The 144,179-nt window shown below is 40.1% G+C and overlaps 1 protein-coding gene across 1 annotated transcript; it reads left to right on the top strand.

Annotated features, from left to right (window-relative positions):
• The first annotated feature begins 28,713 nt into the window (after nt 1–28,713).
• GAS1 (growth arrest specific 1) lies at nt 28,714–31,368 on the top strand. The gene has a single exon (XM_032096666.1). It carries the CDS (start codon nt 28,738–28,740, stop codon nt 29,725–29,727), a length of 990 nt encoding a protein of 329 aa, XP_031952557.1. The 5' UTR covers nt 28,714–28,737; the 3' UTR covers nt 29,728–31,368.
• Nucleotides 31,369–144,179: the final 112,811 nt, after the last annotated feature.

The raw sequence follows: 144,179 nt of genomic DNA on the forward strand, positions 1-144,179 counted from the left end.
AGTGAGGCTTCTCAGCAAAAAAAGCCTTACTGGACATTTGGGATTTATCCAACAAAATATGGTTTAACCATCAGAGTACAGGTAGAAGGATGAAGACACTCAGACCAGGGAAAGATGAAACACAGGAAGCAATGCATGACCCATTTTCATGGGGATTCTCATTCTACCTGCCTCAGGGTGACACAGGAAAGAGAAGGAGAACTGAGAAGGGGAAAGAATAAAAAGTGGCCATGAGCAGAATAAAGGGAAGACAAAAGGACAAAAGGGTCAACAGCAACATAATTATCTGTCTTGGGACAGGCTGTCAAATAAAGTGATAATAGCTTTCTGAAAATCATAAGCTACCTTAATTCATTAATCATCTACTGAGATGCTTTGCAAATGCTAAATAACCTTTGGTGGCTCTGGTTTCAATTTTAATGTAAATGCTACCATCTGCATCAGATGTGCCAAATGTGATGGAATTACTCTTGTCTCTATGTGTCTTGACGGTTACACTCTCAAAATCTGAAATGCTGCCTTGCCTTCCTTCAGACTCTAGCAACATTAAGCTTTACTCAACCCTGGCCAAGCACTATTGTGCAAGGTGAGTCTAATTTGAACTCCCAGGATACAGCAGTGTACTGCAGCTTAAGAAAGCTGAAAGCCAAAAAAGTGCCAGGTTATCGCACACCCTCAGTTTCATTAACTACTACATTCTTACAAAGTAGGAAGTCTCAGCCTCCACCTACGTTGTGTCCTGTGTGTATATAATGCCTTCTTGTCTTAGTCTATCTGGTTATTCAAAATATAAAAGCAAATTAACTCTAGGTACCTATCAACAAATGGACACCATAGATCATGCAATCTAACTGTGACCTCCTGGGCTGCCCTTACCTTCTGCACCTAAGCTTTCTTAAGGCTCAGAGCTCTTCAGAAATACACTGGCTTCAGCCTTGCAAACTCGGTCATCAGTGTGGCACCTCCATAAAATCTTTGCTATAACTCCTTTTATAACTTTGGTATAACACATCAAATTGTGTGTTCAAGAGGAAACAATCAACCTATTCCCGGTGATTTCTGAGTAAGTGCTAAGGATAAACTCCTGTGGTGAAACACCTAAAGCAAGCTGATACCTCTAAATTTGATAGTAAGCACATTTATGATAGAGTTGATCCAATACTGGACAAAAACTTGTAAAGGTACTATGAATATACATAGCGTACATATGTATAGTGGCTTGCTTCTTCCCTACCCAAGTCAACTGGAGTTTGTATACTCACAAATATTCATGTCCTATCTAGGTGATCTGAACAAACGTATACTTCAGGTTTCCATATACTCAGCCATTAGCACGTGTGACAGACTTTGTACTTTCACTGTAGTAGTGACCCTTGCTTAGGCATTTTGAAATTGGTACATAAAATGCCAGATATTGCAGCATGCGTAATCTGTGGACAGCTAATTTTGTGCTAGTAACATTCAGCAAACATTTTCAGATCCAGTGTGATTTGCAGGTAATAGTGCTGCTACCAAAATACAAGAAACTCAAGAAAAATATGTGGAGAATATTGAGAATATTTGGTGTTTTCATGAAAAAGAAGGATTTTTTTTAGATGGTTATTTGGTCTCTTATTGATGTTTTCAGCATTCGCACGAAACATAATTTTGCTGAAACAATGGGATACTTTTTACAAACAAGTAATTAAAAAGCAATTACCAAAAAGTAACTACAAGATGTTTTCAGCTACCTCTATTCACAAATCTGACCTCAAAACAGCTCTGAAAATGTTGACCAGAGTATGTTTTCATCTGTCTTCAATTATGCAAGTCAGCCACTGAAGGCAAAAGAGTCAACACTCTGTAACCAGCTTTCTGCATTCCATTACAGTACTCTGATCTTCTAAAATTAAAAAGCTGTGAGTCATACCCAAAATCACGAGATGGGCTTAAAATTAGAAGATTTCAAAAAATAGATTGGGGGAACTTTAATTCATATGTTCAAGTCTTTGTTGGGGCAGGGGGGGAGACGGGGGTGGCATTCCTAGACTACCACAAGAATAGAAACACATTTTGTTTTTTGAGTATGAACATGTCTAGAAATCTGGGGATTTTAAGGAATGCCAGATATCAGTGTTTATAGTGATATCATAGGATTTTGTAGCACTCTTCAGAGAAAATTTTGCCCTGCTGAACTATGGTACTCAGTTTTTGCAGTAAAACTGGCATTTATAGTTTAAAGCAGGTGAAAGTCATGGTCCGGAGTGAGGTCTTATTCTGAACAGAAACAAATAAACCACCTGTACAGGAACTGTAATGCATACAGGAAAACATAAGACTGCCAGCATGAATGCTGCGATTCCTTGAATTGATGGAAAACTGATACATAGACCTAAACAGTCAGTGAAAATTCAAAGAACCAGACACTTCCAGCCTTCTTTCTGGATTTAAAAGGACAAAGGAAAACATTAGAATTTATTTCAGGGATGACATAAGGGAAAGCCCAAATTAAATAATTGTTTTTTGGAAGATTACTTACATTGTTCTTCAAACAACAGTGTCTCAGTCTGTAGGACATCTGCTTTCTTTCTCTGTCTGCTCAGACTGACTTCTGGGATAGTAGGAAGATACCAAAAACACTCAATTCACTTGTTTGCAGCAAAGGGCCTTTAAAAAAACCAGCTTGTGGCTATCAGGGCTTTTTCCCAACTTGGATTTGAACATCTAGCTTCCTAATCCAGAAAGCAGATGTTTTAACAGTGCCTGGGAAACGAATTTTAGCATGTTTCATGTGTTCTAAACATAATCCAACCAATAGAACTTGCTATTCAATGTTTAACCTTTTCTCTAAGATTCTTTTCTCTAGTAGATTTAGTGTTTTACACAGAACAGCTGGACACTGTAATGTTTTTGGCACAGAGGGACTAAAATGGAAAGTTTTTTCCAGTACAAAATTGTTTGCACTTATTCTCTTGACAGTGCCACCTGATTCCCTCTGGAAGGATTAAATTTCTCCACATCCATCATATCCAAATAGTGCAGTGTCAAGAGACCGGCAATACCCTTAGTTTGCCCATCCATGACTGACATTTGGTACATTTTTGTCTAAGTAGAGCTGGAGGCTGACTTAAAGGTAAATTCCAGACTATCATCTTAAGACACAAGCCCTTTTGTGCACTGACTTTTGCTCCCACTTCTAGACTCTTCATAACCTCATTTGGCATGTAAAGCAGTTTCAAGCAGAAGCTTTTATATTGTCACTTTGTAAAAAAACCCTGCCCAATAACCTACATACATTCAACTCTTAATAAAATAATAAAATAATAATAATAATAATAATAATAATAATAATAATTTTTTTTTTTTTTAAAATCCAGAAAAAATGCCAGACTTGACAACAAAAATGTCAGGATCTAAAAAGTTCATCTCACAATGCTGCATCATATTACAGCCAACATCAAAGCTAATGCGTTGTTAACCTAGTAAAACTACATTGCAATTTATCAGAGCATGCGTGCCTTGCTGGTCCTAATATTTTATTTAACCATTTTGAATTATAAAAATAAGGCATGAGTTTTAACTGGTATTTAATCTATGTTAACTATTGGAAAATAAAATCCAAGAGTCTGTGAGTATTTGAAAGCTTCACCAAGCCTCCTGGCTCAACCTTATGTCTCAAGAATCTTTTGAAATAAAAAAGTGTACTGAGTTTTCCGATTGACAATACTTATGAAAGTCTGTCTCCATGCGGACACTTTGTATTTTCGTGCTATCTATTGAAAATATTCTGTTTTCATTTTCATGAATGCAAGTTAAAAAGTTAATATAGTGATGTTATTTATTTGATACCCCTGGAAATCGCACATAGGATTTCATAGGAATTTGGACAATCCAGGGTATGTCTCTCTGGGTGCTCAAAACCAGAAGGCAATGAAAGTTTGCTGCATTGTTTCAGAAGATACATGACAGCTCTCACATACCTACAATACATCTTTTAAAAGAAGAATCTGTACTTGCCAAGTAAAGCTACAAATTTTTTCTGCTTTTTCTAAGGTGTTCAAGATTTAATTCTCATTATGTGAACCCTAATGTCCTCTATTAAATTGTGGATACACTGCAGTTCACTACAAGTACATGGCTTTTCAATAAGATTTCAATTTCTGAGTACTTTTAGAATTTCACAAGTGTTCTCATCCTTCTGAAAATGTGTTTCTTTGAATCTTGAGTCACACTCATTTTGCAGCTAAGCTAAGGATCCCAAATGGATCAAGTCTGGAAGTGGGTTGAGGCCTCACAGTTTGCATATACAGCTTTGAAAAATAAATTGAAGCGATTCCTTGTAAATTTGTTGAGCATGTACTCACATGTGGAAGCACAGAAATTACTTGTCAAATTGTAACTTTTATTGTCCAGCTCATTTCAGCTGTCTCCTTCACTCAGCAGCTCCTCAGATTTTTATCCTTGAAAGGGGTCTCAAGTGTTTTTCTGTTGCTTTAAGGCAGGCAGTGTCTTAAAATATACACATAAACTAACTTTCTAATGTTTCAGAAAATATTTCAAAGTAAAATATAAGCATTCTTAGATTTATTTGGCTTTGTCCTATGTATAACAGCCTATATTTATTTTCAAGGTAAACTATGGGCTTTTTATTTGTGGTGAAACAAAAACACAGGTTGGCCTGAGAGGTGGTGGATGCAGCATTCCTGGAAATACCCTAAGTCAGGTGAGATGGGGCTCTGAGCAACATGATTTAGTTGAAGATGTCTCTGGCCATTGCAGGGGTGTTGGACTAGATAATTTTAATAGTCCCTTCCAACCCAAGCTATTCTATGATTCTATTTTTGTACGTAGTATAATTTAGTAAAAGGATTAAATATTTCGTTATTTTAATACCTTTTTCTCACATTTAAGATCTATGGTTTTAATTCAAATCTTTCTTCTCTCTCTGAAGGCTCAGGATGCCTTCAGCAAAAAGGTAATACAGATTTTCCCTAATGTCTTATTTCTTCGAAGCACCTATAGCATGATTAGCTTCCTACTCGACCCATGGTTACTTAATGAATAAAGCAGACACAGTTGTTAGGTTTCACGGGTAGAAAGTCAGATGGAACTTGCCATAGTGCTTTGAAGTTTCCAAGTGTTTCTTCCTTACTGATGCAGCCGAACAGCTGCAGTTTTTTTAGAGATTGTGCAAGTAAAATAATTTATTTTTACTGCACATTCCAGCATAATACACCATGGAATAGATTTACCCCCTAAAGAACAGGCTTTGGGCTAAGGTACTTGCCATGTTGAAAGGGAAAACAAATTGTGATGACGACTGCACTTGATTTGTTGAAATATTTCATCCTCAGCACTATGTTTGACAATGCAAGCAGAATAGCTCCACTGTTTCCTAAACATTCACTGTGTATGTGATCATCCTTTAACTGGAAAAAAGCCCAATGGAGATTTCCAGGCAATGTAGTTTTAACACTAAAAATTAAATCTAGTTACTAGCTAAAATAATATGCATATAGCCCACTCCTAAGGGCCAGCATCAATTCCTACAAAGAGGTAAAACCCCCCTATGCATTAGTGGTATGGATGTAAAAAACTTAATCTCTGTACTATTGATAGAGATGTACGGGACTTGAAGGAGCATTTCAAACTACCCCACAGAGAGATACCCAGTGTTTCCATGAAAACAGGTTATTTACTAATCAGGTGTAATGCATATATGCATGGGACTTTATTAATAATGAAGCCCATGCCAACCTCTGTGAATGGCTGTGAGCTACATGTCTAATGGAGTCAGCTCCAAGCAGCGACTTTCAGACACCTGTCAATTTTAGCAGCAGTAACCCCAAGCCATAGGTAGATGAATTCTCTTCTTTCACAACTTAAGGGTAACACCAGCTATATCTTCAAGAGGGGAACTGGTTTTATGGGTTCTCATCAAGAAAAGAGCAGCCTGGTGAGGAGTTCTACCTCATTTAAACACAATTTTGATTCATTTTTTCCTGCCCTGTGCTCCTTCTCTTTTGTTATCAAGGTGTCCAAACATAACAAGCAAAATAAGAAGCAGCAGCCAGTAGATATTCCTGACAGAATTACTACAGGTGAAAATAATTTAGTATGTGTAACTTTGTTAGTAGAGAAGAACTGGTGGAAATTAGACAGACTAGCACCTTCAGTCTGAAGAAAGAGATGTCTGAGTGGTATATTGATGAACTCACAGGTACTTTAGATAAAGCAAGCCATGAATGGCTCTTCATTGCTTCTCATAGTATCAGAGCTCTTAATAAAGCAGGTAGCAGATACAAAAGAAATCTCTTTCACACTTCTTTACACAGTGCATGATTAAGTTATGGACCCCTCAGCCTGTGTGTTGTACAGTCCAAAGGAATACAAACCCTTTCAAAAAGGAATCAGATGACCAGGATGGACCAATGCCGTGCAACTGCACTGATTGAACTGACTGAACATGGAGGCTGGGAAGACCGATTCAGAACGGCATCATCTTGCACATGCTCTGCTCCTGACCCGCTCCCCTGAGTGTCCAGTATCTAGCATTATGATCTGTGCAAGAATCACTTGACAACCAGTGAAGAGTTACCAAACAGTTAGTGTAGTAAGTGCCAGTGAGCTCTTTGAAGTTAGTCATGGTTGTTTGCCTCAGCCTGAAGAGGTTATGATAAACAGATATAAGTTGAAAACATGCTCACTCTGATTATTACATTGTGCTTAGCAGTGGTGTGGAGGAATCTTTGCATTCTGCTGCTTGACTGTTCAGACAATTTAGAATGACCCTTTCTGATACTATTTAAGTGGAGAAATACTTCCAGCAAGTGAGCTTTTATTATGCCAGTACAGAAGTTTGGCTTGTGATGTCCCATGAACATGTTGGTGTTCAGGTCAGAGTCTGTCTTTGTGCAGTAGGAAGCTGGTGGCACAGAGGAGGAATAAGGGACTCATTGCAGTAGTTGTGTAAAAACTGAGGAGCTCATTCCATAACTCTCCAGAGAAAATGCTTCCTACTTCATCCTAGAAGATCATAGTGAGATTAGACTCCCAAGGATCAGTCTTCAGAGCACCATCATGGTTAAATACCCTGGAAATATTTGCATATGTAGCCTTTTAAAGTGCTTTTGCTAGTTCTTACTGTTGTTTTGTTGTTTGATTTTGCTTTTTGTTTCCACACAGCCTCAGTAGGACAGTTCTCAGATATTAATCGGGACAAATCATAAAAGTTAATGAAAAAACAGAGATGAAAGAGCACTAAACTACATTGCATTGAAAATATAAAAATAAAGTAAAGCAGCTGTTCAATAAGCTAATTCAGGACAATCGAAATAAAATTATTTCACATGAAAAATCATTCAATGTTTGATCAAATGATAAATCTCAGATTTTCCTTGTGGGCTGTTAAAAGGAAGGATTGCTTCTGCAAAACATTCTCTGATCTGTATTGTGGCACCATGGCTGTTCCCCAGAAGGCTAAAAATATTTCTGGTCTTTTCTTTCATAAAGGAATTAGACACAGGAAAAGAGCAGAGAAAGTTGTAAAATATAATCAGAATTTGGTGTGTGTACCAATACCCCTAGGGCATTATGATCAAAGTACAGCAATAGTTGCATATGCCATTTCCCTGAGGCCAAGAGTCTATATAATAATCCCTTCCTTCTTTTATCATGCAATAACTCATTGTTAACTGAACACTAGAACTGCAGTGATGCTAAGTCTGGACTAGGGTTATTGTTGGTCTGTTGAAGGTATGAATCCATTCTGATTACTGACTCTTGCACAACACAGACAGCAAGACTGTTGGTGCTGCTCTCCTGGGAGAGCTGGACATGAGTCCTCCCGAAGTCAGTCATGAAATTATCTTAAATGCTATGTTGGTCAGGGTTAACTAGATTTCCTCTTATCCACTCTTTGGTCTTCACTGTAGGGGAGCATGCCGCACAAAGTAGCTATTTCCTGAAATATGATTAAGAGGGCAGTAAATAGAGAAGTGTTTCTGGAGAGGTCTTTCCCACTTTCCCTGTCAAAGCTGCACCATCATGCAGAGATGAATATCAGATTAATGAGGCCAGAGAACCAGCCAACAAGAAAGTGCATGTTCCTGTCTCCCAGCTCCTGGGCAATCTCTTTCACCACCAGGCTATTGTGAAAAAGGCCTGACCACAATGGGGAATATTTCTAAACAAGGATAACCAGAGATATTTTCCTCTGAAGCTGACAGTCAGAAATCAACATATGCTCCAAGCTGAGATTCCCCTGGACACATATGGGATGCAATTGCTGCTCTAGTTTGTAATATTTTCTTTTTAATGGAGCAAGGTGATACACACTGCAGTCTAGATTTAGGCAAATAGGAAAATATGTCCAGCACAGGAAGGTAGGTGATGCTTACAGAGAAGGAGCCCTAGCACACAGATAGGATTAATGTACCTAGTTCTGCCAAGGTCTTAGCCCAGATATTGAAACAAATAGTGTAGATGCTACCTAGAGAAGATAGCTCAGGTGCCTCCCTAATGGGTTCCTCACAGGCTTCCCATGAGCTAAGTCCTCCAAAGTGTCAGATAGTTGTTACACATCTGCACAAAGGCAGAAAGAGGAACCCTGGTCTAGAAAACTGTGTCAGTATTCTCTGCCTTACAGGTGTGCATGGACCAGGCTCCAAAGAAAAAAAAAATAGTTGTAATTTGTCCAAAAAACAATGTTGTAAACATTCTTTTTGCCAGAAGTAATATTTACGTATAACAAGATCATAAATTAAACTTCCCTTGGCAATGCAAAATTATGCATTACTTATGACTCTAGTAGATCTGACTTCCTACTGAATATGTGAAACACTAGGAAAGTACAAAGGGAGGCCCCAATCTTGCAAATGTTTGTGGAAGAACGACCCTCTTCATGTTAGTGGTGCAAAAATTTGGTATGAGTAGGAAGCAAGGTAGGCGAAATGTGGGCAGGAGTGTCCAAGGGATAGGGGCCTTATATACTAGTTGAAGTATTCTGTTTTCAATGGACTTATCTCAGTGTCTTTCTTTTAAGTTTTAAGAAAAATGTTTTTTGCTTTCAGCTTCATTAATGAGAGTTCACTGGAGGGAATGTTTTTAGAACATACCTTATTTCTGGCTCCTGGCCAGCGCTAAAAGCAGTTGCGGTTTCTTCACAGAAATATAGATCTTCACAAAAAAATAAAACTTTTCAGCTTGTAATTCCCCAATGGTCGCCTCTCCAGCCAAATCACCCTTGGAAACATATTTTAAACCATTTGAGCAGGGGAAAATATTTGGAACTTTGCCTGTTTTGCTAAGGCTCAGCATCAAATTACACAGACAGAGCTTCTGTTTTTTTAAAAAATATTTTATGTCTATACTATTTTGAAGTACATGGAAAGTAGTATTTTTTAAAATAAAATAAAGCTTACTGGCGCCAGTATTACATCAGTGACTGTAACCATTGTGTGCATTGTATCCCTGGTAAGGATTTCTCAATCTTAATGTAACTGACGCAGGACATCAGGCTAGATGCAGTAGGAGATGTGAATGCAATTAAGTCCTTCCCTGAGTTCTTTAGCAAAACAACAGCACTATTACTATTTGATTTATGCCTCTCAGGTGATGTATGCAACAGCCTTCATCCTTTAATAGAGAGTATGACTGAAAACTGGGATCTAAGCCCAGTTTCATGTTGGAACATTTGTTTTTTTCATTTAGCAAATAAGAGCCAGAAACTTGCAACACTTACTAAGAAGAATAATCATCAGTTTGGTCTGCAGCTTAGTGAACATACATGGAGACAAAAGGGCCAAGTCCTTAACTGGTACAAACCAGCAAAGGTCCAGGACTTGAAGGGATTTCAGAGGATCTCAGTCAATTTATGCTTGCCATGGATCTGCCCCCATACATCTGCCTGTGCATATGTAGGCAACATGTATGTATGTGATAAGCATGTGACATATTGTACTGCAGGGCATTTGATAAAGAAATATCCAAGCAATTTTTCACATAGCTACAATTGCATCACCTGCTCATTAATCAGCCTCCCTGATTCAGTCTGGCATTTCTGGCTCTTAAACTGCTTCAAACAGCACCATTTATATTTTAAAGCCAACCTGTCATGGAAGTATTTCCTCCCTCCCCCCACCAAAAAAATGGAATTTCCTCAGAAATTATACCTGTATGAGGTCCAGAAGAGGCAAGATGAATTCTGAAAATTATGAAATTGTCCTGGTTTTAAAGCCATATGTGTGTTTTTTCCTAGTGAATGAAACAGGAAGAACTTTAGCAGCTTTCCAGCAGACGAACTCAATGAAATGAAGAGAGTCTGAGACACAGGGCTTCAAAATGGTGATTTTTTTTTAAGTCATGCAAGTGATCCTGAATTATTTTAGATATGTTTTAAAAGTCCTAGTTTTAATTTTTCTCTTCCTTGTGCCAGTCAATTCACTTAGCTTAATGGGCCAAGAGACACAAGGAACAGGCTCCTGAAATTATTTTTCAAAGTTTGAAAGTACTTTAGAAGAGTTTTTATATAACATACATGGCAGAAACTGCAAATCCTAAACATGCTAATGAAACTGTACATATACATTCTTAAACACCTATGTCAAAAGATTGTTCAGGCTGGAAAATCAAGTTTTCAAGAATCAGGAATGAGAAGTTGCAAGAGTTCCCAATTTTAATGCCATTTGTTCAATCCACATAAACTACCACATAGCCACATAAATCTCCCTCTTACCCACCCAAGCTGTGCTCCACTTAATAAGCAGATGGCTTATCTCTCTGTTTTTGGCATTCCCATTTCTCAGGTGGGCCCACAATTTCTTTGATACAATGGACTTAAGGTTCTGCCCTGGATACACAAGTACTCACTCCCTCTTGGCTGCATTAGGGATGCTCTTACCATGCCTTTGCTAGACCACTGACAGGCTCACTGCCTGGGAGTATAAAATACTGAAAAAGGAACAGCAGATATAACAAAAACAAGTGGCTGGTGTTTGATTTTTTGGCATACCTAGAACCTGACTGCATACTGCCTGTATGGGGCATCTGCAATCAGCTTTACTCATTCCTGTGTGCTCTCAGACATTCTGAAAACCTGTCTGCAGATGTGTTCCTTGGATGGTCAGAAAATTATGTTGCTAATGGCCATGCAAGAAGAGACTGACTCAAATGGTGATCCAGCAGAAGATGTAGAGAAACAATCCAGTGGCTGAAGAAGACATCCTCTTCCTTAAACAGGAAACTAGCTCTTCCTTTAGTGCAACTCCCTACTCAAAAGAGTCAAACAAAGACTCAAAAGCACAAACTGAGGGGAGAAAAATTGTACCCAGCTACTGCCGGTCTTCTGTGGGCTTTAATCAGCAGACAAGGACTCTGTGGTAAAAATGTCTGCTTAATTCTTAAGTTTCTGGCGACTTATTTAAAAAAAAAAAAAGAAAAAGAAAAAAACCAAGACCAGAAAATCAACCAAGAGGACCCATCAACCCACTAGCCAAATTAAACCAAAAGCCCCCCCCATAAAACCTAGCCAAATATGTGAGGATTGTTTCACATGCTCAATGCAAGGAAGAAAAAGAAACAAAGGGTACATTCTGTCATGAGGGCCATGCCCTCTTCTTTAAAGTTCTGCTTGAAATTGTAGAATTGACAAGTCACCTGAAAATAAATTAACTTAAACATAAATAGCATACTTCATTTACTCTAAAGGCACTAAATTCAAGTTGAAGCTGATACGCAGAATGAAAAGTTTTCAGCCTGAACAGTTAAAGCAATTTGGCAAATTTAGCACCAACTATGAGTACGAGTTTTATAATGGGAAACATACAGAAACTGCAGGTGTAGGTAACACATCTGCTTATGAAATGTGGAATAGGAGATAGATGCTAAGCAGATTCCAAGTCTGCCCAGGGAGTAATCTGTACGTATTTAATTGAAGCTTTATACTATGGCTTGTCATTCTTTTCCTACATTCTTTTCACATCCCACTCTTTTGACACTTTGCTACAGACAACGTGAAAATAACATAATGGAACACTTTCATCTGCATAAATGATAAGAAAAAAGGAATTATGAAAGAAAAGGAGCAAGGGCTACAAATGAACACTCTGACATGGAATGTATGGTACATTTATTCTTTAATGAGTGTGTTGTAGATAAATACAATGGGAAAGTGACAGTGGCATGGGTTGTGCAAGTTGAAAGAGAAGATAATCTTGGATCTTGGAGTGATTGGAGGGGAATGAAAAGAAAAGTGACTAAGGAACTCTGAAGCCAGGGATGAGGAAGTGACAACTGAAATGTTGGACAGGATATAGGTGCAAACTAGAACAACCGTGCTCCTCCCTCTCCTTCACTCCTCCCTCTCTCAACTCATCTCACCTCATCTCATCTCATCTCATCTCATCTCATCTCATCTCTGATAAAACTTAAGTTTTATTGCATTCATTAATTTGTTTTCAGGAGTCACAAATTATACTGTGATTTTACCTGTCAAGTCTGTGCATGGATCTGGAATGCTACAGTCAAGCCCCACTTTATGCGAATCTAAATCAGCAGTGCCTAGAGATTTCCACTACCATGAGCTCTCCTTCATTCACACCACTTCTTTGTTCAGAAGGACAGATGAGAGGGTTCAGCATTTTTTTCACTGCTTTTTTTTCTTACTGTCAGGCTGAAGAACCCAGCAAGGAATCCTTTGTGCCCATTCCTCTGCACCCCATTTGCTTCAAGGCAGAGAGAACATTTCTTCTTTCAAGGTTAATTTGTTGTATAGACCCTCCTTGATAAATCAGGTATTTATTTTTTACTGCTTCCTTTCAAACCCAAGTGCAATAAATGCCCCAGAAAAGCTGACGCTGTGTAAAAAATATCTCCAGTCCCATTCTTTTTGGCCAAAATGCAAATAGACAACCCATAGCCCACCTTTTTGAAATTGAGCCTTTCTCCCTGCCACATATTCTCTGGTTTTACCTAGTCTACGATTGAAACACAGACACAGCAAAGCTTCTGTCACCTTCTAGTGATTTTCTCCAAGGTGAGAATGTCTTTTCTTCCCTAATTTTTTTCCACTGCTCCCAGTTCCACCTCTGGGTGCTACCCAAAATCCCTTAGTCTTTCTATACACCTGTGGAGGTGCACACAAAGCCTGAAGTCCTGGAAGTAGAATTCCACTAACCCATGCTCCTTGTCAACTGCATAGACTGCAGATTCCCCAAAGCTTACATTTTAAGTGCTTGCAAATGAGGCTCTCTCCCTTTCCTCATATACAATTTGCTGCTTCTTGAGGCTACACAGCTGCTTTTCTGCTGAGGCCATGGTGCGTCCACATGTGGTTCACATGGAGCTTGTCTAAGTCCCATTTAGCAGCTGTCTTGGTCTCCTTATTAGATGCAAAGACAATTTAAGTAACTACAGACACAAGGCAAACAGCTCTTCTGCCTCTGCACTCAGCCCTAAGGAATCGGATTATGTATTCAATACCCCTGTGTCCTGCTACGGGCCCACACAGTATCTGGGATCTTGCCCAGCCAGTCATTATGGACAAGGTAGAAGACAGACACAACTGACAGTGTGTGACAGGATTCAAATTTATAAATCCTCCACAAGTTATGACATCTTACAAGCCATATTGTTTTGCTTGCCATTGTGTCCAGCCAACACAGACAAAATCTTAATTCTATGACAATAGCAACTGTGTCTATATGGTGGTTACCATACACCTTTGGTTGTGCAAGACAGCTCCTGTGCCAGCTACCAAGCCACTGTCCACAGTCCACGCATGTCAGCACAGAAGCAACTCTCCAATAGCAATGCAAAAACACATGGCTGCTTCCATTTGAAAATTCATCTTCTCGCTACCAATGAGAAGAGAGCTGACCTGAACTGGGAAGATGGCCTACAGGACTACTCCAGTGAAGTGTTCATTACCACTTTGTTGCTCTCTTGTCTCACACTCTCTCATCACATCACTGCCCAATTCTTGGCAGGTTACTAAAGGCCAAGACAGGGTTATACCTGCATCTGTCTGCATTGGGTATTATTCAAGGACTTCATATTCTTTGCTTCTTTACCTTATGCCTGGCCTTTGTATGCTTTAGAGATAGATGTCATTTGCCATTGCATTCCACAGAACTTTGGATGACTGTCCAAGTCTATTAATTATGTTTTTGGAAATATTTCCTGTCAATGATCTTTCAGTTCTTCCCAGATGGCAAGCAGAAGCAGCTCCTCTTATGTCTCAGCCGTAGAAAATATGGTACAGAGATAGAGTGCACAGATGTAAATGGACTGATGCTGAGCAAGACCACCACTTAAACAGATAGATGGTATCTCATCACCACGACAAGAACAGTAGATGCTGGTGCATCCTGGTAAGGTTGAAAAACAGAGGACTATCACAAGAGAATTCAGAGCAGATGAATAAACACAGTCATCTGCACACTGACTTAATACTGAGAAAACCAACTGCACTTTTAAAATAGCAGTATAGAACAGGCATTATCTCACCAGCTAATACATACTAAAACATTGTCATGCAAACAGAGATCATTTCAAACAAACCATCTATCCCCTTCCACTACCTTGCAGGCAAGTCTTCAGCATATGTTTTACCAAACAGTCCTTGGCAGTTCTATATTCCAAACTTTAGCACTTTTAAAATGGACAAAAAATTGTTTTGGAAAAGGCCCAAACATTAACTATTAAAACTCAAACAAAGAAGTATGACTTGGGAAACTAATCTTTTTTTATATATCTGAAAAGAGACATGAAATTCAGTTTGGAAAACATTTTTATTAAAAACTGTAGCTGTCTGTACTCTGAAACACCCTGGAGGTCTAAAGATGATATCAGTATATAAATATTCAGGGCTTCCTGAATATTTCTTTTCAGAAAATACTTTCTTTTTTTTCCCCTTACAATTTCTTTGACCTTTACAAAACAGTCACTATTTGTAGCTTGATTTTTTCAAGATGTTCTCTGGTACAGAAAGATGGTAGGGAATTCAATTTAAAAGTCAACTCATGAAACACCATATAATAGTCAGAAGATAGTATTGCTTTAGGCGATGTTTTATTAAGTGAACAGCCATTCAAAGCATATTGGAGCATATTATATCCTATTTGAAGGAGTTCACTTTATTCAATCCTACAGAAAAAATATTTTACAAGAGAGATGATATTTGAACTATCCACAGGCATATGGATAAAACGGCCAGTACTCAGATTTAGCAGAGATGGGTCTTCTTGCTTTATAGAGGCCTGTCAAAAGGACTGATTTATAAAAAGGTCAGGGTTTTTTTTTCTTTAAAGGGAACAGGACTTTCATGAGGTCCCATAGAACAGCTGCAAAAATACCTTCAGTCTGTCATCCGGAATTCCTGAAGGTGAGTTGTGGATTTGTGGCTAATGAAACACTGCAAAATAGGACTCACCATATTATAAAACAGCCCTAATGGTTTATTAACCTCTTACAGGACAAAAAATGAAAGGTGCCCAAAGCATGTTATTCTGTTATAATTGTATAAAGCCAAATTTAGAGAGAGACAGAACAGATGTCTCTGTGACCTCAAAAGTGGATCACAGATGATTTATGACACTACAAAGCAATCACTGGAGACCTGGGATCCAATTAAGGATTCTCACTGATGAAAATCAGAACACTTTCTCATGATCTACCATGAAGAAAGATTAAAATTTGGTCACCAAAACCTTAGTTCACTTGACCTTATAGAGCACAAGAGTTTGTTCCTGGAACAGGACTAGCTCATTCCACAGATAAGACATCTGATAAGAGTAGCAGTGGCTAATAGATTACTTAGGGTAGAGCAAGGAAAGGGCACTGAGAGAACTGTGTTCTCGACAGTTCAGAAAACACAGTAGGCATTATATATCATAGAAAGCTTTCTGATATTTCTGTTTTTCTACCTTTACAAAACAAGACTTAGTAAAGTACAGGAAATTACCCTATTTCTAAATGAATGACCTTGTACTCTACCTCTTAAGCTGAACTAAAGGGAAGGCTGTGTCCTCCTAAACAACACTGCATTTCAAAATTTGAATAATTTTTGAGGGAAAAAATACCATACATTTTTATTTTTGTCAAATACAAACCAGCTATAATCTTCTTTTACTGAATTTAATTTTGTTTAATGTGTTCCAGTCACAAAAATCAATGGCAGATAAAAATAATCCAGTGCTATTTGTGGGGAGAAGGCTTGCAGGGATGTGACTAATAGCTTTATATTCCTGGGGAAATATTGACCTGAATTGCAGGACAATACTTGCTGATGAAAATGATTCCTATGATTCTAGCAGCCGTGACACAGCTGCAACTGGATTTTCACCACATTGTCAATGTGGACAAGAATTTTCCCCTTACTGTTTTCAGGGCAAGTTCAACGAACAAAACCCATCTCCATCAGATTTTCTTGGGGACAAAGACTTGATTCTTTCAATAAAATCTTTCCGGACATAGATGGACTCAGAGAAACTCTTCTTCAACCCTAAATCTGCCCAGCTTTAAGCACTTCAGTTGTAGTTCTGGGAAGAGGAGACACAGTACTTTTCTGGCTATTTGTACAGGGGTGATTTTCATCCACAATGATGATAAATGCCTACCTATTTCAGAAGAAATGAAACTTGTATTCTTCCTGTGCCTTTTCAGATGTGCAGTTGGAGAACATTAACTTATTTATTACATAGCTGTGCCTATATAGTGGAAATTCTCCCATCAAAAGACATCATGCAGACATGAACATTACTGGGATTACACTGGATCTGAAAGGCCACAAGTGGAGAAAAATTATTATGCTTTTCACCTGTGATCAGAAGATTTTCCCTGCAACATTCATATTTCCTGAAAAAAACTCCACTGGTTCCCTTTTGCTGAGTTGTCAAATCAATATATGTAAAAACCCAAAGGTATTTTATTCATTGCTAAGTGATCCAGCACAATAAAAGCAAATATTATAATGATGACAATGATCCTTCAATATATGCTAATTACTTGTTCAAACACAAGGAAGAAGGGAGAAGAAGGGAGACTTCCCTGTTAAGTCTACATTTCTCCTTCATTTTCTTTCCTTCTATATCCATAAGTTTGTTGGGGTTTTTTTTTGTTTTTTAAGAAACAGATGTCCAGTCAACTCTTGCCCAGTTCTTCAAAGTATTGTACTAGATCTTGCACGTTTCAAGGCTGGTTAGAAACCAGGCCTGGTTCAGCTGAAGGGAGAATTTGCAGCAGGCACTTACATGCTACTGTCTCAGGCTGGATGAACTATGTCTGCCTAATTCAGAATCCCCTTGAACATCAAAGGTCTAACTCACACTTCAGGGTTAGCAGGGTCACATTCCACCTAAAAGAAGCCTAATACTGCCTGAACTGTTCACAACGAGCTTCTTGTTTGACAGTTTTTGACCCATTTTCTGTTCTCAAATGATGTGCAAGCAAACTTATATTTTGCCACATTCTTTAATAATTCACTAAACACTTCATGTGGATTCATTCAAATGGCTTTCTCTGAACTATCTGCTCTGAGCCTTGAACATCTGCAGTGTGTCATTCAGGCTGCAATTTTCCACCTGGTTGTAACTTCTGGTTTCTGGAACATTCCCAAATGCACAGAAAGACTTCAGGATGGCCACCCAAACAATGCTGAAAAAATTTCACACTACATCTAGGCATGCGCTTGTACAATGCTTTACCTTCAACAAATAGTTTTGTGAAGGGAAGTTCAGTTAAGAAAGTTTGTAAAAGGCAACTGGAGAAGCCATAGCAGTATCAGTAAATATGGAGCAGTATCAGTAAATATGGTCAAGTAGAAGATGTCTCCTCTGCTGGTTTTTTCTAAATGCGAGCAGGGACTGAAATATAAAAGGAAAAAAGAAAGGGCCTGAGCAGGAAAAATTCCAGGGGAAAAATGTAGGCACAGGGAAAATAAGTATAAAAATGTCACAAAGAGGCAACCATTCCTCAGTGGAACAAAGAATGGTGAAAATATTTAAAGGACACAGTTTAAGCCACATGTATATATGATCCTTTGATCTCTCAGTGAGGAAATCCACTGTCTTGCAGTAAGCGTCAAATTATCCACATCAGAACACACTGCTAAGCTTTTCAGTGTATGAGAATTGACTGGAGTTGAGGGTAAATAACATGCTGGAATTCACAACCCAAAAAGAGTGATCAGTTAATGATTCCACTTTTCTGTCAAAAAGTCCCAATGTCTAATGCAGTTATATATGTCAGGTTAAATTTAGGTTAAAACCAACTATGAAATACAGATATCCCTTGAATGGAGTATTATAAGAAGTTTTAAAGCAGGAATAGCTTTGCAATCCCAAAAGAGGTACCATGGGTGTATTGCAAAACCTCAGCTCTATAGCATGTCTATAGCATATATGAAACAAATATAACAAAAGCAAGACTTCTGTGAACTTAACTCAGACCTTCACTGGAAGAAAACTAACTTGGACCTTAAGAAAGACGCAGGCAGATAATGGGGAATTTTCTCTCTTTTACAGCTACATTTAAAGAAGCAAATGCTAAACATAGAAAGCAAAGGCAGGGTATAAAGATGTAAGGCTGTTTTTCTCAGAAGACAAGAGGCCTAATTTAGAAAGTATCTTTTCCACTGTTTCTAATTTTTTATGTAACAGCTTGTAGCCCTAAGCACAAGTAGGGTATCCTGAACGGGGTAGAGGCTGTGAACAATAGGAAGAAACAGGTACTAAATAGATTTGTGGGGTGAATAAATGAAGCCGATTTTAGAACAGAATGAAGCAAATTTAAATGCTAGTAACTTGGTTTTACAAGAATATTTGCAACGTTATTATACTAAATCCTAACCCTAGTTTGCTTCACCTCAATATAATGTCTGAATACACACATTAGATAAAAGTAACTAGACAATGCTACAGGAAGAGATGATCCACCCACAGTTTAATGAACCGAAGTGGCACGGGTATCACGCCAATCATTACCCTAGTACTTAATATTATGAATGACAAAGGAATTAATACTTGTAGAAAGATACCTGAGTGGAAAAATAAAATATAGCTATGAACAATCATATCTAAAGGTGGTAAGTTTATGTCAGATACAAGAGATGTTTCCAAACAAATAAATCTTTTGAAAGAAAGTGGTAGAAACCCCTTAACTTATCACCTAGGACATTTAAAAGTAGATCAAAATAAACTACTGGTAAATTTAACATAATGACTAATCTCACACTGATTGCATAACCTTGCAAAAGGAATGGAGAATGTTCCAAAACCTATTTTCCATCTCTAATATATAATATCTTTAAGTCTTTGGACATGTTTGGGCTATCCAGCCATGGATATTAGGTCTGGCTCCAGAAAACAGCATGATGCCAGCATACAACTTAGTTCCCAGAGTTTGGGAAATCTCCAGAGCACCACTGTTGCTAACCATTTTCCCCAAAGTAACAACTTTAGTCTCATCTTTACAGTCACTCTAAATCTGATCCATCCCTCTTGCAGAACTTTGAAAAAAGCAGTCACCTCAGGCAAGCAGAAAGAGCTCACCTTCAATGCACACACAGGATGATTGCTATTTGTAGGAAGAAGTAAATACTCATTGCAACACAACAGCAAACAGCTGGTGTTTGATATATCAAAAAAAACCCTGAACACATTTAATAATTCACCTGAAAAGAAAACCACAGCTATTATGTGACGTTGTCACTGAGATCTCCCACCTCAATACTTTAATGCTTGTTATTGACACAGTAACAAGTTTATGACCGACCGTATTTCTCTATCATGTCTGAAGCCCTTAAGTTTTGTTAGCTGCAGAAAGGAGATATATAGATATATTTTCAAAACTATCCATGACTGTGAATGATTCTTGTTTGAATGTCAAATTAGAAAATCTGATTTTCAATGGTTAGGTGCTCAGCATATGCTGAAATCAGACTGTCTGGAAATGTTTCAGACTGTGCCTCTAATAAGGAAGTAACTGTATCATTCATCACTTTCGCAAATTAAACTTTTAAGACAAAGACATTTTTCTTTCATGCCAGTATTCAGAAACCACAGCTAAGGGTGTGGTACAGGTATGGAGTAGAACTCTACCAACTGCTTTGACATCTTTTAATTTTAGGTGAAGTGTAGGAAGAAAGATACATGTACCTGCATGAATATAGCTGCTCTTCCTGTAATAAAATCTGCTAATTATCCACACTATTTCCCTCCATACAGAGATCCACCTTAATTCATTCTTCTCTGATATTTCAAGCAAATGAACAAATGAACTTAAGGGAGTTTAGGCTGCTGACCATATCAAAAGTTACACTGATTAACTATAACTGCCTTTTAAAAGACCTAGTTAAATCAAAGCAAATCCTTGCCTGAGCACACTTAGTTTATTTATTGAGTAACATTGATTTATTTGAATTGGTAATCTGGGTCAGGACTCTGAAATATTTGCATGCCTACTTTATGTTTAGCACACTATTTAGTCCAAATACATTTTGTTTCAGTAGAATGAAAGAATGAAGCTCTTCTAAGAAGGTGTAATAAACAAGTCTGACACTTTTTTATAGCAGGTCAACTCAATAAAGACATCACCATTTCTTGATGATATGAAGCCAGCTGTGCTTAAAGAGACCTACTGGAAAACACCCAAAATCAGTTTTCTAACTCCCAATTTATGTTGAATTAGATTTTTATTGTTTTAATCAAATTGTTTTGAAAGATGATTTTACTTTAATCACAGCTACTTTTGTGTATAAACAGTGCCGTAGGCAAATACCATCACAGGATACATCAAGGATAGCTACTAAATTGAACACACTGAGGATATATTTCAGAATGGCATGTTTCACTGCAGCCATCTTCAAATTCTAATACAGAAATTAAATTTGGGAGTAAAAGAAATAGGAGACCAAATTAGGTATTACCTTTCCAGAATACATGTTATACTTGTGTTGGTATAATCTGAAATGACAAAAAAAATGAAACAATTACTCTTACTTTTGTCCATCTTATTTTTGTCCATTTGAGTGGAACTCTGCTTACCCAAAAATTATTAATTTCTTCATGCTTCACCTGTAGAAACACTCAGAATTTATAATTTCTTGCAAGCTTGTATAATACAAATTTCAAAGGAGCATACCCAGAAAATGAAACAAATCTATTAGTTGCTTCCGGGTAGTTGTAAACATTTGAAAAATCTGAAAGTAAAAAGGTCAACAAACCAAAACAATCCACCAAACAAAAAAAATCTAACTTCTTCTGTGTGTCTGCGTATGTTGACGTGTCCAACAAAGAACTCCCATAATACTGTGATGGTTGAAATTGGTTTGACATGGCAGAGTAATAGACTCTTGGTCAGGCATGAGAAATATGATACTGATTTTGTAGATGATTATGAATAGATTTATTGCTAATCCAGTGTCTAGGTATTGTCAATGATGTATATAATATAAGCATGTCTTAAAGGTTATAATATAAGCAGGTTCAGCTAGAAATGTAGAAGTTTATAGTCTTTGGCCTTACAGAAGAATGTACAAAGCAACAGATCACCTATGTAGTTACTTTAGAATTTTATCTCCACATATAGCAAAATTTTAGCGCTTTTACTCACCCTTTCAAAAGCAAGTGCTTCCCTGTCCTCGGGCTGGATGTACAATGCAGGCATCCCTGCCGGGGAGGCAATCCACCCAGAAGCTGACTGCAGCCTTGGGAGACAATTTTGCTTGACTCCAGAAGCATTTTATACCCTTTTGCAGGCTGACATGTAACCAAGTCAACCTTGATCACCACAGCTTCTCCATCTTTGGAATGCATTCATTTTATGAGCATCCAGACAGTTTCTACTGCAATTCCTACCTGGTGTTCTCATCTTAGCACAACTCCCACCTAGTATTATCTTAGGCCAAATCACATTGCCTACTAGAGACAATCACAAGGGAAGAGGCTGTGTGTGGGGCGGGGAGGATGAAGGGAAGACTCGACTATCCTGCCACACATAGTGACAGTGCCTTTGGTTCATATACACCTTTGTGGAACATGGTTATTTAAAACCTGTCTCTAATTGGCTTAACAGGTGACCAGGAATCAGTTGGCTTCACCATTACTTTTGCCTTTCTTAGGACCAAAAAAGGGTTGATGTCCTACGCTGTTCTTACATTTGTTTTAACGGCATGTGTGGTCTAGTTTGTAGTTTAGATTGGAAGAGAGTTCAAAAAAGAAGTCCAGCAATACTGTATTGTGCAATACTTCCATGTTTACTTTACTGGATGCACTGGATAAATCTCTCAATGATACTTTCTATTTCATATATAAATAACAACCCTCAACTTTACAAGGATGCTACCCAATTTTTAAGTAAATATTATAAATGTAAAAGGCACATTGGAAAAAAAAGTAGACACTGGATAAAAAAATCTATTTCAGGCAAACTTGTGTATCCCCAGGAGCAGACGGATCTCAAGGCAGGGGCTGGGGGAACAAAGTCCCTCCCACAGTAAGAGAAGAATCTGAACATACATTAGTCTATGGGACCTGATGAAATGCATCCCAAACTCCTGAGGGAATTGGCTGATTTAGTTGACAAGACAGTCTCCTCGATATGTGAAAACTGCTATCAGTTAGGTGAAATCCCAGATGACTGGAAAAGAGGAAACATTGTACCCATCTTTTAGAAGGGTAGAAAGAAGGACCCTGGAAACTACTGAACTGTCAGCCTCCACTCTGTGCCTGGGAAAATCATAGGACAGTTCCTTCTAGACACTGTGCTAAGGCCCATGGAGAACAGGAAGGTGATTCAAGACGACCAGCACAGCTTCACCAAGGGCAAATCCTCTCTGACCAACCCAGTGGCCTCCTATGATGGAGTGACATCATCAGTTGACAAAGGGTCACAGATGTCATCTATACAGACTTCTGTAAGACATTTGCCATGGTCCCCCACATTCTTGTCTCTAAACTGGAGAGAGAAGGATTTGATGGATTGTCTATTTGGTGGATAAGAAACTGGCTGGATGGTTGCATCCAGAGGATAGTGGTCATGGACAGGTGTTGGCATAGCTCAATATGTGATGGGGCCTGAGGTGCAGGTGTGGAAATTGGGTGGAAGTCTTGTGGTTTGTGTTGTCATGGAATGGGGGGGCAAGGGGGAATGTGGAGTGAGGTGTAGTCTGCATGGTCTTGTTCTTCAACCTGATACCCAGAAATATTTTGTAGAAACAAGTACACTGCCTACAAAGAAATATTCCATACAATGTGCCCACAAAGAACGAAAGGCTTGACCACAGTCCCATCCACAGTACTTCACACAGTACTGATTATAAAATGTACCCCACTTGTGTGTCTAATCGGGGGATGAGAATTCAGTGTGAAATTGCAGGCACAGATTGATGGATTCTCCTTGCTCTCCCCAGAAAGGACGTCTTTTGCTAAGTCCTACAACCTCAGAGGTGTTGAGTGTTGACCCCGATATTAAGCTTGTGATTGCAATTACAGTGTTACTGCTACATACATCTACTCTGCAGTTAATGCATTATCACTGGCAATTCAAAAGAACCTTATATGTTGCACTCAATGAACTGTGCTATTCGTGACTCCAACAGGCTCTTTTGGTTGCAACCAGACCAACCAGTTCTTGGACTATTTGTGCATCTGGTGTGGGACTTGTAGTCATGGTTTTGCAATACAAGGGACACCCTTATGTCTCCACCAAAGATGACCTTTAAAGCTCCCTTCCAACCCAAACTATTCTATGATTCTGTGTATGCAGTTAACCATTACAGCACATTTACATACTGTAGTGTTCACGAGACTTAACACTGGCAAAGCCAATCTCAAAAATGTGTAGCCAACAGAACAATGTCTAACTGATCCTAAGCATGAAGTAAAGTAGCCTCAGCAGCTATGAGCTTCAAATTACAACTAGTTACTATCCTCCCTGTTCGTTACTTTGTTTTATGACTACATCAAGAAGAGAAGGCATGGTCACACTGGGAAGTCATGCATAGTCTAGTAAAAAAAAAAAAAAAAAAAAAATTACTATTTTGGGGAGAATTCCACCTAGTTTAGGTGGCTAACTTAAGACATGAATGTCCCAAACAGTCCTGCACAGACAATAAAAAGATAAATTACTCCAGATGTGGAGAAAGAACCTAATTTAGATGCCTTCACTCTCTCTTCCCTATTGAAACAGACACCACTTGAACGCATTATATTCATTCCCCTGCCCCCAGTTTGTGCTGGTAATCTGGTAAGTCACTAGGTTTTTCTTTTGTAACTTTAGAATGCAGATGTTATTATTTATGTCCCTGAAGGTACACCAAATTCAAGACCCCCACTGTGTGCACATGCCCATATTGAGTCATTTGCACAGGCTACTGTGAGCGGCACCTGACTGGGCCATTTCTACAGGATGAATACTGGTGTATGAAGCATGACTTTTGCTGCCCACCATGATCCCCGTGCACCATAATACCAAAGTTCTGAAAACTATTGACAGAGTTTCTGCTTTTCACTGGCAGGTGAAATCTACTATTACTAGAGAATTAAGTCCCTTCTTCAAGAAGAAAAATTGTTCTGTGTATCCTTATCAGGCATATATTTAAGATATTACCAGATGCACATACTGAAATTGTATCAGCAAATTAATTCCCAGTACACCTGCCAGAAATTTTTAATAGCAGTTGTAAATCTCTTAAAATGCAGGAAAAAAAAATCAATATAAGCCAATTAAAAATGTGCTTAAAAATAATTTGCAAGGAATTAACCACATATACTGGCCATGTTTTTTCAGTTACAAATGAATGTGAACTACTAAATTTTAAGGTCAGCTGGTACTGTGTCTGCTTGATTTTCTTATTTTCTAAACACTCTCAATGTAAAATAGGTCAAAGAAAGAGCTAAAGAGAACATGATTTGGAAAGGAGATCCATTAGGAAAAGGCGTGAAACTAAAAAGGGGGGAAAAACATCAGGATTAGACAAAAAGACACGCAGGAGTCTTTCCAATAAATCCAGATTATATACACACTGGCTTTTCTGGCTGCCAAAATGACCCCTAGTGCTGGAAGACAATTACTCTACAGTAATTTGGAGTGCTGGTGTGAAGAACTAAATTAATTGCTGAGACAGGAAAGGATGGCATAGAAAAACCTAGCAAGTGTGGGAATTCAGAAAGCTACCAGATCTTACTCTACTGTCAAGTCATGGAATGTATTGTCCCGATTTGGTGCTTTGTGAAACAGAGCAAGATCTGCCTTCCACATTACTTTCATAACTACTCTGAAAATTGAAAAGCTGAATTTGACAATATCGCTCTAGTTGTCACAAAACCTAGATCAAAGTAGGGCCAGATAATTATTTCCCAAGGTTTAGTTCCACACAAGAAAAGATTTCTTTCCTCCAACAGGACACTGTGAGCCCCAAAGTCCTCACCCAAAATCATAGTTACAAATACAGACAGAATTCAAATGCTCATTAAATAAAGACAGGACAGAAATATGTTTTAAACCATTTTAAGAAGTTTAATTTATTGACAATATATAATCCTGAATGTAGATGATCATATTCTAGATGGCTAGAAGGTGTGGTAATTGAAGAACCCACCTATTTTCTGTTACAATTTTTGTCAGTTGTATGTTACCAAAGACAATTCCAAACTTCAAAGTCAACATTTCCATTATTATTATCACTGTATAAAATATTCATTTATCTAAAAACTGTATGTGAAAATTTCTGCCTACGAAAAATGCAGTGTTTCATGCCATGCCCTGCCGTTCAATGAAAAGCCCAGACAGAGAAGTCCGTCAGCAGTAGTGGGACTAGGCACACAGGCAGCACCACCGCAGCCTCTTCCCAGCCATGCAAGAATGCAAGGCCAGCAGTGAAGGCTCCTCTACTCCCCCTCCTGGGAGGCCCGAAGCTCAGCTGCTGCCTTTCCTCACAGAGTAAACAGCCTGCTTTCTGCTCCAGAAATGAAGCACAGCCGAGCTGGATGGATTTTGCAAATGAAGGCAGGAGCTGGGATGGGGCAGAGCTCATAACCCAGCTGTCCCTAGAAGGCAGCCCCATTGGGACAGATAGCCACTTCTCTCTCCCGTGCTGGGGAAGCTCAGGAGGCATGATCCTGCTCCATTGCAACCCCCTCTCTCAGACTCTCTTATGTCTGGAATATCCCAGCATCCAGGCCCTCCTCCCTCCAATGGCACCGTGGACCATTTTCCCTAGGAAGCAGTCAGTGAAGCAGTACTTTGAACAGCACGTGCAATGTCATCTCCAACTGAGACACCCCAAACCAGGTGATTTCCACCAATAACAGTGGTATGATCAGAGAATAGGGCAACGAAGTAACGAATGAACAATCCCAGTGTAGATAGCAATGTGCATTTACTGCAACCTGTCTGAATGGCATCTGGTATTTTTAATACCACTATTCAAAAAGAATTAAAAGAAACAGCTGTAAACTAGGTGGATGGAGGCAGGGTTTCTAAACGCAGCTTTTGCAGATTTAAAAACACAGCTTTTACACAAGAATAGGAAAAACTATACTGAAGGAGAAATTCAAGCAGCTTGTAAAACTGATGACAATGGAGCAAGCCCTTACGAATGCTTCTCAACCCATCAATCATACTAATTCCCAGTCAAACCACACCACCATTCCACAGTCTACGCACTTTCAGACAGACATGATTCCACACCACGTGGAATTCCAAGATCCCCGAGTTTCCGGAAAATAGATTTTGTCCCAATTTCTGTGACAGATGGAGTTGATAGTCTCAGGATGAAAAAAGCGCCAGTTTTGACAGGCAGCAGATACCGATGCCCCTTGTGGTTGGAGACGATGTTGCTCTGGAATTAAGGTAGCACTGAACGAAAGGCAATGGGTAAATTCACCACTACTTACTTTGTTATGCTCCTCTCCTTGTGCCTTAGTATTTTTGTTTCCACTTCCTTATAAGTAAGCAAAACGAACGGAAAGTGTAACAAGAAGGCAGGACTTCAGCAAGGCATTGTGCTTTCAATTAAAACTCTTAACAGATTTTAAAAAACTTTTTACTAATTAGCAGATCAAGTATGAAAGGACTATACTGGGATGTACTGCATTTTTGCCAACAGGCACCCTCGTAAGTCAGTGTCTTAAAACCGTGCACAAAAACCTCAGGCGAGAAGCTGAGCTGAATGACTAAAATCGGTGGGGTATGCGGCAAGTGGAAATTTGTAGTACTGAAGGTACAGCAAAGGAATACTTACATGGTCGCACTACACCACTAGTAGTTAGCTTTGCTCTCCCGGAGCGTAGTACCACACTGAAACCAGGACCTCTGTTTCTATTTCAGCAAGAACAAAGTCGGTCCCATTTTGAGCCTGATCCTCCCTACCTTTCTGGTAGCGGCTCTGCCCTCATTTGAAACACTGGGAAGTTTGGGTACACGCATCGCCCGAGCTACAGAACTTGGTTTTGCCCCTCTTGTTGTAGGAGCAGGACCAGTGTCAGAGACACATGCCTGCAACATCGGCGCGGAGAGCCATGCCGCCAGGCCCCGGCGCGGTGCTGCCGAGCACCCCGCGGCCGCCGCCGCCGCCCGGCTCCGCCACCGCCCGGCCGGTCCCGCAGCGCCGGCCCGCGCCGCCGCCACTGAGCGCCTCACGTCCGGCCGCCGCGCCGCCTTAACGGGAGGAGGGGCTCCTCGGGGGGCTGTCACTCTACTTAAGCCTTTCCTTTCAAGCTTTGAATGTGAGCTGCCCTCCGGCCCCCCTCTCTCCTTCCCTCCCTCCAGCACATCGTAAAGCGACGGAGGGGAAAAAAAAAAAAAAAAAAAAGGTTTCAACAACAGGGTGGGCCAATGGCAAGTGGCGAGGCAGGGAAAGGGGGCCGAGCGAAGGGAGAAAAAAGTGGAGAAAGGGAGAAAGAGAGCGAGAGAGCGCAGGCTGGGGGGGTTGTGTAAAAGAAGAAGCGTTGCTAATTTTTTTTGTTTGTTTGCTTTTCCATGCATGCATAATGAAGCCTAATCAGAGCACGTTGCTGCTGCTCGGAGGGCACTTTCGTATTTAAAGCCTTGCAAGGAAAAAAAGATCCACAGACGGATCCACAAGCTTGCACGGCTTGTTGACAACAGAAGCAGCATCAGTCGCCCAGAGAAAGAGACCGCGAAGGCTGCCTCTTCTCCTTTCCCCGTGCTCTCGTCTTGGTAGTGGGGAAAGACGTTTCTTCTCCGCGCCACCCGAAAGCGTGATCCGTACCGAGAGGGAGTGAGCGGAGCCGGGACTGTGAATGGGATCGGAGCGGCTGGCATGTGCAGAGATGCTGCGAGCGGAGAGTTAAAAGCTCCCGAGGAGGCAGCAGCAGCAGCTGGGCATTTATTTTTTGGGGGGGGGGAAAAAAAGAGAGAGAGACGGAACTGCATGAAGAGCAGGACAGCACCATGAGCTCTCCCGGCGCAGCCTGCGATTCCCCGAGCGCACTCCAGATCCGCTGTCGTCCGAGCCCCTATTTGCACTGACTCCCCGCACCTCTCCGGGCGCCTTCGCGGGACACGGGAAGGCCCCCGGGCGTCTGCTTCGTACCGCGACCCCGCCGACTTCAGCTCCCGGGGGCTGGAGGGCCCCGGGCCCGGCGCGCATGGATTGATGCGAGGAGACCTCATGCACACGGCCGGCGGGAGTTTCGGAAACTTTTCCACGGGCGGCAGCTCCTTCTCCTCCTCCTCCTCGTCTACCAACGCGTCTTCCCAGCTCGCCCGCGGCTGCAGCCGCTACTCCCGTCCGCGATGGTGGCCCGCTTGCCCGCTCGGCATGGAGGCGGAGGCGGCGGCGGCGGGCGGCGCTGGCCGCGGGCGGCCGCCTGGCTGTGGTTGGCGGCGGCGCTGGGCGCCGTGTGGCCACCTCGGGGCTCACTGGTGCAGGGCCGGCGGCTGATCTGCTGGCAGGCGGTGTTGCAGTGTCAGGGGGAGCCCGAGTGCAGCTACGCGTACAACCAGTACGCCGAGGCGTGCGCCCCGGTGCTCCTGCAGCAGCAGCCGCCGGCGGCGGGCGGCGGGGACGGCCCGGCGGGCGCTGCAGGCGCGCCCGCCTCCTCCAGGCGGCGGTGCCCCAGCCACTGCATCGCGGCGCTCATCCAGCTCAACCACACCCGGCGCGGCCCGGCGCTGGAGGACTGCGACTGCGCGCAGGACGAGAACTGCCGCGCCACCAAGCGCGCCATCGAGCCCTGCCTGCCCCGCACCACCAGCCCCGCGGGCGGCGGCCCCGGCGGCCCCGGCCCCGGCGGCCCCGGCGTCATGGGCTGCACGGAGGCGCGGCGGCGCTGCGACTGGGACAGCCGCTGCAGCCTGGCGCTGAACCGCTACATGACATACTGCGGGAAGCTGTTCAACGGGCTGCGCTGCACGCCCGAGTGCCGCGCCGTCATCGAGGACATGTTGGCCGTGCCCAAGGCCGTGCTGCTCAACGACTGCGTCTGCGACGGGCTGGAGCGGCCCATCTGCGAGTCGGTCAAGGAGAACATGGCCCGCCTCTGCTTCGGCGCCGACATGGGCGGCAACGGCGCGGGCAGCAGCGGCGGCTCGGACGGCGGCCTGGAGGAGTACTACGACGAGGACTACGAGGAGGAGCCGAGCCAGAAGGGGAGGGACGACGCGGAGGACAATGCGGGCGCCGAGCCCGGCTTCCCCGTGCAGGCGGATAACGCCGGCCGGCCCGCCGGGGCGGCCGGGGCGCTGCTCGCCTCCATCTTGGTGTCGCTGCTGCCGCGGCTCTAGCATCCCTCCCTTCCCGCACCCTTCCCTTCCCGCTTCCCATTACTGATTCCCTCTATCACTGCCTGCATCCCCTTCGCCGGGCCGGGCCGGGCCAGGCCCCCCGCGCCGAGCCGCAGCGGGAGTCTAGTCGAGCTTTCCCGCGGCGGCCGGGGATCCGGCCGGCGGGGCCCCTCGGCGCGGAGCGGCTTTAAACGCTCCGGCCGTGGATTCCCCGGCCCATCGCCCCGGCGCCCCGTCCCCTCGCGTCCCTCCCTCTGTCTCCGCTGCTGCCCGCAGCCCCGGCCGACCCCTTCTCCCGGCCCGGCGCTGCGAACCGGCCGCTGGAGCGGTGGCCGGAGCGCAGAGGCCGCTCGTGTTTCGGGTGTTGGTCTCGAGTGTGCACTATGCAATTGCTGCCACCCTGCCTTCGTGTTGCCAGCGAGCAGAGCGGCTGACAGAAACTGCGGGCGAGGCCGCCAGCCGCCCCCCGGACAAACCGGGAGTCATGGCATGCTGGTACTGGGGGTCTTTTAAGCGTTTTGACATGAAGGTTAGTAAGAGGTGAGCAACCCAAACTTGCTGCCAAAGCGTTGCCGTACTAGTTAGTCAGCAACTTGATTATCATTAGCCGCGTCTCGCTCTTCGTGATGCAGTGGTGCCCGAAAGGGGCTTATGCCGCATCTGCCATTAATTAAATTTAGGGAAATAGCAGACTGAATAAATTCGGTGGTTTACAGCACTCCCTCTTGCACACACATATTCCCTATAACAAAAGCGTGCCAGCAGCTGTCTCTTCCTCTGTAACCTAGCGACATTAAAAAAAAAATTGTTTCGGAGTTGTTGGCTATACTGAACAATGCAACTTTTGTTTTAAAAGAGCTCTGCACTGCCATCTTTGAAAGACACTTTTGAACTCGAGAACATGTATGTACAAATATCCTGAAAAGTTTTATTGCCTCGTCATATCAGGGTGCTGACCTCTGGTAAATCTTATATTAAAAAAAGTATTTAAAACTGGGATTTGTTACCAGTCGCTCTTCATTGTATATAGAATTTTATAAATTGTATGCTTTGGGGATAATTTATTTAAAAAAATAATAAAAAGTTTTAATTCCACATCCTATTTGCCAGGTAGCTGCATTTGCTGTTTGTTTCTGGAAAGGTACAGATTTCACTTTATGTTTAAAGGGATACCAGCAACTGTGATTAAGTGAAGTATTCTCTAGAACATCAAATGTACAGTGTATTTTACAGATTGAAAGTTAACTTTCTTATTTGGAAAGACTTTATGAACGTTTTAGAATTGTATAAACACATTTCTGAGCTGCCTTAAACCTTGTATTTTTTATAGAAGGCATAAAAAAGGCCTGTCTTTTAAATATGTATGGCTTTTTGTATTTTCTAAACCTGTAAATTAGTAAAGAAAGAGCTTTAAATAATGGATACAGTGAAATTGTTTTCCAGGGACACTTGAACTCTCAGCACCTGAGATGTGGGGGTGGGGGAAGAGAGGCGGGGATCAAACCACAGAATAACAAACCAAAAAACAGTCAAAAAACAAATATCTGTGTCTGCCTGTAATATTTCACATAGATGTAAATTACTGCTATTCTTACTTTAATGGATAATTACATGCAAGAAGTAAATACAGCTTTGAAAGTACTTCTTTAAATGAGTGGTTGATTTTATAACGCGTTGGCATGGTAACTTGCCAGTGCCAGAAGAGAGTAAAGCAATTCAAGGACGCTGCTCCTGTATATATACATGTAGAATTACTAGTGCATCACACTTTCTTCGTGCGGGCACGCTGCTCTCACTGGCACTTGTAGAAATGCTCTTAGGCGTGCAAACAAGTAAGTGGTGAGAAATACATCACACACAGGTGGCAAGCGTTTCGAACAAGGCTTCGCTTCACACGGGCAGGGGCGCACGCATCAAGGCAGCTGCAACAAAACGCGAAGTTTGCTATTCAGTCTGCCTTCTCCCACAACGAAGAATGCAAAAGTAAACATGCTGAAGGGATCAGCAATTACTAGATCTTGTAATACTGTGCTTAGGATTTGCTTTGCATCGTGCTGAAGCCTGGTTTGCTGCCAGAGCTACTGATCTACACTCAAAACGCCCTTAGATAAATAATTACACTCTTAAGCTGTGTCGAGTGCTGATACACTTGACCTTGTAAATAGAAATGTTTGCAGTAGGAATAAACTCCAGCACTGGAAAATCTTTTAAACATTAACACAAAAGAGAGAGCTCAGTCCTCTAGGGATTTGAGTTTGGACTGCGTCAAGCTAGGCACTCACAAAAAAAAAAAGAGAAAAAAAGAAAAAAGGGAAAAAGTTTATTTATCTTCTATTCACGGTGTTTATTTAAAGCTTTTCGTTTTAAAGGCTGTAATTGGAAAGCAAGTCAGACGTTTAAAAGCTACCACAAATAAACTTTGACTGAGCGGGCAACAGATTAGCAAGATAGTGTCTTTTTCATCTTACCAGATCGTGACAGAGCGCAAATCCACATCTGTCTGTTGTATAAATCAACAAAATTAGAAATCCCTGCTTCTGGGTTAGTTATTTCAATAACAGATTATTTTATTATTTCTCTAGGGTGTGAATTTGATTACGTTGCCCAGCAATAAACGCGCACAAGTGCACGTGCACACACATAAACCAGCCCCAAATAGTTATGATACCGAACAAGTGTATGACTGTGGTGTGCGGCTATGATCTGAAGTTTGTTTTTAAAGTCATCTGAACGGTTGAGTAAGCTTATTGTTAAAACAAAGCTGGAAAGTGTTTCTTCAGGAGGAGGACAGAGTAGTTGGGTGAGACTTGTAAATAGTCAGCTTTCTTTACAAAGTGCTGAGTTCACAGTTGGGTAAGGATGATCTTAAATACTTCTTCCACAGATGACCAGAAACATACTTTCAGTTTGTCAACAGTTAGCACCCACAAGGACTATTTAACTAGTTGTTGATGAAAAATTAAGTCACAGCTAAAAGCCTTTATTTTTCTTCATTTAGGAGTAAAGACATTAGCACTAGAAAAGGACTGATAATTAACTGCTACAATAAACTCAAGACTTAATTTTACAGGCTCCTGTCAAAAGCATCTGCCTGGAATAAATCAACACCGAGCACCACTAGGTGGGGAGGACTCATCTATATGCTTCCTTCTCCAGAAAAAGTGGATTGTATTAATTTAAGTAATTGTGCAATAAATACAGCTGAACTAATTCTGTCCTGTGAGCTCCTCTCCATAAGGACATAACTCTGTGGGTTTTGCTGTATAGTCAGAGTAAGCACCATTTCCAGGAGGAATGGCTGCCTGTGTTGCTATTTGTCCCAGCCAACCAAAGCCTTTGCAGATGTTGATGTCCATCAAATCCCTATTTCTTTTGCTTGATTTTCAGACAAATGGAAATCTTGAAATGTCAAGTGATGTAGCAAGAAGCAAGGGAAAGACTTCACCTTTCCTGACAGAGGGAGATTTTTCACAGGAAAGGAAGTTCTCTCATTTGTCTGGCTATGTGGCAGTGCTCTCTTCTGAAGTCCTGCTCAGCCTATCTCTTCCAGGGGGAGAAGGAACTTTGCATCATTTCATGTAAAATAATCCAGTAGGTTCTGATCCCTTTTCATTCCCAGTTACCAGGTTTGAATTCTTGGTGACAGTTTATTTGTCTTTGGAGGCACTTCAGTGACAAATGTTTAAGGGAGTGTAGGACAATGGTGGAGAACAAGGAGGCAGTTCATTGAACTGACAGTGACCATACAGTAAATAGGGGGAGATTCAAGCTTCACTGATCACCCAAGCGCACAGCAAATCTTTTGTGTGCAATCACAATGGACATAACATAAGGTCTCTGTTTATTTTCAACAATATTCACCAATGTATACAGACAGGCATACATAACTTTAAAATTATTATGAAATGAAGCCTTACAATGACCACAAGCAAAGCTCTGGTTTGGCCAAGTCTTTTCATGGTCACATTGGAAAGCATGATGGATTTTACTTAGAATCTTCACTCCTCCTAAAAGCTGTTGGTGTACCAGATCTCTCACTACAGACATGCCTCTATAGCATGGATTTTAGATAGGGCTGCAATGGTGGCTGCAGGCAGCTTTGCAGGTAGAGAACAAGACATTCCATCTCAATGTGATGCAAAACTAGTACTTGATGTTTGGTTTGTTTTTTCTATAGAATAGACTGGAGTTTGAGAGGTACTCCACAAGAGCCGAACTGCGCATATAAAAAGTAGTGGGACAAAAAATCATCACCATTTGAGTAATGGGAAATGCTTCTTGAGTGCGTGAGTTGCATAGCCTTCAAATGTTACTAAAAAAAATTTAGACCTTCAATCGATTTTGTTCCTGTCCCCAGTAATAACATCACACACTTCCACACTGCCTGTGGTAACACACCCATTGCAAGTCCTAGGAAAACTTGTGCAACAGAAGACATTTTCAAATGGGAAGAGCAGTGATTTCATGTCTGTGATACAGATTTGTAAGCAGTAAAGTTGAAAGTTACTGTATTTTACTTGAGGCATTGGCTGTGGTAGACAGTTGAAAAGGCTCACATTGACTGTCTGAATGACATAAGTAATGTGCTATTAGCATAAATACTTTCTAAGACTTCCATTTAATCAATTTCTTAAATAACAGAATGATCTACTACAAAATAGTGGACTGTATACACTATATTTTGGCACAAAGATGGTCATTCTCCCACTAGTAACCAGGGGCTCTAAATAAATGATTTCAACAATGTTTTATTAAAGGAGGACAAGAGCCCTCGAGCTGCATTAATCGGGGAGAAGTCGAGTGGCACTTTTGTTATGGAAATGTTAAACACATAATAGTTCAGCCAAACAATGTGGAGCCACTTCATTCTCTCAGCCATGCTGACACCTCTTAAAGAGGAACTGCAGGGAAGGATGTGGGAAAGATTTGCTTTCTGAGGAAGCTTTCAGCTAATATTTTGGATATTTACCTCCAAAATTCAGCCAGTACAAATGTAACTGAAGGGCATAAAAATAAAACAATAGAGATGATCCATGCAGCTACTGCTAGTGATGAGAGTTTGGTGTTCAAAATCAAAATAGTAATTGACAAGCCCCCCTTTCATTTAAAGTTTCTTTTTTTCATTAATTTATTATGAGACAAGCAGATATTATAGTAGAAGGTTAATGTGCACAAAGAGAAATTTTTGTTAACACACAGAGATAATAGTGCTAATACTATACCTTAGACATACATCAGGGAGGGGAAAGAGGAACACCCTAGAGTAAAGAAATAGACTAAGTTTTAGTAGGATGGTTGTGAGGTGAAGTGTGATGTGTAGGCAACCTAAAAATATATTAATAAAGTAATACAGTGTGATACAAGTCTGCATAAAGAAAGATTCACTTTCAAATGTGGTATTTGGAATGGTTGAGAGGAAGAAAGGGTAGGGAAGAGGAGATGACTGTTATGTAGAGAAATTTTGGAGAATTAATAGTGTGCTTGCTAATAAGGAGAAAGAAGCTCAAAAAAATATTAAGAAATTAGCTGAGACACAGATTGAAAATACTGAGGGAATGCGGAAAGAAAGCTGACTGTAGTAATGTTGGCAGAGCCAGAAGGTAAGAGTAATGTGGAAATAAGATGAATATTCGGCTCTGGAAACAATTTTTTTTCCCATCTCCAGAAGATGGAGATGAAAGCTATCATCCCCATGTTCTTGGTGTTCATGACAGTGCACCTCCAACACTGTGTCTGGGCTTCAGACCACTCTTCTCCTAAGTTCAGGAAGGACGTTGAGAAACTTGAGGGGCTAGAGGAGGCCTGCCAGAATGGCTAGTGTTTGTGACCAGTGAGGAGAAGGTGAGGGAGCTGAACTTCAGTCCAACTGAAAAGAGAATCTAATGACACCCTATAGCCATGGGAAGAGAACTTTCGTAAAGACTACAGGGCCAGACTCTTCTCAGTAGTGTAAGAAGAAGGTATGACAAGGTGCAGCAGGCACAAACTGTGGCCAGTAGGTTCACACTGAGCTTTAGGAAGAACTTTGCTGGAAGGTGAAGGAGGTAGCACAGCACTGAGACAGGTTTCCCAAAGAAACCCTGTCACCTCCTTTGTTTGAGATTTCCAAGACTTGGATAGCAAGAGATACAGCTGATTTCTAGTGTTGGCTGGAATATATCTTCTAGAAAAACTTGGAAGTAGATGATCTCTGGAGGTCCCATTAAATAATTTTTGTATTATATGCAATTTTAATGTTGATCTGGTGATGGGAAATCCAAGAGGCTCCTTAGGTAGATGTAGAATGAGATCAAGCTCAAGAATACATATTGCGTATTTCGATGGAGATGGTGATACATGGAGATTGAGGAGAGAAGGTAACTGTTACATGTGCTCACAAGGCCAGACATGGTGGAAGCAGTTGAAAAGGGGTCAAAGGATAAGTTTAGGAAGAGAGTGGAGACTAAACCATAGAATTTAGTGCTGGACTTGGAGACAAGAGGAACAGAGGAAGTAAAACATAAGGGTAATAGTGAAATATAAGGGAATATAGTGAGGAAAAGGAAAGTGTCCATCTAAGAATTGGAAAATGGACAGTTTGATTGGAAATGGAAAGATAAGACTAGGAAAAAAATTGGGAGGAAACTGGGAGTACAGAAGGGACATCTCTTTCCTTCGCAAGAGAGAAATAATTGTTTGTAAACATCTTCTTGGCACTCCTAGTATCTTGTTGCCTGAAACAATAGAAATAAAGTACAACAGAATCGTCTCCCTTATAAGTATATCTACATGCAAATACAGACAATGCAGATACAGTTTGTATTTTTAACATAGTATTTTTAACTATCTGAGAGATTAAAGTGCTTTGTGCCATCACAAAACACACATCCTCAGGTAAATAAACATAGATTGCTAGATGTTCTCTAGTAATGCAAAATCAAGACACATCTGTTTCTAAAACAATGCAGTCACCTACTACTTTATAGTGTATATGAGAGTGTGTATTTGGCTTGCACAAGTTTTAATTGTTTAAAAAATAAAGGAAGTTAGGTGGTTTAAACAGAATAAATACAAGCACTACAAATCTCCGGTCATCCACTGGCGATGATGCTAAGCCTTCTAATTTGAACAGTGATGGTAGCTGAAGTGCTATTGTTGGCATGATCTTTGTAGTTTTAGCATGTATATCTGGAATTTTCTCTAGCAGGGTACTGGCCTGTCTTCTGAAGTCCTACTGCATACTGACATATTGCATCCCTACAAAGAGGAAATCAGGGAACAATGCCAGGAGGCCTGCATGGATGAACAAGGAGGTCCTGGACAAACTTAAACACAAACAGGCAGCTTACAGAGGACAGGAACAGGGAAAGTTAGCCTGGGAGTAATACAAAGAAATTGTCCAAACAGCAGGACGATGGTTAGGAAAGCTAACGCACTGACAGAAGTAAATCTGCCAAGGACATCAAGAGTAACAAAAATCTTCTCTAGGTACATTAGCAGTAAAAGACTAGGGGAAACGTGGCTCTTTTCAGGAGGGATATGGAAGACCTGGTTATGCAGGACATGGAGAAGGCTGAGGTACTCCATGACTTTTTTGCCTCAGTCTTCACCAGTAAGTGCTCAGCCACACTGCCCAAGTTGCAGAAGGTGAGAGCAGGGACTGGGAAAATGAAGAACTGCTGTCTGCAGGAGAAGATTAGGTTCAAGAACATCCAAGGAACCTGAAAGTCCACAAGTCCATGGGACCTGATGAGATGCATCTGAGGGTCCTAAGGGGACGGGCTGAGAAAGTGGCTAAGCTACTGCCCATTGTCTTTGAGAAATCATGTCAGTCTGGTGAAGTTCCCACTGACTGGAAAAGGGGAAATATAAGCCCCATTTTTAAAAAGGGAAATAAGGAAGAACCAGGGAACTAAAGGCCAGTCAGTCTCACCTCAGTGCCTGGCAAGATCATGGAGTTTCCTCCTCTTCTAAGAGAAACTTTACTAAGAGACATGAAAAATAATTAGGCGATTGGTGACAACCAACATGGCTGCACTAAGGGCAAATCGTGCCTGACTAACTTGGTGGCCTTCTATGATGGAGTTACATCGTAGACCCAGTGGTGGATGAGGGAAAGGCAACAGGTGTTGTGTACCTGGACTTGTGGAAAGCGCTGGACACTGTCCCATACAGCATCCTTGTCTCTAAAATGGAGAGACATTGGTTTGATGGATAGACTACTCCATGGACAAGTAACCAGCTGGATGGTTGCACCCAAAGAATTGTGGTCAATGGCTCAATGTTCAAGTGGAGAGCAGTGACGAGTGGTGTCCTCGGGGGTAAGTATTGGGACTGACACTGTTCAGCATCTCTGTCGGTGACACAGACAGTGGGATCCAGTGCACCCTCAGCAACTTTGCTGATGACACCAACCTGAGTGGTGCAGTCAATGCGCTCAAGGGAAAGGATGTCATCCAGAGGGATCCTGACAGGCTTGAGAGGCTGGCCCACATAAACCTCATGAGGTTCAATAAGGCCAAGTGCAAGGTCCTACACCAGGGTCAGTGCAATCCCAAGTACAAATATAGGCTGTTAGAGGAATGGATTAAGACTAGCCCAGGGAAGAAAGACTTTGGGGTGTTGGTGGATGAAAAGCTGGGTCAATATGACCCAGCTGTGTGCAGTTACAGCCCAGAAAGCCAACCATGTCCTGGGTTGCATCAGAAGAGGTGTGAACAAGCAGTTCAAGAGAGGCGATTCTGCCCCTGTACTCTGCTCTTCTGAGGCCCTACCTGGAGTACTTCTACCTGGAGTACTGAAGTACTGCCTCCAAGTTTGGGATCCCCAGCACAAGAAAGACACTGACCTGTTGGAACGAGCCCAGAGGAGGTCACTAAGCTGATCAGAGGGCTGAAGCACCTCTTATATGAAGACAGGCTGAGAGAGTTGGGGTTTTTCAGCCTGGAGAAGAGAAGGCTTTGAGAAGACCTTTTAGCACCCTTTCAGTACATAAAGGGGAATTACAAGAGAGCCGGAGAGGGATTTTTCACAAGGACATGTCGTGATAGGACAAGGGGGAATGACTTTAAGCTGAAGGATGGTAGGTTCATATTAGCTGTTAGGAAGAAATCCTTTACTGTAACGGTAGTGAGGTACTGGAACTGATTGTCCAGAGAGATTGTGGACTCTCCAGACTTGGAGGCATTCAAGACCTTGATGAGGCTTTGAATATTATGGTCGAGTGGAAAGTTCCCTGCCCATGACAGGGGTATTGGAACTAGATGATCTTTAATGGTTCCTTCCAATCTAAACCGTTTTATGATACTATAGGTATTCCCAATACACTCAGTAGTAATGATCTTCATGCTAACTCTTTTCAGAAGTTAGAGTGTCCTTCTAAATCCATTCAAACATTTTTGATGTCATGTAAAAACACGTTATAGCAGGAAGTAAAGCAGCCGTCCACAGAAACTCTTATGGCTATCTTATTTTTCATATTAGTGTATTCAGGTGTATACCATATGTTTGCAAATTAGTCTAAAGGACCTGGCAAAGTCAAGTATAGACAGATGTCTTGGTCTGTGCATATCAGGAATTGAGGCCATGGAAGAAAATTCAATACAAGGGTGTGGATTTTATAGAAAGAACTGAAAGAACATATGTGCCAAATAGGTTGTCCAAAACATCTCACCTTTCTCTGATGTAAAGTCTTGTTTGCATTGTTCCAAATCATTGACTCCTGTTTGATGTAGTCTGAGTTTGCAGTAGTGTAACCATTGTCAGAATATAGCCTTTAGCTTTCTTTCTATACTTAGAGAGAAAGATTACTCAGTTAGTTTAATTAAGCTTGTGTGAATCAACAGGCGGCTAACACTTGCGTTTGGCCTGGTGTAGCTGGAAGTTGGCTAAAACCTACTGAAGTGAGCAAAGTTGAATGCCTGGATGTGTTGAAGAACATGTTACTATGCAAAAGGTATTGCTAGAGTGGAGAGGACATATTTGTAAAAGGAGCATATAAGAATGATATGGAAATCTGAGAAACTGTGAAATCTTTTCCCTTTTGGGCTGCTCAAACCTTGAGTGGTTCCGTTTTTGGCAATATTAGGCTGAATCTTAGAACATACTGACTGCATGTAGAGCCTGAATATAGTCCCTCCCATTATATTTAGAAATAATTCTGACTCTTTCCAGATCTCATTGGGAACACTTTGGTCAGAATACTGTCTGGTTTTCTCACATCTGTGTGCAGTAAGCAAGAAAAAGAGCTGTAGCAACCAAGCACTTCCTCTGTATTAAGAAACATCCTGTCCTGCAAGCTAGCTGAAGCCTGCCTTTATGATATACATGGGGAAAAAATTATTTTCTCAATTAATTTTATAGGCAATATTTGTTAAACTTAATGGAACTAGTGAGAGCATTGTGTGGCGGTGCTCTCTCCACCCAGATATTAAGCCCAGCTTTGTTTTAGTACTCTGCTGTGCAAATCAAGGAAGATGGTTACACATTGGTAGCTCTGACTCAGGAGATGCTCCTGTTTTGCAGTAGGCATATCTGAGGCAGGAACTGTTCCTAATCCTGCCCTGATTCTACTCAGGTCCTACCCTCATCCTGGGGTATAGAATGCTTTAAACTACACCTGCCATTCAGTTGTCTTCCGGAGAGCTGCATCAGTAGTGCACTGCTGTTTGGAAAATGTTCAAGCCTGTATCTCCTTTACCCCTGCTGTCCTTCCAGGTGAGAAAATTAAGACAGGGTGCAGAAAGCTGGTTAAATTACCTCTGTTCTGTCTGGAGAGTCTTCTACACCGGGGCAGTTCTAAATATCATATTTGCTGCCAGAATGGCCAGGGACCCCATCAAAGACTTTTGCCAGCAGCACTTTTTTTTAAAAAAAAAGGGAATAAGTGTAGTAAATGAGGTAAACTATAGTAAATGTAAAATGAGGCACAGCCTTTTGAAATGGTGCAAATATGTCCTTAACTCATTGTAGTCTGCAGGAATCATGTAACTTCCATTTGTTTGGACTGGTTTTGTGATTCTTCAGTGGGCAAGCTTTATGGCAAAATAGTTCTGCAGACAGTTAGAACTGCTTAATACTTAATGTTGCCTGTTTCAGGAGGAGTAGTGTGGAGAAGAGATAACATGTGCGATGAAAATAAGCTAAGTGAAAGCATTATTTTGGAACTATTTCCTTAATTGTTTATAACTTTTATGAGTTTCAACATTTAAGTTATCAGGAGTTCATATTACTGACAAAATTGCTATGAATGTATCAAGAGTCAAGGTCAGAGGAAAAAAAGATTAAAATGAGAAGTGTTTTCTGCAAGGCTGTAGTATAAATTGCTTTCTGTGGAAGATAACATTTAAGTAGCCCTAGGCCAACAAGACAATCTAATGTCTTCTGTCATAAAGAAAACCCCCATTATTTCAGCTTCATTAAACGGAAAACATAAATCCTAAGAATAGTATATTACTTCAAAACCAATCTAATCTTTAGAACAATGGCATTTTTATTAAAAATTGCATTTCCCTTTTCTGAGTTTCCTTAAATAACTCTGAGGATATACATATCTTCAAAGAAAACCATTTAATATCCCACAGGGCTGAGACTTTAAACATGAAAACCTTTAAGAAATTCTGGTCTAGATGAGTGATATTTTTGTTTTATTTGATTTTTTTTTTAATTTTAAGTAACTACCTATATTTAACAATAGCTAAATACTCACTGTGAAGAAAAAGTGATGAATTCTATATATATACCAGCCAGGCTTGCTTTTCTCCTGAGATTTCTATTCTTCTATTTGTTTCAGATTTGCTTAAGAAAAAGAATGTGAAAGACACGGTTTCTGAAACACACTGCCACTTTAAGAGGATACAACATGCCTATTAATAATTGTATTACTCCTCTATTATTGTTAAGAATAATGAAGGAATGGGAGCGTTGGCCCCCAAGCTGAATTTATCCTGAAATGTTTTCAATTAACTCTTGGCACCGGCAGGAAAGCATCAAACCTTTCCCATGCTGAAATATGGAAAATCTGCAGGGAACATCCCAGCAGGAGTGGAATTTCATTAAGACAAGCACATCATAATTCAATGACTTCTGCACCCTCTTTAAGCCTTTCTATTGATAAGGAGTCCAAGGTGATTTTTATGGATTTGCAAAGAGAAATGATTTCATAAGATCTTTTCAAAGAGTTTGTTTTGGCTGAGACATTTGAGTTATTATCTGCTCCCTGATGAAAAAAGAGTAAGACATTTGGCATAACTGTGACTTCTAAATAAGAGGCAGAACTGAAGAGACTTTAAGCAAAATTTTATCCCTCAGACAACCACTTTCTGTAATCTCTGTAGGAACTGACTCCACAACTATTTTCCCAGATCTTTTAAAGAAAGTGTTGCCATTAAAACCTGCACTTTTGAACAACTACATGTGGAGACTAAAGCAAGCTTGGGGTTAATTACACCTCCAAATACAGATGCAGGCATTTTAATGTTAAATATACCCATGCATTAGTAGTGAAATATTAGATAGAGGTGTGCATTGATTTAATAATATGCATATTGCTTTGCCCATACATGGGTTGTCTTAAAATGTTTGGCTATCCCATATGTAAATAAAATTAACATATGTGTGGGATATAGTGTATTTTCAAACACTGCTGAAGGCTTAATACTTTTTTGCTAAGTGTTGTGTGATTTTTATCGTGACATAACTCTCCACCCCCTGCAAAATAATTTTTCCTGTCAGGAGAGATCTAGGGTATAGAGACATGAATTGTTGCTCATTACAGAACATTAGCATTTATTTATTTATTAACAGATATGATAATCAAGTATTTTTGCTAATCCCCAGTAAAGACTCAGGCTGGCTGTGTTTTAAGTATAAGATTGAATATCTGTGTCAGTCTTGGTTTCTCTGTTTTGAAGTGGTATTGAAAATTTACCAGAATGTCTTGTCTTTTTTTTCTAGCCAGTGTTCAAAAAAATCACTTACTTATTTGCTGCCATTCCCTCTGTGGCACCACTACACCTGAGGCAGGAAGAGCATCATGGGGAGTTAGGAAAGCTGCTGAGGCTGGCACCACACAGAGACAGGTTATGGGGAAGGTGCTAAGAAGCAGATGGTACTTTGGATGTGCTTTCCATTGGTAGAGGCATCTTTTTTTCCCACTCCTGTCCCATCCTCCTAAAAGGCCCCCAGGCTAAGCATCTCCAATGCTGACTTGAGTACACAGCCTCTCCTTCTGAGACTAGAGTGGTACATGTTAGGAGATACCTCAGTTTGACACATTAACAAATAGTTGCTAGATTAACATGGTTATCCTTTAGCAAGCTTGGATGACAAGAGTTTTTTCCAGCCAGGCCAGGACAGGAAAAAAACTCATATAAAATCAGCCCATGTGATTTGAATCCAGACAATTTCACTACATGTCTATTTTTCAACGTGAGCAGACACACATATACCCACATTTTCACAGCAATCTGTTTTTATGTTCAGCAATAAGGTTTTACTCTGAGATTTCGGTAGAATGATACTCATTTGTATCTTGCAGTTTTTCTTTCACATATGTGACAGATGAAGAAACAATGTAGGAGTTAGAGTACTAAGGGTTCTATTTTTCTGGAAGTACCACAGGATTTTTCTGCCTTCAGTTAGCCATGTTACACCTACACCTTTTACATCCTCAACAACCTGTAGCAAGGAGTTCCACTACTTAACTGCACAGTTTTGAGATATGTTCCTCTTCTTTGGTGGGACTTTGCCACCTGACCTATCCCTTGCTCCACAGTGATTTTGTAGCACTTTTCCATATGCCCTTTCAAGCTTTCTTTTTCCATGGAGCCCCATTCCATCACTTTGATCATTCTTCCTGCTCTCTTCTGTACTACATAGGATTTCATTATAATACGGTGAGGATAGGAGGAGCAGAACCGTAGGAAAATGCTCTTTCTCCTTCTTTAGATGGTTTCTTAGTTCAAGAAAATGGAGATGGATTTGAACCCAATGATTCGGAGTATTAATCATGACAGATGTTTCTAGCTTGGGATATCTGAAAATTAATGACCAAAAATGGCTACTAGTGCCCTAAATGCAGTGACTTGGGTGTTTCAGGTGAGTTTGCAGTGGATGACTCTAGTTGAGGACAGGAATATAAAGAGTGCAAGAGGATTGGATTTTACATTTCTGTCAAATTTTGTTGCATGATAGAGTAGGCCCTTTAGTCTTTCCTTTTGACTTTGTTAGAAGATTGATAACATGCTGTGACCTATACAGACATGGAAATTTAAATTCAGTGATTTTTGTGATGATTTTGATGCCCACTAACAGGGAAGATTTACCAGGGAAAGATTGCACTGCACAATTTCCAGTTTATACTAATTTCCATTATTTTTAATCATTATAGACCAGGAATTCTGCTGCCTTGGTAGTCTTACCATAGTCTGTTCAATGAGCATGACATAGATTAGAAAAGAAAGAAATGTTGTGCCCTACTGGTTGTTAAGGACAAATTCTACTTTGATTTCTTACCTTTCCTTTTTTAAGGTTTTTTTTTATGTTCTCATAATTAGAAATCTGACAATGTACTTAACCATAAGATATCCAGATTTGCTTGCTATCCTTACATTTTAGACTCCCAATCTTCCCACTTAAATACAAAAACTTGCATTTTGTATTTTTTTTTTTTTTTTTTTTTTTTTTTTTTTTTTTTTTTTTTTTTTTGCTCTGGGTGTTACAGCATCCCGGCATTCTGCCAAAAGGTTTTTGTGTTTTCTGTTTCTTCTCCTTGTGATTGCCCACCATAAGGAGAGTTAAAAGCAGTCCTTTGTTGTGCAGGACATTCCCAGAAATCATCCAATCATCATGAAGTTATTGTTATTTTTAGCCTTATTAAGGTACTACCTTATGACATAAGATCAACGATATTCAAAAGGCATTTCCTATCAAACCAGAAATGCCTTTTATACCAAATTCCTCAGGTCTAGAACACCTGATCTAGCCTACTGACATAACATTTATGATGAATAAAGCTTTATGAAATTAGGATATTTATTTTTACAGGTAATTGTGAAAAAGCTTTTCAAAATGGGAATGGAGACAGCACAGTTAACACTGTCAGCACAGACAATAGTGTTTAACAATATTAAGATAGTAATTAACTTGAGTTTAATTCTCAAGGAGTCATATGTTCACAGTTTTGATTGACACCAACTGCCTGTTAGAAACTCAACTCCAGATCTCAGTGGCTTATGAATTAAAATTTTACCTGAGATCATTCACTACCCTGCCTTGCCTTTCCCCAGAACCATTAGAAAAACAAAAGGAGAATCCTCTTTTTTTTGTTGTTTAAAGAGATTTTGACTTGTGATGGTAAGAATGCCCAAAAACATTTTTCTATTTTTAGTTTCCTTAATTACAAACTGTTCCTTAAAAAGGTCATGTACAAACAGTATTTGTTTAGTGTATCAGTAAATAAAGGGCAAGAACACAAGCCAAAATAGGGAAATACTTTTTGATACGGTAGTTAAATCAATTAGATTTTTATATGACTATAGATTAATGCTATTTATACTTAACAAAGTTGGATGAAGTCATTTCAGAGAGAACATTTAGCCATTATTTCCAAGATGTTATAAAGAGTAGATGGAACTTTAGAAACCAAACCAAGACAAAGTCATTCTGAAAATGGTGGAGAGAAGACGGCAAGGACCAAGGCAGGACAAGGGAAAGAGTAAAAAGGAAAAGAAAGGGAAGAGAAGGGAACTACTGAGGTGAAGAAGCAATTTTCAACAACATGAAAAGGATGTTTCAAGGAAGAAGGGACTAATTTATTTCCTATATTTAGAATTACATGGGTACCTACTCAGGAGTAAATTTTCACTCACTGACAATTTTTAAGAACATCTGACAAGATGTAGGTGGTCTGGACTAGTGTTGTGATTTAACCCTGTAAGCACTGAGCTGCCAACAACCCCTTGCTTACTCACCACCAGGTGTTGAGGAGGGGAATCAGAGACAAAACTGAGATGACTCATGGTTTGAGATAAGGACAAGTTTACAGTTCAGGTAAAGCAAAAGGAGGAATTCATTTCCTAATTCCTATCAGCAGGCAGGCATTCAGCCACCTCCAGAACAGCTGGCCTTCATCTTGCATCGTATATATTTGGAAAGACAAACACCATAGCCATGAGTGTCACTCCCTTTCTCCTCCTTTAATTCAGTTTTTATTGGTGAACTTGATGTCATATGCCATGGGATATCCCCCTGGTCAGTTGGGGTCAGCTATTCCAGCTGTGTCCCCTTCCAGTCTCTTGCCCACCCAGACTACTTCAATGGAGGAACAGTTTGAAAAACAGAGAAAGTCTTGACACTGTCAGAACTATCCTGAAAAGTGTATTGTCAAAACTGTTTTGGTCACCATTCCAAAACACAGCACCATATGAGATACTACGAGGAAAATTAACTCCATCCCAGTCAAACCCAGGACAAGAAGTCTTGGAGGACAGGACTAGATTTTCCAGAGGCACTCTAGAAAACCCAAGACTTACCCAAAATAAGTCTTAACATAAGGAGAAACAGCTGAAGGACAGAACTGTAGAGCTTAAATACCTTATTAATGCCACAGCATATTTCTCCATCCTTTGCCCTATTACCTTGCACAGGTTCTGTTATGCTGAATTCTGTTTATAGATGCACATAATGCACTACCATTTTTTTTGTATGCTGTTCTTCTTTTTTCTTTTGAAGTCAAGTTTAATAGTTGGTATATTTAAAACACAAATCTGGATCTCAGTCATCTCAAGAAATATGTCTAAATTGTTTGAGATTTTCTCAACAATACAGGCTGAGTGTAAGTAAGAGTGACATCCCTTGTCTTTAGTTTTCTGTCTTTGTCTTTCAGAGAACTTTGCAGAAGACATCCTTTTCCCATTCTCTTCTGGTATGTATTTATACATGTATAGACAGTCATATACATATTTTATGCTACATGATCATCTTAGCAATAAAAAGTCAACGTGAATCTGCAGTTAGAATGAAGGGTGCTGGATTTTCTAATAAATTTATGTATATGGTTCATGGTTCTACTGGCTGGTACCAGTTTTTAAGAAAGGTCTGTTGCTTGGAAGGGTGAGTTTCAGTCTTTCAGCAGATGACCCCAAAGTGTCATCAGGCAAGAGCTGTTGAGGATGTATTTCATTCTCATATGCAGTGAGCTTTTCTGGTAAGTTTTTACAGTGTTTCATTGTAAACATGCACAAATTTCTTTCATGCCTCAGAGGTATCTTCTAATCAATTCTTTATACTGCATGAGGTTTTTGTCAAATTTAAACAGAAAGTATCTATGAGAAGGAAGAATCTGAGGATGCTTTACCTTTCCATGTAACAAAAACTGAACATAATTTTATTTGTATAAATGTTATGATCTTGTATAATTTGAAAACTTAGTCAATTTTAGGCAGTGTGTAATAGGACACATGGAAAATATATCCCACATAGACAGTGTATAGTGATTACAAAAGAGGCAGCATTGATTGCCTTGTTTGTCTTTACTGTAACCTTTCAAGGCTGAATTATTTTGGCCCCTTTGTACATTGAGCATGTTTTCATTCTGAGTACCTACCTTTTAAGGGGTTGTATGCAAATTTCTTTGTGTATACCTAATAAATGTGTGACTTAGTTTGTTAACTCTGTCTCTGAGCTTGTGTTTCTAACTGCATGTGAAACTTCACCTGGAGCCAAGATTAGTATTTGTTTTTATGGAGAAATTTATTTGTATTTGATTTCAAAAATGCAGGAATTACTGGCAAGCTTCACTGCAAAGAGTGTGAAAGTCTTGAAGTATTGTAGCACACTTCTCTCGGAAAAACTTTGTGAAATAGGTATGCTAGTACTGTCCCCCGTTTGCAGGTGAGGATTGGAAGCTCAGGAAGTGGGAAGGTGACTTTCTCAAAATCATGTGGAACCTGCCCTTCCCTCAGATAGGTCAACGAACTGCTCTCATGTCTTTGGGGTCCTTAAACACTTGGGAAGTGAAAAGGACAACAAAATAATAGCAGTAATTACCATATAATACATAATTTTTGTAGCTATTTTTATTTAGCTCCACCTCTGTTAAGACAAAATCTTCTATTATTGTCACTGAGGGGATGTGTTAAAATCATAGAGCACAAGAGCCACTTATCATTAATTGACAAAAGTTATTTTACTATAAGGTTATTCTGACTGGAGTAGACATTATTTTAGAAGTGGGATTTTTTTTTTTTTTTATTTCCTCACACATAACTTTCTTCTTTATACAGGCATTAGTGCAGTTACCACACATTCATACACACTGCAGCCATTCCCTCAGATCTAGACTTCAGGAAGCTCAAATCCAAATAGTTTTCAAATCCAAGCTGCCACTTTGATTTCATCACATCAAACCCTTGTTGAGATCAAACCTTTGAAATGAGAAAAGATTTTTAATCCAGTTACCCCAGATGGGGTACAACTCTCCAGGTCCTGAGAGCTGCAGGATTAGGAATTCTCAAACTCCCCTCACCCACCCATGAACACACATGCAGGGAGCAAACAAGCTGCCCAGCTTTACATGCTTTACTCACAAACAGTACTGCAAACAAACCAATATCTAAGAATGGAGAAACACCTTTCTCCTCCCATGTTTCTTATATAATGAAATATCCACATCCCCAGCATAGTCTGCTTTGTCTTTGTTTCGCAAATCTAATCTTTCCTATCAATCAAGTGATTTTGAAAACTGGTTAAAATTCATAGGAACGTTAAATGATGCAGTTAACTGTCTACGTGTAACATGATTTGCAAATGGATGGAGTGAGATTTCTATTTCAAAATATCTTTGCTTTACTTTCATAATACAATCCTTAGTCTTGGATTTAGTCTTCAGACAACTTTCTCCTTAAGATAAATGTGGAAAGACTGTGGATAATTTTCTTTGCATGAAAGCTGAAAATAACAATTCCATTACCCTGACAATAATTTTCAGAACCAGAAATTGTTATGCTCTCAGATTCAAATTACAAGGGAGGATAATTTGTGGCAATAAAAATCACATTTTTCAGCTGACTAATGCATTCTTACAATGATAAGAATTCACGTGCATTGATGATGTTTACTAATACTCTATGTTATTGTAATTTTGGTGACATCATGCTCAAACTATATCCAAAAAGTGTGTATGTACTGCTGTTAAATAAGTTGGTATATTGCTCTGTGACCCATGAAATGGGATCGAGAAATTAGTCATGAGCAGAAAGGCAGAATATGATGGGTAAAAGCATCAGTGAGAAAACATAAAGCCATGTTTAGTTTGTGGCAATTATAGTTGGCATTTCTCCAAGACATCGTGTGTGTCTGTTCCTGTGTCTGTGTATCTGTGTGTAAGCATGTATGTGATTATACACACAGCCACACAGGATTTATACATTATCATTTTTATATTTATTTTTTGTTATTTTTATACTGGTTGGTTTGGTCTTTCTATGATAAGCAGCCAAAGGAAGTGACTGTTCACATTCTCACAAATGTTGGATTACTTAATGCAGTTTCCATTTCACAGATAGCAAGATAAAGACAGAGAAATAAAGAAAATTAGGCGATAAAGTAAGTAGAAAAAAATTGTGATTGTTACTTTTCTAAGGGAACAATAAAGAAGCAAACAAATGTCTTTTGAAAATGACAAGGAAATAAGGCAATATCCATAAACCTCAGGTTTATGCAACTTGCCCCCCTGCCTCCCCCCGAATGAAAGTAAAGCAGTTAAACTTTAGTCACAATGAGCGGCAGCCCAGAAGTAGACAGACAGCCACCTCTGTGTGGGGGAAGATTTATAGGGACCCCTCCCGGGCCCTTTGCAAGTCCAATTCATGGGCTCCCCTGACCAAGGCTCAGAGCTGTCGCTCCAAAAAGGGAAGAAGGGAAGGCTTGTCTTTTTTTTTCTTTTTTTTTTTTTTTTTTTAAATCACCATTTGTTATTAGAACACAAGCTTCCAAATGACGAAGGAGAGAAAGGGTTGAGGGAAAGATATTTTTCCCCTCTCCCTTGTGTGGTCCAGCGTATTCAAAGCAGGGGCCTGTCTAGTTTTACTGAGAAGGAGGAATGAGCTGATTTAACATGGATTGCAGCACTGCTGAGAGAGGGGGAGAGCAACTTCCAATCAAAGTGTGAGCTGTTTTGGTGTCCATGTGTGTGGATGTACAAGCAAGAGAACTGGCCAGTCTGTAGGCACCTTCTTTCTAAGAGCTCAAGGGCAGATAATTGATGTGACAGACAATTCTCCTTAACCCCCTGCCAACAAAACAGCTCTTGGGCACCTCACAGCTCTCCTCACTCAATAAAGGCCTGAACCTATCACAAAAAACACGGGAAAGATTTACTTGTTGTGAATAGCAGCAATGCAAAAGGAATAGTGACCAGCTCTCCCCCACACACTGATGTGTGTAAAGAAACTGAGGTATGCAAGTAAACAAGTGGAATGGTAAATCTATGGGATGAGTTTGTCCCTGACCTCATTGTCTCTGCTACTACCCAAGCAGAATTATTGTAGAGCTGTGAAAGAGGCTTTTATTTAATGTTTATACATCACCTAGAAGATAAACTGCAAGACCCTTATTCTGCCCTCAACCCCAGCTAATGGTATCCTAAGATTGATTTATCAAATCATTTGTGCCAACTACAAACAGAAAGTACTTAAGGAAGCACATGGCCACTAAAGCTTCTTAAACAATGTTTCCTGGTCCAGGGTCCTTTGGCTAAAAGTCCACTTTTCTCATGAACTCATGTGACACCTGTGAAAAACATTGTGAGAAACCACTCAGCAATAATGGCAAATTTTTCTTTTTTTCCCAGGTCTGGACACTTGTTGGTAGTCTGGTGAAGTTTGGCTCAGACTGTGTTGGCAAATGTCCTTGTAGCATGTTGAGTGATGCACTGGCTGTGAACAGCAGGTTTTACCTAGGAACAACTGGGGAAAGCAAGGAAAAAATGCCAAGTCCTATTAGGAAATTAATTCCAATGTACAATACCTAAGTATTTAATCAAGGATATATAAACTAGAGGTGGCTGAATATTCAGGTAGTCAGACCTCATCCTCTGCTGTCAATATCCACAGAAACAGTGGACCAAGTAAAGAGCTTAATCAAAGCATCCCTGCGTTAGAGAGCCCTGGCACAAATAATCCCATTGAAATCATTGTCCTGGGTTAGAATAGAAGGCCAACTGCAAATTGTGCAAGTCTAAAGCCAGAAACTTTTGGATAAGTTACTGCATATGGTGTGATACAAACACTTCAGATGGACAATATTGTTTATATGTAAAGTATATCTATATACCCATTTTTAAAGACTGGAAGAGGTAAACAAGTCAACATATTGGCTTCATATCAGAACAGGGAATTTCTACTTGAAGTCCTAATTAACTTACTCATTTTCCAAACAAAGATTTACTAAACAACTCTGACCTGTCTGAAGAGGCATAGGGACTATCTCCTGTCATAACTCAGTATCTTCAGGTATTAGAAATATTATATAGAACAATAATTTTCAACTGCTGGCCATCTGTACTCTGTGGTTGTGGGCATCCTCAGGAGATCCTGTAAGGAAATCAGACCATCAAGTCCAATATCAATATGTTTAAATTAATCTTCAGAGGCCGAAGTTTTCAAGGAAATAAAAATCAGGAGGAGATTGGAAATGACTGACACAGAATATTGGTTGTTAGGTTTGCAAATGATTCTTTCATTTCTGCTTCCTCATCTCTTTCTTCCCCTCACAGATCCCTGCTCTGCCAGACTGAACACTAATGTGATTAATTTCTCATGCTTTAATAAGCTCTTTACTCTCTCATTCTTTGCAGAGCGAAGATACAGGGCTATGGGGACAGCGGGGATTGCTGTTGCTTTTAAAGCAAGACGCTGCGCCTGTTCATGGGCGTGCTTGTGCATGCAGTGTGCACCAGTGCACGAGGCCCTGCCCTGTGGGAAAGAGGCATCTCCAACAAGAAGCATAATCCTCCTGTGACAGTATATAGCACACAAGGGCTGCTGGTGCCTGAGCCACAGCACAGATCCGCTGGGTGCAGAGCAGAGGGAATAGCATGGCGGGTGTCCGGCAGCGCTGGGAAGGCAGAGTAGGTACTTGCGCCTGAGTGAGCAAGGAGGGCTGCCTTTGCCACTGGGCCCTGGGGAGAGGAGGAGGAACAAAACCCTCCATTTTGATGGCTCTTCTTCACCCATCAGCTCCATTTACTCAGTCTCAATAGCTGGGGCTCAACAGCAGCCGTGGCAGCAGCTCCTGCCGGGCTCCCACCTCCTCCTTGGATGCGCACTTCCCAGCAAAAAGGAGAATGAAGAAGGGGACAGGGAAAGAGAAAGAAAGAGGGAGAGTGAAGGGGGGAGGGTAGGGAAAGAAAAGGGGAAAAAAACCTTGCTGACACGGGGCATAACTTAATTTTCACGGTGCCGGGACAGCTGTATCGTGTAATCTGCCATGGCATGCCATTAAAACTTCAATGCCTTTACTGACCCAGAAGGGAAACTCAGACCGTGGAGAGCCTTTTGAAAAGAAGTGGTGATCTTTCACGATTTATGAGCTTGTCTTAAAGAAACAGACTCCACTCACTTTAAATTAATCACCCTTTTCAGGGTACATTGAAATCTGGGGTCTCTCAGCTGAAGACTGTGGAGACCTGGTACCTTATGAATGCCTGCCCTGTCTTTATTATTATTTTTATTTCGTTTTATTTTTATGCTTACCAAAATGGGTTGGTTTTCAGGGGAACTGTATCTTGCAAATTGAGGTGCAAAATCCAATTACACCGATTCAGTAAAAGTCTGAATGGGGTGGCAGTGGCACTTACACATTCTTGTCCCTGCATACATTGTGCAAAGGGGAAAAGAACCTGAGAAGTATGAGGAGTTAAGGACTCAAACACTAATGAAATGTGAGACACCCTCTCTGATTCACCAGCTAAAAGTGAAATAGCAGTGAGTCTCCTGCTTCCATTCTTCACACAGTCCAGGGAACAAAGAGCTGTAAACTCATACTAATAAAACCTAAACAATTCTGAAATCATGAAAAAGGCCTGTGTGTTACAAGGAAGTGTAGATAAAACGTTTCCTTACTATGTTCCCAGAAAAACTGCTGTGATTTACAAGAAGAATGCCTGGGTGTAGGATTCACAGAGGATGTAAATCAGCATCCTTCCATTGTCTGACATTAGTATAATATCTGATTTACTCCAGCTGTTTGTCCAGATGTCCCTTCAAACACTTACTTTCCTTGGCCAGCAATATTTCTTAATTGGCATATTTTTAATGCCAAAAAGGGACCCAACAATATGAGGATTAAAAGCAATGTAGTAGTGATTTTCACTTCCTTAAAGCTTTCCTTCTAGCAGAAGCAACATGCCTTTTGTTCTTTTGGTAAACTAATTATGGAGTAACTTAAACCTAAGCAAAAACTTTGTGAATCTACGGGCAGTGATAGAAATAAAGTAATAGATGGCAAGAAGATCTGACATTAGAGTGAAACTTACATATGGAATCTGAACTTCTGAATTAATTAAGCAACCCCCTGTCTTGGAATCCCCTAAAGCTCTTAAGTACCCTTCATTCTACTTTTGCTAGAAGTCCAACTTTTGGCAATCTTTTAAATTGTTAAATATGGTAAATACCAGAAGTGGCTATTCAAAGCAAACTACCCTATAACTTTTAGGGCTTAGAAGTTTTGCCTGTTTCTCTGGAGTCTGTGTCAACCAGAGGTAGGGCATGCAAACTCCTTTACATATCCAGCTGTTCTTTCGAAGAAGATGTGTGTGCCCATATTTTTTCAGGGCTAGAGTACCCTCCAGAACTCTAGTTTATATAGGGCAGATTTGTCTGTTTGAGTGATCTGTGTCCCTATGTATGTACATTGCCATGCTCCCCAGTGGCTCTGATATGCATTTCTACTAACTCAGGTTACTAACTCAGGTGTCCTTTTTCAAGTTTTAAAAATGTCAGCTGCTGCTGGTACAGTTTCGGTGAGTCAGCTGTACTGGATACAGAAGAGAAACTTGCACTACATTTCCATTTGGTAGATGATCTATTTTTTTAGGACTATTCTTCATCAGCTTGTTACATTCAGAGCACTTGACAGTGACATTTCTAAATCTACATATTTTTTACAAGCAGTCTACACTCTTACTCACTGGGCTGTGTCCCACTATGAGACATTATAATGGCAGATATATCAATTCCAGGAAAAAAAGTATGTGTCTTTACTTATATAAAACATTTGAGCAAGTCTGTCTCAAGGAAGCAATCTTAACAGTGCTGAGAAAAATCTATTTTTTCCCACCAACAGAAAATAAAGATACCTATTTTTCTACAGAATGTTCAAATTTTTTGCATCTCTTCAGACCTTTTTCTTTGATTTGGTTTGTTCATCTCATGCATGCAGAGCTTAATAGCATCACTACATTCTTCACTTGAGGCCTGTGGAGATCAAATTGAATTTTTTGATTTTTGGATCCCTATGTTGCTCTTAGTATTTGTAATTTTTAAAAACCTCAGGCTTCTTCGGGCTTAGTATGGGGATGCATTTAAATAAACCAGAATCTACTAGTGGCCTTCCAATTTTTGGTAACTGGAAGACAGACTTTCTGACTATCCCTTGTCAATCTCTTCAATGAGGTCAAGTCCTGCAGTCAGTCCAGCAGTGACATGAGGCTTTTCATCTGATTTAGACATAACATAATTTTGGACTATTACTGTACTTGACCTGTATTTCTGTCAAGACACAGATGTATAGGTCTTTCTCATTCACTGAAACAAGAGTGAAGAACTGGCCAAACAAAGCAGATAACCAGATATTCACAGCCATAAATCTAGATAAACTCTTGTTGTGATGTTGGTTTTGTTGTTGTGGTTTTTGTTGTCGTTGGTTTTTTTAATAATGTGTTTATGCAATTGATTACAGCAATTTTTGGAACATGGCATGAGAGTCTACTCTATGTCTTGTGATGCCTTTATTTATTTCTCCACCCTGGCCTGACCTATCAGTTTTCAGTGGTGCTGCACTGCTGGCAGACAGTGGCACCGAGGTGGCAAGGGAGCAACTTCACTGGCTCTTTGAATGACTGGGTTAGTTAATAAGGTGGTGTGCTCCGCTGCAGAATGCAGACAGACACTGCACCCATCACTTCACCTTATGGCATTCCATTTTTCTCCAGGAGGACAACATAGGTGCAAAATCTGTGTTAGTGTAGAGCAAAGTCATAACCAGCACACATTGACCCAATAGGACTTTAGATAGTTCATGTGGCAGAGTTCTCCTTGGGTTATGCATCATAAACACAGCCATGAAATGAAATGTTTCATTCTTTAAACCTCTTTGTGCAACGACAAACAACAGCTTATCTTTGTGGAAGTAATACCGCAGTGCTACATCTGAAAAGATTTGTGCGGTATCTGCAAGGTCTGGGACATAAAGTGCTACAGGAAAGGGTGTGAAATAAGAAAGGGAGAGGTTGAAAGATGCTTTTTCAAACTGGTGAAGTCATATACAATGCTTGCTGAGATGAGATGTTATTTCAGTTTTTGGGCATCTTCAGAATCAACCAAACAGTGCAGAGAGGATGGTGGAAGGTATCAGCACCTTGCATCCTAAGTAAAGTGGTAAGTTAAGTAGCAGAACAGTTTTTTCATTTCATGTGTGTAGGAAAGTTACATGCAGGTGCTTTTCCATTTTAGTGCTTTAAAATTAGAATATATGTAGGGTGAGACTGTAGCTCAAATAAAGGCTTAATATTTAAATTAATTCTTCCTCAGTACAATTGTAGTAAAGACAGTAGGGGTTTTTTCCCCTGAAGAGGCAGGAAATTAAAGCCATTACATTAGCAATGCATGCAGACTGCCTAATTCTTTACAGGATTGAAAGCCAGTATAAATCTTGGGCAGAAAAGTAAAGTACTCGGAGTTGATCACCTGTGTAGAGAAATCCATTCTGTTACTTTAGTTGTCATCATCACAGGCCACACACTGCTGGCACTGATGCAGTCTCTGAAGGAAATGGCCCAGCCTAGAAAGTTTTATGCAGGTAAGAAGTCCAATGAAATCCTAACTACAGAATGTTAAGAAATTTTCAAAATTACTCTCACACCACAGCTGATAAATTCTGCTACAAAAGAAAGGTCATATTTGAAAAATCTGCAAATGTTATGGATATATATGCCAAGGAAGCACTCTGACCATGGAGCAGCCATTTTTTTTTTTTAATCCCCTGGAACAACGAGTAATTTATGTCAAAGAGGAATAGGTATTTGGGAATTGGGGTTACAATGTAGTGTGGTAACTTAAACAGTGTGTTCCTATATGGTCTGAAAATGGAACAGGAAGAATTTTGAATAGTTAGGTGGTGTTTCTGGAAGTTCTCTACATTTAAGCCAAAATATATACTTAAACTATTATACTGAATGTTTTTAAAGTTTATAATTTACTAATGAATAGTTGTTGGTATGTTTTCTATAGAGAGTAATTAAAGATGCTTAGGTTTGTGTGAAAATAAATGTTCTAGATGTTACAAAAGGAGACATTTGGCATTAACAAGCCTCAGTCAGACACAGCATGCAACAATATTTAAATTAACTGCAGCAGTCTAGATATTCTCCTGGGTTACCAAAAAAATTTGTGGATTGCCTGAAAAATTAATGGCAAAAGCACCATCCTTCCCAGTAGGTTTCTGACATGTAGGACAACATGGGTTTTTAAGAGGCCTCTCCTGATCGATTTGGAGCATACTCTGAGGTTATGATGGTGGAAGAGACAAGATTGAAGGTGTAGGGGAGACTTTTAAGAGGTTAAGCATCCTTCTGATGCTGACATTATCCAAAGAAATCTTACAAACTCCCTACTGTTCTTTCAGCATTAATTACAAGTATTTAATTTGAAGTATTTTTGGACCTAGAAAATGCCTGATGAATTCTGGTTCTTTAGTCAGATTGCAATTTTAGTGAAGGCTCAGTGTCTAAGAAGACTCTCACAGGAGTCAAAATTTGTTTTTGTGATTACAGGTTGATTTTCCTGTCTGTGAACCTTTCACCTTTCCCTTCTGGATAGAAATTTTGCATTATGTTTGAGTCGGTATGTTAAGCCTGGGGCAACTAAATTTCCTGTGAAGTTTTGTACTGCATTGGACTCTTTTGTATTTGGTCCCAGACTTCTTTGGAGGGTTAGTTAAGCCAGAGTGCAGCTCCAAAAAAAAAAAAATTCATATACTTGGAAGTAAAACTGCATTAGGTCCAAATCTTTAGATTGTTTAGACTTGCACTGGTTAAATATCCATTCATTACAATAAAGACTTTCTCCTTTGTAAGAAATTTCATTTTCTCCCTGGTTTGCTTTGTCTTATTACAGTTTTCTGCCCTGCAGCAAGCATCCTGCCTTCTGATAAAAATTAGCTAAATTACCCCAGACCATGTTTTTACATGAACCTTATCCTTTTCAGAGCATGAGACCATGTAGTCTATAGGCTTATGTTTGAGGAGAAAAAGCCCATTACATAGAGGATGCTTTTGCATTTGCATCAGAAGCTGAGAAATGTCAAAAAGGACCTGTGGGAGGAAGGAAAACTGCCCACAGGCCATCTGATGAGAAGACAGGAGAACCTTGCTCCATCTTTCGTTATCTTATGTGAGGCTGGATAGCCTTAGGACAGGTGTCATTAACTGAATGTTCTCATGTTCTGTGCATGTCTCTTCAGACACCTGAGGTGAAATTATCTCACCAGATATAGATGTCTCAGACACATTTAATCTAAGTGATACATGAGCCTTTATAGTCAGTAGAAAGGTACAGACATATCCGGAAGATGGCTCATTCCACTTCCAGGAACATACCTAAGGTAAGTGATACAAAGTGCCCTTAAGAAATGTCAGGGTTTCTGCAGTGTCTTGGTGATATCAGATGCAATGAACGTCCTGCCAAGAGACATCATGGCATGTCAGAGTGTCAGCAAGAGTCAGTAGAAGCAAAGAACCTTTAAGACTGCCGAAAGATCAGATTGCCCAACAACTTCAGAATAACAGAAAGTAAGTGGACACCACCATGTTGTAGCTATTATTTGTCAATGCATAAATTATCAAAGGCTACAATTAGAATATTGATAATTCTCAGTATTGGGAGGACGTTTGAAAGATAACTCATTAATATCTGAATTTCATTGAGCATACAAAGCAGTTTCAACTACTACAGTTTAGTCACTGAACATTAAGAAAGACGACTTAAGATAGCCAACAGTCTTGCAATAAAGTCTTTCGTATCTTATCCTTTACTGCTCCTTACTTGTCCTTTGAGATCAAGAAGAATTGGGCATGTTGGCAATAACAGCATGAAAGCAAGTTATACCTTTTCTAAAATTGTAGAATCCAAAGGGTGAAAGAGAATCATTATATGTGTTACATATACATGTCTAGACTTTCTTCAGGTAACTGATACATAAACGGTATGTTAAACCAACCAGAAATTATGATTATCTGATTTATATTAAGGATGGAAAAGGGTATGACATAAATAATTTTTTGGGTTTATGTGCATCAATCACAAAATCTGAACATGTGTATTGTATGCGGATTTGATTATTCCATTTCCAGAAGAGAACGTCCAACATAGAATAGCTCTTTATGTCAGAACATCACAGGATTTCAAGCAACAAGACATCTAAATTGGAGATCTCTCTAGTTCTGCAGTTCTCAGTGTTTCTAGAGAGCACCTTTGTGTCTACTATTAAAAACAACTGGGTACAGAGACCACTCTTACAGCAAGACTTAAGATGACCTATTTCTTTCTGGTTTCAAACCTACTTTTTAAATTTATTTTTGCAGGACTATTATTTTCCCCTTAATTTTCTGAGCATTTCTTTTTGCACCTGCTTTTTATGATGCCTTCAGTCTTCCTTCCCTTCTTTTTCCTCTTCCCCACCATCCCCACTCCCTTCTGAAATATGCTGTTTGACTTGGAAGTTCTCCTAATGACTTTAAGGATTAGAAAAGCAAAAGGGAAAGTGAATGCTTTAAAGAAGTGTACCAATACACCCTTTCAGAGCAGAGAGCAGCACATAGGCAAGGATAGAGAAAAACAGTGACTGTGCAAAGGTACCTTGAACACTAGTCCACTTAGCAGAGTGGATGTGGAGATTTGTCGTTGTTTTTTGCAGACACCCTGAAGTTTTTTGAAAAAACTTTCATACCAAAACAGGTGTGCACCCATCTCAATCTCTGAGCATGAGATATTCCCAGGCTTAAAGGAATGATTTTTTTTTTTGGTTAATATTGTATCTCTATGGCCTTTTGAAAATGTCAGGTGCTACTTAAGTATTAGTACATTCAAATAATAAAATTAATACTTGAACATTTAACCCTCTCTTTTCCAGAGAAACACATAAATACAGTACTGTTCTAATAAATCCTTAATTTTACAGATTTCCTGCTGAAGTTTCTGACTAATGGTAAGTTATTTGTTCAGAAAGATTTTATGGTGCTCATAAAAATTCAATCACAGTTTTAAAATAACTTGTAGTTTTTCTGTAACATGATGCTGCCATCTCAGCTCCCAGAGGGTATATTAAATTCAAGTAGCAATAACAAATCATTTAAGCAATAAATAAATAACCTGAGACCGAGTTGTTAAGAGTTAATAGTCTCCCATACACTCAATAGAGACTGAGGCTCCACTCTATTAAAGTGACCCCCGGGGCCATGGGCCAAATTGCACCCAGTTGTTTTGTGGAAGGTATTCATCCCTCACACATTCATTTCCTTCTTTATGTTGTCTCCTTTCATCAGTGAAGGCACTCTGCAGTCCCTGAGTCCAGAGAACAATTACGGTACAGTCTCAGAGAAAAGAAAGAAAACTGGGGTCATAAATATGTTAAATGGGTACGTGGGTTTAAGTGGCTTTGTAAACTAAACACGAGGGAAACCTCAGACTAATTAATGAATATGAAGCGGCATGATAGGAATGTTTTAAGGGGAAATTCACATTACACACACACACAAATTTAAATTTTTTTTCTTCCACTCGAAATATTTTTTCCAGCAGGACAGTCGTGACATAACACATTCTTATGTTTTACTGAAATGGTATGCAGGTAGGAGCTGACTGCAGAGATAACGGAGCTGATAATTCATTCTCATCATCTTATTGAGAATTAAATTCTTCCCTCCACAAAGGTCAGGCATTTATCATGATAGTGAAGCTATGCAAAAAAAAAAAAAAAAGGCAGGAGGATTTATGACTCAAGCCCAAATCACCATTTAACTTCACCTTGTATGTCAATTTGTGACCTGAATTACACTCACCACTAAAATAAGCATGGATTCATTGAATTCCAGTGGTATCAGAATTAGCCCTGTTTATAATAATAACACTATGGGTCCAGAACAGCAGTCTTCTTTCAGTTCTAGCAGTGGGACAATTTTTGCTCTCAGGGTCTTCTATTCTTGTGTGCAAAAGCCAGCAGGAGGCAGAAGAGGGGGAAGAGGATCTATGGGCTTTCACTTACCAGAAGTCTTTTCCTGTATTTATATTAGTCCAAATTCTGGACTTTGTTCCTGAGATCTACTACAGCTTCTACTTCCAGCCTCCAGTACTCTCTCCAGATCCACAGCTTGCTTCAAAATACTAGCTGACTTCTATTGGGAGTTCTATGTGTCTTGTTTTTGGAAAAAGAAAAAAAACAAAACCAACATGTTAGAAAGCAAAACTATTTGTTTTAACTGAAACCAAACTCTATATAGGGAAAGAACAAATATAGAGGGACTATTTTTTTCACAAAAAAACCCTGAAGAAAATTGATACTTCTGTGCAGGTTTTTTTGGTATAGAGTGTAGTGATCCCATAGTCAATAAAATTCAGGCTTGTGTTGCCAGCAGCACAGTAGAACTTTGCTCTGAAGGTCCATGCCATCTTTGCCTTTTTCAGACCCTGCTCAGGATACTGCTCACTTGCCATGATATTGATGTTGTCTCTGTGTCTAGTGGCTGTGCCAAATCTCTGGTTACCTTAGTGAGGCTTAAGGAGGAAACAAGATTCACAGGGACCACAGCTGCTTCAGTAGCAGTGTATCAGGCAAACTGTGTGCTCTGTTGGTACAAGAGGTGAGATGACTGGAATTGCTGAGAGAAGTATTGCTATTCCTGATACTGTTTGTAACTCCTTTGTAGTTTCCTACAGTGTTTCTGTAAAACATGACATCCTTCCACCATCAGCAGTACGGCCAGGTGCTTTTTAGAGGACAGGCACCAGCTCCTACAAAGGTAGATGGAGGAGCAGAAACTAACTAGTGTCTCCACACTTGGTGAGAGGCTGAAACAAAGTGCCTCCTTTGCTCAAAACACAAAGCTGTGACTTTGCAGATTTTGGGTGCTCTTTGCAATAAACAACATGTCTTGGCTGGCAGGCACTACAGGAACTTCTCAGTCTGTGAAAGGTAACTAGAGAGTAATCCATCTCCCCTTACAGCAAAATGGGATAGGCCATGTTAAACTGGTGGTGAAAGTAGTTTGAGCTGCTCTGACAAACTGCCCAATGAGTGGAAGTGGGCCGGTGATCCCTGCCACCTGAAGCACTGCAGAGTTGGTGACCTCTGCCTGATACGTGGTGTGGAGTTGCTCATAAAGCTCTACTCTGATGGTGATGGTCCTTAAAGATCAGGTCTGCTCATATCCCAAGCCGTTGTTCTTCCCCTAACTCCATAGGGTCTGTAGGTTGCATAAACATTTCCTTTGCATGGAAAGTTTCAAAATCCATTAAGAGTATTTCAGAAGGCTACAAATGAGCATAACAGAAGCTTACTACATATGTCATTATTGCTGCAATTAATACACATATATTACAGCACTGATATCTGTGATTACCACCTTGTTTTGGTTCTAATCCTCTTCTTTCATTTGTTCCTTATTCTCCAGTTCAGGATACCTAACAGGTTTGATCAAGTCAGCTTTTAGACAATCACAAATTCATTGAATGTAGAGACTAGGTGGCTGCTGGTGGTGTCCCTGGTATGTGCACACACTGCTTCTCATGTTAGGCACCAGGTTCCACACAATTAATGTCAGGGAGAGATTTTAGTTGAGTTCAAAAGAGGGAAGTTTGAAACCCCAGCTTAGAAGGATGACAAAACAGCTACTGCTCCTGCTATGCATGGGGGGGAAAACCTTTTGACAAGCATTTACCCTTCAGGATTTCAGAATATGGGGTTTTAATTTCTCTGTTTAAAAGTGCTGTTAAAAAGCAGCCATAGCATAGAAAAAGGGGCAATGACAAAATTAAACCTGTGCAGTTAGCCTGCAATACTGTCAGTACATTATTGACAAAGTTACAGAGAAAAGTATCTGTGTTTATTCACCACCACTCAAAATATTCCCAAGTCAAGGCATCCCATGGAAGGCAATGGAAAGAAGTTTTCAGAAAGGAATAAGTGAGCTGGTTTAACTCTTTGCCCGGAAAAGACCATTTTCTTTCTGTCCATTTGGCCAGCTTCTCAGATGACAAACCACCATTGTCTTCAATGCAGTGACACTGATCTATACCAGCTTTTCAGCTAATGGATAGTTCACAGGCCACTTCTGGTTTTTGTCAACTGTAGTCAAGATTTGTAAGTATTTTCAGCTCTTATTTTTTTCTTTTTTTTGCCAACTCTTTTACTTGTTGGCCTATCAGCTCACTGATCTGCTAGCTTAAATGGTCTGAACAAGAGGAGCAAGGGTAATTTGCATCCTATAAATGAAATTAAGGGGTGATTAATGTAAAAGGACTAAAACAAGCAGAAGGCTTTCAAGATCAAAAGCCGTTTTCTGAACACCAGCATGTAACAAGTGGCACCACTCCATGTCCAGGACAGAAACAAAGGCAGTTCTTTCATTGGGTCATCTTTTTCATTGTTATTATTTATTTATTTTTGCTATTGATTCAGCTCGAGGCTGAGCACGGGCTGAGAAAGGAATTTAGGATTATAGCCACCCTCCCAACATCAGCAAAACTATAAATAGTGTCCAGTCTTTTATCCTCTTAACACTCCGAAGATCCTTGTAAGTCTGCGGAAGTTTTAAGCACGCCAAAGGAGCCCAGAATGGGGCCTTTAATGAATAGACTTCGTTGTGCCTGGTGATTACACAGGTAGATGGTGACAAGGCAGACAGTGTCCAGTCCTAACAGCAGTCTCTGTGTTTGGGAGAGGATTCTTTCAAACCCTCTGTTCTGCTCTGTCTGATCCTTCTGTGCTCTTCTGATACAGGCTGGGTGGGAATAAAACTGCATCCCCTTATCTCCTGGCTTCAGCAAGGGGGCAAACATGACACAGACTGAAATGGGCATTTTCTTTCTGGACCAGTGGTAAGCAGTGAGCACACTGCCAAAAAGGCTGAGTAAGGCCTGGAGATTGTTCACCTGTTGTCTCCCGCTTCCAGCTCCTGGCATATGGCTATGCTTTGAAACCATGGAAGCACTATAACAATTTAGTATTTTTTCTAATTACACAGAGAAATAGATATCTACATTTGGCCTCTCTGAGCTTTTCTATTCAAACGAAATAGAATGCTAGGTATTATCTTGGTAGTTTTTCCACTTTGGTAGCATTTCATGGAAATGTGAAATGAAAAATGTTTAGCAATAAACCACTGTCTCTTTCCCTATTAAAATTGTCAGGATAGTAAATCAAGTTTTTAATAGCTGGGAAAAAAATCAGTACATTTAAGAAACCAAGAGAGTGTCTTTGTGGCATCTCTAAATATATAATCTGGTACCAGTTAGCTTGGAGAGACACACATGTGACAAAGTTTATAGAGAAAATGTTGGTGTGCAGTTCAGCTTGAAACAGAGAGCTTCAAAACACTCTCTTCATATTTTCAAATGGCTTCATGAGTGATGTGATCTGTGACACAAAGGATAAGCATTGTCATTTGGTCAGTACTTACTTAGAACTTCATAAATGCCAGCACAAGTATCCAATTGATTTTTTAAAATCTAAATATATTCAGTTTTGATTTTTAAATACATTGAATGATGAGTACCACAACTGAATTTGCAGGATAAATTATGGTGCGTGTGAAGAATAATGGATAAGTGAAACAGAAGAATAAAATCTGCCTCTGAGGTGATTGATTGATCCTGGAGTTCTGACGCCACCTGAAGTGAGGTTAAAAGGAATTTTGGCACAGGGAGGCTGGAGGCAATGAAAGTTTGTGCCTAGTAGCCTTCTTGCCTTTTTTTTTTCTTTTTTTCTGTGGAAGATCAATCTGTCAAACTAAAAGAAAAATAGACTTCCTGTCCATTACATATACAAGTCCTTGAATTATCTTTAGCAGTTGCCTTTTCACTGAACTGTGAGACAACTTAATTTGAAATTACTCTTTTTGGAAATCCTAAACCCTTGACACATTTCATTAGGCACAAAATTATTACAGTTATCAGTTAATTTGTTTGAAGACTTGGTAAACACTTGTTACAAAGAGTTTTAGAGACATCTAGTAGTTAGCAGAAAAGGGAAGCTGTCTCCAATCCTTAGGTTATTTACTTAGCACTTATTAAGCACCACTTCTGTATCTACCCAAAAAAGAAATATTTTAAGCAAACCGTAAAAGTAGGCTTGACCCTTTCACAGGCACATCATAAATCAATTGTTAAAGCAAGGGTGAAAACTCTGAAAGAGGTCAGAGGTGGAAGAGAGGTCATGTCTGAGAAGGGACAGTGTGAAAATCCATGAGGGGTAGAGTTTAGCTGGAGATAAAGGCTGGAAAAAGGAAATTCTAGCAGTGGCAAGGTTCTTACATGATGAAAACGCCAGTAAAGTCATAGCTATCAGAGTGCTGAGGTTATTCACAGATCATTTCTAAGCCTGCACCTTCAACTGCCAGACCAGTGATGCCAGCTCATCTGCTGAGTGACAGGGGCATTTTTTTAAGTGGAGCATTTGTGGTTTTTTAAGTGGAGTGTTTGCTTTTAGTCATACACAAAGTCAGTACAACACTTCTATCTGTTTCTCAAAAATTTTACCATTTCTTCAGCTAGACTTTGCTTGACCTAGCTGCCATCAGGTCAGAGAGGTTTATCTCAATGACACAACAATTTCTGTGGGCAGACTTTGATAACTTGTGAGCAAGCACTGCATAAAAATGTTGGATGCTATTCCCTGAGAAAGCAAGGAAGTCTGCATATGTTTGACTTCAGCGTTTTTTGTCTTCCTGTCTACCAATGCACTGCTACGCTCAAGACTGAGACTTCAGACAGACTTGGGGAAACTGTATAGTGGCATGAGATGGAAATAACTCTCTGAGTAAATAAAGCACTACCAACCACACTAATTTGCCACTTTGTCAACTCTGGTTTCCTCTCCAGTCAAAAGGCATTAAATGATGCAACTCTAAGATTTGTTCAGTCTTTAACCAACCAGCCTCACAGTTGTTGGTTTGTTGATTTTTTTTTTTTTAATGCAGGTTTTAGCTCAAACATAGAATTTCAATGAAGAGCTCTATTTAAACATTTGTTTCACTCAATAGACTAAATTCCCAACAATTAAAGTTATTCAGATTTAAATGGGAAGATTTCCTGATTGTTTTGTAACTGCACAATTTATAAGTCATAATGACATTCCTTCACTTTGTCCAGAAAAAACAAAGGCTGATTTATTTCCTAATAACAAAGGCAAATGGTGAGGCCGTATGAAACTGCTTCCTTATTTTCAATGGGTCAGTGCCAGGCTGTTAGGTGTCTTTGAACCCCTCCTCCCATTAAAGCTTTCCCCTGAAGCAAAGTGCTCCAAACCACTACCAATCTGCGGAGCACATCACGTATGGAGTTATGCTGGACATGCAGATATAGTGCACAGTCTGATACCTGCACAGTGTGTTACAAGAGACCTGCTTGATATTCATTGTCAGCACTGATTGCACTGAGCTTACTGAAACACAGCAGAATGCATTCATCTGGCTAATGTATATACCTTCATTGATGCTGCATTGTGATGTAAACAATGTCCTGTTCCTTCCTTATAGTAACCTAATTGACAGCCAGGCATTTTGAGTTCTCCAAAGGCCTATTGTTGTGGTGAATGCCGTAACAATAGGATTTCATATAGGTTGGGGCTTAAGAAAAGTACAATGTCCTTTTTCTGATATAAAACCAAGAATTGTGTACTGGTCGAGCGTGGGATAATGGGTTCATCATGGAATTAAGGCTTTAGCTTTGTTGGGAATTAGCCACTTATTTTTATAGATACACTTGTTTAAAATCTTGCCTTTGAATTAAATGCATATATTGTCTCTGTAGCTGTATTTTTCAAAACCCATATATCTTACTCCCCTGACTGATAGACTCACATGATGTGAAGCTTTAAACTACACTTATTGCTATGTGTTGTCAGCCAGGGGTGAATGCCCTGGTGACTCTTGCAGGAACCAGAAGCAAAGCCAAGAAAAATCACACCCTTCATCTGAAGAACAATTTCGTGATGATATTGCTAACAGCTCAGCCCAGAAATGAGAGGTTTAGGCACAGGGGTTATTTCAACCCCTTAATTTTAAGTGCTTCCTATTCTTTGCCTCCCCCTGGAGACAGAATCTCTTCCACTTCCGTCTTGCAAATTGAGATACTGCCAGTCACAGGGTCTGTTTGAAGATCTGGCCCCTAACCTCTGGGGTTGTGAGAAAATATTGAAAAAGAAAGTTGAAAAAACCCTGATGTTTGGAAGGATTTCAACTAAATAAAATGATCCTTGCTGGTTACAGCCTTCTGGTAATGAGGGCATTGCAGTGCCTTCTGGTTATCAAACTTGAAGATGTTCACCTGGTGGCCATGCATTTCAAGGGACAGAAGAATCAAGAAGAGGTGGTTGGGGAAATGCTTTCAAAATCTGGAATGACCACAAATCAAAGTGGACAAGGGACTGTCATTTGTGCTACTTCAAAGAGGTTGCTCCCACACACCAGCTGAACAGATATTCAACCCACACGATTCCTCTAGCCAAATTTGAAAGAGCATTTTGAAAGCCTCCCTTCCTCCTGAGGATGTTTAGTTTCCATATTTGAGAGGATTTTCTTGAATGCCCAGGCTTTTTGTCCCTATAGACACCACATTTAAAGAGTGCTGAACATTCAAAGCCTCATCGGAAATCAGTAGTTTGACTCAGTCTCGAGTAAGATAACATTTTCACTACTGATCAGTTAAAATTATTTAGGCTGAGATTTTCAAAACTGCTGAAGTAGCTTAGGCATGCTTTTCCTACTGAAGATGAATGGTTCCTGTGTTTTCAGACAGAAATTCACAGACACATGAAGATCCAGTCTCTAGCATGGAGTGGATTGACGGTATAATCCTACACACATGAACTCTGGCAGTGCTAAAATCCTACAACTCCTGTTTTGCTAGGTTCCAGCAGATGTAGAATATATGTGAAGTTTGTACCTTCAAGCACATGGAAGTAAATCAAGCCAAGATATTGAGATCTCTCTCTGTCTCCTAGGTGTGTGTTCAGGCATACGTTTGAATGATCTTTTCCAAAACACAACATATTTAAAATCAAGTTTTTCCCACACATACATTCATATGGTAAAAAGCAATCTTCACATTGATTATTTTAATTGGTTGAATATACTTTAAGAGGTGGGAAAGAGTGGGATTTGCGATATTTTCGTGCTCCCTTCTTTGGCAGACTTGTGAGTCCACATGTGCAAACACCTTCCTCTCATGCTCTCTTTCCTGGGATTCCTGAAACACACTCAAACATCTTTGCAGAAATGTTTAACCATCTCAGTTGCAGCTGGACTGTTGTGATGACAGCAGCTGCTAGGTGAAGGATGGAGAAGGTTTTTTTGGCGTCATTGCCAAGTGCATTAGGACAAGCTATCTGCAGATGTTGAAACTTGATTTGGGTGGAAGAGTAATTCCTATTAGTATTATTCCTAGGCATGAGCCTGAATGTGCTCAGACCCAGTAGGCCTGAAAATCCACTAAATATTCACATGTTATTTATTTTGAGTACCTCTGGGAAAGGAACAAATCCAACCCTTTTTTTGTCAGAAAAAAAGAAACAAAATCTCTAGTGAAAAGATATAATCCAGGGTGGAGGACCCAATGCAGTGAAACAGAAACAGAAAAGCATAAATAAACCCAGGCCATAGTATATCCATCCCCTAAGTCTAACTTTCTATAAGTACATCAGGGATTTAAAGACAGGAATTGACATCCTACAGCCCACCTGTTATTAAAAAAAGAAAACTTTTTTTAAAAAGTATCGTTACCGGGGGGAGGGGAGGGGAGGAGGAGAGGAGAGGAGAGGAGAGGAGAGGAGAGGAGAGGAGAGGAGAGGAGAGGAGAGGAGAGGAGAGGAGAGGAGAGGAGAGGAGAGGAGAGGAGAGGAGAGGAGAGGAGAGGAGAGGAGAGGAGAGGAGAGGAGAGGAGAGGAGAGGAGAGGAGAGTTTCACTTTACTGTAGACTTTTACAACTTTTACAAAGTTTGCATGGCAGGGATCAAAAGTACAGTTGTCATATGTGCATGCAGAGGGTCACTGGACTTCTCCGTAGCTGTGCCATTGTGTCCTTGTGGTCTCACTTGGAGAAAGTTGCATTGGGTGAGTCTCTTACAACCTCTAGGTTTTTGCCTCTTGACTTGAAAACTCTGTAACAGCTTAAAGAGCCTCTAAGAATTGCAAAAGGAGAGGAGAGAATAGCTCTGAAGCAGTCTGTAGTTTTGCCAGCCTCTGATATTTGAAGCTGGTAAAATTTTATCCGCTTTGCAAGCGGAATGTTTCTCCCCAGAGGTTAGCAAAGTCAGTAACAGGAGAGCATTGCAGAAGATTGCTCTCTGGTGATGAAAAAATATTAGTGCTGGTGAGTCTGAAATGCAAATGATAGCTGGGCCGCATGTATGGGTGGCACCAGGATAAGCAAACTTCATTTGCAGCAGCTTATGTCCAAACACAGGAGCACATATATAGTGGAAGTTAGATTTTCAAGCAGAAGGCATAGTTTAAAGGGGTAAAAGTAAGGAGTAGACTCAGTCATGCTTTAGTCATTAGCTTTTAACTTGAAAGTCAACTTTAGAGAAAAATGGTCTGAAGAAGAAGCTATCTCAGCAGGAAAAGGTTGAAAATGGAGCATGACATTTATAAAACAGCCTCTGAGAGAGCAGAAACTCTCCCTCAGATATACCACAGGTTTCCACATTTCTCTCAAGCAAAGTGCAACATGAGGAGCACGCATTTTACAGTTCTAAGCATATTTAATACAATGTTTTTACAACAGCTGTTGCTTTCACAGAACTTTAACCCCACTGTGTAAATGCATCACAGGGAAAATAATCTGTTGTCTTGGAGACAGCCCTTGCTAGCAAGTCCTTTTCCAGCGAGCTGGTGTCAGCTTTCAGCTCCGGCTGGATTCCAGGCAGGCAGGCACATCCCGGCCTCCCTCTCTCCTCTGTCTTCATTATTGGCCCCGCTGAAGGACGGAGGGCTCAGGAATCCAGGACAATTATCGGAGCTTCGTACCCTCCGTTTCCATCAGCATACCTGATGAGAAACCGGAAAAAATAAGCCCTAAATAGGGAAGGGGGACAGGGGCACAGAATTTGTAAAAGATTTTTTGACATCCACTTTTTTTTCCCCCCCTATCAAACCTGATACAGAGCCAGGTGTCTTTTTCCTGCTAAGTTTAAGCCAATTTATTGTCTTAGTTGAAAAGTGTTATATTACAGCTGACACTTGGAAGATCATTGGAGGTATCATGTGACAAATGCCTCCTGTTAAAGGACTCAGGAAACCTCTCCTGTCTTTGAGAAAGGTGATACTAGCTAGTGACTTGACCCCTCCAAGTCTCTAACAGATGCACACACTGCTACAGGTAGTACACAGGAAACACTGCCCTCATTACTTGTTTGCAGACACAGCCCAAAAATGTGTTCTAAAGCTCTGTCTTCAAAGTTGGACATAAGAAAAAGAAATAATTGGAAAATTTTCTTAACTCCAGAATATGTGTTTTCATCTCAGTTTTAGACATATGAATGTGCTTGAGGTGGCTGTGCATGAATAAAAATAGTAAAAAATGATGCAAAAAACTTCACGTATCACTACCAACTATCAAAGAGATTTTTCAAAATGGTGTAGCTGGACCTAATGCTGCAAAGCACTGAAGTGCAGTGAATGTTGAAAGGACTCAGGTCTCCCAAGAAAACACTAAACATCTGAAAGAACTAAGGCCCAAAATCTATTAATCTCTCTGAAAACAGCAAGGTGCAGCCATACCTTTGGCTACCAGGTAGTCAACACTGCTTTCCTTCATGTGTAAGCACGGCTTTTGTTAGCAGCTGGGGTAAAGCTAATGCAAATCTAAAAAGTACCTATTGTTTGTCCCTGGACATCTTCATTAATGCCCAAATCCAGAATTCACTCCTATCTAGGGTAACATTTAATTGCAATCTTTAGTAGAAACATGCATTTCAGATCCCTTGGTTTCAATGACAATTCCAAGGCATATGTTTAACATTAGGAGTTTTCTTTCCTGAACCAGAGCCCAGAAGATTAGCTGAATGTTTTTTCTAAAGGTTTAAAAGTAAAAATTCCCTGTGTCAGAACACTTGCATGAGCAAAGATCTGAGGGAGCCTTTTGTAACTTTAACAATGCTTGAATGTAGTAAAAGCAGTAAGGTCCAATATATTGTCATCTCTGAAACAGAACAGCCCTCAACAGAAGTAAGAGTTTTGGCTGCTAAACAAAATTGGGATGGAATCCAGGGCTGGACCTGCAAATAAGCTCAATGCTTATTTGGAAAGTTTTAGAGCTATGTAGTGTTAAAAAATGGAAGAGGTCATACGAGAGCTGTGTATCCTACAGTATTGCAGGAAGCTCTTTCCTGAATTAGGCTGGGTTTTAAGTTTGTGTTTTGTCTTGAGCATGGCACATCACATTGATTCATACCTGCTGATGCTCACAAAATGTTGGTTACAAAATGGGGGAAGAGGGAAGATGACTTCAGCACAGGTCTAGCTTAATGTTGATGCAGACTGCAGCAATGTCTTCCTCTCATGGACAAAGGGCCCAAGAGGCAGTTCAGTCAGGTCTACCCACCCCAAATGTGCTGCTCTTACAGTGCTCCTTTTCCAATATCTGCTTGCTCAAGATTCATGATGAAGAGTCCTTCAGATGGAGAGCTACATGGGCCAGCAATGCCTAAGTCTGCTCTGCTGGCAACCAGGGGTCACAGCACTGCTGTGAGGCTGAGCAAAGCCAGCAAATCATCACATCCAATTCTGCTAGCAAGGGATTTCCGTGCCTGGGCTGGGCAGCCAGAGCAGCAAGTACAGCTGCAAGTGCTGTAGTGCACGGCTTCACCATCCCCAGAGGGTCGTCTGAACTAGGCTTTCCTCTCATGTCCTTGCTCCTGCCCAAGAAAGGGTTTGAGCACCCTCAGTGGGGTACTTTATTCCTGTCCATCTTTGATGATTTTGTTCCAGTGGCACACCATGAAATAAAGGAAAATAAGATCCTAGATTTGCATCTTCCCTAATTTTCTTTTGCTTCTGCTTATTCTGCTGACACCAACAGGGGACAATGAAGAGCACTGATCATGATGATTTTCCTGATGCATCCAGGGTCACAGTCTGAGCCCCAAAAAGTAAGGGTGAGCAGAGGGTGATTGCTAAAGAAGTGTAGCAGATTTTTAGCATAGATATAAAGCTAGGAGAATGGAGACAAAAACACAAGGCAAACGTACCTAGAGTGGAGTGAGGAGGATTAGACCTCTTGGAAGATGTGTGCACATCTGCTTACAATCTAAAATAACATGCCACATTCTACAAGTGTCACACACCTACCCTGAATAGAGGGGTTCATTAGGAAACTGAACTGGTGAATGCTGTCATGCTCAATCATACTGAGCAGAGCCACTCTGATGTGAGTCACAGGAGAATCAGCACGTACTTGACATTTGTGTGTATGGCTTTCCTGTAAGGGAGAAGATACTTCTGACTTCAGTATCACAGGCATATTTAAACTGTGCCTCCTCTGACCTGGAAAGTACAAAACCTTTGTACTGTGCTGCCAGCTGCTTTTTTTTTTCATTTCTGGACATTCAAAAGTGCACCTAAAAGTTATACACTAAATAGCTAGAAGGTTGCAGAGGCAGATGCAAAAATCAGTGTGACACTTCAGTTGCTTCCGGTGAATACTAAGCCAAGGTGAGCAATTAGAAATATATAGTACCTAATCACATCCATTTTGTTTTTGTAAAAGGGTGATCCTTATCTGGGTTCAAATGAAAACATGCATGTGAAAGGTTTGTATCCAATCACAGACTATACAATCTGACGTATTTCTAGTCGACATGAAGCAACCCAGCTGGAACTCTGAGACTCTGAATGTTCCCAAATATACAGGGAGACAGGATTATTAATAAATGCATTAGCAATAAGCTTGGCTCAGTTCAAGGTATTATATTTCAAAATAGACTTTGGGGGGGGTGTTTTGTGGTTTAAGACTGACTGAAGTGAGATGGTTGTGATTTATGTAATGCCAGCTCTGACATACAATATTTTTTATAGATTGCACTCCTGCATTTGTATGTAGTTAGAAGCAAGGATGTCCTGTTGTTTTCAAGAAGGAAATCCTTCAATGTCAGAGTTATATTCTTGGAATTTCATCTTGGCCTTTTAAGATGTTTAACTGGTATTTTATTTTTCTGTGTTTGTGACCTCTGATATCTACAGTTTCTTATCCTCCATATCTTCTGTCCTTGTCATTTTTGTGTGCAGTTGCAGACTCCTACAAATCTATGATAAAACATTCAACACTGTTTAATTCTCTTGGAAACAGAACATCTAACCCCGTATTGTCAGTCAACATTTTCTCTTTGATTCTTTCTTTTTGGAATCCAGAAATAAAAATGGGTGTGTATAGTTCTTTATATGAAATCAGTGGTAAACACTGGTAAACAAAACATTTTTTCTGTCCCTTAGAAAAATATCAGACTTGTGAGATAAAAAATTTTGAACCTAGTATTTGCTGAAGCAAAGCGATGCTATTTTTATGGCCATATTTTCCAATGAGATAGGACAAAAATCATGATCTTTGAAACTCAAGGTTGCATCAAAACTTTCCTGGCCAAGTGGCTAGGTCTGAGCAACAAAAGAAAAATCTGTGGCAGGCTGTATGTTCCATTGCAAGATGCCGAAGTGTCTCACTGCATCCTCACACCCTGGCTGGGCTCTGAGTCTACGAGCACGGTCACCCTTGCTGGTTCTGCAGCAGCCTGTGTCAGACAGAGCAGCCTGCCCTGGGACAAATGTCCCCTGTGAGCTGGAGCCACAGAAGGAGGTATTCAGTAGTTATAGCCTTCTTTCCTGATGCCTCTCCTGATAGACCAGGTAACTAAACCTCTAGTTTGTCTGTAGACTCTTCCCGTTTGACAGTGTTACAGAGCTGTATGTTATTAGGTATTGACAACAGATTATTTCAGTCACCTTTTCTGGGGAGGCACCTTCCAGGTTAAAAAAAAAATATTTTTTTAATTTTCTGGCATGAGACCCATTAACATTAGATAAGATAAAGTGTTACAAAATATATTCCAATAAAAAGCTTTCTCTCCTGAAACGTATGAAAAACTGAAAACATTAATTTTCTGTGGAGGAATCACCTGCAGAAGTGAAGAGTCATCAGATCAGGTTTGATGCACCACTTCTTTGTTCTTCGGACTCAGTGATCTCAGAGGTCTTTTCCAACTTAAATGAGTCCGTAATCCTGTGATTTATTGGACCAGTTGCTGAAATTCTTGTGCCCTATCATCTGCTAATGGTGACAAATCCATCATCAGCTGTCAGACACTTGGGAAATAGGTGGAACTCACAATGAAGTCATTCACACATGCAGGTTTTTAAAGACAGTCTTACAGATGTTGGTCAGTCTAAGGAGTACAAATGTAAAGGGAAGAAGCGGATTCCTTGTTACATGAGTGTTTTAAAAAGATTTTTGCTTGACTTAAGCAAAATAAAAAATGAGATCAGTAGCAGCAGAAACAAAATTCTTTTCATGAAATGAAGCATTTTCTTATGTGTTTTTGTACTTTTTAGTAACATAAAATATCAAAATAGCATGTATTACCATTGGTAATCATTTAAAGAACATCATGTGAAATATTTGACACACAGTTCTCAGGTGAATTTAATGTAGATGGAGTAGTTTCAAGAAACATGAACAATTTTTTTTTTAGCAAAAAGACCATTAGATACACTCCCTTTTTCCAAATTAAATATCCACCAAGGCCCAGTCAGTAACACAGACTCAAGCTGAGCAATTGTTAGAGCCTGTGGGACCCTTGCCAGAGCTGGGATTCCAAGGTTGATCCCTCAGGGAAGAGGAGTATTGTAACAATGGTGCTATGTTGAAACACTTTTGAAGGAAGGAAAAAATAAAACAAACAACCATGGGAAACCCTCCAGGTACGTCTTGTAATTAGATACAAATTCAGTATCATTTTAAAAAGCAAAGAAATAATTACCTTCATTGTTTCATTTGGAATGCTGAAAAAAAGCCCAAAACATCCTGGTTTTTGCCAAGCTCTCTGTGCGTGCTGAGGAATGTACAATACCTACTTAGCTAGTCTGGCTGGAACTACACCTAAACGATGGCTGTGTCATCTGCTGGTCACACAGGTGGAAAAGAGACGCTTCCAATGCACAGTTCAGTCACATGCAGGCTAGCCTCAGGTACCCAACCACGCCGATTATTCTGCCCATGTCTCCACCTCACCCTTTCCTGCATTTCCAGCACACCATATGGTTTTCAGTCTTTGGAAGAGTTTGAAGTCTAGCACAGGTAGTGGTAACTATATTGAAATGACTGCCCTCAACACTCGTTCCACAAATAACAAGTGTGTCTGATTTCCCTCCTTTAATCACCTGATACTGTCTGACCTGAACTTCCATACAGGTACAAAGTTGTTTTGAGAAACAATTTGCATCAGAGTACATGAAATTCATGTTAAATAGCTTTTATTTTTATTTAACATATGCATTACATACTAAGCATATACTGATGAATGGTTTTGTCAGTATCTGTCACCAGAATTACATTGTGATGGAACCAAAGCAGTGAGGAGATCATCAGTCTCCTGAAATGATGTGCAGCTCATCAGGTCTCATTATTCTCATTAGTTCTCAGCTGCAGCAGCATGAACTTCTGGCCCCCAAAGGAGCTGCTGCTCTAGTTGCACTATTAGTTTATTGGTAATATTAGTTTTTTGGTTTAGGTAAGAGCGTGTTTTTAAGGAAGTTTCCCAATCACCCAGCTTAGCACATGGAGCTTCAGATCACTGACTGGTCTCAGGGCACAAAAATTACATTTCCTTATGGTTAAACTAAACCGGAGGATATCACTTAGCAGCACGTCGACTGTACTCCCATTGCTAATGGACATTTAGCACAAACCAGATCAGAGCTACTCCGAAACAAAACTCCTGAAACACATCTGTTCTTCTCATTTTGTGCTCTAGAAGCTGTGTACTTACTAGGTAAACAGATGTCGTTTGACTGATGTACATTAGATTGTTACCTGTGAATGTGTGATTTTCTGCACTTCTGCCCATCACAGTGTCAGAGTTCACACTGTATCAACACAGGAAGATTGTAGATCATTCTAGAGATGACTATATTTAAAGATGCTTTATTTTTTTCTGTGAAATTTCTCTATTTGTTTCCTTTGTCTAAATGACCTTGCAATATGACAGGTGTGCTCATCTCTTACCATCTCAGATTTTTGTTCTGTGTGGTTTTACCTACTGAATTCACTTACAGACTGCATTCAATAACAGCTTAAAGATAGCAATTGGTCAATAAAAGCAAGGCAACCTGCCAATTGTTTAATAAAAAATACAAGAACACTGTATAGAAAATATCACCACCTTTTTATTTCAGGCAGTCAACTTCTCAACTATCTCAACTTCTCAGCTATCCTCAAACTGACAGATTTTTCTGCTGTGTTTACTTAGACAAAATGTGCCCAGCAGCCAGTTATCTCCTTTTCCCTCCTGGGAATCAAAATATTTTTCTTTTAGCAAAGGTTTTCTTAGGATATAGCCCTATCTTCCCTAGTAGCAGATGGGAGCTTGTTGGATATGTATGTCCTTCCCAAAAGCACAGCAAAGAGAGCATCCTTGTCTGTGACTTGAAAGTGTCAAATGTCCTCCTAAGCTAGCACTTGCTGTTTGCTAAGCCATGCAGTTGTGTTAGAAAGTGTTCTGTGTAATCTATGACTTAAAGACATGGAGGCTTGACTTTTAAATTAGGACCTTGTTATTACAGTCCTTTTGTTAGCCACACGTGGCAGTGTTAGAGAGATACTATTGTGTATTCTGGCTTTGTTAGGAGACCTAAACTCTGCTTTTGATGCTGTGTGGTGATAAAAAGTATACAAAAGCTTGAAATGCAAATACATTAATGTATATATTGCTCGGAGGATTCACATCTTTTGTAGACACTGGTTGTCTTATGTGCTGCAGTCATTATTCCCTCAGTTTAAGATGCATTTAGTTTAAGATCCCTCAGAGGAAGATGCACTCAGCTAAAAAACGGGTGCTATTTTTATTCAGTAGTTTATGTCAAAGGTTAAATTTCAACAGCTTTGCCTTGTGGAGATTGATAGTTTCATCAGATTGTTGCAAGTATTTTAGTACAAAACCATGCTTTCACTACAAGCAAAATAGCAGCTACTGAATCATCTTTCCATCACCAAAACAAACAAGCAAACTAAATTTTAAAAAAAACCCCAAATTTTGTAACTGGGAAGTGATCTGAAATGAAATGGCAAATACAGAGTGGTTAAGCCTGTAAGTTCATATATTTTTTACTTTATACTTAATGTTGTTTAAAATATAGTACTATGTAGGCTTGATTTACACCTAGAGTTAGGAATGTGCTCACATGCTACTGTTCTTTATGTATGGCTTTTGGCCCTGGCAAAAAGCATCTGTTTCACATGGCGGAAAATTGGAATCAAATTGACTTGGTTTAAATTAGTTCATTATGTGCTAAGTAGTGGTTTGGAGCTGTGGGTGTCATTGAAATGTTTTTCTTGTCTATAGAAAACTAGGAAATTACCTAAAGTAAAGGTGGAAAATATTAACTAGTGCCAACAGCACTTGAAAAGAATGGTTGGAGGTGTCAGGTCTTCACTATATGAATCATGTCAGAATATTGGCTCCCTTTCCTGAAGTGCACCTGTAATGGAGGGATTTTGATGAGAAATAGATTTTAAAATATGTAAATGATAAATGAGGATATGAGTTGCACTTCATGTAACCACAAGATTTAACAAACACTGTTAGGTCCATAGCAAAATGTAACTGAATCCCACTCATTTCTTGGGACTCATGAAGAAACTCGAGTAAAAAGGACATTCCTGAAGGAAATACTTATCATAATCAGCATTTCAGTCATTTGGCTAAAAGTGTTTTGCTGTTATATGGGATATATTTTTTTTAATGAAAATCTGCTTTTACAAGAAGTACACTTCAGTGGTTTGAATGGGAGTTCAGGGGTTTTCTGATAGTCTGCTTTCATGCCATACCATCTAGGAGGCATGGAAAAGTGGTGACTGTGGCTCTTCCCAGGAGCCGAGAAATCTGATTGTGAGCGATCTCACAGCATGAACACCAGGTCTCTGATCTCTGACCACTAACAGGTTATACATCAGGACATTGCCAGACACTGAAAACACCCTAAGCAAGTGAGCCAGCTGGCCAGCTATCTGAGTGATGTCCTGAAAAACATGTGTTGGCTCACTGCTGAAGAAAAAAAACCAAATCCAAGTTTAAAGATTGAGGCATCTATTTTTCTTTTCTGATTTTCACCTTAAAACATTTCAGTCTGAGGCAAATAAATGCTATCCACAGAAAAACACAGCTATTGAGCAGCAACCCTTTGTCCATGCCACTGTTCCTCTTCAGAAGAGACTGCAAAGCAATTACTTACTAGCTTTTGGGCTACCAGGATGCAGAACAAATGTTGGTACTGATTTCTTCTCCCTCTCAAAGCTGTTACTTCATCATACACAAGTACTTGACATAAGTCACTATTTATTTATGTCCTCAGACACACCAGCCATGACTCTTATCAGCTCTCTGCTACCTCTCTGTACATCCTTTCTGGTAATTCTCTGCAGACAAAGCCCTCAATTCTCTGGATACAGCTTTGGTCCCTCCTCTCCTTTAGTTCAGTAAAACCTCCCAGCTACCCTAAAAAATCAAAAAATATGCTGGGCATCAACAGGAAGGATCCTGATGGCAGAGGACATTGTTTTGTCACCTAATAAAACCTTGTAGTGCTGCATGCAGAGCCTGTCTCTGAAGCCTGAGGGGGTTTTAATGTAGTTGGAAAGCACACATAAGAGGGAAAGCAAAATGCCTATGTTGGCAGAGCAGTAGTCTTAGCAGAAGGGTCTAGGAGGACTGTGACTCTGGTGCAGAAAGTAGAGAGCTGGCATATGATATGACACATTTACAAAATCGCAAAGGTGGTGAATAACCTGGATGTGAGGATCCTGTTCAGTCAATCTCACATTGCTAGAGCTAGAGGACACTCCATGAAATTCACTTATGTATCACCATACATCAGTGAAAAGGTATTCATTTACAGAGCACACAGTGAATGTCTGGAACTTGCTGCCAGAAGAGGGTGAGAAGGCAGGCAGTACCAGCAAGGCCTCAAACAAGAATAGGAAAAATTTGTGTGCAGTATCTATAACCTATATATGGACACGAAGAAGACAAGGCAGGGATATAGCATGTCTCAGTGATGCTGGGGAAGAAGAAGAGTAATGGTGCCAAAGTGTCAAGTCTCTTCCAAGATAGCACCTTCCCTTATAGATAAACATCTTGAAAATTTTCCTGAAGCTGTGGACAGGCTACCAGCACTTAACAAAGTCCTTGAAATCTTTCATCTGTAACACAGGCTGCAACACAGGAGTCAGTATCAGAGGCTAGAGCTTTCTAGGGCGTAGGTGAAAATCATTCATTTTCCTGGAATAATTTTCCTTTTCAAAACTGTGACAAGTATTCTTTTTATGCAGTGACTTCGAAGGAGAACTGTTGTTCTGCTCCTCTGGAGACATGGCTTTGGTAATACTCAAGAGGTACCACTGGTGTTAATACAGTGTCATCATTGTCATTGGACCTCTACATATCTCCTGATAGTAAAACACATTGAATTCAGCTAATTTATTTTTTAATCTTGGATATTAAATATTTAACTTTTTTGTCCTGGTTTTAGAAAGAGCCATTGCAACCTTTCAGCCTCTTACTGCAATAGGGAAAAAAAAAGCTTGCTAATGGTTGCCATGCCCAGATGCCTGACAATCTTCCATCCTTACTTGTCACAGACCAAGGATTCAGAAAAAAATATACAAGTAAGATATGAATATTGCTTTATCTAAGATACGTGCCTCTTTTGACATACGTTGATTTGAAATTTGAGTAGTATCATCAGTGGAACTGTGATATAGAAAGGAAAATATGGTGGTGTTCAAAATTTGCTGTTCACATTCCTTTGACTATGCCCAGTTGTGATTGACATCCTTATGTTAGCAATAAGTTGTTTATAACTGGAAAACAGTCTTTGACTGTAGAGAGCTGATTAGTAATTTCCCTCTTGCACTGGATCCCTGACTCTTGAACTGACTGACATAGGTGGAACACCAGATCTCAGATCAATTGTCTCCATATGCATTTTAGATCTCCTATATTCCAGTCCTGGTATGTAAAAATTTGTCAGCCCCATTGTCATAGGTTAGCAAGCATAGTCCCGGAAGGGACGTCCTTGCCAAGGGGTGCTTACAGCTTCCTCTGGGACCTGACAGGACCTATCAGCTGGCCAGTTTGAATATGGACAGTTCTTTAAGCCACTTAAAGTTGTGACCGCCTCTGTGATCCACACTTAAGAATAGAAAACCCCAAGGCAGAGTCTCTCTCTCGTTTCCCGTGCTGGGACAGGTGGCTGCGGGCCCCATGCGGGGCCAGCGGGCCCTGCCCAGGCCCTGCTCGGGCCAGGCTGGGCTGGGCCACGGCCATCCTGGAGCTGATGGGCCCTGTTCCATCCGTGGAACGTCCCTCCCCCCAGCCCTGCTGTGAGCAGCTGGAGTGGCCCGGCCCCCCCTTCTCCACTTCGATAAGCAACATTCCAGCTGCAAGGCCGAGGTGAGATTAACCCTTTTAGTGCTGTGAAGAGCTGAAAACCTGAGGGAAGAGAAAGAGGAGATGCTTAAAACTGAAATTCTGTTGTGAAGCTATGATATATCAGAGTACCCATTGTAATTTCATGAAGATATGGGGGGTGGAGTGTTCAACTTGTGAGTAAAAGCACCTGTGCTGAGATAGGCAGATGCTGACGCAGCTGTAATTTCATGAGAAGTTTGGACAGGGAGAGATGGACCAGATGAGGACTTTTGCTCCAAATGGGAAAGGAGAAAACCTCAGTCCCTAGAGATGCTCCCAGAGATAGTCCTAAAGATGAAGATGAGGAAGACCCTTTGCTCCCAGGGAAGGAGAAGGGCCTCTGTTCTTAGAGATGAAATGCTCCCAGAGATGGGTGAAGAGACCTTTTGTTTCTGAACAGCTCAACCTTAAAATTGTACCCCAAAAAACTTCAAGAGTGGACCCTCGAAGCAGTTGAGGGAAAAGCTGCAAGTTGGGGGGAAGGGACTCACATGCGAGCAGAGAGACTCCTCTTCCTAAATGGACTGAACAAGGTTATTATGGAAGTGGTAAACAGACTGAACATCTTAAGGGTCGTCTTTTTACATTGTCAGTGGGAGAAGGGAGGAAGGTGGGGGGAGGAGAAGAGTTCTGATGGTGTGGTATGATTTTTTTTTCTTCTTTTAGGTCTGTTAATAAACTTCTTTATATTCTTTCAAGTTTGGTGCCTGTTTTGCATTTCTCCTAATTCTTATCTCACAGAAGGTAAACAGTAATGAGTATTTTGGACCAAACCACTACACCCATTTATCCCTTTTTTTTTCTTCCTAACAGACTGGATTACTGCAGCATAGTCTGCAATAACTGGTATGGTTTATGTTTAGCACTAGGCCTTCCTCCCTTCTTTGTGTTTATGGCATTGCCTCTGCTCGTAAACAGCAAAGCACAACACTACCCTTAGACCAGCCCTGTGTTCCAGTCTCAAAGTGCAGTTTCTAGAGACAGTACTTTGCAGTTTCTAGAGACAGGCCTTCTCCTGTGCATTAGGATACCCCTGGAAGTCCAGTCAGTAGGGCTGTGGGCTCACTGAGGGCATGCGTCTCAGTTTAACCACATGGGCTTATACTTTCATAAGCAGCAGCAAGCCTGTCAGTAATAATGGAAGTGTTCAAGCAAGGATACTTGAATTAAGAAAACTCTTACATACCTACTAGTTTGGAGGAGACTCTGAGGTTCATAGATCTGCTGTGGATGCACATCTGAGGTTAGCTATATCTCATCCCTAGCTCCGCATCCACAGACCACCCATGCAGCTCCCCTGCTCTCTAGGTGGAAACCAGGGCTCTACAAATACTCCAGAGACAGAAGATGTTGAACTATTATACTCTTGCCAGTGTCAAACACAGGGCTAATGGTTTAGAGAGCTGAAAGTCTGTGAGATAGGCATAGGTGCATAGGAGAAGGAACTCACACATGTACAAGCCCTTCATAAAATTCTTCTTGTCTTAGAGTTTATGGTTTCAGAAAAAAGATGGCAAAATCTTGGTGTTATTTTGTTCCTAGCGGAGATGCTTTGTGAAATCCATTTTTCAAAATGATGGACACATCTGAGATTTTCTGTATGAAAAACATACACAGGAGCAGACCTTCAGGTATTTTCAAGGCAACTGAGCAAGGGTTGCCCTTCATTAACTCTGTGCGATGGGTGCCTGTCATTGGTCCTACTTTTATTTACTTTTTGGGATCCTGGAAACTTTTTCAACAGTAAATCAAAGACCTTGCCACAGATTTTAAAAAAATGTATAAACTCTCAGTTTTACCATGTTTTCTCCTTGATGCTTTTCAGGATAAGCAGCCAATTAAATACCAACTACATAAAAATCACATTTAGTTGCCAGGTAACTTTGTTTTCTCTAGAATAACATGGAAAGTTTGGAAGATATTTAATTAGGATTGAAATCAGACCATAGTAACTGGATGATGCTTAATATTGTGCCAGCCTTGATTTCCAAGCATCAGGTGTCTGGACAAATCCAGGTAAAGTGCAGCTGAAGGATAATTGTTTTAAGACAAAATAAGGTCAACATAATTTAAACAGAGTAGCTTTTCCCAACACAGTTTACACTTTCTTGGAATAAGTGGAATGAAATAGAAGTGATGTCCACAAAGAAGGGGAATTCAAACCTTTCTGACTCAGAGCACTATATACAAAACTCTTTTCCAGAAGCAGCTGATGTTTCAGCACTGAAGGCAGCTCCAGCTACTAAAGAAATGCATTATTTTGAGAGACAGTGTGACAAGATGGGTGTGAGAAATTTGCATTTGTTTTGCTTGCAACAGTAACTTCTTACGTGACATAGAGAATCTTTTCTTTATGTGGTGTTTCAGAGTAACAGTTCATTGCCTTCCCAGGGACATTGCAAAGATAAGGGTTTGAGTCCCTAATAGAAATGATATAGCTTGAGCGAAGTGGGGCAGTTCCTGTCCTCTGGTCCCTGCAGGGGCAGACAAGCCTTGTCCGAGTGCTGTTCCTGTCCAAGTCTTGACAGCCACATGGCTGCGGACAGGCTGCTGGCTTGCCTGGATTGAAGACAGCACTCATAGGCCAAGTAAGGGTTTGCTGGGTTTGCTGGGTTTGATCAGCCAACTGATTTTGGCTCAATCAGCTGTACAGTGAGAGAGATGTAACCTCATCAACCATTGTGCCTCATCACTCAGAGCTCTGAATATATCCTCATCTGGGCTATTCTGATGGTAGTAATGCAAAAATACGTATAGCAAATCAATCAAAAGTAATTAGTACTCTTTTTTTTCCTTTTTGCTCACATGTTGTGGCTGTGTGAACGGCTGGATCCTGCCCACTGCCCTGCTTTGGCTGGGAGCTGTGTATCGGACAGTGGCAGCTGCATTAGGCTGAAAAAACAAACTCAGGGCAGATGTAAGGATCTCCACTCCAATTGCAACTGTGTGTCAAAACACCTTGGAGACATAATTATATTAAAAATAAGAGCATGAGCAGCATAAGAACTGCAGGAGCTAAGCTAAGTAGCTACCACCCAATACCTTTTCTCACAATAGCAGGGATAAGAGGCAGTTTGTAAGAATACAAAAATTTACTGGAGAGTTTTTTTCATTCCCAAAACACTAGACTGAGAAACAGTGTCATAGAAGAGAGCAATGCTGAAGAGCCACATCTCTTGAGAATTAAAATTTAAAAATTAACATTAACCCAAACAAGGGAGCAAGAAGATTTTTGGAGATTAATGCAACAAGTGCAATTTCCTTTTTTAAAGTAGGAGGCTGTACTTTCATTTGGTGGTGTACCTTGCAGCAAATAGGAAAACAGCTTTATTTCCTATTTGGTAAGCAAATGCAGAAAACAAAAGATAGTCTCTGGGGCCTGAACTGTTTATTCTGGCACTGATTTGCCAAAGAACATGGAATAAGCAATCTAGCTTCATGGCTTTCTTCCTCGCTCGCAGCTGGTCAGTCACAGGTGCCGGCAAAACCCCCACCAACCACTGAAATGTACTGGGAAAGGCTTTGTTATTTTATCACCACATTCAGAGGGTTCCTAATTCGCTCTGGTTTGACGTGCTCCTTGCGAATACAGTGAAAATAAAAAGAGCTCCAGAAGGAGCCAGATTAAACACAGAACTTATTTGCAAATATAACAGCTAAGGAAACAATTGTGCAGTATCTGTGCCCAAAAGACACTGTCTGGGGTGAAATTTGATTGTAGTTTCACTTTCTAGCCATGATATGCCTCTACAAATAGTTGTAGCATCTCTGTTCTCTGGTATGTACCAGAGGAACACAGGGAGAGATGAAGAAAATTCGAGGGTATGGGAGAGTGCCTGGACACTCAGGAAAGCCACAGGATAAATAGTCAAACAGTCATTACTGCTGGGGGACATCCAATAACCTTTGTGACGCCAACACCTTACCACAGAATTTTCCTAGAAACTGGAGTCCTCGTGGGCACTTGGTTCTTACAGTAACACCAGGAGGCCAAGAGAGCAGCCACATGGCATCTGAGGTAGTGCTGGGAACTGTCTCCAGCAGGAGACAGAAAATCAAGGCAATGTGCTACTCCCATCTCAGCAAAGAGCATCAGGCTATAGTCACAAATATCAGACAGTGCCATTTTTGGGGCTGGACCATAGCCACAGGCCAGGGGAAAGGAGAGATTTCACTGTGGTGTCATAGACAGGGGAGTTTGTTTCCCATTACTTTTGTCTTTGCAACACTAGTGACATTTGCCATGCCAGGAACCTAAGAACTTGGAAGCCCAGTTTTCACTGGTTTGAAGTTTAAAAGGCCATAGTTTTTTGTAGGGTGGGGGACAGTAATGAAAATTTTGAAGGAAGAAAGCATATTGCAAAGTAAACACTTCAAATTATGGAAAATAGAAAACACCGTGGGTTCTGGCATCCCTGACAAATCTGCTCTTAACCCATGTCCCATTTCAAGTTTGCGCACTGTACTTCTTCAGTGCTGATACAAGCTTTGGTGGACATAGTAGGTGGCACAAAGAATAAATATCGTTTTGAAAATAACCCCAATTTTTTTCCAGTCACATCTGTGTTTCCAGGTGGCATTAGCTGAGTACCAATATGGAACGAGCTATTTCAATTAGCTAGCTCTCACAGCAGAAATATCTTTTTTTGAAGACAGATATTATGTGAGGCATTGCTTGGAAAGCACAGAAGTTATTTGTCTACAGTGATGAAATTTTCATCTGTTTACTGAACAAGACTTGTGGCATTATGTTTCAGGTATTCCACAATGTTTTTCTCTAACAGCCCCCAATTTTGCCAACATTTGGCAGTTTTATCTGTGCTTATACCTAAGTGTTTGTAGGTTTCAGATCTATGTTTTTTAAGGCTTTTCACAGTTGTCTGTGCCCTTTTTTTTTTTTTTTCATTTACTGTAGTAAAGCATGGAACGAGTAGTGGTTTCTGGAGTTATATTTTTTCAAATGCATTCCAACTTCTCCTGACTTATCAGATTCAAGGAAGGAATGAGAGATTAGTGCAAAGTGAAGGCAGGGAGATGAGAATAACATAGCCTTAGGAAACCTAAGGCTTTGTTCCAGGTCTGTGTAGTAAGACAGAAAATATGAAGTGGAAGATGAAAGATCCATCTAGAGGTCTGAGTGACAAATGACATAGATATATCTCCCAAGGTGTACAGTGTTCTCAGAGCCTTTCAGGAGAACAAGAGCCTTATATAACTTGCCTGTCTATCTGCTGTTTTCTGGGTGGCAGTGGATAAGATCTTGCTGATGCCTGTGAGAATGATTGAATTCAACCTTAGGCAGAAGATTGCAATGATACAGATAATCTGGTGCCTAAAGTAAGCTTGGTGGCCTCAGTTAATTCAATTTATGGGCTGCTTTTCTTATTGTGGAAATCCTAGGAGAAACTTGCATTCACCAGTGGCTTGATTTACAAAAGGTGATAAGTTTTTCCAGCTATGATTAATTCCATGTAAAGTTGTGGGTGCTTGCACCTCTGAAACTCAAGCCTTACATGTGATGCATGAAGAATCTGCCACATTCCATTTCTCATTATCCAGGGGCATAAAAGTGATTGAAGGAGGGGAGAAAAAACAACAACCCCAAAGTTCATAAACATTCATTAAAGTCCATCATCAGTATCTAAGCGGCATGATAGCATAACAATATTTCAGTTGTCACTTTGTAGCATGCAAGTTTTATTCCCAAATTACCCCAGTAACCTAAATAAGAAAGGCAAAATGCACAAAGAATATGGCCATCTGGAATACATAATGTGGAGAGATCTGCAATGCATTACATGGTCTGGAAAGTGGCTGGTCGAATTCCAGAGAGCTAAGATAGACTTCAAAGTCTGGCCTCACATCAGTGAAACTGCTGATCAGCTCAGATATTTAAAGTGGGTGTAGATGAATGAATTTATTACATTTTTTATCTGTTGCATTCATATGGGAAAACATGTCTGTGGACAGGTTCTCCACTGATTTCATGCCTGGTTCTTTTATTTTAAGTGTATACTATATTTTCATAATTTTACATCATATTTCAGCTTTACAAAAATAATTTATAATGCCATTGTACAAGAGAGAAAAAAAAAAAAAGCCCTAATAATTGTAAAGAATAAGACATTACTCAAATGCCTTAAAAAAAGGTTAGACAATTTTAACTTTAAAATAATGAAAGAAAAATCAAGCTGGGTTTCCATCTTTGTCCTGTTTTTAACTAAACACAAAAATATCCACCATTTGGGATTTTTCATATTTTAATTGCAAACAGCTTCCTCCTAAATTAATTGATATGTCTGACTCTTATTTACCCAGACTTCCAGCTTCTCCACATTCGTTGGAGAAAGAGAAAGAAAGATGAAGCCATACACTCCATTATTTTCATGCGCTCATCCTAGATCTGCATGTATCAGACTGGGGATTTGATGTGTTCGTGGTATATTTTACCAAGTCCATGGATTAAACCATGAATCTCCAAACTTTGATCATCTCTAATGGCACAATTGGATTATTCTACTCTTCTTTTTCCTCTACTGAATGTTGGTTTTGTTGCAATAGCTCATATAGCTCATCCTTCATTAGGCTCCCCAAAGATAAAAACTACTCAAACTAAGCATAATCTTACCATTTTACCTATTATTTAGACACTGAATTTAAATATGGGTCATTAATAGATGATTTTTCTATAAAATACCAAAATTCTGTTCATGACAGTTTTTTCATAAATTAGTTCATGTTAACTTTTGTACTGAGTATTCTTCACTATACAATTCAGTTTCCTGTTTTTACAGTGCAAGTGTCAAGCTGGGAAAGCTGTTTTTAATTGACTTTTAATTATAGCGTAATATGTGCATAGGACTGGTTGCAATGGAGTAAGAGAACTGTCCACGGGAAATGCATTTGCAACTGGTTTTTAAGGTTTTACCTTCCCTGGACCTGTAACAAAATCCCAGTTTATTTCATGCAGTTTTCCATCCTTCAGCTAGGCTAGCACCCACCCACGAAAATACAGCAAAATTCTTTCAAATACTGTCAATAGCTAGATCCACACATACAGCACAGCAGAAATTGCACTCCCTCTTAAAACTGTCTCGTCCCTTTCAGGAAGATAAGAATAATTGTCTCAAAATTGTGACGATGTTGGACGATAGATTTTGTTCTCCACAAAATTTTTACAAGTCATTAATGAAGTCACTTAGGGAGGTGGATATTTTCTGTAAAACCGACATGGTTAAAGACTGATAATTCCATTTAGAGTGGACTTCAAGCAACTGTGACTATAGATCACTCGATTATTTCAGTGACCATCTCCCTGCCAGGGGGCTTCCTCCAAAGTTCTCTGAAGCCTTTTCAGCAGTGCATTCTTCACCAAACCTCAAAAGCTGAGGTTTGAGGTGATTTACCTCATTCTTGCCAACAGCTTTGAAATATCCGTAAGGGCAATCCCTATGGACATTTGACTCATCAGCTTCCTGTTTCTACTGAAACCCAGATGTAAGAAATAATCTACTGTGTCTGAAGAAGAAAAAAAGAAAGAAAAAAGTTGGCTGAGTATTTTAAAATCCTCACACACCACGGAAGTTTGGGTGTCATTTTCCTCATGTTTCATTCATACCTTTAAAAGAAGAGGAAAGGAAAACATGTACTTAATCAAAATCCCAGTCGCACTTCCTGAGCCTATGTGTTTTGCAGATGGGAAGACTTAGAAGACAGATTGATTTTTAATCAATGTTAAATAAAGAAGAGCATCTGCTTCATGTAGTAAAAATGTACCCTATAGTCCCAGTTATCTGGCACAGCTGCTGCTGACATCACTGACTCAGTGACAGGGAAAGTGTGGTGGTAGCATAATGCACACCAAAGGTGCGAAAAGGGGTACTTGTGATAGAAAAACTCAGTATTCAAGAGTTCATTTACCCCACCCAGGTGCAAGACACTGGATGAAGGAAGTAATTCCTCATAAAATCAATTTTTTTAAAAAATCTTTCTTTATTGTAGAAACAGATCCAAAAAACTCAACTGGTCAAATAGCTAACATTTCTAAAATTACTGTAGACAGGGTCTAAACTTTGTTGTTTGGTTGCAGTCTCATTGTCTTTTAACCAAAGGAGTGCAAAAACATAAATGGCTTGGGTAATTGTGCCCTTTTATTCCCTAGTACAGCTTGCTATTTGCAAGTGAAGAAAATCTTATTTGAGGAGAAGGAAATGGAGCTCTATTAGCCTCCAAGAAAGGCTAGTAACTATGAGTACACTGTCATGATCTGTTTCAGTTGTTTTCAGGCTTGAAAAAATAAAATTGCAAAAACCATAAAATCGCAAAAACCATAAAATCAAGGTGTTTTAAGAACTATGAATAGAAACCAAACATAATAGTTTATATAAACAATGTATCAGGAACTTGAAGGCTAACATTTTATTAAGTCATCCAGGAAAAATACACAAAGTATTATGTTTACAAAAATATAGGTTCAGTTTGAGAATGAGCTATCCCCATAAAAGAAGTGGTTCCTAGATAACTAATTTCCAAGAAAAATAGTTCAACCAGCTGCAAAAAGGTGTGAAATGCATGCTAAACTAAGAACAATAACATGAACCTGTGTGTAGTAATGTTCTAAAGAGCCTGAAGTATACTGGATGTAGCTATTTTGGGAAGCTGTTTGGAACTCATGTCAAAAGATATGGCTGTTTATATAAAAGTCAATAATTGCTCCAGTTAATCATAATGGGATTTGACTTTAAGGCCTCTCCAGCCCTACTTTATAAATTGTACTATTGAGGGCTGTTTAGCAGAAGCATAAGTTAAAATCATACCCCATCTTTGAAGAAGTGCTACCAGGTAAGAATAAAAGGTGCTGCAGGTCTGAAGAACACCCCCAATCCCACCCCCCCCCAAAAAAAAAAAAAAAAAAAAAAAATCAGGGCCTTGTTTTGGAGTCTCTAGGACACAGGAGTCCTTGTCTTCTGAGCATTTTCTGGCAGGGCAGGGCTTTATTTTGGCAGGTGGTAACTCAGTTTGAGGGCAAAGCCTTGACTTTCTTATCAGCTACCTGCTGCTTATTAAGAGCATACTCAGCCATGTCTATGCTTGTTAAAACGTGTCATTCCAAAGGTTCTAGGGTAAATTTTGAAGTCACTTTTAAGAATACTAGCTAAAGATCCTTTAGAGACTATAAAGAAATCCAGTTTACCTTCACCACCATTTAAAAAAGGAAGGGGGAAGGTTAGATGCATCCTCTTCTTGCTAACAAAATGAAAATTGCTGTGTAGTAGCCGGGAAAATACAAACTGACCCTGCTTCTTCCTGGAGGGCAGAGTACTGCTCCTCCCCTTTCCCAGGAGCTTCTAGCTCTTTCCTAACACAGATGTGGGTTTTAAATCAAAGCCCTGTATAAAGAAAATTAGGAAGGGAGGAGAGTGTGTATTAGGAAAATGTCCATATATAAGAAATATACTAAGGCTAGCACTAGAAAGAGAAAGAGAGAGCTTGAGAAAAGTGCTAAATAACTCATCTGAGGTATTTCTTGGGTTATAAGGTCTTGCATAAAATCTCTATATTTGGTAGGCAGTGAAGACCAAGTTTGCCAGTCACTGAAGGTTTACTGAAAATCTGAAAGCAGGACACTTATCTGTTGGGGTTAGTTTCGCATGCATGCCTTTCTCTTTCATCTTCTTGTCCTGCTTCATGTTTTTCCTGTTCTTTTTTAAATGTTCCAGTGTTTAGAATGTCCTAATAATCCTTTGAAGCATTTAATTTCCTCTTTGCCAATCTAAGCCAAAACACAGACTATATTCCCTTCGATTGATGTTTGACCATGAGGATGTTTTTACCTATGCTTGCACACACACATACATACACACAATGCAGGAGCACACTTACAATACTTCAGAAACACAGCAATCTGTTACAAATCTGAAAGCAATCTTCAGCCCAGATTCCTCAGGAGCTCATTCAGGGACTTTTTCAAGGGCAATAGAGGAATATCCCTCATGTTCACAATTATTTAATGGAGAAACATCTAGATTGCTTTCAGAGCTCCATCCAGCAAAAGATTGTGTGTCCCACTGGAAAACTAAGCTTTCTTTGAGAACCACTGGTGATGAAAAGCTGTACTTATGTTGCCATGCAAACTATGCAACTTAATGTATACTTCCCTTAGGAGGTGACATGGAAAAAAAGACCTGACTAAAGCCTTCTGATCTAATGCCCAAAATATATTGCATTTATTTGCTTTATATATTTTAATGAAAACAGGTCTTTTGAAAATATGCACATTTAGACATAAAAGAACCCAAATAATTTAAAATAATTACATTGTAAATGTCAGTTTTTCATAAATGAAGCAATGAAGCATATAAAGCAGGAGCAGGGAGACACTGTCAAGCAGGTACCCACTTTGTAAAGCTGCACTCCAGCAGCAAACATTTAAAAAAGTAAATCATAACATCATTGAAGGGATATTATCTTTTTGTGTCTGCAGTCCATTTCTTGTCTCCTTTGGATGGTTTAGAGGAAGGTCCCAGTGCATTTAGCATGGTCTCCTGGCAGTCTTGCAATGACCGACCCCCACGTGCTTCTCCACTCCCCTGTCCGAGGAAGAGCCATGCAGTTTCCCCTTGTGCCTTCAGTCACACAGGAGGATAAGGGTCCAGAAAGGAAGAAAAAGTGTAGAACAATTAAACTCTCACAAGGTTTTCCAGGCTCTACCCTTTCTCCACAGTGTTTTCTTTCGTAGTTTGTTGGATAAACTAGAAAAAATTTGCAAAACAGTAGAGAGCTCATCTGTACAGAACAAAACTGTCAGATTCTATCTGTATATGGGTAGGTTTATGTAAAAAAAAAAAAAAATCATCTCATTGTCTGATAGAAACGTGCATGTTCTCTAGAAACTTGCTTCCTCCTGTCTTGGGTAAAGCAGTGGCAAGTTTTGCTTTCTGTTTCTGATTTCCAGGAGGCTCTCCTGCAGCACAGTCAGTATGGCACAGGAGGTATATTAAGGCAAGCAGTATGCTGCTCTTTTCAAAAAAACCCAGCCAGTAAGACACCCATGATGGGTTTTCTTCATAGAGAGGGAAGGTCACTAAAATATAAGAGGGAAACACAAAAAGAGTACTTCTTCCAGATAACCCACACTAAGTCCCTGATGAGCTTTCCTTACTTCTTTCCTCAGGGAACCCCAGCTTGGCTACAGACGAAGAGAAATACTCAGAGAAAGTTATGTGTTCAGCTGAATATAACACACCTGCACTCTCTCAGGAGCACATTTTCACTGCGCTGCCTTCTAGTTCAAAAATTATTTGGCAGAAATCTTACAAATTATTTTTTGGTTTGTGTTTTTTACCTGGTTTTACAAGTGATACAGGGAAGAGTGAAGCCCAGACTCCAGCCTAAAAAGGATCAGTAAACACATATACATGTCTTTCTTCATATCTGGTTGAGAATGCTCACTTTTGTCACCAGAAGTTCATGAAGATGTTACAGGATCCCCAAAGTGGACTTGGTGCCCAAGTACAACATCAGGTGCCTTCAAAATGTGAGAGTTATATATAGCTGTACAGGAACTGCATAGCACTAAGAATGTTTCTAAGATGCATATTTTTTTTAATAAGAACTGTGTGCAATTAATGTTTTCAAGATATATTATTTATCATTGTCCTTATACTCTTCTGAAAATTAAAATATAGTGGAAAAAATAAAAATTAGTGCCATTTTAGCTGTAGCCTTGCATTCTACATGAATGAACAGGAGAAAATTCAGCTATTTTAGTGTACTTTGTATAAACAGAACAACCAACACTTTAGAGACATACCATGCTATGTAAAATAGCAGAAATCACTTTTTGGCTCCGAAATTCTGCTCAGTTTGTGTAGGCAAGTAAATTTATCAGCAAGAGACAGAGTATAAGGAAAAAGAGACTGATATAAATCAGAAAAAAAACTCTGTAGGAGAAGACTTCTCTCACATATATAATATCCCACAAATAAACTGAACTTTTGAAAAGGTATTACTAGCCCCATGATAGCCCCTACTAGCCCCATCAGAGAGAGAACAGCTTTTTAAAACAGCTGGCATACAAAGAATAATGCCATTAACAAATATTTTCGTAATAAAACCTTAATTAAGCTCAGACTTCTAAAAGCATATGTTCCCTAAAAACTCCTATGACACAGTTCTAACACTTAATTTAATGCTTGCATAATTATAAGTAGATTCCACAGGTGAAACAGATTTTTTAATTTATTCATTTACTCCACCCCATTTGGGCTCAACAACGTTCTTTATAAAATGGACACAGGTGCTGTACAGAGATTTGCTCTTCTTATAGTGCTTGCTTTATATATAGTACTAGCTGCATAAAACATTTCCTTTCTGAAATGAGAGGATGTAAGGATTAAGCATTTTATTTTGTTTTGTTTGGGTTTTTTTTGTTGTTGTTTTGTTTGCTTGTTTGTTTTGTGAAACTAGGGGTCTTGCTGGAGATTTTTTTTGCTATAATATTGCCTCCTTCTGTGATGGTTAAAGGATTAATATGCTGGCATAAGGTATTGATCAATGCGCAAACCTGAGCTCTTGCTTGGGTTGTGCTGGATGAAAGAGATTCATGCCATGCTTCAGTTATGATCCCTTTATTTCTTCAAAGAGTTATACAGCAGCTGAGCTTATCACAAGCTTGGAAAAAAACCCTAGATTTTATTGGCATATGAAACCTAGGAAACAGCAGGTCCTTGATTCAGTTCTCTGCATAGAAGTGGGCAGCTCTGCTCTCTAGGGACAATGTAAGTATAAAAGTAATTCAAGGTTTGTTTCTTACTGTAGTTTGTGGGCTGTCTCTAAACTGAGAAGAGCAGTTCTTCAGACAAAACACTGAAGAACAAAAGAATGAAGTACAAATGCCATTCAATGGCTTCTAACATAACTGATAAATGCTTTTTCTGTTCCTCTGTGACTCAGGTATGTTATTAAACTTTCTCTGGTTAATCCTGGCTACAGGAATTTCAGAAATATAATAAAACCATAGTTTTGCTGTGAAGCCACCCGTGGTGTGAATTGAATTTTGAAAAATTATAGATTTACCTACTGTATGGAAAAGCCCAAAAAGAACTGCTTTGTGGATTTTCAAATGTGTAAAATATTTGATTGTGACTTCAGTTTCTGTTCCCATGTATTTTTCTAAAAAACAGTCAATTTAAAATTCATTCAGGATGATGCAAAATGCATTATCTTCTGTATTCTTGGGATTATGCATTTAAAAATGTGTGCACATTTCTAACTGAGCTTCAGAATACATTGCTGTGCTTTAGCTGATATGAATTAAGCCTACCAAATTACAAAAATCTATTTTTTACTGTCTTTTTTTTTTTTTTGCAGATGAATATCTCCATGACAAATAAATAATAGAAAACAGCACATTAGTAAATTCTCTCATTGCTTGCCCTATTATGAACATCTAGTTATCACCAGATTTCTTATGTGATGGCATGGAGTACCCCAAGTGGAGATGCCTACATGTATGTATGGAAAAGCAGTGTCATGCAGCTTGATAAGCTCAGATATAAAACTTTCAAGTGTTCAGCTACAAAGCAAATTAATATTTTAAAGACAGTCTGTGGGTTGCTTAAGGAATTTTTGTGTGCAAGCATTGCCCAATGAAGAGAGTAAAAAAGAAATGTGCTTCCAGCTAGATGTACCCAATAAACTCTAAATGACGCAAAACACATCTGGCTTCAGGTTTTGCAATGCACTCCATAAATGAATTTTGATTAGTCACAGGTTTGCAAATCTACAAAGCAAAGTCGTGACCAGTGTCTCTGTATGTGGAAAGCTACTTAAGGTATTTGGCTGGAGACCGTACAAAATTTGTATTTCACCAACTTTGGGAAGATTTTTGTGGTTGTATCCAAACTGCACTTTGATTTTTGGCTTGCTCAACATAAAGCCCAAAGCAAATTTCAAAGCTAAAGGTTCTGTACAGGTAGAAGCAAGAGAAAATGATCATGTGGACAAATAATGGCTCCACAGCCAAATTTGCATAGGACTACTCTTTTGTTTTTATTTGCCCTTTAATACATGAGCAATTTGTATTTTGAAACTCAAGCCCAAGCACTGGAATCAGGATTTAAAACATGAGGTTTTAAAAATCAAGTCATGCATTCAAAAGCTGCTCAGATCTGTATCACTGTAAGTAGTGTTTTCATTTCATTGTCATAAGGAAACAATCTCAATCCAATACTTTGCAATTGCTCCAAGATTGTCAGAAGAGATTTCATTTCATATCTAGAAGTAAAGAGGTGATCTCAGTAGAGAGGGGTAGAAAATATTGTATGGCCAGAGGGCAGCCTTGAGAAAAGAGAAAGCAAGAAGAGGAAGATGCTTGGAAGGAGGTCTTGCTGTCAGAAAATGAAGATTAAGTCATCCTGTTCCTGATGCTCAGTAAACACAGTAAATATCATCAGAGCCAGAACTTCAACATGACTTTTCTTTTGATAGAAGAAAGAGAAGGAAATCTGTCCATAATGAATTGTGAACTTGAGTGCAGTGGAAACAAATAATCAGAGGAACTTGCTGGCATACAGAGTCTCCCAAAAGAGACAAAAAGCTATAGGACGTATGGGAAACACAGGACCAAAGCCACCCTTGGTTTCATGCTTTACCTCATCTACTCTGGTTTATCTCTCTGAATGAACTGGAAGAAACTGTATGTGTAAGCCATTTTGTGATATTTCAAACATGTCCCAGATGTCAGCCATCAGTATCAGAGTAGAGAAGTCTGTTTATAGGGAAATGCAATAGCTGCAATTTATGGTCTGACAAAGTCACTATAATAACTGATTAGTGAGTTAGTGGGTTTCTGGTATTCTGCTTCTACTAACCACTTTTCTCCCATCAATTGAGATGTCTCATTTTACAACTTCGAAGATGCTCAGAACAATGCTAGAAGGCAAATAGATTAAGAACAGTCAATAGACCTGGATTTTAATTTAAACAATACAAGTACAAATACAACTACTCTTCATCCCAACTAGAAATTTACCTTTTAAGTTATGAAAACCACCACTAAACTATGCCATTATTTCCAGTGTTTGGGCACAACATTAAAAAGTTCTTGATTTATATAAAGGTCAGATCCTCTCACAATTGGAAAACATCTGTTTGAGAAGTTTGGTCAAACCAAACAGGCACTTCCTCAGTCTCCCACTACACTAGCCAATAAAATAATAATAGTTTAAAACAAGGATAGCAAAGAGCAGCAGATGCTGAGCTCATATCTTTGGCTTTTCCAAAGCTGCAGAAACAATCCAATGAAATAACCCAGTCATAACATGTTTGAAATTGATTGAGGAGGCTGCAATTATTTTCCACAGCCTTTTTTTATGCCCAAGGCCATAAACTCCTCTCCACCTGAAAAACACTGTGCCACAGGTTTTAAGTGGCAAAGAGGGGAGGTTGGACAAGAAGGCAAAGACAGGGCTCAGATCTGAAGGGCTCAGATCTGAAACAGTGTAAGAGACAGAGTGAAAGGGAAAATTGAAGAGCAAAAAGAAGGGGCAGGATTCATCATGTGGGATGGTGCTGTGTTGTATGGGTATGCAAGTGAGTATAAGCATGACAGCAAGGCCAGTACAAGAGATGGGAGATGTGTGGCTCTGCAGAGCACACACACAGAAGAGCCACTCAAGAGCTCATCCTTGTGACCAAACCATAGTCACTATGGGCACCTCTAGCATCATTTCAGATCCATAGCCCCAGGTGTGACATGGGTGTTGATCCTGTGCTGTGCCAGCAAGGGTGGACCAGAAAGCCTGGATACCCCTGCCACAGGTGGACAAGGTCACAAGGCAAGGGACTCAAAGCTTACAAGTCTCAGCAGATCTACTCACTCCAGCAATGGTCTTTGAGAACCCTCCTTGAGAAGTTTCGTAGACAACCTGGCTTTCTGACTGGGGGAACTGCATGGCCTCATCATAAGGACCCTGTTTTTCCGTAATCGCGTGATCGGGTCCAGGCTCATGCAAGGTGGGTAGATGTTCTGGAAATAAAAATCCAAACTCATCTCCCTGAGAGAGCTGGCAGACAGAGACACTTCAGGAGTTAAACTGAAAGTGGGCTGTGTCCCAGGGCTCCCAATGAATATGAGTAGATGTTGATCTATTTTTGTTGATCTATTTTGTCTAATGCAACTTGTAATGAAGCATAAGAGTAGATGAGAAGACGTGCATGTTGGGTCAGGACCCTTTGTTCTCTGCTTCCCCACAATAACTGCAAATCCAGAAGAGTCTTAGAAAGTACTTACCTGCCTGCTGGAATTCATGACACATTTCCAGAAGCAGAATACAGGTCTCTGTAGCACAGCTTGAAGAATGCAATGATGAGTGGCTGGGACATGCAGGGACATCTTCACAGTTAAGAAATGCTAAGTCCTCCCATGAGAGTCAAAAGTTTAGAAGGTCTGTCTGAGGCATGTATTTGGAGAACAGAAAACCTCAATGAGTTCTTGTACAATGCTGTGATCTGCCAACCAAAAGAACAAAGGATGTGTCTCAAAAGATTGCAGGGGACATGGCTATACCCTGATTACACTGGGAAAATGTCTTTAATCCCATGGTTATATAGAGACATAGACAACTCTGTTGTAATGTAGTCCTCAGAGTGGAAGTATACTTGAAATTCCAGGCATTCGCTTTTTACAATGAGTTATTAAATTTCTGATCCCTGCTTTCTTCCTCTGGCTCACACATATGTGGGCTGCCTGCAGTCACTTTGCATTCGTGGGAAGGTTTGACTGGATCTCCAGAGAAGTGCCTAGAGGCTGTCTGAACTCTGCTCCTGGCAGAAGATGTTGTGATGAAAACTCAGAACTGGAAATGAAGAGACCCCATGCTGCCAGAAGCATGATGGCCTGTGAGCTTAGCAGTCTGCTTAAAATTTCAAGTAAATGTTTCAAAACTGGAATAATTTCACTCGTCTGTCTCTTAGAAGGGCATGACGGGAAATTGGATTGCAGAGGTGCAGAAGAGGCTGAAAGAACATGCAGCCTCTTCTGCTCCACTGTCACAAACCCAAAGAAAGGCCTAATTTGTTGTAGTATCATGTAAGGACAAAGCAATAAGCAGTTCACAGGCTAAACCATGTCCTCTGGATCAACACTTCCTTTATTCTGGGATGAAAACTTTTCTGAAGCTGGCTTATTTGTCCTGCCCAAACAGGCTGAGGAGAGGACTTGTACAGCCATCTTATCCCATGAAACAGAGGAGAGAAATTTCAGGGTTTGTCTTTCCACGAAGTGTTTGTCACCTACACACAGGAGGATCTCATATCTTCCTTGGACAAGCTGCCTATAAGTCTTGACTTTCCTGTTTTAACTCCTCAAAGCAGTCCATTTTCTGGAGAGTAGTAACTGTGCCTTCAAAGTTGCAGAATCTATCATCAGTACATTTCTCTACTTCACAGTTATTTTTCATAATTTTGGATCCTTTGCATAAAGTAATCATCTCTTCAAAGGCTTAATACTGGTATTGAAAAGGAGGTAATTCAATACATCCTGATGAAAACAACTAATAGAACAGTCTAGAAACGTGATCATGTCTGTTTGCAAGACTGGGTATTTCATTCATCCAGACTACTAATATCCAGATTTGTCATTATCTTTTCCCAAGTTCTACTGTGGATAAAGATTTTTCCTTTGATGAAATATTTCCTCTAATTCAGTAACCAATATCTTGCTAGATAAGAACTATCCAGCTATATAAAGTGAGACATGTGCTTGGCCTGCACCTGTCTGTCTACAATAAAAAAAAAAAATTAAAAATAAATATGATGTTGTTTATAAAGAGTCTGACAGCATCTTGTAATTAGAAACAAAAAACTCAGTCTGAAACATAGAGTATTTGTTAAAATTTTCGGAAGAGTTATTAGCTTCCATACATATTTCTGATTGCCGAGTGGTATAATTTCTTGCAGTTAAAAGACATAAATGTGATATTCTGCATTCAGCAAAGTAATAATTGGGGTTTTTTCCTTTTTCAGAAAAATTCTTAAGCAGATACATAGTTTTAAACCAAGTCCTACAGAAGTCAGTGACTGCTATACCCAAAGTTAACCACACACCAGCTTGGTTTGAGGAATGGCCCTACTGAAGCTCAAGGATAAGAGCAGATTTCATCTGTTAGCAGCTATCTGAATCACCATGGTTATGGTGGGGAGAGTACAAAAACATTTGCAGCTGTGTCATAGCAGTGCCAGAGGGATAGTTTGTGGTATGTTGCAAACAGAAAGGTGACCAAAAACTTAGAAAAAAAATCAGAACTAAACACTGACCTTGTCTAACATCCCATCTCCAGCAATGTCCGATGTCAGATGTCAAGGAAAGAGGCATATTTCTCTTGAACACTTTCCTAATATCCGGTGACAAGCAGTTCAATAATTCCTGGGCCTATGTAAGCAGTAGCCTCCCATCAGATTTTTCTTCTCTGAATTTGCGTAATTCTTTCTTGAAACATTGCATACCTAATATGCCCACTGCCCTGATGCCCTCTATGTGGAGCACCCTGCAGAGGTATTTTGTGTTTTGTTTTCTGCACTCATCTCACTGGATGTCCCCTGGTTCCTGCTACAGAGGAAATGATGAATGTTTTTTCCCTATTATTTCTTTCCTCTTACACTGATTGCCTTATTAGGATTTACTAACAGCAACAACCTCAATAATCTTTCCCATAGAGCTCTAGTTTAATTCTTCCTTCAACAAAAACATTCAAACACTCTTCTCGTTTTTCTCTTTGCCTTTTCCATTTCTTGTATGTCCTTAAGGGACTACACTGTACTTAAGGTGTGGGAGAATAAAACTTGGGGCATTTTCTACTGTGCTATTTTTATTTTTTCCCTCAAATAATTCCAAGCACACAAATTATCATTTAAACCCATATAGAACAGTGATGGATGTTTTCTTGTGTGAAAGCCAAGATCCTGTTTCCATAGAGAAACAGTCCCACCAGAGCTGCTCAAAGTATAAGTTAAGATGGAACTTTTTTCACTGACATTCAGTTTACAGTTATCTACACTGAATTTCATCTGCCATTTTCTTACTTTATGTCTTAGTTCTATGAGGACTTTCTGTAGTTCTTTTTCATCAGGCTTTATCTCTACCTCCTAAATAACAGATATAATCAGCAGATTCTGATATATCTCCCTTTTCCAAATCCGTGGGCTCCATTGATGACCAGCTTCCACTGTAAAAAATTATTATTAGTTCTTGCCACCTAATTTTATCCCTTCTTTTAGTCTATGCAGTCTACCCACCATATCCTAAGGCTGATTAGTTTAGTGAAGTGTTGGGGCCCTCCCCCCTGCTATGTAGTCCTGGGAGAGGGGCCCCGGGGAGGAGGCATGGGGTGTCCCTGCCCCTGGTCAGCCTCGTTCCCCATTGGTTGTTTTGTGTTCCCCTGCGCGGGCAAGGACCCTTGGGTCCTGTGATTGCCTCAGTTCCTTCTCCATGTGGCTGGAGAAATAAACATCTCTGAAACATCTATCAAGAATCGGTCCAGATATATTTCTTTCCAGGGGCCTTGTTGTCTGATACATCGTGTTACAGTATCTGCACTGTAACAAATGGTGGAGAATTGCTGGCAAGACACCGATCCCTAAGGACAGAAAATTCGTGAGTAAAAACCACTCTAGATCTCTCTCTTCTCACCTTGGATATTCTCTCTGGACTATGGAAGAATTGTGGGAAATGTGGCTCTCTGAGTCACAGAAAGAAATGTACCTAGAAGTTAAAGGAATCCTTGAACAACAAAACAAGAAAGTATTTGTTCCAGGAGATCTAGAACACTTTTTTTTAACTGGCTTTTCAAAAATTTCTTTTATATTTCTCGAGACTTATTTTTTGATATTAATCCTCCTGGAATTACTGGAATTAATCACAGGTGGTTTTGGCACAAGATCTGGGACGAGATAAGGGATCAAACAAAACATGCACCAGTGATAGAACCTCTTCATGCATCCCTCGTAGTCAGTGAAGCTGTTCAGGAGCATTTGTATGGTCCCATTACCCCTAGAGCAGAGGGTGACTGTAACCCCATGGTCGAGACCTCTCGGCGGCCATCCCAGGAGCGCATGACTGCAGCCGTGCCGGCGGAGGTGCCTGCGCTGGATGTGCCCGGCCCCCTCAGGAGCCCACGCCTTATCACGGGCCCCATCCCTGTCTCGGGGTCCCCGGCCACTCAACTGCGAGTGAGGGATCGATGCCACAGGCACTGCGGGTGCCGTGGGCCATGTGCAGCAGAGAGGCGGCCCCCATGAGCAGCCAGGAACCGGGGGTCGGCGTGGCAGCCCGCTCTGAGCACACGGCTCGGAGAGCCCCGTAGAGCGAGAAGCGGCGGTTCCCACAGTGACACGAGAAGCCGCGCAGCGCCGAGCTGAAACGGGGCCGCTCTCAAAGCAGCGTGGAGTTGGCGGAGCGGAACCGCTCACAGGGCACGGAGCCAGCGGCGATGGCAACGCGGGGCCGCGCAGAGCCCAGACACGCGCAGGAGCAGCGCTGCTCGGAGAGCGCGGAGCAGCCGCAACGCGGGGGCCCGGCCGAGACATCGGAGTCGGCGAGGCGGCGGCCACGCGGGACCAGCAGCCACAACAAACATGCAAGCACGTGATAGGAGGAGTTGTAGCAACGAAAATCACAGGAACTGTGAAATGGTACAATGTAAAAAACATATGGATTTATAACACGAGATGATACAGGGGAAGATTTATTCATCCACAGAACTGCCATTAAAAGGAATAACCCTAAAAATTACCTGCAAAGTGTAGGAGATGGGGAAGTTGTACAGTTTGATATAGTACAAGGAAAGAAGGGTTTACAAGCAGCAAATGTTACTGGGCCTGCAGATATTCCAGTCAAAGGCAGCCATTATGCACAAAATTATAAACAATATCCATCCCAGCAACTTCCCTACCTGCAGCCTACTTTCCCCTTTTACCCTATATCCAATATGAACCCTTTCCAAAGTTTACCCCATCCCCAGTTTATTCCTAATCCGTTTTTCACCCCATGGCTTCCCTATACAATTCCCTTTCCCTACAACTCCTCTCCGATGCCGAGGGGGAGATGAAAAGGGGGAGGGAAGAAATTAAACCCTCTCCTGCCTCAGTTTCCCCAAAAAACATGTCCAGAGAGTTCTGTCTTCCTTCTGTCAGCCTTAAGATGTTCCAGAGAATCTGTTTGGGCATTTAAAGACTCAGGAGGGTGGCTTATTTTGTTTTGAAACTATTCTTGTTATGTTTAACTGGTTCTTTTCAGTGTTAAGTTTTAAATCTCTTTTTGTTAAAAAAAAAACGGGTGAAATGTTGGGACCCTCCCCCTGCTATGTGGTCCTGGGAGAGGGGCCCTGGGCGGGACACACGGGGTTTCCCAAGCCCCTGGTCAGCCTCGTTCCCCATTGGTTGTTTTTTGTTCCCCTGCATAGGCAAGGACCCTCGGGTCCCGTGATTGCGGCAGAATCCGGCCTTGTGGCTGGAGAAATAAACATCTCTCTGAAACATCTATCAAGAATCGGTCCATATATATTTCTTTCCACGGGCCTCGTTGTCTGATACATCGTGTTGCAATATCTGCACTGTAACAGTGAAGAATCTCTGCTAAGGGACAGTGCTGCTGTCTGATGCCAAGACAAGAGCTGTGCATCCTCCTTGACACACTGCCAAAAGCAACAGCAGTACCTGAAAATCCCCTTGTCAGTAACTCAGGTTTGGCCCCAGTTATCAGGACCTCATTACCAGCTTCATAGACATAGCAATTTTATACCTCTTTGTTCAGTGCAATGACAGGGAGATGCCTGTGCTCTCTGTCCCTAATGAAAAATATTCCTTTCAATCACAGATATATTAGAACACACAGCAAATCCAGCAGGTGTAGGCAAGCATTCTTCATCCTGCAAGAATTCTCACTTTGGGAGCTTTTCTTAGCTTTTTACAGGACTCTCAGCCTTCCCTGTGATCTGTCAGCCAAATTCCAGAGGTATCTCTATCATCCACACTCCCTTTCCACCTTTAACCTCTTGCAATTGTAAATGTTCATTAATGTGACACACGGCGTAGCTGCTGTTCCAAGTGCTTGGCATAATGACAGGACAGTTGTTCCTGTTCTCTCTGTGCTGTTTGAGTGCTCAAAGAATTTTTTACCCAGAAGGCAATTGCTTGAGGCAAATTTAGCGTATCTGGGCAAGTGTCAACTAGAATAACTGTGTCCTCCCTCTCTGAGCTCACGGGATTGTGGTTAGGGAAGAAAACGTATGAGCACACTTCGTTGTATCTTACAGCATGTACAGTATCTGAAAACCAGAAGTAATCATTTTACACATTTTTATCCTAGCTTTTCTGAGGATATTGACAGTTACACTGAAGTTTGAGCTAAAATGAGGACAAAGGCACATAGGAGCCAGGAGCTAGGCTAGTCACTTCTCTGACACCGAGGTTTGGTTTGAAATAAAATCACGATGACTTGCCAGTGTTCAGAAAGGGAAGTCAGGGGAGACCCAACTTAAATGACTCAGACTTACGTTGAGCAATCATGTTCATACTAACACTATATAGTGTACTAACATAGAGTACCTAACCAAAAAATAAAAACTGAAAGTCTCCTAGATAACAGGAAACATGTCTATATTGTTGTATTTCCTCTCCTTTTTTTGGCCTATGTATTTTATTAATCTGTTGCAAAGTATTTGAAGTCCAACTTTGAGGGACAAGTACAGTGCCAGTAAAATGATCCCTATAGATTGAATTTGCTCCCACAGCAGAAAATTAGAGTAGAAAAAATATTTCCTTTGTGGGAAAGTATCATTCATTCACAGAAGTAAGAGAAAATTTCATGTTGCTTTTTTTCCAGAAGAGCTTCCCCTTCTGTAACTTGATGGGGAGACCCTCCAGTCCTTAGGTCATGGTCAGCTCTTTTAGTGGTTCTATTTGCTACAGGTTGTCTGTCAGTAGAGTTTTTGCTACAAGTTGTCTGTAAGGAGAGTGAGAGAGAAAAGAGTAAACGGCTCTGCACTAGTTCTTCAGGTTACCAATTATGAAGGTCTCCCCTTTGCATTTTGGTTGATTATTTAGGAAATCTCCCTCTGAAATTAAAAAGTATCTTGGGACCAGCATACACCCTTAAAGAGAAATTCTGCTATTATTTTCCTCTGACACATGGCTGATAAAAGGTCTGCATTTGGTTATTTTTCTAATACCTGACAGGTCCCAGTAGGTCCCAGCTCAAAATCAACATTTGCCCTCCACCCCATCCCATTTAACTGTAATGAAGCAACTGGTCAGCCTAAGAGATGATGACATGACACCTGTGAAAATACAAGATCATAAATACCATGATGTCATTGTAAATCTGCAGGAATTAAAATTACGAAAATTCCAGTGTCTTTATTTCACACCATGTATCACCCACAAGGCAATCCTGAGAGTGTGAGTGTTGAGACAGTAAGAAGCTCAGCACCGAGCCCCGGAGAAAGCCAAAACCCCAGCTTGCTGGCCTGAGTCACGCCTCATTGCCATGAGATTGTATGGTCTCTGAAGCCCAGGTTTCCATTAGAGTAGATTTTTAATGCAGTCCCAAATGCACAGCCTAGAGCTTCATCTTGTATACGTGCTACATTTTCCATCTGATTCAGAGGTTTCATCAAACTGCAAATGGCTGCAGGCAACTCTCAGGCCAAGAGAGTCATGACTCCAGAGCCATGCCATTTTCTTTCAGCCTTTGAACAATGGGCTCCAAACCCCCAAATCCAAGCTTTGTTTAATCTATGGGCTATTTTCTGCCCTGAAGAAATCACCTGGGAACCATGCTTAAGCTTTCTGCTCCTTCCGTGCCTCTCAAACCAAGGCTCTAAGCATTACAGCAGGAACTAGAGGCGTTCAGGGCTAGGATTTCAAAGGGCAAGAGCTGTGTTTGTGCACACAATATTTGAATGCACACTTGTTGCATGCTTAATCCCCCTCACGTGCAGGAGAAAAGGGGTGGATTTGCATTTGTAAGATAGCTGTGTCATGCCCCAGAGCTCATTTGGCCAAGGCTGCCATCTACCACTTTGTGTGAGCCTGTAGTTTGCATTTGTCCATTTTGCTGACAGTGTTGGGGAATGTGTGGTTCCAAGAGGGATAAATTAGACTTTAATCTTTGACAGCTTGCCCTTGTGCTGTTTCTAGCCATCTGGGAGATTCCTACTCTGGTGTTGCCCCCGTGCCATGGTTTCTGCCAAGGTTTGGTTGCTTTCAGCTGTGTCTGGTGAGGCTTCATTTCTCTGTGCCCACATGTAGCCTGGAAGGGGGCTCAATCTTTCCTCCCTTCCACTTCAGAGACCCAAGGCTGACGGAACCTGTCAGGAGAAAATCTGCCCTGATCACAAGGATGGAGTGCTTGATTTTCTGAAGGTATAGTTTGAATAAATTATGTCCTGCTTTGGGGCATTTTTTAGCATGAGATTCATGCATGTGCTTTCATTTCCATGAACAACTCTCTGTTGAATAGCTGAGCTCACAAAAGAAATAATTAACATAAGAGGAGAAAAGGGGAAAACAGTATGCTCAAATAATTGGCATTGCCTTTCCTTGGGACATTTCAACTGACTTTATGCCTTTTGTGGCTTCATCCTGTATAGTTTTCATGTAAATCTTTCTATTTCATTCCCCGCAGAGGTATCCATGTACTGGTTCCTAAGTCCTCTGCTCTTCTCTCAGCACACAGGTTATGCGTCAGTTGCAAAGTTTCTCCTTCATTTGGCTGACAGGGAGCTCTGAAAAAAGATTCACAAACCAAACAAACACTTTATCAATTGCATTAGAGCCAGGGAGAGATGTCATAATAAGTGATCTCTGATGGTGGCAGATGTTTATCTGCATGGCAGCTTGGAGTTTACAAATATTCCAACTGTAGTGCACCCTTCTTCTGGGACAAGCAAGTGTACTGTGCTTTGAGGGTAACTGATGGACTGTCAGATTGGTGGTCTTTAAAGGGTTAAAAAGGCTAGAGCCAGTGTGAGAAAGCTCTTTTTTTACAACATTTCTAACAAGCTGAACAAAATCCAGGCCTTGTTTAATGAGCACATATTTTATACAAATAAGCTCAAACGAGCTTACCCATCTCTAATTAAACTAGAAAGGAAGCATTTGTCCTAATTGGACTGCATAACTGAGGAATTAATTGTGTGGCTGCTTAGAATTGCAATCTTACGGCCCAATTCACAGAAAATACCTTCCTTGTAGGACATACACAAGTTTGCTCCTGTCTTTTACCAACACATAAGCCCATGTGTGATTTTGGTGCTTTGGTTTTGTTTTTTAAAGAAAGAATGTTCACACAGACATACATGGGCCTTAGTGGAGGGTAAGTACAGTATTTCAATATTCTAATTAGGCCACGAAAGAACAGTTCTCTGTCACTGTAATTAGGTACTCAGTTAATTCCAACGGTGAAAATGCTGTGCTAACTTATTTACAGGTATCAAAAGGGTGACTATTAGATTGTCTTGGCTGCCAGAAACAAAAAGCCTGACATGGGAATTCATATTTCCTTCCACTAAGGCCTGGCTCTTAGAGTGGAATTGCAAGAAGCTCAGGAGCTGTTGGAGTAACATCTGTCATGTTTGGAGCGTGCTTATTAAAACAGAGCAGTAACATTGACAAACACCTCCTTGTGAATCTTGCAAGTCTCTCCTGCTCTGTTTACTAACTGGAGCAAGTTTCGACGACTGACCATGCTGTACAGCCAGCTCTGCTGTGAGAGACGAATGACATGCACCTAGCCCTGAGCACTGCCGGCAGGACTGTCAGCACATCTCCTGCTCCAAGATCTCTGGCAATGATACACAAGACAGAGCACTGCACAGCTGTCAGACACAAGCCAGGGCATGAGGCAGGTTGGCAGTCATAGGAACCTCACTTGAGCTCATAAACTAAATACTTTCTATAGGTCTCCCATCTGAAACCCTGCTTCTCTTTGGCCAAGCTCCTGTGACTTCGCTTTAGTTCTTCTAGAGCAGTGTTTTCAAACTAGTGTAAGTGATTTAGATGCATGACTGTCTTTCAAACTTCGCTGTAAACAAGATGTTGAATTACTTCAAAAGGCCATGAAATTCCCTATTGAGAAACAGTAGCTGTGAGAACACCAGCCTTAACATTTTGTATGCTCTAGTACAAGGGACAATATAGGCCTAGTGTCAATTTTGTCTTGGCAGGGAGTGAGTATAATGTAGGTCAAGACTTGAAGATTTGGCTACATATGAATGTGAACAATGGAGGAAAAAACCATAAAGCATTGAGTGATAAGTTTTTCAGACTCTTCCTGATAGTTTTGCCTGGAAGGAGAGTGCTGTTATTCTGCAGCATAGGCAGTAAATATGTGTTATATTAACTGCTCAGCTTTTGATTCTATTTGATCTTTCCATGCATAGGAAATTTATTTGTTAGACTCATTTCTTCTTCCTGTACCAGGTTTTCATTTAAAAGTTCCAAAAGTGCCTATCTGATTTTCCTTATTTAGAACTTTTTATTGTTTGAGTCATGCCTGTTTTCATTTATTTTCCAAGATGTACATAAAGTGGACAGAAAACCAGAGGATCTTCCTAAATTAGACATAGTAACTAGAAATGCAGACTTGAGTATTATGCAAGACAAAATTAGAGACTTTCAAAAAAACCCATCCATATCATATAGGCACTGCTGCGATTCTTGGTGGACCAAATTTAGGCAGGAAATGCATGGAAACCTGTAGAAGTTTTCCTTGTGGCTCCAGAGCAAACCCTTACACTCGATTTAAAGTTGTACCAGATATATCAACAGTATGTGTACACATTTCCACGTGTCCTAAATTAAAGCAAAGGAACATGAACTACAGGGACCATAAAAAGAGTTGTAAATGTAATCCTTATGGACAGGGTTCTGCTCTTAGCAGGGTAGGGTGCCACTTCAAAACCACTGACACCCAAACTTTCTGCACTTCTGGGTCCACGCTGAGAAAAGGTCTACGTCTACAGGAGCAGTCCATCCTGTGGTCAGGTTTCCCTAGCTGGGACCTGATTTCTAACATATGCAAACAAGAATGTCTGCCAGGATGCCAGAGGTAGCAGCCTGTACACTCCTCATTTGAAGGGAGTTTTTATAATGAATCTCTAATTAATGTATGAAACAACAGTCATTCTTCAGATTCCCAAGGTTCAACCACCTCAGCTAAGATTAACGTGAGTCACTGTTAACCTACACTTCTGCTGGATTTTTAGAGAGGGAAAGAAAACAGGCTTTGACCCTCCTTGCTTCTATATGGGTCAGTCATAATGATTCATGCCCAGGATTTTAAATAGGCATATGGAGTAAATGATTGCACATTCTTGTTGCAGGTGAAGCAGCACAAAATATCACATCTACTTTCTAGGATTTTTTATTTAAATAAAATTCTGAAGCAGTTGAGTAAAAACGTTTACTCCTAGGATGTGTGGACAGTACTGTCAAGGGGCTGAGTGTATTAAAGCATTGTTTTTAATCTGTACAACTGCCAGTGGTATGTGGCCACGATAATGAAAAGAGAAGTCCCCATGCAAAATAACAGCTGAAACACGAGCTTTTCTATCCTGTATAAAAGAGCTCAATGGTTGCAGTCCAGTCAGTGACTTAAATGAAGAGTGCAATTCTGTTTGGTTTTCTGTGGGAAATAGGTTGCACTGCCAAAAGCCTTGACACATAATTTGGCGCAGTTGGCCAGTCTGCTGCAGTGAGAGGAGACTGGAGCAGTCCAGGGACCAGATTGACTCACAGTGATAGGGAAAACAATTGCTCTCTTGAGAAAAGTCTGGTCTTTGCCTGGCAGCCTGTTCTTATATCTGAATCCTGTTAGTACAGGAAATAATACTTTACCAAGTTTAGGAAATATATGTAAAAACTTCGGGTTCTATCCATGGCAAAGATTCATTGCAATACTAGGTACTAGGTAAAGGGGTACTTTTTAGCCACCCTCTTTATGAATATAGCATCCTCAGGCAACCATCAGTGTTTTTAATTTAATCTCTTCAAATTATTGTGTAGCATTACTCACTGCTTTCCCAACACTGTCTGTGTATCTTGGCCTGGAGTCCATCTATCTCACCACAGGAATGAAGAGTTAAAATCTGCCATCACTCACAGTGGTGTAAATGCTGAGAAAGTACTTGAGGCCAGTGGAGTCATACTGGATTTATGTAGATGTAAGTGACAGCAGAATTATTAAGTGTCTATTTAATACCAGAAAAATTCTATGATGCTTTATGATTCAGTCTCTAGTTCTCAATTCTTTTCATTGGACAAGTTAAAACAATATTTGACACATTCTTAAACAGCAGGGTATAATTTATTACAATCCAATTACGAAAGTGTCACAAGAGAAAGGAATCAATTAGTTAGACTGGGAGGGCATAAAGAGCCACTGATAAGATGCACAAAGCCAAAAAGGAAAAGGAAAAAACCTCCCAGGGTCAAATAAAAGAAGATCTTGCTTTTCCATGGAGATTTCTTTTTCAGTTGACAAATGTTCATAAATTCTGCAGTGCTGAAGGAGCACCTGCCTCTCTCTGGGTCTTGAGACAGAGGCAATGTGTGCCAACTGTCTAAGGCTGCCTGAAGGTAAAGCAGGCCCAGACGATTTTTGGAGTGGTATATTGACACTGATTTATGTCTGGTATGACAGACATGACAGTGAAAACAGATTCCTTGTCAAAAGGAGGTTCCTATGGAACAACATGTTCTGTGTAACCCTCTCCTGGAAGAGACCTTGGGGATACAGTGTGTGCAATCAAAACGGAGCTGCAGGCAACACATGTAATCAGTGAAGGCATGTTGAGCACAGGCCAATCTCGGGAAAGCTGTAGGTGATATTTTCGCTGCATATAAATGAGGTCTGCCAGTGATAACTTGTGTCTTGAACCAATTTCCTGTTCAGAACTGTATGCTCATAAATTGTTCAGAAATCATAAATTGTTCCTGGAACAGCACCTTCCTTCTCATGAAGAACCACTTAAAATTATGGTTATGGGGACACGAAACCCCCAACTTCTTCTCACGTTTTGTGCTCCTCTGTTGCAACGAGAATGTGAGCTCACTGTGCAAGACTTTCTGGAACCAATGTAAATCATCCAAGCTGTGCTGAAAGCAATATAACTGTGCCTTTCTCACACCAATGAAGCATTGCTTGTGTTTTTCTAGAAAAACAGAGCTCCTCAGTTTGTTGCTGCAGCTGGCACATAAGCCTGGAAATGGGGAAACATCTCATTGTGTGCACACCTTGAAAAGGTGACTGAAGAAAATAATCTGAGGTGTGTCAGAAAGTTTCTACTCTAACAAACACTGTAAATGATTTTTCCTACCCTTTGCATCTGCTTGTTTTTCTCTTACTCATGCGAATCTGTGCCATATTTCCAAACATCCAAACACTCTGCAGCTCTAAGTAACAGACTAAGTCTCCAATTGTTCAGCTTACTGGCATGAGACTATTGCTTGGTTAGCTGTGATGGCGTTTTCAAGAAAGACATCTCTCAATAACATGTCAACAGGGCAGCCTCTTTCCTGTAGAGTCTAATTTGAAAGTCTTTGGCTTGCTGATGTCCTAACCACAGAAAACTGTCATAATAAAACTTGTTCTTGTTTAGTATTTCATCCAGTACTATTGGAAAGAGGTATAACACAAACTGGAAAAGACCAAAATTCAAAGGAAATTGGGTGCAATCAGATGACTCAAGAAAAGAAAGAAAACATTAGTGGAACTTACGTTCAGCTTCTTACTGAGATGGAGTTTAAAATTACTCCCAATTTTCAAGTAATATCTTTCATAAACCTAACTCTGAAACACCTTTAAGTTCTTTAAAATACCACTCAGGAGCAGCCAAAAAGTTAAAGTTATTCTTTTTAGGTTGGTTTCCTGTGAGTGTGATATTCAAACAACCACATTATTTGAGTGAGCATGCATAAATACACATTTAGAAAGTATGGGAAGGAGTAAAGGAAGTAGAATTTATTAGTGCCCCAAGCTGAAGACCCTTTCAGAGCTGCTTCTTGGAAGCTCATCTTCAGGACACAAAGCCAGAAGGAAGTCCCCCACAGTAATTATTTTCTTTCTTTTTTTTTTTTTTTTTCCTAAAATCAAAATTGGAAGAGCTAATTTTATTTTGAGTAAGCTGCATGATGCAACTACTTGAACCAAAACCACACAAAGATGACATATATCCTTCATTCTTCCAGGGTTGCCTTCCAACTTGTGTTTCTATCATATGGTACACAAGAAAAAAAATCAACATCTGAGTCCCCTCCCTAGGGGCCTACTTGTCATCTCCCATTCTCCAGCTATGTCAGTGGAAATGGATAGGTGGTATAAGAGTAAAAGATGCTTCAACAGACTCTGGTAGATGAGACAAAATGAATACTATGTTCATGGTCAAATTCTGAATTCTTTATCATCTCTACCTTTTACATCATTTATTTGTTCCTGATTGATGTAAGGTAATGTCCTTATATTCAAACTAGCAGCAAACCCTAGCAGCAAACACACCAACTTCTGAGGCAGTTCTGTTTCTCTAGAAAAACTATAAAAATGATACAATATGATCACGGTGTCAAGATAGAAAGTAACATATGGATACGAGAAACCAAAGATGATAAGGAGATGTGACAGTGTCCAACACTTCTGTAACTGATACAGAGATTATAAGGTTTGGGTTTCCATTTTTATGTTGTCTTTGAGCAGAGAAGGTCGAGACTACTTGAACTTTCATCCTAGAGAGAAGGTAATGAAATTGGATGGAGTTTCAGGTCAGTTTTCCTGTCCCACAAGCTTGCCAAAAGGAAAAAACTTCTTCAGAAGGCCTCATAATCAACATGACACTGTCCTGAAATCCTTTGCAGAAAGGGCTACAAGTCATAGAATCTCTTGCAATGAATAAAAATATACCAACATCAACACCGTCACTTCTCTGTAGTAGTAATTACATCATTAGAAGTAATTACAGATTGATGAAGCATTACTTATTTAGCAGAGAAAGAATCTCTGCTAATAGATCTGTTACGATATAAGTATTGCCTTGTATCATACAAAGAATCTTTTTTCCAAAGATTTCTACACTTACCTTGCTCTACAACTTAGTACTGTGCATGTAGGACTGCTCATAGAGATTCTCTAATTTATATTCAAACTAAGAAGAAAATTCTGTAATTAGTTACAAGAGGAAAAAAATGCCTTTAGATAGTATTGCTGGATTTTTAAGACCTTAACTAAAAGGAATGAATTTCACACTTTCCTATCTGATGTTTAGAGAACATTTCTTGTGTATCCATTGTTACATCAAGAATCAAGCACGATAATAAAAGTAAAATTGAGATATTGATTTCACTTCATTTAATTTTCAGCAAGATATTGCGATGGCGCCTTTTCTTTCTCACTCTCTTTTCTTTACTCCCCACCACATCACCCTGCAGTCATCTTTCCCTTCTCCTGCTCCTCCTTATGCTACTCTTTATGTTCTTTCCTTCATCAGTATCTTTCCCTACTTCTTTTCTTCTGGGGAAGAAATAAAAATTTCTCATAGTGTTCCTGGCCTTTCTCTTTGGACTTTATTTGTTCTGTTATCTACACTGAATTATTAACTTACCTTTCATAAAAGACTGCCACCTGAGTAGGCATATGAGTATGCCTTTGGCTCCAGCCCGTCACTTAGGCATGGGAGGAGAGCTGAAGTGGATGAGACAGCTGCCATGGGGTCATGCCATAGAGGTGGTATGGCTTCCTTTGACATCTTGAGAAATAAAAACCAAATAGAGAAGGACTCTGAGCAGATAGGTCTCATTCTGCCACCACGATCTTTGGAAAAGAGCCCTTCATTGACAAAGTTTCTGGGGAAGTTACTGAGGAATGACTCCTACCTTTGGCTGGCTGTTTGCCCTTTTACACTCTGTGGAGATCATGGCTAGAAGTAGAGACATCAACACCAGAAATGCCAGCTCATCTCCCCATTTTTCTCCTGAGGCTTTCCTGTGCTTTTGCCAGAACCTGACTCATTAATGATCCATTTGATAGGCAGCCCTAAAGCCAGAATCCCATGGAAATGCCACATATCTGATTGGCTGTCCTGCTCACTTGTAGAAGGAGATCTTTAACAGTAACACTTTCCAAGGCAGTCATTGCTTACCCTTAAAAACATGACTAAACAAGCCAGATACGTACCACCATTTATTTTACCAAGTAAATGGCCTAAAATTAATGGAGCTACTGGTGTACCAATGGCTGCTTAATGAGGATCGCACCTCTTTCAGCCTCACTCTCCATGATCGCTTGTTACAGCAATGCACTCACAGAAGTACAGTCCACAAGCCTGCTCGTCCTCCGCAGACAATGGTCAGTTACCTTTGCTCAAGACAGTAAGGACGAGGCAAGTAGCTGCTGTTCAGGGGTGCAGCAGGTCAGTTCTGAATTTGGTGTTTGTGCTTAAACAAAGACAGAAAATTAGGACACAGTGAGGACAACATAATCTCTACCTACCCTGTGACAATTACATTGTGGTGCCTGCTGGCAGTGTCCTAGTAATTCCACAGAAGGCAGGTGGTTCACTGGGACTTCAGCCACAAAAGCTAAGATCATTCTGTGTAACCCCCACATCAGGTTAGCCGTGTGCCTCTGTAGAGACACAAACCCTCAGTGAAAATAGAACAAGTAGTGCCCATATTTCAACAAATTTCAATTTAGATGTTGACAATGTAATTGTTCTTGAAAGTGTATCCCTAAATTCAGCAATGTCAAACAAAGCCCAGATCTTCTGATGCTTAGTGAATAAATGGGGCCAAATGTACTTTTCAAACAAATGTACTTTCAGACTCCTCAGATTTTTTTAAATTTACTGTCCTCAGTAAGCCTACAGAAGTATGACTGAAAATAAAACTGTCTCTTAAATCCTGGTCTGTACTAAAACTATAGTTAATCTGCACCTATGTTGAAAATGCATGTGCTGGTTGATTCTTTTCTCCAGTATATCTGGTTGTAGAAATATTTTACCTTTTCATTCTTTTACAGGTCAAGCATCCATGTAATACTTTTTGAAAGCCCTGGGTAATACTAGTTAATAAAAACTTTGAACTGAAGTTTTACAGGAAGACACCAATGTTAGTATCCTTCATCTTCAGAAATCCTGTTAATATTAATACTATCTCCATCTACAAAATTATTCAAGACGACAGATCAAGGAATACCCCAGGTGATGAGAGATAATAGAAAGTTGGAAGAAGCACACTGCAACTTTTTTTTTCTCTCTGCTCTCTGAAATGCTTTGGAGCACATCTGAAGTAACTAAATGAACCTCTTGTTTACTAAAATTTTTTTAAGATCTTTGGCGATTACTATTTTACCTTGAGACACTACTACCTGTGTCACAGGTCTGATGAATCATGTCAACATAAGGTTGCATATAAAGGCTGAAGGAGTACTTCTATTCATGGTAGTCATCTGCTTCACTACATTTTCCACCACCAAACTTGCTTAAAAAGACAATAGATTGAATGAACTTCTGATAGTTCATCTAATGGTATTTCATTGTATACCCTGTCAGAGACAAAAAGGGATGAATGGGAGGAATTTCTAATGCTGCATACTTTCAGACAACCAATAAATGCGTCAATTAACTAGTTGTGCCTGGGGTAATTTCTCTAGAAGGTTTAGTTGCCAAAGTTTATAATAATCACAGAATGTAAGGAACAAAACCAAGAAGAATGATTATGTTGTAACTCACAGAAAGCACAGAGCTGAGTTGTGACATACATATATCCGCAAATGCATTTGGAGTTCTTTTCCATTTTGAAACATGTTCGTAATACAAAATATATATTTGAACAATGTCAGTGCTAATTTCTTGTTAAATTTTATTTCTGACATTGAGGCTTTCTGGGCTGACTGTTAGCAGCCAATAGGAGCAGTCAGTAATACTGGCTTCTCTTACTCTGAATTGCAGTGGAATTAGGTGGTTGCTGTGTGTTTTCTCCAGTGAGGATGTCTCCATGCCATTAGCTGTGATGTAAGTCAAATATTGAGGCACATATAGACATCCTTAGAGAGCAGTTAGCATTTAGGTGCATCTTAGTAATATTGAGGACAGTGGGAGAGGATGCTGCTTGGCTGGTTTTCCCTCACTCTGTCTGACATCCAAAGCAAAACTGAGGATCAGCACCATTTCAGTCCCAGACAGAAATCTATATTGAAAATGTATATTGAAAAGTGTATTGAAACACTCATGACAGAACCATATGGAGTAAAGAATGTAACTAGACTCATTCACCATAATCACAGCGTTTCAACCACGAGGTGTGATAAAAATGTCTCCCCTTAGCCCCTGATAAACCCTGCATGAAGAGATGTTTGCATCTTCAAGGAAAGAAGTTAAGAAATTTCCTTCTTTATGCATAGTTTTCCTCATTCGGGCACAATACATCCTCATAGCTGTGCCTAAGAAAGAAGACAACAGCTTAAACACATATAGTAGTAGGTCAAAGCCAAAAGGACCAAATACAGGGTAGCCTAGTCTGACCTCCAATGAAACAGATGTCCTTGAAAGGCAGACAGGACCTATACACTACAGTTTCCTTCTCTCCCTCTCAGAATAGCCAACAGAGTGACTTTACACTCCTGTAAACACATCACTGTTAAAATGATGTGGACAATTTGCTACAATTGAAGTTGTACTAAAGAGCAAGTATATAGATATACATTTAATAAGGAAATAATCCCCTCCCACCTCACAAGGGAATGGGGATGCAGGGATTGACAATGAGATTAATAAAAACCACCTTATTGCATAACTGTTTAAATTCTAATGACATTGTCAGAGAAGGAGCTCTGCCTTCCAGGTCTATAGCACCTCTGTACCTTGGGAGTCAAGGTGTCTTTTGGGAGTCAATTGGGTGTCTTCCCAATTTCTGATTCTGCAGACTGACATGAGTCAGTTCAGAGCTGTACATTCAGTCAGTATCTCACAGCAAAAAGCAGGATTTCAAATGTCTGGTGGCTGAAGATAGTGACTTTTCAACAAAGGCTTATACCAACACATTAATAAATTAATCAGTGTTTCTATAGCTCGTCTTCCCTCACAAACTATGGATCTTCCACACTTATCCCTCATTTGCTTAACTTTGGCCATCCTTGACTGCAACTGTATACTCCTGTTTTTCCCTCATAGTTTATTTCCAAGGTAGCAAAATTGCCTCACTCTTTATTTTTGACTGTGACTGCTTCTACTGGAGTTGCAGCTGCTCCCATTGTTTCTGCTGTTCATAGCTGCAACTCTGATTTAGCAATAGCGATAAGCCACAGGCTTTTTGCTTTGATAGATCCTATACTGGTTAGGTTGTAATCTGGATAAGGCTCCAGCCAGCTCCTCAGATTGCAATTCATTTGAGCACTTGGAAGGATTGTGAAGAGGTCTGTGACTCTTTCAGACCCAGCAGATTCTGCAACAAGAAGGACCTCAGAGATGTACCAATGAATCTAGAGTAATTCAGCGTTCCTTGGTTAATAACATCTAAAATAAACTATCAGTTATCATCATTGTAATTATACAGTTACACAAGTTAATTCAATCTGATTATAAATGCTCTGTGAAGAAACCACATGTTTTACCTTTTTAAATGGTTACAGTGAAACAACTCCCCAAAGCTCCTATCTGGGGAGGCAAAAAAAAAGCACTAAACCCAAAATTAAAACATGGGTTCAGACCTTCAGCTTACTCCCCTGTGTGATTTGGGGAAGCAAGGAAGAGAGAGAAAAGGGTCTTGCTTCTCACTTTTTCCCCATTTATTAAACTCTAATATTTCTAGCTACAAGTGGGACTAAATAAAAACCAGGCACATATTATCTGTGGTTTTTAACATTAGATCAGCTGAAAACCGTCCTCTTTTACTAGGAAGTGCCTGTATTTGCCAACAATTCTTTGTGTCTGACTCATTTCCTTATTACCTCTCTCCCCTCTTCTGTTTTCCCTTAAGGGGTTGACTTTCCCCCACCTCAAACAAAAATAATTTCTTTGGCATATGAAGGTCAAGGACAGATTTCCTAATGTCTGCCTGCTTGCATGCCTATCTCTCTCTCCCTCTCTCTCCTTCTATCTGTCTCCTCCTCTAAGGCATCTATCCTTGTAGGTTCTTGGAGCACATAAAACAGGCTTTGCTCCATATTAATGCCCTTATTTTTATTTTTTTTTCGGAAGATGAACCCAGATATGCCACTTAAGATTTTGACATTTAGTGATGTGATGAAGAAGTCTACCTGTGCTCTGCAAACCTGATTCAGTAGTTACACAGCAATGCAAAGAAGTGCGTGTAACAGCAGGAAGGATTTAAGACCTCTCTCAGCTACCATTTTGAGTATCAAAGCACTCTGCCTCCTTTGTCAATAGTTCAAGGGGGCAAAAGAGGCTTTAATGGGCTAGTCTCTCTCAGCTCCAACAATACACTGTGACCAAGAGAAAGGTAGCATGTCAGTTGCTCTCTATTTTGGTGGTGCCCTCCAAATCTTGGAGGATGCTCTTTGTACATTAAGTGGATACTGAAAGGATGTAACACTACTCTCTTACTGCCTGTTTCTTTTTGCACAGGAGACAACTACATAGCACATGTAGTCCTCTATATAGCATATGATATACAGAAGGTAGAGCACAGAAGAAAAACAGCTGCAATATACATAGGGTAGGCAAGCATGCTTTCGGTCTTGCATTTTTATGATTTAACCGGGAAGGGAGCAAAGGTTGGAACACAAAAACTGCACCCTGACTGCTAGCTAAAGTAATAGATGCCAAGGCAATTAGTCAATCCAGACAAGGGAAAAGCCAAGAGCAGTGCTTTTTAAGCAAGCAAGAAATCTTTAACATCTTCAAATCCCATTACTCAGGAGAGGCTTTTTGTTTCCACTCTGAGAGAATATTCACTGTCTCCATTTACATTTTCATTTACTAAATTATCTACAGATAAATTATGCTTTCTGCAAATTTCAGACTGCTTTTTTTCTGGCACTGTGTGTCATGTCAGAGGTAAGTATTGTAGGTAAGTTAGTTGATCAGACTGGGATTGAAAGCAACACAATTGTAGTGCAGAAGAGTGACCAGGAAAGAACTCTGGAAATGCTATATCCTACAGAAGACCACTAGATTAAGAGCATATTTCATCTTTTATAACCATGGCTCAAACAGAAGAAAAAGCTCAAATGGGAGTAATGATTTGGGGTATTCATCCTTAGATGTAGTAACAGAGCCTGGACTTCAGGGAACACTAAACCTTCTTCCTGAAGGTCAGATGACCTTTCATTGCCTCAAACTGCATATTAAAAATGGAAACATTAACCATCTTTAATCAGAATTGAACTTATGGTGTGCAGGGTGGCAGCCTAAAGAGACACTTTTCCCAAACTCTGGCTTTGCAAATACTACTGTACAGGACAGTTAGGGAACCAGTTGAAATGCTTTGTAAACTTAACAGCATTTGTAGAAACAGATACTGAAATTATAGACTGTAAGTCTTCTCATAACAATGTCAAATCTAAGAGTAATGCTTACTCAGTTGGGAATTGTAAACGTGACTACTATCAAAACATACTTTCTGCCAGTACTAAGCTGTGCAGAGTTTTATTTATTGCTCCTAGAGGGTTATTCACACCATCAAATTTGGACATCTCACTTAGGTATGATTCAGAGGATCAACACTACATTCCTTAAAGAGTCAACAGAGAGAGATGTAGGCACTTCCCAGGCACAGGGTAATTCTGTGTAATTAGGTCAGATGCCTAATGCTGCATAAAGTATATGGTTTGCATGCTTCCTGCAAGGGCCTTGCTGGTCTTGCTAATTCTATGATAGCTGCCCTAGATGGAATTTCCTTGGGGTGGCAAATATTTCCATTTCTCCTTTTCCTGCCACCACAGTCTCAGCCTGTCAAACCCCATCCTTTCATTTTTGCTTTTTTCTCCTGTGGCCACTCTGTACTTTGCTCTCTTCCCATGGAAGTTGTGAACTTCTGTGTGAAAGTGAGGGTTGTGGGGAGGGTGGTAGTGGTGGGCATGGCACAGGGAGGGACCGGCACAAGCATTGAATACTGGGATTAACTCAGTTGGTTAGACTACAGTGCTGATAGCACCAGGGTTGTGGGTTCATCCCCATATGCACCATTCACTTAAGAGCTGGACTTGATGATCCTTGTGGGTCCCTTACAACACAGAATATTGTGTGATTCTGTGATTAAGGATGCAGACAGCCATGCACAGGTGTGATGAATGTTATGGATGTAAATTGCAGCTGCCCTTAATACATCCTTCAGTCTCCCTGACCAGCTGCCTTGGCTTTCCCTGTTCCCTGCTTTACTGTACCTGTCAGCTCTTGAGAGGCTCTCTTACATGTTGATAAGCTCTGCAGGAAAAGCTAGAGGAGTGATACATATAGTCATAGTCTGATATGTTCAATATATTAGCTGAATCAAATGTCTCTATGTGGCATGAAAGCACGGTGCAGGCACAACGCCTCTATGTATTTTGAACATTTTGATAACCCAGGTAGCACAAACTCAGAAAGTTTGCTCCTCCACAGAAAGTTTAGACAAAAATGGCAAAGATGAGTTTTGAGGTCAAAAATCAACATCTCCACAGACCAACTGTGATTATGTATCTTTGTACAGACTGAAGAAATAAGGTAAAGAAACAGACCATGTTTGGCTAGCTGAGAATGCTGTAGGTCTGATGCTCAGAGATGAAGTTGAGAACACCTGAAAGGGCACAAATGCTTAATTGTATAATTACAAAAGCATAAGCTGTCTGGCTACAGAAGGAACTCCAACTCTAAGAGGGTGGAGAAATTTATCCTTACATATTGTAGACTACTATTCCTTTAAAATTATTAATACAGCTTCAGCAAAAGATACTGCCTGAGGCATGACCAATTTTTAATGCTGTATTTGCATTCACTATGTTTTAAAATAACAGTCTGGGTAAATTAGTCCCATTTGGACAACATCTGCTCTTTCTCAGCTCCTTGGACTCTGCTGTATCAGAAATGAATGTGAACGGAAGATTTTTAAGTTGCCTTAAAAAACCCCCAACATTTTACCCCACTTTAAATAATAAAGCTTATAATGCTTTGCAAGTGTAATTTTAGATTGCAAAGGTTTAGACCATTGCACCATGCGGTCTGGATGAAAAACTGGCTTTGGCTACCAATAGTGTTAAACAGGAAAACAAAACTCCACATGACTCAATGCTTGAAAATTATTTAATCATGGCACACAATAAAATTTTACAATTCAATACAGTATATTTTCTTAAGTTGAGCTCACTTCCATTAAAGCAGTGGTAAAGAAGCAGGACTGGAAGGAGTTTAGGGGCATAGTGGGCCAAATGGCTGCCATGAGTGGCAGCACTACCCTAGGAGCTCTGGGAGCTGGTGGGGTCCCACAGCTCTTGAGTACTGATATTCCCAGTACACCACATGGGGACATGGGAATGTGGTGGTGGTGGCAGTGGTGATGAGAGCTGCGTGATCCTGGAAAGACAAAGCAGTCACAGAGAAATAGTTTGTGAAGGCCTTCAGGAGGCAGGTGAAGGCCCTGCTTCTGTCATTTAGCCATCTCACCCTCAGTTTCTTTGTGTTTAAATATGACTAAACCTTTCCTTGCCTGCACAGCTCAGTTCTACTGCTTTCATCCTCATGCAGTGTTGCAGAGCAGAGCAGCACCTCTGCCCTTCCAGCATGTCATGGCCAGTCCACAGTTGGGCTTTTCTTCTGGAAATGAGTATTTTAGATGGGGTTGGGTACAGCATAGTCAAAGGCCTGGTGACCTCAAGTCTGCAGAAATGAATGCTTGAGTTCCTCACATCTTGGTTTTTTCTTTCATGATTCAGAAAATTCAGCACCAAGTATCAGCAATTGTAGTAACAGCTCTGGGACCTATCTTCTTGGCTTGAACTGAAGAAAATTCAGTGGAAGTTCAGACAAGCACAGACCAGATGCCATGATTTGAACATTAAGAAATTTTGCAACCTTATTTAAAACAAAGACTTCAGATTAAATGAAACACAAGAATAAAGGATCTTTCCTCATCTTCAAGATCAGTCTTGAAGTCTTTTGCACTCTCTCTGTGCATAGTTGCTTGTTGTATCATCATCTTGGCAAAAGTTAAACATGAAATCAGGATCATTTAGAGCAGAAGAAAGTTCTGCTTTTACATCCACAGACATGGAGTTCATTCTTGTAGAGGACTTGGACACAGACCACATTGTACATGTGTGTGCAGAGAACAGAGTCCAAGAAAAGGAAATAAAAATCACCAAAATATGCTGGGAGAGTACTTTTGCTCACAGAACTGATAGTTCTAGATGATAGTCATTTTGGCTCTCCCTTCAAAGTCTCCAGCAACAGAAAATTGAAATCAAAACAGGAAAGACAAAGGAAGATGAAAGAGAGAAATATTAATGATAGATTGAAAAATGATACACATGAAACAATTTAATCCATGACTGAAGACAAAATGATTGCCAAGTAATATTTTAGTCAATCAATATGTCTCCCTGCCTTTTACACAAATGCCAGTGATTAAAGTGACTCAGTCCTACTTAGATGAAGTAAATTTTCTATTTTAGAGGAGATTAATAACTCCAGGACATGTATTTCCTGAAGATTCAAATGCTTTTCCATGAATCTTAATTTCCATTAAGAAAACAAAGACACAAAAAAGATTTTAAACTTTATTTACAGAGGGCAACATTGGATCATGTGCATGAAGATTTCAAAGTCCTGAAAACGCAGCATGAAATCTTTTAGAAATTAAGTCAGACTTGCTAGCTATAGAAAACCAGTGGAAAGAACTCAAAAGAGCAAAATGGTGAACAGCTGTTGAGAGAGAGCACTGGGAAGAGAGCAAGTGCCTATTAGAATCCTAGAATCATAGGCTGGTTTGATTTGGAAGGGACCTTAAAGATCATCTGGTTCCAACCCCCCTTCCCTGGACCGGGAGGTCGCTCACTAGATCAGGTTGCTCAGGGTCTCATCCAGCCTGGCCTTGAACATTTCCAGAGACGGGGCATCCACGGCCTCTCTGGACAACCTGTTCCAGTGCTTCACCACTCTGACTAAAGAATTTCTTCCATATATCTCATCTAAATTTGCCCTACTACTGTATAAAACAATTGTTCCTTGTCCTCTCACTATCTGCCCATATAAAAAGTCCCTCTACCTCCTTTAACAAGCCCCCTTAAGGCACTAGAAGGCTGCAAAAAGGTTTCTCCAGAGTCTTCTCTTCTCTAGGCTGAACAGCCCAATTTCTGAAATACTTTTGTGATCTCACTAAGATCACTTCAGATGCCATCCAGGTCTGAGTCTTACACTAAGTTTCTTTAAAGACAGTTTTAAAATAGTCCAAAAGCTATTTCAACTCATAAAGAAATCAATAATTTTTAGTAAATTCTGAGAAATTAATTTTTACCTAAAAACAGTGTCTGGTATTTCTGGGCCTGATCCACTGAAATTTTCACAATAATAGAAATTGTTCTCCCTCCTTACAGTGCAAAGCTCGACACAGCCATAGGTATGGTAGATCCATAATTTACTCCCTTAAGACTAGTGATTGTAATTTGGCAGTCGGACTCTTGGACAAACTGTGAGGACAAAAAGACCATTTTTTTCATCCTTGATAAAGTAGTAATAAAGTTAACACAACCCCACCAGCAGCAAACACTTAAGCCTCTGTGTACAAATACTGGGCAGGTAGGTAACGCATATTTCTGACTGGTCAGGTTGTTTCACTTTCTAAAAACCAGTAATCTGGAAAATGGAAAAATATATTAATAGAAGTTAGCCCTTCCACAATATGTGCCAAAAGTCTCTTTAAATATAGAGCTGAAACTGTTTCTCTTTAATCTTGCTTGTTTTCCACCTTCTTTACTCTTTCCTTCCTTTTCTTTCTTCTGAAAATTGCAGAATTATCACCTGTTGTCATCTCCATGTATGTTCATACTTGTTTGAATGTGAGTCAAACATTAGTCTGTAATTTAATTGAAGGCTGTAAGGTTTATGTTGGGCTGAGTGCTAAGCAGCTGCATGTTGTGCCTGTGGCCTTGAATCAGGAAAAAAAAGGGGGCAGTATTTCAAGTGAATATGAAGCCTTTTTTTGTGAAATAAAATTGATGATGAAGGAGGAAGTTAGTCCTCTTCACCTTAACAAAACCCTGTGTTATATATGGGAGGGCTTTGTCCACCTCAGTTTCTCTCTATAACTAGTGACAGAAAAGGTCTAAATTTTTAGCCACTGAGGAGCTGATGTATACTGTTCACAGAAAGTCAGGAAGGCAATGTGTTAAAGGAACTTCCACAATTAGAGTTATTCAGAGGCTCCAAATCATGCATTTGATGAACTAGAAATATAGAAATAGAATACTGATGACCATGCAAGTATATTATCTGTCTTGTCGTTTAATACCATCAAAGCAAAGTGCCATAATGATCATTTAATCTATCTCATAATACAGATTCTCTGTTTACATTCTTTATTGCTACACTTGACAAAATATAAATACATAATCTCGTTTTTTACCATAAACACTGAAATGGTTTACTGGACCAGCAACTGAATATACCTGCTCATATCGCTGTGGCAAATACACAGATAGCTAAAAAAATTCTTGTATTTTAAGATCTCAGTTCCTCATTAATTCAGAATGCAAAATCCTACTAGAATTTTGCTTTGAGTTGTGATTAGGATCTTAGCTGTAAAGAACAATGTTATTCTTCCAAAAGGGAATGGGAGCATTGTCCCTCCATGAAGAAGTGGGAGAATTCTCACCGAAAATTCAGTCTTTCAATTAACTGCCATAAGAGTATACCTACTGCGACCATGGGTGCTGCTCCCATGGCCCTTTCAGTTCTCAGCAGAAGCACCCTAAGAAAGCTTTCCAGAACAGTGCTCAAATAGAGTATCAATATTTGGAAATCGCTATTACACACCACAGTAGTACACCTTCCTTGGCTGCTCCAAAACCACCATCAGCAGAGGTCATTGCCCACGTACATGCCCAGACAGATGAAGCAGCTTGGAAATGAATGGCAGCCACTGGAAATGAGCTGCCAAGAGCATGGAAAACAGCTACAACAAGCTGGGATTTCAGCATCAGTAATGATCAAACTTGAGTGTAAAGGGTTCATGTTCCAAAGATTGGTGGTATCATGAAATATTATCTATGGAAATGTGTGCTTACCCAAAATGTCCTGGTTTTTAGGTTGCAGGAACCCAACAGTAGATTAAAATAAATATGCTTATATCTTCCGTGTACTAGCCCAGTTATTTTATTACTTGGCAAATTACTGAAACAATTGTGTTTTCTTATTTTGTTTATATAATTATTTCCTAATTGCAAACTATTACTGATGTATTTTAAGAACAATTTGCTTTCTCACTGAATGCTAAAGGCAAATAAACTATTTTGCTTAGAGAAAGTTGGAAATTGCTTTATTTCTTCTGCCTTGGGATTTACAGATGTTTCAGTGTTCATCGTGCTTCATTTACAGACATTGGCCTTTAACATATGAATTATTTTAGCCCAAGGACCAAAAAAAAAAGCACACATGCTTCTTGCCAATGTCAGTGCATCCTTGGTTTTGGGGAACAGCCTTGTTTTACAGGAGAAAAAAAAATTAGGAATACGCTGGTACCAGTTAGGAACATATTAGTACAACACTAATTATAAACTGGAATGTGTCAGAATTAAGTGAGTTATGATCTGGCGAGGACCTGCAAACTATAGTCAGATACTTAATAAAGTTTAGACATGCAGCTGTGAATACTTCTGGATCCTTGCCACCTTTTATTAGAGTGGCGCCCAGCAACGCTGCTGTAGTTAAGGGTCTGTCAGCATTTCCATTATAAAATCCCATTTTTTTAGGGCTTTGTAACTTGCCCATTTTAAATCACATCAAGCTGAAACTTGTCATTAAAATTGTCAGGAACAATTTCTTTTAATATGTAAATGTTACTTAGAGTTTCAATCTATCGTTGTTTTGGATTCAGAGAGGTAAAGAAAATAAAGTAAGTGCATGTCCTGTGTTACTAGAAACTTTTTTTGCCATACTTAAAAAAAAAAACAACAAACCCCAAACCATGTTAAAAAACAACAAAGCAAAGGATTGAGTTTGAAAAATATATATTTTTAGCCCCTTAGGGCTGAATTCTGCTTTTTGTTTCCCACTGAGGCATAAGCAGAGTACAAAAATGGCATTACATTCTAGTTTCTCAACCTACTGTCTTGAAGAATTGTCAAGATGGTTTGAATAAAACACCATCTAATTATCAATTCGGTGCATTGTGTGGTTTTGTATTTCTTTTTTTGTGTTGTTTACATTTTAGATTTTACAGAAGACTTTTCATTTCTTTTCCTAATTTTTTTCTATCAGGGCATCAAATATTTTAGTCTGATGTTCATACAGCCCCAGAGCAATGGAGATTCACACCACCTGAGGATCTTATATTCAGCTGATTAAAAAAATTCCTTGTCACTCTGACCTCCCTATTTCTACCTTCCTTTATGAAAAGAAAGCAAGGAAAATTATTTGGACAGGTTAGTTTTTTATATCCTTACTTCCCTGTGCAATACAAAGCATGTAACTATGAAAGACGTGCAGTTCTATCCAGGTTTCCTGTCAGCTGAGGTTGCACCTTGGTTTTGCAGTGTGTGCTGTGCAGGTGGTCAGAACAGGAACAAGCCAGTGAATTTTCTTAGGGATCCTTTACTTTCTTTCTTTCCTTCTACTATTCTTTCTTTTCTTCTACTATTCTCCCAATATATGCGAAAAAAATAAAATAAGTTCCTCAGACTGAAGTTTACCACTGGTTTGTGGTGATCACATAACAGGAAAAAAATAATGAGTTTTCAGTCTAGATGAGCCTGAAAATCTAGAGCAGAAATTGAGGGAGAAAGCTCTTGTAGGAATTGAGAATTAATTTTAATATTATTATTATTATTATTATTGCTATATTTGATCAGAGGGGCAAACAGCAGCTTTGTTACCCACTTGGAAACTTCTCAATAACTGTGGAAATTACTCTTTCCAACATACCATAAGTGACAGACAGCTCCACATATTTTCAAGCCATCACCTGGTCTCCCCTTTCCAAGTCATGCAGGCAAACTGAAATCAGTGAGACATAACAGAAGCAGTGATGCCTACATTATAAATATTGGAAGTATATCTGTCAGCCCACATCCAGCCCAACAGTGGCAGCACCAGCCCAGCCAGGGTTGCTGTGCACCAAATCTGCATGTTCTGGACAGCCTCAGGTAAGAACGTGAAGCAAGTTCAGCTACTTGACCTGACCTTCCCTATGGATTTACCTTTATGTCTTGCTCCTGTCTCTTTAGAGATGGCCTCTCATCTCTTTAATAGCAACTCCAGTTTACAATCCTAAATTTATTGTGTCCCTTAGCTCCTCTGTATCCCATGTTTGATATCTGTTCCATGCCCTCAAACTTCTTCTAAGGCTGAGCATGACTGTTCATATCCTGTCTGACAATCAGACAGACTGATCATAAGGGACTGGATTTGGGTTCTAATGGCAAATTCAAGGTCATGTCAGCGGCCTTAGTAAAAGAGTTAGTTGACGTGTTTAGATTTAGTTTGTGAAGGGCTAGCATGAATGCAGGATTGATTCCCACAGATCATCTGATGAGCAATAACTGGTTAATCCACTTGTTACCTGATAGTACACCTGAGGCCTACCTTTGAAAATGCAGTCTCAAGTAACCCCTCCTCCTCCTCCTCTTGCCTTTCCTGCCTACCAGCCCCTCCTTCTGCCTGGCCTCCAAATTCCTGGTGAGGTGAGGATGGTCATTAGTTCCTTCAATGATTCATCAGAAACAGATCAATTGTCTGTAAAACTCTATGGCTTTCTAATAAGCAAAAATAACAACTTGGACAGTATCAAACCTGAAATACTGCAGCACACGGTCACAAGCAGCAGCAGCAGGGCTCTATGCTGGAGTTGTGGTTTTAATGAATCATCATTCCCAGTAACTCAAGTCAATCTAAAATCTCTCCATCAGGATTGTTAAAGTCAGAGATCTCAGCATACCTGGGTGTCTCAAGGAGCAGTAAATCAGCAGCCTTTAAGTGGAACATGACTTCTACAGTTTGCCATCTTGAGTTTCATTAGCCAGTGTTTCTTTTTCATCTCCTTCATTAATTACATTCTCATCTCTTAATTTGCCTTTTTTAATAAGGGGCTCATTCCCACCTTCCCCAGTCCAAATGGAGCAGGTTATTGGCATTTTTGCTCTAGGTGTGAAATCAAGGTGTGGATTTTCAAGGTGCTGAGTGCTAGGTTGTTTTTAAAGCAGTCCAGGAGTACTCATGGGGCAGCATTTGAAAATCAGGCAGGCTTTGTAGAAGGGCCTAAACTATGAAACCGCAAAAGTGACAGCTCTAATGTCCAGATCCTGGCCATGCCTTAGGGAGTGCTCTGACAGCCAAAGCATACTGACCCAAACAACATGGTTGCCCCCGCTCACTTGATCACCCAGTAGGGAGGGGAGTCCAACAATGCCAAAATCACAGCAAAAGGTACCCCAGTTTGCAGACTATTAAAGCCTGAGGAAAGCCTCTCTTTGGCCTATATAGTATGCTCACTCTTTCTCCTTCAGCCAGAGGGGCATTTTCTTGCCAGGTTCAGAAAGAGCTGATTAAAAATTTTTTTGGCCTGAAATAAAATAAGAACTTAGGCTGGCTTAAGCTGTAACAAATGTGTCTGCATTTTTTCTGTATTCATAATTTACAAAGTAGCTTAAAGTATTAATATCCAAACATTTCTAGCCTCTGAAAAGTTGCTGATAGAAGAATGCTAGAGCAAACTATTGGAAACAGAGTGTTCTTAAAACTGTAATGCTGATTGACCAGGTCAGCAGGAGCAGTTGTGGTAGAAAAGTGTTGCATTGTTGCCATGGCAGCTGACTCCCGGAATCCTTCCCTTGGAGCACCTCTCCTCACATTCTCTGCTCAGCGCTAGCGTAAAGGACAGGCCCATGGCTGGCACAGCCTTGGGCAGAAGCACAGTGAATCCAAGGACCACAGGGGTAGGCAGGCCGCAGGGGGCTCTGGCCGGCTCACAGGAGCAGAGCCACTTGTGAGGGATGAAGCAGAACCTCTTGTCTGTCTCCAGTCATTCATCTTCAAACAACTGTGTGAGACATTATGCTGTTTTCCTGTCCAGAGCTGCTGCACAAACTGACCTCTCACTAAGGCTGTGACAATTCTGTGGTTCCCAAAAGGGGATTGGTTTGTGGCAATGTGGTGAAATTGAATGCAGGGAATACCTGCTACAGAGGAACCCAGACCTGGGACAGACAGTGTCAGGGGAGTTGGCAGCTGCATTCCAGATCACTGCATGCAGCAGCAAGCTGCAAATACAAGCCAAGTGCCCACGAGTGCCATCAGGGTCAGTCTGTATGGATGCAGCAAGTCAGTAGATGGAGCAAAAAAGTCAGCCTGCAGGAAAGAAAATAGCACAGGAAAGGCCATATTGAGGCAATTTAAAATCCACTCCCTTCCCTAGATATGGTAGAAGAGAAAAAAAAAAACCTGATATCTTGAGGAAGGTCTAAAGCACAGAGTGACACAGATGTAGCTATTAGGAAATATTACATGCAAGGGACTGTTCAGACAGGAACACTGTCCCACATGGAAAAATGCAATAAAAGGCAAAAAAGAAGCCACTCTGTGAACACCAGCTGTTGCTATCAATATCATGGGGAACATTTAACTATCATGAATAGCTAATACTTGTTTAAAATTAACATGGCCAGTTTCATCTGCTACATAAAGTACTTGACTTGGCTTTGTAGAACCATAGGGAAAGGTACAAACAACAAGGCTTACCAGTGCTTAATTCACACAATGAAGAGTTGAAAAAAGAATTTCCTGGATCATATCAGTCATGTCAAAGCCTGGGAAATTAATGGCATTGGAAGGCTCAGTAAAAAAAGTTGGCAAAGCTGAAAATCCTGACACCTTGACTGTGCAAACAGCATGAACCTATAGAAAGACAAGACACTGAGATAAGTTCTGGTGATATTTTCTAGCAATCTGCCCTATATTGATGCTTCCTGGGGAAAGGTGAGAGAAGGTGAGGCAGAAGTCAATAGAATCAATCTTTTATTTGTATCTGAATAATCCTCAGTTTTTCTAGTATTTTAGTCTTTCATGGTTGGATGAAGCTTTAATAAGAGACAGCTTTGTCTCTGCTGTGCAAAAACTTCCCAGGGAAGCAAACAAACAGCTCGAGAGAGACTCAATTCATATTTACATCAGGGCCCACTTAAACAACCTGATTAATGCAAAGGGAGTTAAATAGAAATGAGTGTCACTAGAGGCCTGTAACTATTCACCCATTCTCTTCTGCTGTGTCATGCTGAGTGTCTGTAACAGCAGATAACTAGGTGGGAGATGCCAAGAAGTCAGCCTGGCTTCTCCCATTTAAGGACACTGCACTCAGGGCTCTGTGCTCAGCTGTGATTCCCACTTGCAGCTCTCTACACCACTCTGGTGGTTTAGAGGGACTTTGCTCTTCAAAGCTGTCTCTAGTGATGCCGGCATGTCTAAATGCTGCACTACACCATTATCCCTGGCTGCCAGAGCGTTCCTGCACAACCCAGCACTGCTGGCTTCTCCAAATGTCTGAACATCTCCATCTGGTGCTTGAAGAGCTTAGTGTCTCCAAGGAGGACCACAGTTGCAAGACTGAGCTCATTTGTGTACTGTTTCTGACTGTCATGTAGGTCTGCAGAAAGAGAAACAACAGTGTCACATTCTCGGATGGATCCCATTTAAGGGAAGAATTCAGACTTGTGAGAACAACCACAGCCTGGACATGTGGCTGATTGAAATACAGACATTTTCCATTAGGGGAGACTGGAACTACAAAAGATGGACATGTTTGGTTTTCCTTTCATAGATACTTTATTAGGGATTTAATTTGACTGCATTACATGCTTAGGGCAGGCTGTAGATTTGAAAAAAATTGTTGTTGATTTTTTTAATGTTCACAAATTAAATGAGTGGCTGATTTCGGCCCCAGTTCACTAGTAGCAGAGCAGTAGGTCTGACCCTCTGTTTCCAACCCCTCTGACCTATCCTGGGGATGGGGATCTGGCTGCAACCAGAGAAAAGCAACAAGGAAAAGCACATACTACAGAGTTTTGAGAAAACTCACATCTTTAAGAGCTGATGGTCAGGTAACTGCACATCACTGTCTCCCTTTTCCAGCAGTTGCTACCATGCTTTCCAGGCAGCACAAAGAAGTCTGACCAGGGTCATTGATTCTGGCAAAGGCATTTGAAAGGCGTAGTAGGAACAGCCCCATATCACAACCAGCTCCACCTGCCTTGGCCAGTTTCTTGAAAGTGCAGCTGGAACATTTGGAGGCTTAATAAGCATTCCATCTGCTTCTCAAACCATCTAAGGGGTTTGTCTTGTTTTTTACAGCTTGTAAATTTAAGTGGTATATCTAGTATAAGGACATTACTATCTCTACAAAACTCAGAGCAGATATGAAGAAGCAGAAGGCAGCTATGTGCTCCTCTTGTTGCCTGGTAATCCTTGTATGCCTGAGCCGCTTCACCACCTCACTTTCTAAATTGTGAATGACTACTATGTTGCTGTGATGGCTATGTTTCCTACTGAAACAAACTTTGTTTAAGGTTTAAGAAATAAGAAGGTGGTAACAACAAGTGAAAAGGCCCCTAGATGCATCAGCTGCAACATGTATTGGTGGACTGCCTGTTTAAGAAGTTTGTGGAAGGAGGCATTATTCTATAAAACTTGAGAATGTGAACATCGTTGCCATCTGCAACTGCAGTGACAAGGAAATTGATGCTTTTTTCCCTCATCTGAACATGGGAATAGACTTGTTTGCTTTTGCTGAATGGATGTGGGCTGTTCCCTTCACAGAGTTTGCTTACAAACACATTAAAAGGTGCTTGAAATATAATCTGGTTCTGGACAGTAACAAGCAAAAAGTTAAAAAGAACATGCTTGCTTATCTATTGTACTCTTGTTTCTGGAAACAGAGCCAAATACACATTTTCAAGAAGTGACAAAACTACATAGTTGCTGTCTGTCTTGAGAAACCCTATGCCAAAGAACAGCCAGCACATGGTAAGTTATAATATAACACCTAACACTGCCACTCACAAAATAAAATTCAGCTCCAAAATACAGACAAACACTAGAATGGTATACAGAAAAGTTGTAAACTACATACTGTCTTCAGTCATCTGCTCTAAGTGCACAGCAAAGACTCAGAAAGGGCTGAGTAAAATGTAAAATGAGAAATTCAGAAAAACTCAATAAGAGTTTTCTTTAAAATAGTTCTAGAAATCTCTTCCAAGTGAGTGAAGTGCAGCTTGATCCAGAAGGCAAGATATGACCTCAGACATGGAGAATAACAAAAAGCATTTCCTGTATGTTTAAATATCTCAGCTTCTATATCTGCAATACTGATAGGCTTCACCAGGAGTTTGTGGGTGCTCAGCAGGTGCTCAGTTTTCAGGCTTTTGCTTTGTGTGTTTAATTATAAAAGCAGTGGAAGAGTTTTGTATATAGAAGCAGCAGGTCACTCATACTAGAATAACTTAGACCTATAGATGTTTTAGAATAACTGACAGCTAGGACATAATAGCTCTATGTCAAGCAGCTGATGTGAATGGGCTTGGTTATTGAACAGCATCCTTATACCAGCTGGCAGAAAAAGAAGAGAATTGGCCAGCTACAAAATGATGCAAACACTGAAATAAATGCAGTGCAAATAATAAGGAAATCTGGGATGTCTGCCAGTATAGTACTGGTCGAATTGGCTAGTAAGAACAGAGTTAATCCTTCGGACACTCTTCAGTGACCAGAATTAGTCTGGACCTATGAAGTCCTGAAATACGCATTGTTTCTGCTAAAGCTGTCTTATGGAACAATTACCTAGAGTCCGTGTAATCCACTGACACATTCACTTGTTATATGCTTTTATTACACTCCCCTGCAGATGTTGCTGTTTCCAATTAGAGATGTAACTCCTACCACTAGCTGTTAATAACTATTTTGCCTTGAGACATATCTTATTTGCTAACTGAAAAAGGCAGGTTAATGGTGTCTGCACTATAGTATATTATTAGAAGTGAGTTTGTGAAGTAAACTCCCAGTGACTCTAATCTCAGGAATGCTGACTCCTCCTGAGGTCAGTAATTGGGTATTTTGGAATTTGCCATAGCAGCAGGCCTAAGCCTGTCTTCAGCTTTCTTTGAAATTTGGACCCTGAGGTCAGCAAAATAATTGGTTCATTTGAACTGAACACCAGAAAGTGAAGGGTCCACTTTTCCCATAGTGTCTAACTTCCAATTCACCAAAGAGATTTTGAGATCTTCTCTCTCCTTTAGGTAGGCACTGTTCAATTTCATTTCCACTTTACTCTCCCTGCCTGAAACTTTTGGTTTGTCATGAATCCTAGACAGCAAGTGGAGCAAGGCATGGTTACTCCCTGCATGTACTTCAGAAACACTTTTTGCTTTCACTGCTTGAGCATTTTAACAAGACAAGATCTATTTCTGTTTTTTCTTTACAGTTTTATGTATTTTAAAATTCTTTCTATTGTTCTCAAAGTGTAGCTTTGATTGCCTCAATGGCTTGCTTTTAGCCACCCTATGGCTTTAGTCTCAAGTTCTTTATTTTGATGGGCCTTGGCTATAATTATTAATCAGTAATCTTCCTGTTTATACAGAGTTTGAAATGAAAGCTCCTTATCCATATTCATGGCCCTATGAGTGTTCGCATGTGTTAAATAAATCTTCAGATGTTTAGGGTTTATGATGTCACCAAAACAGTAGAACAAGGCCAGGATAAGTGAAGAGATCAGTGTGTCCGAGAATCACAGAATGGTTTTGTTTGGAAGAGATCTTAAAGATCACAGACCCCTCTACCATGGGCAGGTACGCCTTCCACTAGACCAGGTTGCTCAGAGTTTCATCCAGCCTGGACTTGAACTCCTCCAAGGATGGGGCACCCACAAATCTGGGCAACCTGTTCCTGTGCCTCATCACCCTCACAGTTAAGAATTTCTTCCTAACATCTAATCTAACCCTACTCTCTTTTAGTTTGAAGCCATTCCCCCTCATGCTATTGCTACATGCTCTTGTAAAAAGTCTTGCTCCATCTTTCTTGGAGGCTCCCTTCAGGTCCTGGAAGGCTGCACTTAGGTCACCCCAAAGCCTTCTCTTCCCCAGGCTAAACAATCCCAGTTCTTTCCTCAAAGGAGAGGTATTCCATCCCTCTGCTCATCTTGGTGACCCTCCTCTGTACACACTCTCACAGGTCCATGTCTTTCCTGTGCTGGGACCCCAGAGCTGGATGCAGTGTTCCAGGGGGGGTCTCACTAGGGCAGAGCAGAGGGGCAGAATCCCCTCCCTCCCCTGCTGCCCACACTGCTTTGGATGCAGCCCAGGACACGTTTGTCTCTCTGGGCTGTGAGTGCCCATGGCTGGGTCATGTCCAGCCTCTCACCCACCAGCACCCCCAAGTCCTTCTCCCCAGGGCTGCTCTCCATCTGTTCATCCCCCAGCCTGTGTTGGTACTGGGGGTTGCCTCGATCCAGGTGCAGCCCTTACATTTGGTCTTGTTAAACCTCATGAGGTTCCCAATGGCCTCACTTCTCGAGCTTGTCCAGGTCCTTCTGGATGACATCTCTTCTTTCAGGCATGTATCTTTCCCTAATGAAAACACTAAACAATTGAGTTTGCTTTGAACAACACAGCCTAAGCAAGCCATAATAATCCTTTGTCTCAAATGGAAAAAAAAGAGAGAAAGTGCAGGATTAACACTACAGAGGAAAAAAACACACAGCAGTTTGGCTACTACTTCTGCAAAACTTAAAATACATGATCTTCCCATCAGTAATTCAGTGCACATGGCTGCTTTGCAGTTTCAAACATGTAACAACTGAATAAAAAGCACCAAGTATGTATGGTTCTTTCCAAAGTTCTTCTAAGGAAGAAAAGTGACACATTAGATCTAGGTAGTATTATGATTACCAGTACTCTGGAGCAAAGATACTCACAATATGGAGCGTTATTAACAGATGTCAGATCAGATTACCACTTACACCCAGGCTGTGCTTGAAAAGCATTGAAAAGCATCAGGAAAGATGTTTGAGTCCTGGATCCTGAATATCAGCCTTGATGTGGGTTAAATGAGAATGCTAGTTTATGCACATTGTTTGGACTAATGTTAATAATGTGATGATAATAATAATAGCTTATTTTTATAGGGACAAATTTTGAAATTCTGGCATGATTTTTGCTAAGAACTGTTTGAAGAAAAAGTCTCCATTTGTGTTTCGTGCCTTATATAAAAAAACAACCTTAGTTATTTTCACTCATTTCCCCCCCTCCTTTTTTTTTCTTTTTTTGCCTTACGGTGATTTTCATGATTAGTGTAAGCTTTGTACACTATAAATGCTTCTCTGCTGAAAGGAATAAAAAATGTTTTTGCAAGTGGGAATGCCATGAGCAGGGATAGAGACTAGAATTTTTCCCATATTTTTCTCATTTGCCATTGTTTTTTGTTTGCTTGTTTGGTTGGTTTTGTTCCTTGTGCTACTTATGACTTGAGATTGCATTTTCCAAGAAGTTCTGGAAGTTTTATTCCTGCCAGATTCTGTTCTGGTCAACAATGGAGTCTGAATCAAGACTGAGGATTCTCTGCAGTCTTCACCACCCCCACTTTATATGCCTTGTGATGATGACAATGTCTATTTTGAATTGTTAGGCACCTCAAATTATACAATATAAAAAGCTAAAGTTATGGAGCCTTTGCATTCTTCTTAGGTTATTTTAGGAAGGATATTAAAAAACAGCCTATACCTAAAAAAAGTATGTTCTTCTAAACATCATTACTCTTAATAAAGAAAGGTATTGCAATGTACCCGTATTAACAATTGCTTTCTCTGTCACTATGATTCCTGGCTCTTTATATTCTACTGTGCATTTCTTCTTTGAAGCCTAGTAATTTGGTCAAAAAGAAGGAGCCAGATTGTGGATCTATGAAGAAGAAAGCAACCCCACAGCAGGTGGGGTTTTCACAGGAATGCCTATAAAATCCTCACTGCTAAAAGCAACAACAGGATAACCAAATTGCACAGAGCTGGAGATTTGTTATGGCAGTCAGCTTTCTGTCAATACAACAGGGAACTGGCTGCATAATAGAAACAAAAATCCAGAGGACGTTTGTTAGGCACCAAATTTCCAATTTACTGTTTCTACCATGGTAGTAACCTGTGGACTCTGACTCTGAAACTGAACTGCATCTGGCACAATTTAGGTGGACTGGGTGTTGTTACCACATACTGCTCCCATGCCAGTACAGAAATCAGGCTGGCTCACGTCACACAAATTAAGTGGAGGCTGATCGATTTTATGCTGTCCGACAGTTCCACAGGGTTGCTTTGACAGCCTGGGATTGCTATGGAAGAATAGAGCCTGAAAACATCCATCTCTCTAAGACAAGTTCTCACTGTGGATGAGAACAATCATCCCCCATCACTGTGGATGATTGGGGAGACGCTGATAAGGTGACAGTACCACAGAGAGACAACATTCTGGGGTCAGAGCTAACAGTTTTCTGCTGCTTTTTGTGCCTTGGGATCTTCATAAATCAGCCAAAGGGGAGGCAGGATCTTCCTCACAGGAGGAATGACCACTGAAGATGATCTGGAGAAAAGATAATTTTGACACTTGGGGCCTGCTAAAGCTCTCCACATAAAAAGTGAAAAGTAACAGAAATGTAACCAGACCTGCTGGATGATGCTGGTTACCATCATTCCTGACTCCTGCAGTGCTAATGACACTTTTTTTCTGTCTGGCAATCTTTGTCTTGGCTCCTTTTTGGAAATAAATCCCTTGTTCTTAACTCCTCTGTTTCTGCATTGGTTTGACTAAGTCTTCTGTGGGAAAGTTTGAGATTTTCTTCTGTTTCGCTGGCAATGTTTCACCTTTTCCCCCACCCCCTCCTCATTTCTTTGGACAGATTTCATTTCCCTAACAGATGTCTCTTGTTTCTGAAAGAAACATCCACATACACAAGATTTCTTTATTTTACCATATTTTTGACTCTTTTATTATTATTTTCCTTTTCCTTGCTTGCTTTCTTTCTAATCTAAATCACTGTGTATATTCCACAACTCAGCTCTGAAAAACTACCTCTGAAGTATGATTTTACAGTGGCTTTTCTACCACTCCATGCCTGCAGAGGCACACCAGAGGCCCTGAAGGCTGGATTTTCATTTAACAGGATAATAATAGAGCTTCTACATAATTATCTGCATAGGTAATCAGGGCATGCATGCATACAGATACCCAGCAACAGGTGCACAGGCCTATTCCTTACATCCAGAGCCTGAGACTTTGGACCGTTCCAGTGAGAGGCTGGCAAGATGTAGGGCCCTGCTGCTGTTTCGAAATCATATGGTCAAGCTGAAGAACTGTATTTATGAGAAACACTGCTTCTGCATTTGGTAGAGTTCATCCTTCAAGCTGCCCTATGTATGCTGGCCAGGCAGAAAGAATTCAGCTTTTGGTGCAGGATGTGCAGGTATATGCTGTATGCTTGCTGACAGTCCACACACTTAGGACTGAAGTTATTAGTATTAAGTAGAGGTCCATTTTTTTACCCCCAAACCAGTTAGAGCCTGTGCCCAAGAGAATGACTGTCTGTGATACATAGCCATGGAAGTAAGTATCTGTATTTTGAGATACTCAAATTTTTTTTAGAACAATTCTAGGTCAGATTTTAAAAGTTGAACCTTGAGTATTGATCTTCTCAATAACTATTGTTTCTGTCAACATATCAAGATGGTCAAGGGTTTCTTAAGATGTCTAGGTGCCTAAGTAGCATTGAGAATCTGTGAAATATGAACATAGCATATTTTGCATGTGCCCCAGGAGAGCTGAGGCCTGGCCTTCTATGCAGGAGCACAGCTAGTAGAGCCACTTCTAGCCAGGCTTCCTCAAGGGTAAGGAAGTTGCACAAACATGTGCTTGGCTCTGAAATCATTAACCAATTAAGGCAACTATCTTTGAATGCTCTTGGGCTCTCCAGAGCCTCTGAATTTGGCTGGGGTGACAAGGGCATGAGCAGAGCTTCTTGAGTGGGAGCTCTACACCAGAAGAAGCACAAGAACTCCTGTCCACCTCAAAGATTGTAATCTAGATAAACATTTACAAAAAGCCATCCACATCCTTCCTTCTAACCTGTAGGTACTACTGGCAAACCTGAGGTTGGTGTGTTTTGACCAGATCCTTAAACCTTCTCCTTGCAGGTTTATAAGTATGTGCACAGGACCACAAAGAAAAAGACATGTTGTGTGCAAATGGGATTTGTAGGAATCTGAATGCTTAATGAGAAGTCTTCAATTATTTCATGGTCCATTTCTGGTGCCCAATTTAATTTTGAACTACTGATGTCATGGTGGGTCAAAGGAGAAGAGCCATATGTCCATCACCGATGAAAACCATTTCCATATGTCCATGTATCCCCCTTGTTATGTGCCTGGCTTCCCACAGTCAGTATTGCTTTGGGATGTCAAGCAAAAAGGGAAGGAGTAACAGAAATCTGCTTTTATTTAAACCTCATTAAAAGAGGGAATGAATTTAGGTAACCTATTCTGAAGCTGTTGAAATTTATTCCAAGAGGTTGACTGCATAGCTCATGTAGAAAGCAGCTGCCAGCTTTTATTACTTGTTTCCACCCCATGCCCCAATCAAATCTATTCATAATCTTTAGGCAGAATGCAAGCATGGCACCTGGAACTTCTTTCAAGGTCTTCTTGTCCTTTAGATGTTGAAAACAGCTGCCTGCCTCTGCCCAAGGACCAGAATGAAGCCTGCCCAGAAAATGGGAAGAGCAAGTAAAGACATCTGTAGAGAGCTGAGAGTTGGAATGAGTCTTTTTCTAGTGTAGAATCATGCTCACCTCTGCTTTCATTTTTACTCCAGTCAGGTTCTTCCTCTAGTGCAATTGAAATGCAAACAACAAAAATTAAGAGGTACTCTGTGCAGTGTATTATAAAACATTTTGTAAGAGCAAACACAAGGAGCAGTCTCTCCTCTTAGTCCTAATCCTATAGCCCTATCTTTCCCCAGGTAAATCAAAATGTCAGCACAATGTCAGCAAAACCGTGTAACTGAGAGATCCTGCTCTGCAGGAGTGGGTGGAAAGCAATACGTCAATTCTTCAGTTTTATGCAGTCTGACAGGCTGTGCCAAGGTGCCTTGGAAAGGCACAAGAAAACAGGCTTCAGTCCATTGCAGGACTGGGCCATGATACACAGTGTAATGGTATATCAATTGTAAAATATATCCATATTTCCATATTTTGACCCTTTCTGAGATAGTTTAGATTAACTTAGCTAATTCTTGTCAGTACTATTTTGTAAAATCATGATTCAAAACCTTTAACAGATTTTCATCAGCCTCTATAAACACAAAAGGAGGAGCAAAATTGCCTTGCATTGATGCTAAAGCATTGCAATAGACAGAAGCAATTTCTTCAAATATAAATAAGGCTTTCTTTATGTCATCAGTAGAATAACAACCAGGATTTCAGAGGCATATGTGTAAGGTGAGAATTGAGTGTGCAATTTACTTCAGTAAATTGTCAGACGTAAATATCCAGCTAGTCTGTCACCACAGAACTGTGGGATTCAATTCTCTCTACAGCTGGGAAGCAAAAACATTATACACCAGGGAAAGTTTGGGTTGACCCTAATTAATTCTTAAACTACACATAGCTTCAAATGGATTAAATTGACTATCTATATGGAATTGTAAAAGAAAATGTAATTGGCCAAAAATCAGTCAAAATGAAATAATTCAATTCATTGGATTCCTTGGCTTATAGAAAAAGAAAACCTTATTGGAGATACGGAGTAACTCCTATTCTCTGTTGTTCATAACTTGGAAGTGCCTTCTGAAATACTGGGTACAGCCCAATCTGCAGAGTTTTCATGGTCCTGTGCATGAGTCCACATAATTTCTAGTTCATCACGCACTCATAAATTTTCACATTAGCATTTTTCCAGGTCCTGCAGAAAAAAGAATAAATACGTGTATTTTAAGTTCATTCCCCGTCCTCTGTTTTTTCAGCAGAAAAAATATGGAGTTTGTGTTAGCTGTGTTTAGATACGATGACTAAACCAAATTTCTGTTGCAAAAAAAAAAAAGATGTCTTCATGTTGGGTAAGACTGCCACAGCTGTAGGTCCTCTGAGAAAAGAAGTCAGCATGGGTCCTGAGGGTAGAAATGATGCATGCAATGATGGGAACAATGTAAAGAAATATATTTATCAAAAAAAAAAAATGGAAAACAAAAATATAAAAAGACAGGAAGAGTGTCCAATTGGAACAGTACTGTCAGCGGGAACTCTGCTGGTCTAACATATAACAGACCTGTAGGCACGAGGCTCTCTGCCTCTTCATTTTTATTTGGAAAAGAAAAGATGCCCACTGCCAGGATCATCAAAAAATGTTATTCTTCATTAAAGCTGTGAGACCTTGGAAAACCTTGTCCAGCTCACTTTTAAAAACAAAAATAAGTAAGTCCTGCAAGTGCCTAAGGGGAGGATAAGGTTACTTATTGTTGCTTAAAAAATCATTTGGTGCCAAGGCAAAGCAGCAGTGGGTATATTTTAAAGTGACAGGTCTAAAAAATATTGTTCTAATTCCCACCTGCCCCTGAACTCCCTCCATACCAAAAGAAGCATTCTCCATAGTCCCCAATTAGTGAGCTGGAGTATTTAAAATTCAAACAAGGACCTTCTTCTCACTCTCATACTCATTAGCTCACTCCAGCCCTCCTTAGGCAAGGGATTTTCTAAAGAGTCCATTTAGGAGTGCTAATAATAGTAATTAGAGGTCGAGAAACCATCTTGAAACTTGACCCAAATTTTCACCCAAAACTTGAAATGAACACAAACCCTTTCTCAGTTTTGAAGGAACTGGGAACTCCTTCAAAGAAGAAGTTCGTGACTTGGAAATTTCCCTTTTAAAATGTTGTTTCAGTCCTGCATACCAAGTCCTTGAAAAATTATCTAAGCAGAAAGCCTGCTTTTTAGGAACCTTCTAGAAGCATTTGTTGTGCTGTTCTTTTGCGCCTGCTCAAAATGCATGCAGTATTACTGAGCCTATTGTAAACTGTGGGCCTCTTTTCTCCCTCATTCACATTTATTCTATGCCAATGGGGTGATATTAAATTACCTCCTGCACCTCCCAGGAGTTCAAGCATTCTTTGCACTACCTTAAGAATTCCAGGCTGCTGCAGTCTCCCACAGATAGCTACAGCAGCCCTGTGGCTGCTTTGACACTCTCATTTTTCATAGAGTTCCTTTTGTTCCAGCCTGTAGCTCAAAACAGCTGAAATGATAGTGGCCCAACTGTTCCTCCTTCTTCCATGATAGGACACATCCATACATTGAGGATGCTCAGCAAGGGTGGCTAGAGCTGCCTCCATGCACGGGATAGATGCAAAAAGCCATACTGGGAGCTAAATTCTGTTACACTGGCTCCAGTGGAAATTAATCCTGAATACTGGGGCAAATAAAAATGCAGTAAGGTCCAATGCTTCTGATACTTCTGAAAGTGATGGCTTTGCATCAGATGTATGTGTCTCCAAGTAAACAGGACGTCTGCAGAAAGACACAAGAATCAAGACTGAACTGGGCAACACATAGAAAAGTTTAACCTTCTATAACTAGATTGATGTGATAATAATTTAGATTTGGAAATACACACTGACCTGCTACAATTATTAGTAATATTTTTAGCTATAATATAAGCACTGGGCCTTATTATGACTCTGCACTGCCTGAATAATTTGTCTTATAAATCTTATTTTATGTCTATTACTTTCTAGAAATGTACTGTATATTATTGTATATATAATATATTACATATTTTCTATTCTGGCAGATTACGCTGGAACAAAAAAATTCTATATTATCTTGCAAAGGACTTTTAAAGTCATTGGCAGGTTTCCCCTTGTAATTTGGATATAATAAGAACAATTTTTTAGATTCATAACATCTTGAACAAATTTATATGTAGTTCATTATCAGAAGCAGATACGGTCCAAAACTGCAATTTCTTACTGCAGGGATGTTTTAATATTTGGATTTGTCCCAAACTGAAACAAAATGTCTGAATGGCAAAGCAATGTATAGAATGAAAAGGAGATAAAAGATTTATTCAGAAATATCAAAACATTTCATTTTGAAAATGTCAAAAAAATATTCCGGAAATGTTTAAATGTTTCAGTTAAGAATTTTTCATCCAGATGGAACATTTCAGCATTCTTAAACACAAATATGAAATATTTCATATCTGGCTGGGCTTACCTAGGCCTCTTTATCACAGCTCAATTACCAAATACAATCATTTCTTTCTGGGAAGAAGATAATTACTTTTAAATGGTGCGTGAACTATGTGCTGTTTTAAAAAGATCCTGATATATTAAGATTACATGAACATATTTTCTTTCAATATCTAGTCACAGAATGTTTCTATTATGCAGATTCTCAGATAAGCTGTACCTCTTAGTAAAAAGAGAGAGGAGGAAAACTGAATCGTAAACTACGTCAAAACTCAAAAAATGAAGCTGTAACTAGTTAGCTCGAGAAATTCTGGTATTCCAGCATGTCAGAAATTAAAGCTGATGAAAGTGTACAGCTAGAATAAAAGTATTACAGAAACAATCCAGGTTTTACAAAGACTTTGCAAAGAGTTTCTAAAAATTTTATACTTCAAAGAATAAAATATAAGCTGGTGTATATATATATACAGTATAAACTCTCCCTGCCAACCCTCTTCTCAGTTCCCATGCTGCTCTAAAACATTATTTGTGATGGAGTCAAATAACATTAAATTGCATTTATATTGCACTTCTGTAGTATTGGACCATACTTCCATAAACTTTGAAGACAAGGCCTTTTTCGGAGAGACCATAATGGGACATTGACTTGAAGTTCTCTTTTCAACAATGACCATTTGATTAAAAGTGAGTTTTGATTAGAAATGTTAATGTCTATAAAAATTGTTTAATCAAGGCAATTTTTAATCACTTAGAAAGTTTTAATTTTTCAAATATCTCTTGTCAATACAAATACTGCCTTCCTTAACATCAGACATGAGTGCTTCACAAATAAACAACTAAGTTGCTGCAACATTGGTATTATTCCTCTAATTTTTAGAGGGGAAAAAAAAAAGAAGAGATTTGGTTATTGATTTACCTCTCTGATACCATAGCAAAAAACATACTTGGAATCTTCTAACTGCATAATGGATGGCATGAATGTCAAGGGTAAGAAAACTTGGAATCAGTTTCACCTAGTGTACATTTTACATATAGTTCCAATGTGAAATGAAAAATATCCTGCCTGAACATATTATTTTCAACCAATAGCAGTGTTGGATTTTGTGAGGCCACAGCATGAAAAGTCATGAAAATATTCTGTCTAAACAAAAAGACCAAAAAAAACCCAAAACCAAACCAAAACAAAACCGTCAAGAATTATTGCATATGATAGTAAATTCATTCTTTCCCTGCCATCTTGAAGAGTTGTTCTACAAAGGCAGACAGGAAGCTTGGTTAATGCAATTTTTACACAATACTCAAGAAAAATCTGAGTGTTAGAAAGACACCTTTGGTCTCCCACAGCTGATTTCCCTCTCATTCGTATTTGCTGCAAATCATGAGCTCTTACACTGAATTTAATAGCAGTATAAAATCAGGGTAAGATGGATCAGGCTGTGTGTAACACATTCTTTGCAGTATACAAAGTTCATAGTCTTATAGACAGTTTGTAATATTCATTAGACTGTGGAGAGTAGGCTGGGAATAAACTAAACTTTAAGCACAAGACAGAGTGTACATGACCCAATGTAACTGCACTCAACAGCATAGTTGCTAATCAGCAGTGTCTGATCAAACCATATGGCCCTGATCACATTGGCCAACAGAAGATGTGGTACTTTTTTTCTCACAGTGTGTCACATACTGCTCTGGGTAGAACACTATTGTTTTTTAAAGAAATCAGAAAGGTTTATGTAAAAGCTTTTATAGCCTCATGTGGTCAGTCCCACATCCCAAATCAAGACCATAATTAGAACATATCAAAATCTTGAGTTCTTGTTCTTTGTTTGGATTGGTTTTCTTTTTAGTTTGGTGCCCTTATAGCATCTAGTTTAAAGCAGTAGGATGGGAATGAGGAATAAGGATCAAAAGGGTACCTTGCCAGTGACCGTTTCCTTCTGCCAGTGCTCTGAAGCCCACCACACACACAAAGGCATAGCTTTCAGTGACGTAGCTACTGAAGAAAGCTAACTCACTAACTTCAGTGTAGCCAACAAAAGTCAAAGCATCTCCTAATATCACACATTGAGTTCTCTGGCACAGTGGCTATATTTGTATGACTTCTGGTCTTTTTAAGTAGCAAATGGCAGTTGTGGTTGCCAATAGCGTGACCTATGATTCTTGAACCCTGGGGCCTTCATACACAACTGTCCTATGGATTCCTTGACAGTAAGGGCAGATAAAGGCTGACTGTGACACAGTATTAGAACTCCAACTATATATCCAAGCTTTATGGGTCTGATTGACAATGAGCAAATAGGGGTATTCGTACCAGCAGCTGAGGCGTAGACAATTTGGATGATATGGGAATGAATTAGCAGAATAACTTTCAGCCTTATGTTTTCACTCCCTCTGAAGTACATACTCTCCCACTCTCCCTAGCATGTCTGTCCCAGACATAATTATGTTCTCTAAAGATTCATGACAGCCTGTGTGCAGAAGTGACAGCAGAGAGGAAATACTAACTGCGCAAACTTGAAGCCAGGGCAGTTTTGAACATTTTGAATATGTTAAGACCAGCAGCATCCTCATTAAACTCTGATTAGCAAGTGGACTTGATCCAGGCTAATTCATGGCTGAATGGGGTTTTTCTTCTTTTTTTTTTTTGCTGCCAGTTTATCAGAGGTAGGCAATTAAGAGCTCACACACCTCCAAGTCTTGTAGTTTTTTGAAGCAGGGATCTCATACCAGCCTTGCAATAAAGCCTTATTGTCCTTGGGACAATATTCTTCACTAATCTCACTTCTGGCAATTTACTTTTTCTTGCTGAGCAGATTTAGAAACAAAAAACCTTGAAAGGGCATGGGAGGAGGAATAATCTCAGGCTATCTAATCCCATCCCTAAAGTGGGAGTTTTCCATTCAGCTTCTCTTTTAATGAGCACTGGAGAAATAAAGTTTTACTGCAACACTACTTTGATTCAAGAGACCTATGAGGACCCAATTATCCATCCAGTGGGAGTGGGGTGGCAATCTGGTTTTCAAAGTAAAAGCAATGTAGCAACACAGGCCCCTTGTAATTATGTCTTCTGTACAAATTTATAAACCCAGAGGTGAGCTTTGCTTTGCTTGATTATTTAAATGCAATTATTACCTTTCTTTCACTCTCAACTTTTTAATAAAGCTTTCCCAAATGCAGTGCTTGGAGTTATTCTTCCAGAGCACTAGGATTCCAAAGGCTTAAGTGGAAACCAATCCTCTGCTTCAGTGAAAGAAACATAGTCAGGTCCGGTCAAAGATTATCTGAAGACCCAAAATGTTTGACAGACACACTGAGGGGGCTACATCCTATTTCCCACCTGAGAAAGTGAGAGAGGAGAGTGGGACAGAAAGAAGGAAGCTAAAGAAGACCGGGAGTGATTCAGAGAGTGGAAAGGAAGAAACACTGCTCAAACAGTAGCCTGACTCAAGGGAAGCATCCTGTTTATGTCATTTGTCTTCCTTTGTAGCTGTCAGTATTACATTCATTGCACAAATGTGTGCCTTCTTTGGAAGTGCATTCAGATTTGCTTATAACCTAACCCTGTTTAAAATAAGGAAGGGGGACAGGTGTTCTCAACAACATATTTTTCAGTCCTGGTCTCTTATAATCCAATCTTCAGTAGGTCACAAGGAACTCCTTCTGACTCTTCCCACTTCTAGGCCCAACAGGTGGATGGGATCAGTGAATCAAGTGTGTCTATGACATGTAAGAAGAGGCATGGTGCATATTGCATCAATTCATTTTCATTGCATTGCATGTATGTGCAGCTTGAGGCAGT

The sequence above is a fragment of the Corvus moneduloides genome, chromosome Z, assembly GCF_009650955.1.
Source record: "Corvus moneduloides isolate bCorMon1 chromosome Z, bCorMon1.pri, whole genome shotgun sequence".
In the NCBI taxonomy this organism is placed as follows: Eukaryota; Metazoa; Chordata; class Aves; order Passeriformes; family Corvidae; genus Corvus; species Corvus moneduloides.

Coding starts and splice junctions, on each gene's coding strand:
- GAS1 (XM_032096666.1), top strand. CDS start 28,738: ATGGTGGCCCGCTTGCCCGCTCGGCATGGAGGCGGAGGCGGCGGCGGC.